At 54.2% G+C, this 133277-nt stretch overlaps 2 protein-coding genes across 4 annotated transcripts; one reads left to right on the top strand and one right to left on the bottom strand.

Moving 5' to 3' along the window:
• Positions 1–265: 265 nt before the first annotated feature.
• On the bottom strand, positions 266–70483 carry CTDSPL (CTD small phosphatase like). Of its 3 annotated transcripts, none has more exons than XM_043986061.1 (9): positions 70284–70483; positions 26340–26494; positions 20903–20935; positions 20632–20793; positions 16717–16818; positions 13836–13892; positions 8310–8402; positions 4195–4380; positions 266–3595 (listed from the first exon to the last, which is right to left on the bottom strand). In XM_043986061.1, exons 1-9 carry the CDS (start codon positions 70366–70368, stop codon positions 3470–3472), a joined length of 999 nt encoding a protein of 332 aa, XP_043841996.1. In that variant the 5' UTR covers positions 70369–70483; the 3' UTR covers positions 266–3469. The 3 variants fall into 3 exon arrangements, with proteins under 3 accessions (XP_043841996.1, XP_043842015.1, XP_043842005.1); XM_043986080.1 differs by lacking the exon at positions 70284–70483 and adding an exon at positions 46143–46288; XM_043986070.1 differs by lacking the exon at positions 20632–20793 and having other exon boundaries at positions 70284–70480.
• A 39512-nt stretch (positions 70484–109995) lies between these two features.
• GARS1 (glycyl-tRNA synthetase 1) lies at positions 109996–132571 on the top strand. The gene is made up of 17 exons (XM_043966620.1): positions 109996–110283; positions 117608–117709; positions 119082–119184; positions 120242–120383; positions 120919–121007; positions 121591–121667; positions 123440–123585; positions 124501–124650; positions 126104–126266; positions 127438–127602; positions 128486–128593; positions 129761–129906; positions 130201–130286; positions 130613–130722; positions 131007–131100; positions 131680–131870; positions 132310–132571. The coding sequence occupies exons 1-17, from the start codon at positions 110035–110037 to the stop codon at positions 132433–132435; spliced, it is 2247 nt and encodes a 748-aa protein (XP_043822555.1). The 5' UTR covers positions 109996–110034; the 3' UTR covers positions 132436–132571.
• The last annotated feature ends 706 nt before the right edge of the window (positions 132572–133277 follow it).

The following is a 133277-nucleotide window of genomic DNA, read 5'->3' on the forward strand; positions in this document are numbered from 1 at the left end:
CCTGCTGCTTGGGGTTGGGGAAGGACACATTAGGGAACGAAGGTGATCTCCTTGGGACATCAGTAAAAACAAATTTAAAAGATAAAGGAAAACAAAGTCAATTAACCACGTCTTGGCTATTCCGGCTAAAAATGCGCCAGGAGGCAGAGGAAGGAGGGGAAAGGCCAGCAGAGCAGCCGCCCCTCGATGGGGATGGAGCAAAGCGGGGTAAGGGAGAGGAGCTGAGCCCCAGAGACAAGCACCAAGCAAGGCCACTGGGCGTATCCATTGTTAAAAACCTTTATTTCGGACAGTGAGGAAAGCCGGGCAGCCCAGAGGAGTGCCAGCCCTCCTCCTGTGGACCCTAGCACTCTCTGGGCAGTGCTTCTCCAGGCCTCCTCCGGCACGAAGGTGCCAGCAGCCCCGGGCCTGTCCGGACAAGCCACATGCCTGCTGCTGACCGCGGCTCCCAGAAGAAATCCCATACAGCTTAGTTTGCATAGTTATCCAAGAGAAGCCCAAGCAGCCTCCACTTGCTTCCTCCCATCCAGTCCAGCCCAGCACCGTGGAAATCAGTGGCCAGGAGCTCGGGCCGACTGGGGCCTGCAGCTCGGCGTCTGATTAGAAAGAGACTTGAACAGAGAAGACCGCGTCCGTTTGTCCGTCACGCAGCCGCGTCCCAAAGCTCTCTTCTCTACCGCTTCTCGCATGCCCCCAGGGGGTGATGGAGGGAGCATCCCCGCGCTGGTGAGCAGAGCAGGGGTCCTTTCTTTTTAATGAACACACACAGTCTTCAGAAAGCGAGAGGGTGAAGCAATAGATGCGCTTTCAGAGATCTGAGAAACAGCCGCAGGGGAACCCAGAAAGGGGAACCAGACACGGTCCAGAGCCGCTTGGGCAACTCCTCCTCCTGGTTTCGTTTACCGGAGCATTCCATGACCACGCTTACCTGGATTTCCGAACCCAGGGTGTCCTGGCCCCGCTGACTTGCATTCACAAAGGCGTGTAGGCACGCCACCTGGCAGCCCAACAGGTCAAGACCACAGACCACCAGATGAACTACCCTCTTCCTTGGGCTCAACAGAAAACTGAACTCAGGGTTGCTTTGGCGATGGAGGGGAGGGGGACATATGGCACATGTAGATAAAACATTTTAACCTCTTGTTGCTTTGAATGCCTATAAATTAACAAATGGCAATAATTAAAAATACCCGTATCCATTTTTCCTTTTGAAAGCAAACATTCTACTAATTTTCTGGCCTCAAGGTTCCAATGCTATTGCTTCATTAAAGTGTAGGTGCTTGGGCCAGGTGTGTCTGGCACTGCTCGATGCGCCAGAAATGAAGACGGAATCTTGAGGCGTGGCAGAAGGCCCCCACCCGGCCTGCCCACCTGAGGACGAACAGCTGGGGGGGCTTCAGGAAATGCTGGGAGCTTTATCACCCCAGCAGTGGGGAGCAGACAACTTTGGGTCGCCGGCCTTCCCTGCATTGTGGATTTAAAGGCTCTCTATCTTCTTTCCAGGCTGTCCAGGGATGCCAAGAAAGAACATGATTTGGTTGTGTCTTGTTGAAATTCCTCTGTCTGCCGGCATCGGGACAGAAGTTTAAATGTTTGTACAAGGGGACTTGAGACATGAAAAGACACTGAGGATCAACATTCATTCACAGACATTTAAGGCAATGGGTTCAATCAATCGCTAGTTTGATGAATGAGCACTGGATGGTGGTTCCACCACTCTCATCATGGAAGGGAAACACCTGCCGCTTCTGGGGCTTGGAAGCTGCCCGAGTGGGTGTCTCCCTTCAGACAGCTCACAGGGAGGGCACACTCTTTGGCAGCTGCCTTTCAGCACTCCACATTCCAATACAAAATAAAGCAAAACACCAGTCTGGACCTTGGATAGAATGCCCGTCACCTGGGCATTCTAGTCACTCTTTCTCCCTCAGAGCTGCTCTGCTGGAGGAGGGACACAGGACACGGGCGTGGTGCTTACATCAAAGATTGGCTGGTTCTCCAGATGGTTGAATTCTGCAAAGAGGCTCACGGGACCTCACTGCGAATGCTGGACAGGGAACAAAAGTTCTCTCTCCCTCCGCTGCTCACCCTGATCGAGGGAGATGTCTGGCTTGGGGGGGGGCAGGCAGACCTCCCCTTCCCATTCCTGAACTTCTCGAGGCGGCTTCTTTCTCCCTCGTTGTTTGGCACGAGTGTGGCCAACGGATCCCAGTGGGGAGCACTCTCTCGGGTGGAAATGAACACCATGTAGAGATACTTGACTTTTGTTATTGACAATTTCCCCCAGAAGCTGAAATGGGAGGGCTCCTGGGTCCGGTGGGTGTCCCCACCCGGGGGATGAGATTTCCCAGATTGGCAGATCAAAGCAAGTGGGTTTTTGGTGTAGGCACGGTGGCGAAGAACAGTATCCCAGCCGCTGGGGGGCCCATTCCATCATCTGACAGAAAGAACTGCAGCAGCAATGAGAACTCCCAGAACGCTTGAGAGGCGCGTCCCTCTTACTCCAAGGGGCTCTTTGAAAGGAAAGACTGTGACAGAGAAGTTTTGTTGGCCTCCAAAGAGAATGGGTTTTTTTGTCATCGCATTGCAAATGATGTCGGCGTGGCAGCCGGGCAGGAGAAGTGACAGGCGCTGTCACTTCTCGGGAAAGGGATGAAAAGCCCAACGTGTGACCATTCAAAAAACACCAACCACAAGTCGACATAAAACATTTCCTAGAGTGCTCGGACCACGCAAATGCAGGTAGCCTCGGAGTGGTCAGAATGGTGGGAGATGATGAGGACAAACACGGACCTGAAGGAAACATAGAGCGATTCCAACGTGGAGACGTGTCCGGAGACATTCAAGGCAACCCCTAGCTGTGCGGAAGGGGTCCCAGCACCTCGGCTGCCCTTTCTTTCCATTGTGTAGTTATCATATGTTACAGTGCTCGATAAACTCTCCTTTTTTTTTTTTTTTAAAGCAGTTAGACAATAAAAGATTAAAAGGTGTCTGGAAATACGCAGTATACAAAAATTAACTTTTATCTCAAAATAACATTCCAAAGGCACTTCATTCAGTAGGAAAGAACTGCTCCAAGCAGGAACAAGAGGGAGAAGGTCTGAATGTCAGCATCCTAGGAAGGACAGTCAGGGGCAGGGGTTCAACTGTTGAAACACATCAATATTCATTCATTTTTTTTGGTATGTTTTAAGAAAAAGCGATCCAGTAAAACGTGTTTCTATTTATGAAATTCATGAAAAGAGTTCCTTTTAAAATAGTGATTTTCTCTTCCTTTTTAAAAAGAGGCATGATCGACCATACTCTAGGAGACAGACAGGAAGCTCTCCCTGTCCTTGGTGTACGGGGCTGCCCCTGCTCATCTGCCTCCTCCCAGCGCCCATTTCCAAGTGTAGACAGTGGAGATGGTCGGAGCCTGGATGCGGTTTTGGCAATAGCCACAGCCAGGATGGAAGGAGGGGCGAGACCAGGGCTACCTGTGGCCAAATTTCTGAAGCATGCCGTAGACGTCTTCCTCTCGACTCAGTCCTTCAAAGAAGGGGATGAGGTCCAGCAGCTCCGTGTCTGCCATGTCATCAAACCAGGACTGAACCGGTACCTGGAACAGGGCAGGCATAAGGGTCACTGTCTGCCCGGGGCCCACAGCGATCCCAGCCCCCATTGGAGAGAGGCCAGGCTGGAAGCTGAATTCGGGCTCCCTTCCTAGGCACCCCCTGGGCCCCTCTAAGACCCTTGGGGTGCCACATCTGATTCCAAGGGGACCCTGATCTGCTGACAGACGCTGGTGTCTTCTGTTGTGATGGGCAGGGGGCCTGGCAACAGCAACTGCATTTTTATGCTGTCCCAGTAACTTTCCCAATGCCATTGACCTCGAGGGGCTTCCTGGAAGAGTGGGGGGAGTGCTGGGAATGGAATCAGATCCCACCTCAGGTGCTCTGGGCAAGTCCTTTATCTTCCTGAATCCCCCCTCTCCACCCTCCATCCCATCTCCTTTCTCCTGGGGGGACCCACTTTGCCCTCATGGTCATGGTATGCCTATCAGACACCAAGTACAAAGCTTGGGGAAGGGCAGGGGAGAAGAGGCGAGGGGCAGGTGCTTTAATATAGGCCTGAGTGGCCCCCAAACGGTGCCCAGTAGAGGGGGGGGCATGCCCCTTTCACTTAGCATGGAGACCACTGAACTTGGAAAGCACTTACTGCATTCTCTGGGTGGAAGATGTAAGAGGCTGGAGAATTATCAATGATGATCACTTTGCTCAGCTCCCGACCCAACTGGCTAAGGTCCTTCACATAGTTGCCTCGATGGAAAACACAGGACTCTCTAAAGAGCCTGGCCCGGAACACCCCCCATCGGTCCAGCAGATCGGCCACAGGGTCCGCGTACTTCAGAAACAAAAAGGAAATGAAGGGACAGTCAATCCAGAGAACCAGTGCCCACCGGAAGGGGTGGGGCCCACACAACAATCCTAAGAGCAACATCCCAGAAGGCGTCTCTCTGGTGGGTGGGCCGTCCCAGAAGGGGAGCTGAGCCGAGCTGCCGTATTCTCACGTGTGAGTGTGTGTGTCCCACATACATTATCTATCTGGGGTTGGTCTAAGAGTTCCCGTGTCCCAGGCTCTTCCGGGCCACCCGGAGGCCATCGACACTGCTTTGTATAGAAATGAACTTGTGCACATTTCCATGACTTCACCCGATTTCTATTCTGTCTATTTATACATAACAACAGCAAGGCCCCATGCTTGTTGACTGTCTCCAGGTGGGCCTGAAGCCCCCATGGGACCTCCCTCTTGTTCACTTCTAACCACCAGCCCTCAGTCACCCCTTTGAGTGTGTGTGTAGGGTAGTACCGGGGAGAGGGGTTCTGCCAAGTCTGCATAAGAGAAGCCCTACTGGGGCCCCTGGAGAAGGGGTGGATGTGAGTGAACCCTACAGGAAGGCTGGGGACTCAGGTAAAAAAAAGTCTCTGCCCATCCCTAAGGAGTTCAAATCAACCGCTGAGCCCTCAGCTCAAGCCAGAGCGAGAGCCCAGAGAGAATCAGCCCAGCCCGTGGCTTCCCAGCGTGATCCTGGGTCTCTGGACAAATGACCACACACAGCTTCCCAGAGAGGGGCCCCACAGCTGACCTGGCCTGAGAGGCTCCAGGCCTCCGGGAAAGCCTGCTGGGGGTGGGGTGGGGAGCAGCAGGCCCCAGAACACCAGGCCCTGAAGCCTGCCGACCTCTGACAGACCCACACCCAGGAGGGGAGGCACCAGGCTCATGAGGCCGATCACTGGCCTGGCTGGGGAGGGGGGCCTCGCCTCAGCGGCTGGTATGGGCAAGGCAGAAGGTGGGGCGGCTGGGTGTGCTCTGAAAGCTCCCTGCGGGTAGTAGCCATTTGATTGTCTCCATGATACCCGGCTTAGGGCCTGGTACCCAGGGATGCTCCCAGCCAAGTCTTCAGGCCTGGAGCTGTTGGCTCCTGTGATGACCCTTCCTCATGACCCATGAGCACAGAGATACCACCCGAAGGGAAGGCTGTGCCAGCCTCGCTGATGCTCATCTTTTAGAGGCTGCCTTCCCAAGTCTGTTTTCCGATCTAAATGTGGAAAAGACAGCAGGCCTAGGCCCACTGCAACCTTGCTTCTGGGGCTGGCAGGTCCAGAGAGCAAGGAAGGGCTGGCCCTGCTGCGCCATCTCCTGTCCCAGAGGGAGCAGTCCCTGGCAGCCCTGCCCCCCCCCCCCCCCATCTCCCAGGCCCTGTGGCTCTGACAGTTCAGTTCATGTTCCTGACAATGCTGGGCCGGATCCAGGACGTGCCCCCATCGGCTGTGCGGGAGGGGGAGTGGAAACAGCTGTGGTCGGCTGGCCTGGGAAGAGCTGCCTAGGCGAGGGGAGGAATTTCCCACAACCAGGGGAGGGTCCAGGTGATCCCTGCCTCTCCCCTCCCCCTCTCTGGTTGCATGGCGCCAGGGACCGGGCAGCCCATCTGCTGGCTCCCTCTATGTGCAGCCCTGCCCTCTGCTGGCCCCAGTGCTGAGGGTGCCCCTCAGGAGGGTGGAAAGAGCCCAGTGCTAAGGGGAGATTCAGTCTGCTGGGGACTGCGTACCCATTTAGGGGCGGACGGTGCTTCCCCCAGCAAAGCGGAAGCTCCTTCCTTGGTTTTGGACCCCAGGGCCTAGCAGAGCCCATGGGATGTTGTGGGTACTTAATAAATGCTGGCTGGCTGAAGGCCTGGGTTCTGAGAAGCAGGGGTGGGAAGGGAGAGAATTTGGGGCCTGGGGGTGGGCATGTAGGCTAAGGCCCACCAGTGTCAGGGGAAGAGCCTTTGAAGGATAGACTGAAGGAGGCAGGGTGGAAGAGAGGACCGAGGCTCACCAGGAGGCCAAAGGACGGTGATGGGGGCAGCGAAGAGAAGGGGTGAGGTGCGCCAGTCTTGGAGAGCAGATCCCTGTGCCTTTGTAGCTACGAGACATGTGGGGGAAGGGGCCCAGACTGACTCCAAGACCATGGTGGGTGCAGGGATGGGGCCATGCGGCAGCAGCCAGCTGCAGACTACTCATGAGGCCTGGGGTAAATGAGGCAGCTGGACCTGCCTCATTTAAGGTTCCTCTGGCAGAAATCGGGAGGTGAGGCGGAGGGGAAGGATGGAGTCTGCCAACAGACTGGATGTGGAGAAGGAAAGAGGGCTGGGGGAGCCTGGGACCACAGGAGTGTTTTGTCAAGGCCTGGGGCCATTGGACCTCAGAGGTTGGATGATAAAGGAGCTGGACGAGGGTTGGCCAGACAGGAAAGAGGCGTGATCTGGGAGGAGCCTCCCCCCACCTGGTCCCTGGCAGGTTGAGGCCTGAGGAAAGGTCACTGAGCCTCCTGGGTAAGGGGCACGGTAGCCTTGGGCACAGAGGTCTCAGCAAAGCACTGGGGACCCACAGAGGAAAGCAGCGGAAGCTCTGGGGAGAAGCGCAAGCCTTCATCACACAGTCACAGGGCTTTGGAAGCAGGTGCTGACAGGTCCCTACGTGAAGGGGCCAGCAGGTTACCCCCCCCATCTTCCTTTGGGGGTCTCTGTCCCAGTCAAAGAGGGCAGGGTCTGGAGGCAGGCTGGGGGCCCGGTGGGGAACCCTTTTTCTAGGAGGACAAGGGGGGGGGGGAGCCCAAGGGCATGGGGGGGGGCGAGCCCAAGGGCATGGGGGGGGCGCGTCCCTCTTTGTGAGTAGCAGGGAAGAATAAAAGGCCCTCGGGATGGACTGTGGGAGTCTTTGCCAGGCTCGCTGTCCCGGCTTCACGCCATCCTCCGCACACAACATGAGGTGGGGAAGGCCAAAGGCAGAGGTGCTGCTGGGCTGCTGCTGAGGGTGAGAAGGGGGGGTGTCGGGGCCAGAAAAGACCTAGGGTTTCCAAGTTCTGGACCCTGATGGCAGCAGTATGACCTCAGGGGTGACCAGGCCCGCAGGGGAGGCAGGAAGCAGGGAGCCACCATGAACATGAGATCCCAGGACGACTCTGACCAGCTGCTGGCCTTGTTGGGGGTCAGCGGCTGACCGAGACAAGCTTTAGCTGCTGGCCTGCCATGTCAGGGCTGAGGGTCTGCCGGCCTGCTGCCAGGGGCAAGAGCCCTCTTCCCTCACCCCCACAATGGTGGGATATCAACTCTTGGCCGGCTCCAAGTCGGAGCACCAGGGACCCTCTACCCCCACCCCACCCCCGCGGCTCTGGCTCTCCACATCGTCCCTCCCCTGCAGCTCAGTCCTGTCCCTGGTCACTGCTGAATCCTCAGTGGTTCTTTGGTCAGCTGCTGTGGACACACGCGGGGCACCTCAACATGCGAACTTGGAGCCTCATTCTACAAGCCCTCCCGCCAGCAGCTCCCCAAGTGCAGGTGGTCACCCACACAATGTGCACGTGTTCACCAAGGACTGTTGGTCACTGCCACTGGCTGCACATGCCCTCAACTCCAGAACTAGGGCCTCCTTTAGCTGCTCTCTGCTAGAGCCTCTCAGCGCCACGCCCCCTCCCCCCCATGTGCTGAAAGCCAAGCCCATGGGCTGGGATCTGGTCCCCATGGAACGCCCCCCCCCAGCCACACACCGACAGAATATACCTAGTCAGACTGGGGGGGGTTAAGAGAAGGGAAGGAGGGAAGGTAGAGGGTACGGGGGAGGGGAAGGAGAAGGAGAGGGGGGAGGAAAGGGAGGAGGAAGCAGGGAGGGGAGGAAGAGAGAGATTGAGACAACCCTCCCACTGCTGAGGAGAGGTCCAGCGCCCTCCCTCAGGATCCAGACCACCCTCCCATACAGTCTTTCCCCCTCTGCCCCAGGGCCCTCAAGACAGACCTTGGCCAGGCTGGCCGTGAAAAGGACACACTCGAAGAGCTGCCCCATCCTTTGAAGAAATTCATCCACGTGGGGTCGTTTCAGAACATAGACCTGGAAGAAGACAGGGCTGTTTACTGATGTGGCTGAGGCTCCGGGTCACAGGTGGCCAATCAGACCAGCGATCGGAGGGGAGCATGCCTACTGGCCAGGCAACAAACCCGGCTAGAGGACCCCTTGCTCACAAGAGCAGGATGTGGGGGGGGCTCTGCAGAGGAGAGCACTGCTCAAGGGGCCCCTGATTGTGCAAGGAGTCACAAGGGGCTCAGAGGCAGAGGCCGCAAGAATACTCGTGGAGTCTTTGCGGCTCCCCCATTTAGAGGAGCCCAGTCTCCAGCCTGGCCCTGGCCCAAGACGCTTTCCCCCAAGCACACAGTGCCAGCCACAGAGCCCAAAGGTCAACCAAGAGTATCAGTGAACTCCAAGGGTTTTTCCATTCCACATTTTAGTTCCAGGGAACTTTGGGGGGCTATGGGCCATAGTCTCGTGGTGTGGGCAGGCAAGGGCGGGATGTGACCGCCACTGCTGGAGGGGCATCCCAAATCCAATGGAGCATTTGAATATTGAATCATTTTAGTGCCAGTGAATCAGGAGCTGCACAAAACCATGGAGGTCATACAGAGAAAGGAGTCAAGGACCAAAAAGGTGACTTGACCAAGGTCATACAGCAAGTAAGTAGAAGAGCCAGGATTGACACTGGGGTCCTTTGGCTCTTGGTCTGAGGTTCTGGCTCTTGTGGTACCCAATGCTGCCCACACACACGATGTCGGTTGTCCTACATCCCAAGTGAGGAAAGGAGTCACTGACATGGGCTTGGAGCTTCAGGCACCCCCCCCCAGGGGGTGGAGCTCCTGCATCCTACCTGGGGCCCTTGTTCACCTGCCCTTCTCCTCCTGGGCGCCACACGCTCACCTGCCTGCCCTTCTCCTCCCTGGGCGCCACACGCTCAGCCTGCCTGCCCATCTCCTCCCTGGGTGCCACACGCTCAGCCTGCCTGCCCTTCTCCTCCCTGGGCGCCACCGCTCAGCTTTCCTCTTCTGCCTTTTTCCGGGCTCTTCCCGAGCGTGTTGGGATGGGGTCCTGGGACACTCCCCTTCTGGGGAGGGGAGGAGCCCCCACCATAGTGGGGAGTGCATCAGGACCTGTAAGAAGCTCAGAGCAGGTATGAAGTCCCCCTTGTATACCTGGATAGACTCAGGTAGAGAGCAGACCACAGCAACCACAGCTAAAGGGGAAGGGGAGTGGGGGGAGAATTGTTTAAAGTGGGAGAAAACTTCCTTGAAGCAAAAGCAAAGAACCAAAGCACAGCCCTCCCCCCAATGTTTGCTGAAATTAGAAATTGAACTTTAACCCCTTTTCGAAGTGAGAAATGAAAAACAAGCAAGGAATGAACGAAGAACCACGCCAAGAGGAGATGAGAGCTCAACTGGGACCAGGGCAGAGCCTGGCAAGCACTCCAGCTGTGGCTTCCTCCACGCCCCACACCGGCTGTCCCCCCTTCTCCGCACCGTGGCCCTCCCCCAGAACACGGGGGTGGCGGGCCACAGCTGCCTCTCTTGCATGCCTTCCGAAGGGCCTCGAGGGCAGCGTGGCTCCTCCTCGTCTGAGGCCCCACGGGTTAGGAGCGTTTCCACGTGCCTGTCCCGAACACACTCATTCCCCAGTCCCGGCTTCCGTGGTACGGCTGGCATGTATGCGCTGGGCCGCTCTCCAACAGCTGGGCTGTCTGGTTGTCCTCCATTGTGTCAGGATCTGCAGGCGGTCTAGGCCTCCGCTGCGGTGCCGCTTGGTGTGGCTATGCCCGAGTGCAAGTAACCAAGAATAGGCCGATGAGAATGGGTCCAGCCTATCTGGATTACTTGAACCAGGTTCACAGCCTTTTCAAGGGGGTGGAGCCCGGGCTGCTATCAACGCTGTGCTTTGACTCGCCTCACCTGGCTTTCCACATTCCAAGACGCCTGCCCCCTCTTGGGGATTCTTTCTAAGAAGAAGCCACAATTCCCAGGCCCACGGGGCACCCTAGTGCTGGCGGCCGGCCCGCCCGGTGTGGAGACCCAAGCAAGAGCATGACTGGTTAGGAACGCCAGCCACCCTGCCAGCCATGCCCCTCCACAGCAACCATGTATTCCGTACACACTAAAGCACCAACTTTTTGCCCATCGCTGCTGCTTTTTGGAAACTGAGTCCTGGCGGGCCAGACCCTCCTCCCCCCCTCCCCTTCCCCAGCAGAGCAGAAAGCTTCTTAGTGGGCCGCCTTGGTTCTAAACCAGTGCCGGCGAATCGTAAGGCGTGGCACAGAAGTGAATTCTCCAGTTCCTTGGCGGCATGGCATGTCGCAGCGCCCTTCTTTCCTCAGATCCTCACCCCAATCCGGCCCTTTCTTGGTGCCCGGGAACGATGAATGTGAATTAGCACCCGGCGCAACGTTCATCTCTGACTCTCTGTCCCTGGCAGGGCTAGCCGGCCACCCTGATGGTCACTCACTGCATCTCCTTTTTTAGCCCCAACCTCCCTGGGAGTGGCTGCTGCTGCTTGTCCACAGTGGGCCAGAGAACAGGTCTTCCACTGACCCAACTTGTTAGGCCACGTTCTGTGACAGGCAGTGGGCTCTCTGAAACCCTGTTCTCTCTGGTGCTGAGCACTGCCCCCCCCCCCAACTGTTTTCTAGGTTTGAGGCCACGAGAGGGCTGGCAACTTTATGTCAGAGCCCTGAATGACAATCTGGACAGAAGCAGATGGGTGAATGGGAGGTGGTCACCACTTGGACGGAGAAGTCATGGCTCCCCCCGGGGCCCCAGGGAGTATCCCTGCTGAAGTGTGCAGAAGAGAAGTACCTTCAGCCAGAAAAGCCCACAAAGTGCCAGAAGCTTCGTGGGCGTGTTCTTCCACAACCGACACGCCGCACCTGGGCATTTTGGATGTCTGGAATGTTCAGCATGCGGCACGCGGTGTTGAAAACAAGAACGAGACCATTTTAGCCAAGTCAGCACAAAGGCAGGCATGAGGAAACACTGCCAATAACAGTCCACACCTGCCCCTGCCCCTGATTCAGAGACTGGTCACAAGTGGATGTGGGAGCCAACTAGTCCTCCAGCTCAGAGCTGGCTGGCCAGAGGTCACTCAGCCTCTCCCAAGACCCCCGGAGAGAGGGCACTTGCTGTCGGCCTCACATGGCAGCCCAAGCTCCCTGGGACGTTTCCATTCAGAAACGCTGTTCCCAGTTAGGAAGCCTTCTCCCCCTGCTCCCATCAGCTCCACGGCATCAGAGGCACGAGGCCACCATGACTGATGATTATCTCCCCTCCTGCCAACGCCCCACCAGGTAGGTATCCCTCTTTGGCTCAGCCCCCCCCCCTGCAGTGCAGGGTGGGTAGCCGGGCTGCAGCAACACTGCCGGGGTCCCAGGGTCACAGAATCCCCCCCCCCAACAAAACCTTCATAACCAAAAAAAATGGCCTTTTCCTGCCAGCATGGACAAGCCAGCCGTAACCCCGACTGCTGAGAGCACAGGGGCCGACTGCGGGGAAGACTTGTTTGGCATTATGATTCTCATCCCCTGTTGGCAGCTTTGGGACTGGGTGCCCGTGAAGGGAAAGCTGCCCGCTGCCCCAGATGCTCCCTCACCAGGAGCCGAGACCTCCTTTCTTCCACTTCCTCAGGGCCCCGGGGGTCCCCCTTTGTGCCACCCATCCCCTTCTGTCTTCTATCAGTTCTGATTTAGTAGAGAGAGCACACACTCGTGGGGTAGAGATAACGTGCCCCTTGGGTTACTCCTGCCTCAGTGCCTTAGGACTGGCCCATCCCAGCTCCGGAAGGCTCAGAGAGGAGCCACCTCCTACAGAAAGACTTCCTTCAGTCCCCACCCTCCCTCACTCGTTAATGCCACTGTCTCCCCATTCGAATGACCCATGGTTTATTTCCTCATCCTTGGCAGGACCCACAAGGTCCCTTCCAAAGCTGCCCAAGTGGAGACAAACGCCGTTCAGCCAGGACTGTTTGGAAGGACTCCCGGAGGAGCTGGACCCAACCAGGGCACCTTGTCCCCCCTCCCCCAGCCAGGCAGAAGTGTGCAAGGTCCAGTTGAAGGAGGCATGGAGTTAACAGGAAGGGGTGCCGACTCGCCGCACACAGTCCTAGCCCCACAGCCCATAGAAAGGATGGACCCGCGGCGCAGGGAGAATAAATAAGTCTTTCCAAGTTCCCATCAGAGCTAGCCTGGGTCAAGTGCCCACGAGTGCCAGGCATGTCGCTGTGCTCGGTGCTTTACAAACGTTCTCAACGGATCCTTGCAACCACCCTGAGTGTTTTCACCACCCCATTTTACAGTTGAGGGAACGGAGGCAAAAATAGGTCGAATGACTCCTCCAAGATCACACAGCTCATGCCTGGGGCCACATCTGAACTCAGGTCTTCTGGACTCCAGTCCCTGTGCTCTCTCCACTAGCCAGCTCCCAGTCATTAAGAAGTCAATCTATTCAGACCAGATTAAGAAATGAATCCTGCGATTTTTTTGAAAAGGCAGCAAGGAAGGCCCACTTTTCTGAAGCGCAGTTTGGACTGGGCTGAATGAGGCCCAGGAGGTCCCGTGGCGCCCCTGCTGCAGGGGAGGGGGATGGGTAAGGCCGCGGTTACGAGGCCAAGACATTGTCTGTGATGGGGGTCCCTGCAGCTGAGGAAGTCACTGCCTGGGGACAGTGAGACGGGAACGGAGCAATAGGAAGGAAAGATGGCTGCCGGCCTTGGACCAGACACTGGGCCCTGGAAAAGGAAGCTGCTGGTCCTGATTCTCGGCCTGGGCTGGGGAGGAGGGGGGCACCTCCCAAGGGCTGGGGGAGCAGTCCTCTGATGAGGAGGGTCTCTAGACGGGCAGAAATACTTCCAAACAAGGGCTGAGCCAGCCAGCCACGCACGGGCATGGAGGGAATGTGGAAAAGGACAGAAAAGGCCAGGGGGTTAAGAAAAGACGGCCCCCAGAAGGCCAGAGCCTCGGAGGGCCAGGCTGCCCAGAGGGCAAGGAGGCTTCTGGCAGGGAGGGCTGGGGTGCAACTGAGGCCCTCACGTCGTTCTACCAAACCAGGTTCCTGGGATAGACTTGAAGGGGGAGGCCTAGTTGTCTGTGAATGCACGTGGAGGAGGATGCCACCCTGTGACTTCCTCCAGCATGGTTCTAACGCTTCAAAGCTGCTGGCCCACTTTTTCATAAGCATGGTAGGGCTCTGTCCAGTCCCAAGGAGGGAGCTGGGTCCAGGGACCCCAGGTCAGGAGGGAAAGAGAGGCAGGTAGCCAGCCATGCATGGGGACCAGCAGGCAGATGAAGGCCTGGGCCGGCGGGCCCAAGGAGAGGGCACCGCTGCTACAGGTGCCCAGAAATGTGTGTGCACGTGCGTGCGTGTGCATGTGTGTGTGTGTGCTGGGGCGACAATGTTCCACGAGCATCACATTCTATGAGAAACCTTGCTCAGGCAACTGCCCAGCACTGGTACTTACTTGATGTATGGTTCCATCGATTTCAACCGGAACAATAAAATCAGCATTGCTGATAGGCTGGAGAGAACGAGAAAAAGATCAGTGTTTCCCAAGGGCCCAGAGCCACCCACATCCGCACAAGGCCGCACACTGGGCATCCCCTAGAAGGGAAGGGCTGATTGCCCTGAGAGGTGGGCGAGAGGCTCCACCCAGTCAGGGCGTTTGTTCTGAGGTTTTACTCAACGTTTTGCTGATCCTTTTCTCAACTTTGCAGGAGCAAAACTGGATGCAGCTTTAACCCCATAACCTGTGGCTGGCAGGGTGGAAGGCCTTTCCTCGACTCATGGGGCCAGGTTTTCTGCTACTTCTGGGCTTTGGGAGCTGCCCAGGGGACTGGTCAAGGACTGGTTCAATTCCACAGGCAGGACGTGCCACAGGTGACACATGGATCCAGATCTCCTGGCCTCCAAAGATGTCTCCCTCCTATTCTTGATAGAGGGGATTTCAGTCTCCCCATGGCATGTGCCCTCAGAAGCTGGGCATGTCTGGAATAGCCTGAGTCACTGCAGAAGCGTGCTGTGGATTGGCTCAGCTCCTTAGAACAGGTGTAGACAAGGACAGGATTCAAAGCCTCCCTCAGACCCCGGAATATCCTCCCCCAACCTGCTGCGCTCCCCCTTTTCTATCTCTCTCCCCCTCCTTCCATCCCTCTTTACTTCTTTTCTTTCTTCCTCCCTCTTTCCCCCCTCTCCTCTCTCTCCCCCTCCCCCTCTCTATCCCAATCATTTGTGTCCTTTCTGGTCCCTTCGTTAAACAGTGCCTTGCAAAGAGCAGGTGATTAATATGTGAACATTTGCTGATTGACTTTCTGAGTGATGAATGCTTTGCTGGGTTCCATGGGCTGCCTAGGATGCCCTGGGCACAAGGGTGAAGAGCTTTTGTAGACAAATGTTTACAAATAACATGCTCCCCCACCAGCCAGGACAATCCCCAAGCAAAGCGCTGGTGAGTCTGTGCCCTCTGGCTCTCGTACAAAGGAGACTGGGTTGGTGGGGGTGAGGAGAAAAGGGATGCTCATGGCTGAAGATGAAATGGGCTCTTTAGTCTTCGGAGGCCCCAGTGAATCCCTGGGGGCACTGGGTGTGGAGCAGCTACATGGGGCAAGCCCAGTACAGGATGGGAAGAGGCCTGGTGAGGCCTGGCCTGGCCATCGGGGCCCATCAGCCTCTGACTATCAGCAGATGCTTACGACTTGGGGGTCCCAACTCGGACCCCCACCATTCCTACATTGTTAGGGGTGGTTCTAATCAGATCCTTTTTTGGCACGGTGAGTGCCCCCCTGCCAGGATCGGGCACTGACCAGATGTTTCTGGTCACCTGCAGCTCCAGGGTGACTGCCCCCAAGCTAGTTAGAGAACATGGCTCTCCCCAGCCTGCAGGAAGCTCTGAACCCTCATCAGACACAGATTAGTGCAGTCAGCTGAGCCCCGGGAGCAAGAACCCCACCCCAACAGGAATGCAAAAAGACTGTTTTTGTCTTACCAGAGAATAAAGATTCATGACTACAAAAAAGGAAAAACCCCAAGCCTGCAAACGCAGGCACCTGCCCTGAGAGGCCTGCGGGGGGGTCAGCTAGCACCCCAGCCCCCGGCCTCAGAGTCTTGTGGGTGCTGGCTGAAGGAGGGTCAAGCAGCCCTGCCCCTCAAGGCTGTGGGAAGAAAGGACAAAGGGGCCACTCCCCTTGGGCAGGGACAATTCAGTGGTATTTGGGACCTTTGGCGGCTCCTTTTAAAAAGCCCTTCCCACAGCCTTGGGGGGGGGGGTCAGTGTTATTTCTCCCAGTCGGCCAGGATGGCTCAGGGAGGTCGATCCTGTCTATAGGCCCCGCCCTGCGGTCTCTGGCCTGTGGGCAGCAGTGACGCCCCCTGAGGGATCCAGGGAGCAATGCCTCCTATGGCACCCGGGGCCAAGCTGGGGCCAGCCTATCATTCTCACATCCCCAAGGCTCAAAGGGAAACAGTAACTGCTTGGTGCAGGCTGTGGTCATTGGGTCCCTGCTCTGACCAGCGCTTTCCTGTGTCGGGGGAGCAAAGAGGGTTTTGTTCTGCTAGGAGTGGGCCCCAGGAAAAGGCTCACGGGACTCGGTCTTCTTTCAGGGGCCTGCTCGGCAGCTCTGACAGCGAGGAACGGAGCCCATCTGCTGGGCTGGCCGCTGAGGAGGCCCGCTTGGGGGAAGCCGCGGTGAGGGATCCCCAGTCGGGGAGACGGGGAATTTCCATGGGTAGAACTCGGGCGAGGCCACCAGGCCCGGAGCAGGCCCTCCTTCTCCGGCCTTCTCCCCAGTTTCTTCATCATGGTTTGTGAAGCCGCCCAACACGTGGCTCTTGCCCATCCCTCCTCTCCCCTTTGACCTCATCGTGCTAAGGCCCTAGGCCAGAGCCGATGGCTTTCCTCAGCTTGCCCACCTCTTCCCAGGGGGCTTTCTTTGGGGGACCAAGGGTAGGGTGCCTGTGAGCCCAGCAGAGGCCGCCTCACCCAGATGCTCATGATGACGAGGGACGTGCCCTTGGCTCCTCCGAGAAAAGAGGTTCAAAAATCCAAATCGTAATAAAACTAGGAAATCCCCACTCACCTGGGGGTCACCCTTGGAGCTGGCTGAGCAATCCTGGCCCCCAGTGACCAGGCCACAGCCATCTGCAAACAGCAGAAGGGCGTCCCAGGAGACTCCCAAGCAGCAGCCGGCCCGCTGACATCTATTTCCCACAGGACAGACTGAGCTCCTGGAGTTAGGAGCCCCTGGGTTTGGGCTGGGGAAGCCACAGGTGGGGCTGATGCACCCTGGGCCTCTCGCAGGCCCCCACCCCACAAGCCCGAGCACAGACTTCTTGGCTTTCTTGTTTACCTTAAAGGAGCTGTGTACCAAGGTCTCATCGAGGTCGATAACCATGCATTTCTTGCCGTAGTCAGGCAACTTCAGTTCTGGGAGGAGGTATTGAGCTGATGGCTAAAGGGAGAGAAAGATACAGCAGTGAAATAACCCCCGGCTACATTCCTGCTTTGAGCAGCACCAGAACAAGTCCATGTCCACCCTACTGCTGCTGTGCTGGGGGGGGTCACTCTATCACTGCTGTGCACAGCACACACACTAGCCCCTTTCTGCCTGTGGTCACCCGAGACGGTGACACATGCACACATGCAGATATACATGTGTGCACACACAGATCCACACCAGCACGTGCACATGTACACAGTACATGTACACACGTACCCAGACACATGCATATCTACACACATGTGCATACACACACGCACACACATGCAGATATACATGTGTGCACACACAGATACACACCAGCATGTGCACATGTACACAGTACATGTATACACGTACCCAGACACACACATATCTACACACATGTGCATGCACACGCACACACATGCAGATATACATGTGTGCACACACAGATACACACCAGCATGTGCACAGGTACACAGTACATGCATACATGTACCCAGACACATGCATATCTACACACATGTGCATACACACACGCGCACACACATGCAGATATATATGTGTACACACACAGATCCACACCAGCATGTGCACATGTACACAGTACATGTATACACGTACCCAGACACACACATATCTACACACATGTGCATACACACACGCACACACACAGATACACACCAGCAGTGCACATGTACACAGTACATGTATACATGTACCCAGACACACGCATATCTACACACATGTGCACACACACACATGCAGATATACATGTGTGCACACACAGATCCACACCAGCACGTGCACATGTACACAGTACATGTATACACGTACCAGACACACGCATATCTACACACATGTGCATACACACGCACACACACACGCACACACACACGCACACACAGGCCTACAAAGTGAGCGTTCAAGGGCCTGGGAAATCTCATTGAAGACTCTTGAGAATGGCCTCTGCCGACCAACAGGACCAGGCTCCCTTGCCCTGTGTACCTGTGACAAGCGAGCTCAGCTTCTCCATGGGGGGGCACACTCCTCATATGAGCTACTGTCTAAGCCTGCAGGTTCCAGAAGGCTCTGGCTCCCTGAGCCAGACCAACCAGCCGCTCTGGACCCGAGACGAAAAGGACGAGGGCCTTCAGATGTCCCCACACACTTGGAGCCTGGTTTGTGACCATCCCAGGCCAGACAGCTGTGGGAAGAGAGTAGGGCAATCCGTCCCATGGGGCCCAGGGCACAGAACCTGCAGGGGTCCTTTGGCCCTAGTGTTTGACTCTTAAGAACTGTGTGACTCAGGGCAAGTCCCTTCACTTCCGAGCCTTGGTTTCTTTATCCTAAAATGGGGCAGAAAACTCTTGTCCCTTCTATCTCCCAGGGTTACCAGTCATTATCATTTTGTCTGAGTGAAGGAAGAAGAGCAGGAGACCTGGCGAGAGAAGAGGCGGCTTCGAATGCCAAATCTGGTAGGCACCAATACTTGTGCAATCCTGGGCCAGTCATTAGTCTCTCTGGCCTCAGCTTCCCCATCTCTGAAATGAAGGGGCTGGACTAGATTCAGGGTCTCTTCTGCCTTGGTGGTGGAGAATGTCCAGCGTGACCCCAAGCCCTGCTAGCCAGAAGGCCTTGTTCTGTTTGCTTGCCCCTGTTGATTTGCCAGGGAAGCTGGTCCTTTAGCTCAGACAGACCAGGCAGTGAGCTGGAGGGTCGAGCCACCAGCAGTGGGGGAGGTCACCAAGAGGACGATTTAGGCCCAACATCCAGATGATCGCAAGAGCCGGCCTCTTGTGAGGGAGGGGCCTCCGGCTGCTGAGGGATCCTGCTCACTAGTGGCAATGCCCTGGATGAAGGGGCAGGAGCAGCGGCGGCTGAGACGCTGGCATCCAGCACGGTGCACTCCCGCTGTGAGCCCTGGGGATGCCCCCGCGGCCCTAAATGAGGCAACGCTGACAGCTCATCCACAAGAACAAGGTTACGTGTGGTCATTGGAGATTGGAGGCAGAGGGTCTATAGACATGTTCTTTGGGGCACAGAAGCCACTCGGTGAGCTCTCAGAGAGGGGAGGGCCGGCCCGTGGTGGCAGCATCATCTCCAAAGCCTTTGGCCTTGCTGAAGCAATGTCTAGTGGATGGGCCTGGCCTGAAAGCTGCTGGTGCGGCCCTGAGCTTTTGTTCACTGTGGTCACCCCTGAGGGATTTTCCACTCACCACCAGAGGTTTTTCCATGGCATATCACCACACTGTGAGGAGATGGAGATATACACACACACACACACTGCTCTCATGCATGCACACATGCTCATACATACATATGCACTTGTGCAAACACACATGAACACACGCTCGCACATTGTGCATACTCTCACAATGCATATACATGTGCGCATATACACATGTGCACACACATACACACAAGCACAGTCACACATATACACGTGTGCACATACTTGCACACACACGCGTGTGCACACACACTGCAGAGGTGGCTCTCTACACTATTGTCAGGGCAGGTGAAGAAGAAGGCCACAGCGAACCTTCAGAATTTGATTGATTTTGCATTGAGGGAGAAGGGAAAAGCAGGTAAAGTCCAATGTCTGCCCCACCCCCCTTCCCTTGCGTGTGCCATTAATCCTCTGAAAGGTGGCTACTAAGTGCTCTATCTGACAGGATGGGAGCTTCTTGGCCTTAAATTACTTTAAATTCTCTGGGCTGAAGGGATTCACGGGAATCTGCCTGTACGTTTGGGGTCCTTGGGGCACACAAGGCCATCACAGCCAAGCCAGCCAGCTTCTGAGCTGTGAGCAGACCCCTAGGCAGCAGACTTCCCAGAGTGTCGGGGGAAAGCCGAGCCGGTCCCACACCCAGAGTCCCCAGGAGTGGCTGTACCTCATCCGATCTCTGAGTTTAGCCCCAGAGGATCACGGACCTCGGCCTGAAAAGGCCCTCAGAGGCCCCTGTCCAGCGTGGAAGGACGTCTCTTAGGAGATCTAGGGAGGTGAGTAACAGAGCTCGGACACAGGATCACAGATTTAGGGCCAGAAGAATCTCAAGAGACCACCGAGTCCAACTCCCCAGAGGCCAAGGGAATGAGTGGGCTCCCCCAAGGTCACACAGCCTTCCCATCTTACAGATAAGGAAACTGAGGCCAGGATGGGTGGTGACTCGGCCCGTGTCACACAGCCAGGATGGGGCAGGGAGGGGCCTCAAACACCGCCCATCTTCCTCACTCAGAGCCCAGAGATGTGCAGGGACAGCCTCATGGGCTCTCAGCAGCAAGGCTGATCAGCTCCGCGGCAGCAGGGCAGCCTGGCCCAGGGGAGAGGGGCGGCTTTAGAGCCAGAAGCCCCGAGCTCAATGGCTGAGTGACCACACTGCTAGAGGGAACCTGCTCCCTTGGGAGCTCCCCCAGGTCTGACCCTGGCCCTGGTGATAAGGAGGAGAAAGAGAATGTCTATATGGAGCCTGAGGGTGCCCTGGCCCACACCGTGGGCGCCCATGGCCCAGGCCTAAAGAAATCAGGGCTGTGCTATGGGCTCACCTTGCCGGCTGCCCTGGGAGCCCAAACACCCCAGGGCCCTCTTTCCCACTCAGCAGCAGACACAGCCTCAGAGAGCTTACGGGACTTGCCTAGGGTCACACAGCCAGTGAGTGCTGCTGCCTAGCCCCTCGGGCCCTGACCTCACCAGGAACTCAGGGGAGGGGAGCTGAGGCCCAGCCTGGAGTCAGGTCAAAGGGCCCCTGGGGCACTGACACCTCGGGGACACACCCTCTAGGGGGGCCCGGCATCACTGGCCTGTCTCTTGAGTGCTGCCTCCTTAGTTTCCTCTTGTGGGGGGCCCCCAGAGCTAAGAGGGCCCGGCCTGTCTGCAGGGTGAGGCCGAGGCTGTGGCGAGGTCAGTGGCCCCTCAGGCCCCGGGGCGGGCTTTGATTCCCGAACTTGGCGGACTTCCTGGCCCTGTTTAAAACAACAGCTCCACGTCACAGACCATTGAGCCAGCCGGCCAGGGGAGTGGGGGGGGGGGGCTCAGAGAAAGTATGCCCAGCAATGGGAGGGAGATACCTACGCTTGGTACGGGGAGGACGTGCCTCTGGTCGCCCTGTGGAGAGAACAGACAAGAGCTTGGTTACCCAGCAGGCCAGCTGCAGGGGAGGGGAGGGGGGAGAGGAGAGGGGAGGGGGAGAGAGGGGAGGGGAGGGGAGGGGAGAGGGGAGAGAAGAGGAGGGGAGGGGAGGGGGAGAGGAGAGGAGGGGAGGGGAGGGGAGAGGGGAGAGAAGAGGAGGGGAGGGGAGGGGGGAGAGGAGAGGAGGGGAGGGAGGGGAGAGAGCAGCAGTCAAGGATCTTTGGACAGGGAAAACCAAGCACCAGCAATTCGATAAAAAACGTGACAACCTTGACATTCTCTGGGCTGACAGAGGAGATTAAAGCCAAATCTTCCCACAGTCAGAAAGAGAAGCCAAGAGGTGACCCTCAGAGGGAGCTGAATGGAAAAGGCCTGGGCTGCCACAGGCAGGGGGATGGACAAAGTGACCCCCTCAGCTCCTGCCCACCTGGGGCTGCTCTGGGAAACAAGGGACCATCTGGGTTAGAGGGAGGGAGGGACACACTGTCCAGGCAGACTCTAAAAAGTGGTCCCCTTTCCTCAGCCCCAGAGGCTGGGAGGTTCTCAGGAAGATGGGGGGGGGGGGCTTTGCCAATCCTGGCTCCAGGCCCCCACCCCTGGCCCTCCCCCGCTCAGGCTGGCTCCCTGCACTGGAGCCTGCATCACCCATTCCTCAGGCATTCCCCTGACCCTCCCTCAGCCGGGCTCCCAGCACCAATGCCCTGTGACCCTTCCCCACTTGAGGAGAGGCTGGCTAATGGGAATCCTCACCTCCTGCCAAGGGCTGAACCCTTCTAAATTCTGCTGGTCGGGGCCTCAGGCCTTTGGGTTCAAGAGCTTGAACACTTGTGAAAAAGCAAAGTGGTTCCTAAGCATGTCACCTTGCACTCTTTGGGGAGAGTTTGAGGGCCCTCTGAGCCCTAACAAGACTTTGGAGTGGTCTGACCCACCTCAGCCTCCTGCCTTGGCCCCTGGGAGCCCCCCTTGGAGCCCCGCCTCCCCCCCCCCCCGGGCCAGAAGAAGAGACAGTGGGCCTCAGTCTAGTCATAGCCTTAGAAACTAACAGCCAGTGGCCTTCTTCTCTTGCTGTTGTGTAAACATGAAGAGTTGGAAGACCCTCTGAGCACCCCCCTCCCCGTGTGACCATCCTGTGGGTTCAGTGAGATCAGATGGCTTGTCTAAGGTCGCACAAATAGTGAGTGAGAGGTAGGCCCAGGCCCAGAAACCAGGATTCTGGGGCCCTGGTCCTGAGCCCCCCACCCCACCCCATACAATGCCCAAATGCCTCATCGGGGCCTAGACACACGTGAGCTCAAAGGCTGGTTCTAGAGTGAGGGAGGGCGGAGGGGTTCCTGCCCGGCCAGCTCAGGCTCCCCAAGGCTGGGGAGCTTCCCTTTTCCAGAGCAGAGGAAGCAGGGATGCTCATTGGTGCCGATCGGGGCTTCCTCGCTCAGTGCCCACATCTCCTCAGTGGCAAGATGGGGTGGCCATACCCCATCCGTGGCCATGGCCTGCAGGGCTCTCCCCATTTGCCTCGGCAGCAGGCCCTGGGTCCACAGCTACTCCCACTCAGGAGCCTTCCTGGTGTGCTGTGCCTTGCCTCTGCACCCGAGGGCGAGGCCAGCCCTGGCCACAGCCTGTGAGCACAAGGCAGGTTCCCAAGCCTTGGGCTCCGCATTTGGGAGCAGCAGTCTCCCTTCCCACCGAACTCTCTCAGTAACAGACTCCAGGTGACTGAAACAGGCAGGGGGGCTTCCACTACCCTCCCTGCTCTGCCCCGTGCTCCCCCAGGCCCCCTAAAAGGTGCTTTTGTTTGCAGGCCAGACAGCACAGGTGGAGGGAGGCCTGGGTTTAAGCCGTACCTCTGTCACATGCGGAGCTGGTGACCCAGGGCACAGCACCCCGAGGTGCTCCTTAAGGACACTGCCGAGCAGCGGCGGCTTGGTGTTGGGGAGGGAGTTCCCATGTGAATAAAACCCCAAGTTGGGACCAAAAAAAAAGCAAAGAGAAGTCTCTTCTACTCTGTGGAGTTTCCAATCAGATCCAGGCAGGGTTTCATGAGCCCCAGGCAGAACTGTGCCCCTGGGACTTCAGAATGAGAACTCCCTGCCTCTGATTCAAGGGCACGGCAGGCCATCTTAGTAAAGGTAAAAAAGGAATCTGCTCAGCCTCCAAACTTGATTGGTGTTTGTCCTGTCAGCCAAGAGCCGTCCTGGCTTCCTCTGCAGGTGGGGCAGCTCGCTGCACTGGGCACTATTATAGGGCTGTGCCCTCCACCGTGTGCTCTGATTATTCTGGCCACTGAGTGTTCTTTTTTTTTTTTTTTTTTTTTTTAAATTTTTTTTTTTTTTTTTTTTTTTGCGGGGCAATGGGGGGTTAAGTGACTTGCCCAGGGTCACACAGCTAGTAAGTGTTAAGTGTCTGAGGCTGGATTTGAACTCAGGTATTCCTGAATCCAGGGCCAGCGCTTTAACCACTTCGCCATCTAGCTGCCCCCACTGAGTGTTCTCATCATAGCTCTGGGAGCTCTCAGTCCCTCCTATGGCATATTGGGAGCTCTCATTGTCACTCCAGGGGCTCTCGGTCTCTCTGGTTCTAAAGCTTTCCAAGCTCATCTCCTCTCTCATATTGCTCGAGCTGTATGCGGCTGTTCTGGGGCTTTCCTTGGAGTGACTTCCCACTGCCCAGGCCTTTCTGCGATCACCTCTCTGTGCCATCCCTGACGGCAGCTCTTCCAGCCCATTCACACACGCCAAGCTATTCAGCCATTCTGGGAACCAGAGTCTATGTTTCCCCTCCTTTAGCCCCCAGGATCAGGGTGATTGTTTTGGTCATGAGCATCCCCTGCCAGGTATTGTCCTCCCTCTTAACCCACCTTCCGTCCGCCCCCCATCCCCCTTTTCCAGCTAAATTGTATATATTTCTCCCCCCAACTCTGAGTGTGTGTTTAATCCTGTAGAAGCAGGGTCACCTTTGCCTTCTTTTCTACACAGCTCTGCTCTCTCCCCCTCCCCTCTTAAGCCCACAGACCAGGGCCAAGCCTCTCCCCACCCCCTTGCTTTTCTTATCTAACACATTCTATACCTTTTCAAAGATTTTTTTTTTCAGGGAAATGGGGGTTAAGTGACTTGCCCAGGGTCACACAGCTAGTAAGTGTCAAGTGTCTGAGGCCGTATTTGAACTCAGGTCCTCCTGAATCCAGGGCTGGTGCTCTATCCACTGTGCCACCTAGCTGCCCCACCTTTTCAAAGATTTTAAAGAAAACTTGGTTCTCCTCCCGTAGCATATTAGCACAACATTGTCAGACAGCCCTTCCACATGCTCCAAGAGATTTGCTTCTCTAGTTTTTTCTGGACTCTTGTCTTTGTATTTCAAAAATATTTTTTAGCTGGCCTTTGCATCAGAAATGCTTGAAAGCCCTATGACCTCTCCAAGATCCCGGGCAGGAAGAGCCCTGGTGCAGCAGTGCCAGCTCATGCCTACCCTGGCCTTGTCGGGTCTGCCTCCAGGCCCTCAGAGATGTGCACAGAGCCCATGGCTGGGTCACGACTCCTCCGGATGGTCATCCTGCCACCTGCTTGCGCTCCCACTGACTCTTGTCCCTGGCCATCTGCTGCCTCTCTTCCTTGCTCTGTGATGACCACCTGCTTCCTTTAGGTATAAGTCCCTAATGCCTGTTCTTCCCCACATGCTGCACCTGGGCACTGGAAGCCGGCTGCCTGCACTCCCCACGAGCCTCTACAGTTCTCTGGGCCTTTGTCATCTGGACTTTCCCTAGACGGTGACGTTCCATGATTCACAGCCACGTGGCTGTTCTACCAGCAGAATACTGGTGCACAGACTTGGAGAAGTTGGCAGTTTGGAATCAATAGGAGCATGGGCAATTTCCCAGATGCAATGGGGTTATGTCTTCCTGTTTGGTTCTGGGCCCTGCTCATTCAAGTAACCACAGCAATGGAAGACTGAAGGATACCCAGCCCAGGAACAATCCGTGGTTTTTATCCATTTTGTTTTTCCATGGTGGATATTTAGAACAATCTGTTTCCAAGCGATGGAGATGTCAGCGAAGTATCCTGGTATTTTGAGCTCTATGCGATTACTTAATACAATGATGCTTAAGACCAAGAGCATGCGGAAAATTCTGCAATCATCAGAAAGGCTTCCTTTTCTCTAGATGTCCGCAAAGACAGAATTATGACTTATACTTTTTTTTTTTTGACGGGGCAATGAGGGTTAAGTGACTTGCCCAGGGTCACACAACTAGTGAGTGTCAAGTGTTTGCGCCCAGATTTGAACTCAGGTCCTCCTGAATCCAGGGCCGGTGTTTTATCCACTGCGCCACCTAGCTGCCCCTGACTTATACTTTTTTAAACCTACCAGTTGAGATTCCAATGACACACAAGTCTATGTCAGTGCTCTTTTCCCTAAGCATCTCCTTGTAAGCATGAACTCCCTCCTTCTTGGTAAACACAGCTTTTCTGTGTTCCTAAAATGCTCCTGCGGCCACCTCCCTCTGAAGACTGAGCTGCCCACACATGAACAGGACAGGCATCAAGAAGGGAAAGCATTTGCACCCTTTGAGACTCTTCTCACTGGCAGCTGCCCGGGGCTGCCTCTGTCGGGCATGGGGTGGCGCGTTCTCGCTCTGACCTGACAGAGCTTCTTTCTGGAAAACCCCACCAATCTGAAGGAGGACGGTGTGCCACCCCCCCAAAAAGACTGGGAACTATAGTTACTTAGGAGAAGAGACAGCCATCACTAGAACCCAACCTTGTTCACTGTGCCCAGGGAACTTCCCAGAAGTCTCGGCTGAGCAAGAAAACAAAAAATGGGCCCAGCCTCGTATTTCAGTGGGAGGGGATGTCCCGCCACCTGCAGGGGCAGACTCTTTGGGCAACCCGGCCCCCCCACCCCCAGCAGGTTGGTCTCAGCAACTCAATCATCTCAGGATTTTCCAACTCCCAGAAACTGGAGGAATGGAAATTTACTGCAAGCTCTGAGACCCTAAGGCAGGAAGAATGAGCAGGAGGGGAACTCTCTCCTCGGGGAGGGAACCCTTTCAAGCTCCTGGAACATTCGCTTCTAAATTCGGGAATTCATTGAAACTCCTGAACATTTGGCCAGAGGCCAGGGCCAGGGGCTGAGGACCAGGGGCCAGAGGCCAAGGGCCAGGGGCTGAGGGTTGGGGGCCAAGGGCCAGGGGCCAATGACCAGGAGCCAAGGGCCAGGGGCCAAGGACTAGAGGCCACAGACCAGGGGCAGAGGGCCAATGACCAGGGGCCAAGGACCAGGGGCCAGGGGCTGGGGGCCAAGGACCAGGGCCTGGGACCAGGCCTTTCTGCCTCCTTTCTTTCCTACTCTGGCCTCTGAGCCTACTTTAGGAGCTCCAGGTAGGACTGACCTTCTGAAGGCCCCCGTTCTCCTCCACCACCGGGGGCAGCACGCTGGTGCTGTGGATGGCTGTGGTGTCAACATTGTAGTTGCGGAAGCAGCAGAACAAAGAGCTGAAGATGCTTCTGCTTCTTTGCTTCTTCAGGCTGATGCTGCTCTGGGACACTGCAGGAGGAGAGAGACAAGGAACACAGAGGTCTGAGGAAGCCGGCTCGGGCCCAGGGGCCCCCCAGAACCCAGGGGGGACAGCCCACCCGAAGGAGAGTTGTGGGCTCCTGGGAGCACTTGCTACAAAGAGGAGGGCTCGTGATTCCTTGTTTTCACACCAGTCATTCTGGGAGACCTCCTCTCCCTGCCACATCTCCCCCCCAGCCAGTCCCCAAATTGAAAACTCCCTTGTAACAAGAAAAAAGCAGTTAAACAAAGCCCAACCCAAATTACAGTGTTCGCCTCAGACAATGTATGCACCATTCTGCCCCCAGCGTCCCCCACCCCTCTGTGCAGAGGACAGAAGTTGTTCCAGTGTCTGTTCCCAGGGACCAGGATCCTCACACATGAAATCAACACTAACTGGTGCACACAGTAGACCGGGGACAGGACTGAGGGCTGGGAATGTTACGAAAGGTCAAAAACAGTCCCTATCCTCGAAGGGCTCCCCTTCCAATGGAGGACAAACCATCCACTGGGATGGGTACAATGTTAGGGAAAGCACAAGCAGCGGGGCTGGGCAGCCACAGGGAGGGGGAGCACTCCAGACCTGGGGGGCAGCCAGGGTGAAGGCCCGCAGACCAAAAATGTCATTGGAGATAAGGAACAAGAAGCAGGCCAGCAGGGCTGGCCCCTGCACGGGCTCCGAACATTTTTAATGCACACGGTAAAACACAACGGATACACAGGTAACAGTATCGAAGCAGTGTGTGCAAGCTCCGGCCAGGAAGGAAGGGAGAAGGCTTAGCCCAGCCAAGCCCAGGCCAAGCCTGGCGTGCCACCCTGAGGAGCTGGGCCCATGGGTCAGTGAGACCGGGCAGGGGGAAGGGGCCAGGGTCAAACAGCAGAGTAGAGGACAGATGGAGGTAGAGAGGAGCCTCGGGTCAAGGAGCCGCTTTGAAGACCATGCCCATGTCCAGGCAAGAGGTGCCAAGGGCCCGAGCGCATCTGGTGAATGGAGCTGTTGTGTGAGTAAGGGGCTGCAGCTGAAGATGAAGGCTAGTGACCGAGAGGAGGAAGATATGGAAGGAGGGAGAGGCTGCCCAGAGTACCCCTCCACGCCTCTGCTTTGGGCTTCTTCTCTGGCTGTCTGCTGACCGGGCCTGGAGCACCCTCCCCTCAGTCCTGCCCCTTCCTAGTGCCGCCTAATGTCTCACCTTGGCCCACCTTCTCCAGGAAGCCTTTTCCCCTCCCTTCTTACCCATGCTTTAAAATCATTGTAGGCAGTAACTAACAGCAGGCATTGGTGAAGCACCAATGACGCGCCAGGCCCGGGGAATGCCCAGACAAACCCGAGAATGCCTGCTCTCCAGGGCTTATAATCCAAAGGCACAGAGACACACACCATTCTGTGGATCCTGTCGTTCTGAGGCTATGTCATTCGCCTGAGTCTTTCCCATAATTCACTGTATTCTTCCCATTTGTCATTCCTTACAGCCCAGCAGTCTGCTCTCATAATCATACCCAGCTTATTCACTCAGTTCCCATTTGCTGGGATCACATCTGTGCCAGGGCCCAGAGATGCTACCTGTGAAGGCCTGCTGTGGATGAGAGAGAAGGGCTGGGCATCCTTTGGCCCTGGAAGGCAGCAGGGATGTATGTTAGGGATTGGCAAAATGTATGTGTGTGTGTGTGTGCATGTGCATACATGCATGCATGAGTCTGTATGCACACGAGTGCCCAGGTAACTGGAACGTGGACAGCCGTTACATGCCCAAAAGCCAGAATGTGTCAGTTGCTAGGGATGTGAACCCAGACTGACAGGGAGAGCCAAAGAACAAAAGCAAACGAGATGTTATGGGGCCACTGAACGGACATGGTGGCTGTCTTGGAGAAGTCCCCCCCCCCCATACTCTCTGTCCCACACGCCATGAGAGTCACCATTGCCATGGAGGAGCTGACCATCGGGGCAAGCTTTGGTGCCAACTACCAGCCTTTCTCAGGCGGGTTTGTTCAAAGCTTCTCAGGAGACTGCGTGTGTTTGCACGCATGAGTACACGCACGCCTACTGCACACACATATTATGTAGCGATGTAGTTATTTATCTAAGGATACATGTAATACACGTATATGGACTATATCTACATACAGCACATATAAACACACACGCATGTACCCGAGATTGAAATATCTCACCCATGATGCACATACTTGTATACTACAGAGCTACATACACTCTATCCATATCCCTGTGATACATATAAACACACGTGTGTTCTAGAGATGGAAACATCTACATAGATAACACATCTATACATACAAATGCACGTACATGCATGTGCCTGTACTCCATCCGTCCAACCTCCCACCCACTGATGGACAGTTTCTGTCTGGCCATCTGGTGCCTCACACACCTTGGCAAAGCCCACCACTAAATGTCTGCTGCTGCTGTTTTCCTCACCATGGTCACTGTTACCACCTTTGGGGACAAAGGCACATGCCACCAAGCTGCGAGTGTTCTGCACGCTTGTGGGGGCTCAGTGAAGCGCGGGGTCAAGGGTGATGCGGGGACACGTCTCCTACACAAGCCACCAAATCAGAATGCTGGAGAGAACGCCCCAGGGCTCCGAAGCTCAGCGCCCACAAGTTTTCCTTCCCTATGCAAATGAGCCCCAAAATTAGCTCTGGGAAAAGACAATCCCAAACTGCCACCTTCCCAGCAACTGCCTGACAAGCAGCAGGGCAGAAGCTCTGCCAGGGGCTTCCCAGACCAGCCCTGCTTGATAGGCGCAGGAAAGGAGGGAGAAGTTTCCGAGACCACAAGAGGCCACCCAAAGCAGTAGCAGCCGCTACATCACTTGCCTGGAAGCCAGGAAAACCTGGGTTCAAATCCTGCCTCTGACCGTGACTAGACAAGTCACTTCCCCTGGGGAGCCTCAGTTTGCCCGTTGGTAAAAGAGGGACAGTGACTTCCCTGTCGTGCCTAGACCACACAGGCTCACCAGGAGCCTTGGATGACGTCACGTTGCAAACCTCCCCTCGTGACAAACGCATCACTTTTGATCATTTTCATCACTGGGCCCAATGTTTCAAAAGGATTCTAGTGACCAGGTGAACACTGAGCATTTCCAAATAACGATGACGTGATTCTCCCAAAGCCCAGATTCTTCCCCTGAAGTCAGTTTGGCTCCAGTGGTTGACATGCTGGGTCCAGAAACCAAAGGCTTTTCTTCCCAAGACAGAGATGCCAGCCCGGCATGAAAGCGCCCAGCCAGGGCTCAGGATGGTCCAGAAGTGGGTCTACCAAGTACTACTTTCACTTTATAAACCGGGAGGACAAGTTCCTCCTTGTGTCTTAAGACACAACCCCACATCCCATTGCGTCTCAAGGGTCCCAAAGGGGCAGGGGGCCACAGCTCCCTCCACTGGTGCAGGTCGGAACCCCTCTGTATTGGTGATATCTCAGAGAAAGGCCCAAGTTACGGGTGAGTCAGAAGACTTGTCCAGGGTCATGCAGCCAGGCCTGCTGCCTCTGAGGCTGTGTCTCTCAGAGTGTCAGCAGCCATGTGGCTGAGCAGCAGAGGAGGTGCTCATACCAGAACCCCCTCTGGGATGAGACGGCCCTTTGAACTCCTACCTGGCCCAGATGAGCAGTCCCCTAGTCTCCAGGAGCCAGGGGCCACCCTGAGCCAGGCCAGGGCAGCTATGCAGACCTTTCTGCAGTCCTGAAGCTTGGGCTGAAAGGGCAAAGAGGAAGCTTGGAGCTCAGCGCTGGGGAATAGCTTCCTGAGGGAGAGCAGTCCCAGCACAGGTCAGGCTGCCCTCAAGTGCGGGTGAAGCACCTGCTTGTCAGGGACACACAAGGAGGGCTTCTACCTGACACAGGCCAGCGGAGCGAGGCAGGTGCCTGCAAGTGCTCAGGCCCTTCCTTGACGCTGTGATATGGAAACTATTTCTGGAGCCATCCCTACCTACCCAGGATCGTCACCATACAGGGGAAATATCAGGGGCTTTGGACTTAGAAGAGCAAGGTTCAAATCCCGCCCCTGACAGGGACTGCTTGTGTGACCTGGGAAAACTCCAGGAACTTCTCTGCTCTGTCAAATGAGGGTGGGCATCAGATGGCCTCAGAGGACCCCTCCCTAGGTTGTATCTCCAATAAAATGATGATCCGCCCCATCCCGCCCAGCTCCCCTGGGGAGCCCAAACCACCAGGCCACCCCGATGAGCCTTTAGCATGTCATAGCCAAGCTTTCAGAAGCTTCTCCATTTTGCACCCAAAGTGCTCACGTTCCCTTCCCCACAGAGACATCACAGCTTGGCAGCCAGCAAAGCGAAAAGGAGCACCTCACATTCTCAGGTAACCCAAACTGTCACCAGCAGTCAGGTGGGTATTTGTTTCGACCAAGTATCTGGCCCCGCAGAGCCGAGCTTCAGCAAGCAGAGGACACACCAGCATCCGGGAGGCAGAGTCCTGGGATGGGCTGGGTGGCTGAGGCATCAGCTGAGGACTGAGAAGCAGCCCCATGTCCCAGATGCCAACCCAAAGAAGCCACAGCCAGCCTCTGGCCTCATGCCCTCACTTCCAGATGCCCAGGTTATCAGATTAAACACTGGCACAGCTCTGACCAGTCCACTCCATTTACCCACATGGGCGGGGGCTGCAGACAGAGATGGGAGGGGCACCCGCAGCTCTGCCACCTCGTCACAGCCCCAGGCGCTGAGCACAGGCCTACCACCGCTGCCACAGGCCGTACGAAGGCACCGAAGGCAGTGTTTCTTCCCTGTGGAAGAAGACTCCAGTTAGCTGCTCTAGAACTGCTGCCAGGGCCGCGGTTTGGAATGGGTCTGGAACAGGAAATTCTGGGCAGTCCTCGCATACATCACATTCTTTCCCCCTCCAAAGGAGCGGCTAAACAAATAAACCTTTCTTCTCTCTAGGGACAAAAAGGCAGACAGCACAAAGTTCAACAACACCCAGGGACTCTGAAATTTTCAAGCATCCATTCCAACTGAGGAAAGTCATCCTGGACTGAGAAGAGCTGGGCCCCTTTTCAGAAATCTGCTCAAGCCCCGACTCCACGGGCACGAGGTGCCCCTTCCTGGAGAACTCTGCCACAGAAATGGCCTGATCCTCGTCTAGAATGGGTAGTGAGCGGAGTGCCGAGACGGAGGCTGCCCCCTCACGTGATCCTCGGAGCTTCCCCTCTGCCTGCTGTAGGCAGACGGGGCCTCAGGAATCCATGAGGATGGAGGAGTGTGGCTGAGAAGCTGCCTTCTGGGCCCTGATTTGAAACACTGGGGGTGGGGCTCCACCTGGCAGGGGAGGAATTTGCTCGGCTGGCTGCCCCCCACTCCCTCCTTCCCCGGTCACGCACCAACTCTTTGGGGTTACATTTTAACAACCCTCTTCTTCCGGCCCTTTTAAAACAGCAGAGTCCTAAGGTAGCTCTTCTGTTAGCTAACTTTGGGGGTAGGAGTGGCCAGGGACAATGTACATTGGGTCCGCCCCAGCACCCTTCAGCCCAGCTCTGACTTCCGCATCCCAGGGACTCTCTGGGGCCAGGGCCACTGGTTCTAAGGGTTCTGGTACAAAGCCGACAAACATCGTGCTCCTCTGCGTCCTCAAGACGCCAAGATGACTGGCGTGGCAGCCTTGAGTACCAGTGAGGTCTTGGCCTGCTCCAAGACATTACTAGCTCAAGTGTCCCCAGCACCAGGAACGCCCTCGCCCCTCTCCTGTTATTCAAGTCACCAGCACTTAGCCCTCAGAGCCTTGTAACAACCTTGGGAGGGAGGGTACACCGTTCTCATTTTACAGATAGGGAAACTGAGGCTCAGCGAGGTCCAGTGTTCTGCCTGTGGCACTAAGCTTGTAAGTGTCCAAGGAAGGATTCCAGGGCTCCATCCCCTACCTGAGCCAATCGAGAAGAATGTCAACTACAGCTTCACACTCATTTATTTAGTTCATATTCCATGCTCTCCAGCATTTGTCCCTCAACCTGTTTCTTACTGCACAGCAGGGGTCTGTATGTGGCTTTTGGACCGGCACAGAGAAGGGCCTCAGAGGCCATCCAGTCTGACCCCTCCCTGGACATAGGAGGAAACTGAGGCCCAAGAAGTTGAATGACTTGGCCAGGGCCATGCCAGCAGTGCAGGTGCATCAGAGGCAAGAGCAGGGCACTTCCCACTGACTGTACCACGAGAGCCAGGGGCTCCTTGCTCTCTTCCACAGCATTCAAGGCCGCCCCTCGCCCCAGCCTGCCCTGACTCTGCTGTGCCTACTGGCGATCCAGTCTCCAAACATGCCCTCCTTGCTCTTTCCCTTGCTCTTCCTCACCTCCTGGCCTCTCAGCCGTTCTGAAAGCCTCAGGCAATGCCGTCCCCTAGTCCTTTGCCTCCTGTTCTTTGTGTTTCACTTTGGATCCTACTGTCAGGCCCCCCACAGTCCAGCTGTGGTCCCTCGCACAGGGGCCCTTCTGCACTCAAGGGTCACTTCCCCTGTCACTACACACACGAAGCCAGGGCCCTGACTCCAGGACCTGTCATCATCTTTTCTCCAAGGAGCCAGACCTGGGGGAGAAAGATGGTGCCCTCCTTGACGTCTGCGTGTTTCTCAGTGGCTCTGTTCCTTCTCTGGCTCTGGGGCCTTTGCTCACCACAGCAATTCCCCCGGGACCTGGGATCCTTCTCTATGTTGTGAAGGAGTCAGTCCCCTTCACTTTTCTCAGCTGATGGAGGACCTCACTTGCCTTAACTACCCTAGGCCGTGGAAATAAGCCTCTCTGTGGGGAAGGAGAGACCGTGGCACACTCAGAAGCTCCATGAGGTGAACCAAACTTAAAGGACCCAATGGCTCTAGCCATACACAGAGGGATGCTGGGTGAAGCCTGGATCATGTGCCTTCCTCTATAGCACTGACCTAACCAACATGAGCCGAGAGAGAGAGAGAGAGAGAGAGAGAGAGAGACAGACAGACAGACAGACAGACAGACAGACAGACAGAGAACCAAACAAATGTGAGGTGAAGCCGCCGGCTTTGAATGTACTCAGATGGGTACCAGTCTCCTATTCATCCATCCAGCGTAGTGGACATACTTCTGGCCTCAGAGGCAGAAGCCTTGGGTTTGAATCTGGCTTCTGACACCAGCTCCAGGACTGTGGGCAAGTCACTCCCCTCCCTTGGCCTGCTTTTCCTCCTCTGCAAAATGGGGAGACAAAAGCCCCTAGCAGCCGCTCAGAGGGGGTGGGGAGGGGCCCTGTGCTCCGTGTTCTGTTTGAAGTGGCCAGGGGTCCAGAGTCCGGCTAAGACGGCCTAATGCCCGGAAGCCGCTCAGACCGACTGACATGTTTCCTGTCATCCTAATGAAGATAGCTGTGACGTTCTCATTGGGTTGGATTCCGCTGCAGGAAATGAATGGGGACAGATATAAAGGAGAAAAACTGGGGGCAAATGGATGGAGACCCATCCTGTCAGGCCCCCACAGAAGGGGTTGAAACTCTCCTGTCTGAGCTCGTCGATAGAACAGAGAATCCGGAACAAAAGCCAATGGCGTATGGAAGAGGAGGGTGGCCAGAATGCCCAATAACTGGAGAAAACCAAGAAACATTCCTGGGGGAAAATGGACTGCAGTTGGATCACGCCAGCAGCCACCGCCTATGACAGGAAGCTTCACCTGAAACAACGAACTGGGATAGAGGAAAGAGAAATCCACTGAGGAGAAATCACAAAGAAAAGAAGAGATTTGTCTCAATTGTGCAGAATGAAAAAGGCTTATCTGGCAGAGAGACAAACAACAGGTGGACTTGATCCTATTCAAGGGCTTTGCACCCCCCCCCCAATAAAAAATAAAATGCAAAGAAACACAATTGCAGGGGAAGGGGGACTTGTGCAGAGAAAATCTCAGATGAGCCAGATTGATTGTAAAGACCCCCCCCCCCCCCAGCTCACGCACTTGAGTGATGATGATTCACATCCGTGTTCTGCTCTCAAGGGGTGGGGGCTAAGCTCACAGAGAGAAAAGAGAAGCAGGTGGTCCAGGAAGCTCCTTATCAGGGTGTTTGGGCTTTTCTTCCTTTTAGTGAAATGTCATGAGTTTGAAGGCGATGGCCCTCTGCCTGACGGCCTTGATTTCTGTTGTTGCTGAAACTAAGTTTAGAATAAAATTCTTAGGAATGAAACGGCAAATAAGCACAGCGTTCTTTAAAAAGGGGGCGGGGTGATAGCTGGTGGAGGATTCAGAGGGGCAGCTGGAGGAGAAGCTTGTTTGGGGAAAAGTGTGGGGGGCTACCAGAGTCAGAAGAGGCCTCGGCTGACTGAGCCTGGGTGACTGTGGCCCTGGGGCTGGAGGAAGGAGAGGCAAGTCAAACAGCCCTTGAAGAAGCTGCAGAGGGGCAGCTAGGTGGTGCAGTGGATAGAGCACCAGCCCTGGAGTCAGGAGGACCTGAGTTCAAATCTGACCTCAGACACTTCACACTTATTAGCTGTGACCCTGGGCAAGTCACTTAACCCTCAATGCCCCACAAAAAAATCTGGTGATGGCCCCTAGTCTCCTGGCTGAGCTTCAGTCTGCCAAAACGAAAAGAGGTGGGCGCTAGGGGAGGAGCTGTCCAGCCCCAGAAACCCCTCAGGACCACTGACTACATTGTCAAGGGGCTACCATCTTCATGGGAAGAAAATGAGGCCACCCTCGATCATTCATGGATCCTGAAAGCACTGAAATGTATTTAAAAGGGGATTAAGCACTTACTTGCTGTGTGACCCTGGGCAAGTCACAACCCCAACTGCCTCACCAAAAAAAAAAAAAAAAAAAAGGATTAGGTTTCCGTTTCATTATCAGTGGCCCCTTTTTAGATGAAAAGCTGGGACAATACAGCCTTGTTTTTCTTAGCTTCCCATTGCCCCCAAAGTTTTCACACTGAAACCTCTGTCCTTTCCATCTCTGGCCAGAGAGGCAGGGATAACCTGCAGAGGGGACCAGATGACCCTTGTGGGCCACTCCCTCCCAGGGACAGGAACAAAGCTGTCTCCATGAACGTGGCACAGGCACCTTGGGCCCTTGTGACTAGGATCAGGAAGGCTTTCAGGGAACAAGGACCCTTTCTGGAAAACACTTTCCTCCCAGGATCCCCCCAGGTTCCCAGGTGCAGAAGAAATCCATCTGAGATAAATTGCTTTCATCGCCTATCATGAGGAGAAAGCCCATCTCCCAGGCAACTGAATCCCAAAGCCTGAAGAGCTTGACAACTTACTTTCTATTCCCACCTCACTCCAGGGATGTTTTGTTGCCCACACGCCTCCTTTACCCTAGAGTCCAAGGCACTAGTTCAGCACAGGCACTTCCCTACCCGGGTTCACTGCCCAGGCTCTTCCCTCATACTCCTTTTGCCCAGACTGTGTTCCTTCACCTGCTCCTTCAGCCTCTTCACAGCCTTCTCACCCCCTCCCCAGAGTCAACCAGCACAGTGAGGGAGGAACCCTGGAAAGGGCCCTGGCTCAGGCTGAGGCTGTCTAAGCCCATCCCAGGCCAGCCCTGGCTCCAGGCCTTAATTTCTCAGTGGAATGGAAGTTCTTGGAGGGCAGGGTTATTTCATTTGTCTCTGAAACACAGTTGGGAGCACCCTGATTATCTGGTGGTTTGAACTGAATTGAATATAGCTTTAGACTTGTAAAAGTTGCCTGATTGTTCCAATGGGACCTCACATAAACCCTAATCCTGAAACCTTCAGAAGAAAAAAATCTAAACAGAATTTCCCTTTCAGCCGCAGATTCAGGATCTGAGGTCTGGGGTTCCAGTCTCAAGTAGGCCAGATATCTGTAGGGCCCTTGGCCAAGTCATTTCCCATCCCATGCCTCAGTTTCTTCATTTGTAAAATAAGGGAGTGGGCTCCCTATCCCCTGTGATCCAGTGTATAAGCTGGATCGCTTAAGCCATGCTTTTTGCCAGGGCCGCCTCCCTCAGTCTAGGATCTGCTGCTTGGATGGCTCCCCAGCTGAGTGCCGCCCGGCCTGGTCTCCTATCTCGGTGTGGACACTCCCAGGGGGCACTCAAACTGGGCTGAACGTACTCCCACAGCGAAGCCAGGATCGTTTCTGTTTCACCGAACACGTGTTCCCCAAGACGACGCCACTAAAATGGCTGAGAGTCTTCCCAGGATGATCAGCCTTGAGAATAAAAGTGCGCACGGAAGCTTAATGAACACATCTGAGACCCTCTTCTTCAGCTCTGTGGGGAATGACTGCACTGGCTGCCCAGTCTGCTCCCATCTGCTGCTCCCCTCAAACCTCCCCTCATTTCTAGGACTCTTGGGTCATTTAGAGACCCCCAACCCCCACTTTTCCGGTCCAGATGGTGCCCTCCTGCGTGAAGGAAGCCCAGAACGCCTGGCCCCTTCCTCTGGAGGCCTGACTTCTCCCCAATACAGCCCACAGCACTAGCGGCACGTTCTGGAAGGCACCACGGGTGAGGCCGCCAGGGGGCACCATGGTCCCCAGAGAGCTGGGCCTGGAGCCCTAATCTGGCTTCAGACACTGCCCAGCTGAGTGACCCGGGGCCAGTCACTTCACCTCTGCTCACCTCAGTTTTCTCAACTATGAAATGGGGGTCGTCCAGGTACTGCCCTCCCAGGGATGTTTTGAGGATCTGAGGGGATTCTATTTGTAAAGTGCCTCGCACACATAAACTGGAGCCTTTAGGGCTAGGGTGCCAGAAGGAGGAGACACTGAGAGAATCAAGCACATTGCCAAGTCCAGCAAGGGATTATGGGCGGCCCGCATAAAACCTCTGTGAAAACCATCTACACCAGGGCAGTTAGGTGGCGCAGTGGATGAAGCACCGGCCCTGGATTCAGGAGGACCTGAGTTCCAATCCAGCCTCAGACACTTACTAGCTGTGTGACCCTGGGCAAGTCACTTAACCCTCATTGCCCCACCAAAATAAACAAAATGATCTACACACACACACAGTGGGTCTCCTTGATGAAGGGAACAGGGCTTCCTTCCCAAGTGACTTCTGTGGGCACAACAAAGATGACAGCAAAGGGGGAGAGCTCTGGGCAGGAGGCTGCCAAACATGCCAGCCTCGTGTGGGAGAAAGGAAGGGCAGAGAGCTTGAAGGGCTATTTTTAGGGCTTATTTGTAAGGGAGAGCCACATAGAAGCAGGAAGTGCAGGGGAGGCTTCTAAAAATTAATCGGGAGGCAAGTGGCTGGGAATTCAAGTTCCTTCCGTCCATGTTTCCTATTAAGAAATCATCCAACACCGTGATGCCCAAAGGGGTGAAATTGCAGGGGCTGACAGGTAGCATGGGGGGGGGGTCAGTATCCCCGAGTGGATGAGGCACAAGTGGAGAGAGCGAATGCAGGCAAGGCCTCTCATTCAGTGCGACTGAGGCCACTCGGGCCACATGGGAATAAAGACCCAGGAAGACCTCCGGTATGGTGGGCAGCACTATGGGGATTGGGGGGAGAATGAGAAGGGAAGGAAATGACGTGAAGAGCCGGGGAAGGGCCCCTCTGCAAGGGAAGGCTCCCCACTTCCCCATGTGGTCTTGTCAATGAAGGGGAGAGGCATGGGGGCTTCTTCACATGAGACAGAAAACCAGGGACCTCCATCAAGTTTTCCTGCAGAAGCCATTCAGCTTTCTAGGGCCCATTAAAGAAACGGAACCCAAAAGCCAAACCTTTCCCCAAGCTTTCGCTCCCATTCTGGGCTCCAGAGGCCTGGTGCGCCAACGTTTGCTGCGGACCCAAGAACCAGAGACTGTTCTCAACAGGGCCTTACTCCAGGGAGAGACTGAGAACGATCGGAGCTGCCAGGCGTAGAGGACGCCAAGGACGTACTGCTATTAGTACCCGAGGCAGATGGTGTTTAGGTGTGCTGCCCAGGGTCACACAGCTGCTAAGTAGCTGAGGCTAGACTGGAACTCAGTTCCAGGTAGAGCGCTTGTGCAGCAGGACCAGGACAGCAGTCATTCTAGGCTACCAGCTGCCTAGAACAGTCTAGCACCTGAGCTAGAAATGAGGACCAGTGTGATTTGTTAAAAGGTCCATCGCTCTAAGACGTTGGCCTAAACACTGAGGGCCGGTACAGGCCATTGCGACTCTCCTTCCCATGCTGCCCCTCGGTGGCAGTCGGAGCAGCCACACCTCACTGGAGCTCAGACCGGCCAAAGGTGGTCAGCGTGCGGGGGCCTGGGGAAGGCTTGGCTCCCACCGTGCTGTCTCCCTTTTTCCTTACAGGGGAGTGATGGCTGACTCCATTTCCATTTTAGCCTTTCTAATCTCGTCTTTACACAAGCTGCTTGTTTCCTGTCGCCCTGCCTTGGTGAGCCCGCCTGACTTCCTCTTGGTCATCTTCCCATTGGCTTCCATTGCCAAGAGCACGTTCATTACCCCTTTCCTTCTGCCCAGGCAGGGAGATTTGTCCTAAAAACATCCAGCCTTCTGGGATCGTCTTCTGACTTCTCCCCCCATAAAGGCCCTTTCGGCCATCTTCATTACGTCTTCCACTAGGACTGAGCCTGGAAGTTCCCGTGGGCAGGGGCAGACCTGCCTGAGCTGCCCCCGATGGGGCCCCCAGAGGAAGAACCTGGGGGGGGGGAAGACAGGAGCCCCGACACCTCTGAAGAGCAGCTGACCCAACACCCTCCAAAAGGGCCCCCCGGAAACCAACATTCAAATCTGCGCGCCTGCAAAGAAGCTGCAAACGAGGAATTCCCTCATTCTCTCACTTGACAAGCATTGGCTGGTGTGCCAAGCACTAGCCTAGGCACTGGGGTCACAGACAAAACCAAAGCCGCCCTTCCCTTTGGGGAGCTCCCCTTCTCCTATTGGGGAGGGGGTGGCAATGGGCCCAGACGCTGATGGACCCAATGCCAAGCCCTGCCTGAAAGACAAGATGGGAGCATGAACGTTTCCGAAGCCAATGAATCATACTAGTGAGATTTGGGAGCCCATGAGCCAGCCAAGGTGTTGGGCTGGGGGAGGGGAAAGATGGGGGTAAGGGAGCGCTGAGGCGGGCCAGCAGCTCCCCCTCCTCCCAGGGCTACAGCTGTGCCCAAACGTGCCGGACTGCCAACACTGCCAAAGCCTGCAGCGCCACCCCACAAAGACCCCCCTGCCTCGCGGGCCACCCAACGGCCTGACTTATCGGCCCACCAAAATAAATCTGGCCCCAAATGTTTATGCTGACAAAATGTTTTCTCCAGCGCAGATGGCAGAAAAGTCAACAAAAGCCCCAGGGACTAAGCCTGGCTCCTCTGGGCCATTTCTCTGGGCCCCTGTGGGAATTCTGGGAAGTCTTGGCATTGCCGAGAGAACAAGCAGCCGCCTCAGCTCTGGGGTTCGAGGGAGCCACAGGCACGCACCCCAGCCCCGCTTCCCGGTGGGGGATCAGTGCCTCCCCAGTCTCCACCGTAAAACCCTGGCCTTCACAAACAGTTTTTATTTCTTTTGTAACAACGGGTAAACAACCTTCCTTAGCAGACTTTTTTACTTTGGGCCAGCGGAGACAAGAAGGACAAAAGGTCACATGTGGGTCATGCTAGACTCATTTTAAGCCTCACCACAGGATAAACAGTCCTGCCTGCAGGAGGAGGGAAACAGGGATTCTGGGCTCCCCACAAGCTGACAGTCTGGCATGGGCCCCCGAAGAGGTCAAACAGAGGGTCTGCTCCTTATCGGCCTAGGACTGGTCACCCATGAAGACACCGGGCCTTGGTGGGGGGAAGGGCTCTCCTCCCTGGTCTCTCTGACCCATCAACTGTCCTCCCATGGTGTGGCCATGCCCCCCCACGTGCTCACTACACCTCTATGGCTCCCTATCACCCCAGGATCAAAGACGTGATTCTCCATTGGGCAATCTGAGCCCCTTCATTTCCCCTCCGTCCACACCTTCCCCCTTACAGTGCCCCTACTCAACAGAGCTAGCTGTTGTCCAAACCTCAAACACTCTCCTTCCTAGCCTTTGTCCCCTTCGTCCTCTAACATCTACAGCAGGGAAGGTGATCACAGGGGAAGGTACAACGGCTGGGAACTCTTCCTGCCAAAGGGGGACACTGGGCTGAGCCTGGAAGGGAGTCGAGGCTCAGATGATCCCAACGATTTGTCCGTGGTGTCTCAGGGCTGGGAACCGGACCCAGGTTTTTGTGAGCCTCTCTGTATCCAGCTCCCTGCTCCAGGTGCACCCAGACCCTCCTCATTCCTGGTTCCGGGCTCTGGAATAATAGCCAAGCTTGTCAGAACTGGTTGCCATCACAACGCACAGTGGAGACGTAACCATTCAAATGTCTGTGGACGGAGGGCCTAGGAGGCCCTGGGAGCAAACAAGGCAGATTGACTTTAGGCTACTGGCTCCATGGTGGTGCTGGGAGGACCTGTCCACCTGCAGCTGCTTTCTCCATCACAGAATGTGGGCCAATGCAGCATTTTGATGGGCCACGGGTGTGTTTTGGGGCAATCCTTGGCTTCCGGGCACACCTTCCTGCCAAGTCACCAGATAGGTCAGCCCAAGCTGCTCATGAAGCTGTTTGTGCATTTCCCAGGACATGCACATACTTCAGTGGGTGAAAAGTTGCATGTAGTATGGGCCAGCCCTGCACTCTGAAGGGAGGGCTCTCACCTGGAGCTGGGGTTTGAGCCTTGGACACAGTTACTGGCCAGAGCAGTCCGAAGGAGGGGCTGGTTTTTCTGAGACTCGATGGCAGAATCTTTCCAGCTTTTCTCTGAAGAGGCAGAGACTTAGAGCTGAAAGGGGAAAGTATTTTTCAAACACCTCAAACTCAGGCCTATTTCCTTGGGTACTTTTTCAGCACAAAGAAGCAATTAATTCTCCGGTCCCCTCGATTCCCAAATCTGCATCCTGAATGACACTCCCCCGGGGAGACTCAGCCCAGGGGGAGCCTAGCCATCAGCCTGCATTCATCGGATTTCCTGGAGGAAGCCCCCCATCACGTGGTTCCCTTTGCTGAGCTTGGCATTCAAAGGCCACACTCTGCAGGCTAGCCACAAGGTCTTTCCAAAGGCAGCTCCAGCTGCATTCTGGCCCTTGTCTAGGCATGCCACCCCACCTCACTCCTTTGCCACCCGTCAATCCTCCATTTCCTGGCTCCCAGGCCCAGCCTGGAATGATCTCTCCCTCCGTCCAGGACCCTGATTATTGAACACCTCCTCAATCATACAAGGTGCAGGACTGGGCACTGGGGGGTCCAAAGACACCAATGAAGCAGTCCTGGCCCTAAATTGTAAAGGAGCTTCCATGGGTGGGGTGGGGTGGGGGGATGAGCAGGCAGAGAAGGAGAAAGAAAAGAAAACCAGATAAGGAAGTGTGAGTTAATTTAAGGGAGCACTAAAACTAGGTGATCAGACTGGACTTTCTGTAGGGGAGGCCCCTGAGCAGAGTCTTGAAGGAAGTTAGGGGAAAGGGAGGGGTGGGCATTCCAGGCCCATGGAAGAAAGAGCCTGTGCAAACGTGCAGTGTCAGGAGATGAGGGGACGGCATCTCAGCTAGATCAGCTGACATGGAGGTGCTGGCACTCTGACATCTTCTCACAGCTTCCCCTGCCTGGGCTGGCTCCTGATATTCTCCACAGAAAGTAGGGCAGAGACTCCCAGGAGAGACGCAAGTGGACTTCTAAAGGGGAATAGCAGGGAAGAACAGAGTGATGTGTATGGAGCCAGGCTGCCCTTGGCCTTGTGGGCCAGGTCAGCCCCTTTCTAATGCACCGACAGCCTGACCTCTTTTTTCTGGTTTGTGGCAGGCCATCCCGCTCCTTTCTATGTCTGTTTCCATATCCATCTCCCCCACTCTCTCCAGCCCCAGCCCCATCTCTAAGCAGACGACTCCCAAACCCTGACCCAAGTCCCAGACTGGCTCTTCCAGCACCTCCCTCCTGCCTTGTCCTAGCTCCCACTTAGAACTTTGGTTCTGTTTTGGCCTCATCCCTCCCACCACACCTGGTTCGTTCCTGGGCCTGATTTCATCTCTGTGATAACCTGGCTCACATGAATCTCCCCTGCACTGTTGTACTCCCAGAGACAAACTTTCACTGTCACCAGCCTGGGCTGCTGGCCCTCAAAGGTCTTTGCTGCCTTTCCTGGATCTAGCCTGGTCGCTCCCCTGAACTTGACCTAATAAACAATGAAGAGCCACGGAAGATCTCTGAGCAAAGCTCTATCCCTGGCATTCAACGCTCTCTATCATCTGGAGCTACTTGCTGCATCCTCTGTGCACCAAGCGGACACCTCTCTGCATCTGCCTTCATGTCTGCTCGCCGTGTTGCCTTTCCCAGAAGGGCCATCGTATGTTTAACATGCTCTGCCTCCCACTCTACTGTCTTGTTATCTACCTTTCAAAAATGTTTAATGCCACCTCTGCAGAAAGCCTTCTCTGATTTGACCACCAGTGCTGCCCTTACACACTTCTGTTATAGGGGTCTGCTTTTGGAATCCATTCAGTTTGCAGTGAGAGATGACTACAAAGCTTGCCTTATCTTGCCTCCCCTCTCCCAAAGGACAATTCTACTTGTCCCTATCACCTGGGAACATTCTCTTCTCCTGACCCAAAAGGCAGCCATCTGGCCTTTCATTCAGAGGAGAACCCAAGGGGTCTGGGGAGACCTTTCCACGACCACCTCTCTTTGTCCTGGTGCCAGGCAGAAGGCTTTCTCTGAATCCTCCCGCACGTCTCCTCCTGACCAAGAATCTAGAAGCCCTCACAGGCCCCAGTGAGCCAAGGTCTGAGGTGGCCTCAGCCTGGCTCCATCCAGACAGGGCCAACGCCAGGGGCCTGGAGAGCCATGGCTTTTTCAGCCTCAGTGACTTGAAGGCCAATGTGACCTCAGCTTCCCAAATATAAGATACATGGAAGTTAAGGTGAAGGTGATAGGCCGAGGGGGACAGAAAGTGCTGACTAGCAGGGGACGCATCAGGAAAGGCCTGTCCTCCATTACAAGGTAATGCTGCTGCTGAGCCTAGAAGGCAGCTGAGGATTGCACCCAGACAAAGGCTGGGGGTGGGAGATGGAAGGTCATGTCCCAGAACCTCGAGCTGGGTTGGAATGTGGAGGCACAAAGTCTGGCACACCAGGCTAACAAAAGTCGATTGTCCATCATCCCAGAGGTCCCAGAGAGCCCCAGAAGGCTCCTGAGCAGGAGCAACGAGGCCAGACCGAGGCTTTAGGGGCAGCCAGATCAGAAGAAGGAAGCGACCAGATTGCCGCTTTCCTCAGGGCCAGACTGGCCCCTGAGCATCCTCCCCAGCCCCTCCAGGTGAAGAGACGGTGACACTGGAGCACAGCGCCAGCCCTGTGCAACCCTCTGGATCCTGCGAGCCCAGCATCTTAGCAGTTCTTCCTTTGGAAGGGGCATTCCTCATCCAGGGATCCAATGCAGCATCTCACTTCCCTCTCTTTAAGACAGAGGTGGGGGCCTATGGATGTGGAATACGGTGTGTGCAGTCAGACAGGGTAGATGAAGTTGTTTGGTTGGATTTTCTGTTTCCAAATAAACTTTTGCTGTCAAAGATGACTCCCTTGGGGAGTGGGGTGGATACAGATATTTGGGAAGGAGGCTGACAGCAAAACAAAACATCAATGAAAAGATTTTCAGAAAAGGTTTGAGTCTACAATTGGGTTGGAAGTTGAGAGTCAGACCCCCCCCCGCCCCCTCCCCAGTCTAAGGCCCCTGTCTGGGCTTATTCAGCCAGAGAAGCACACAGGACCCTTGCTCCCATCATACCTATTACTAGGTCTGGATCTGGAGGGCAGGTAAGAAGCCATGTAGTCAGCCCCCTGCTCCCAAAGAGAGGGTCAGGGCCTCCCTGAAGAGCAGGCAGCTGGTGACTGACCAAGGGCATGGGCTTCTCTTCCCTCTCATCAGAGGGCCTCCCATGTTGTCCGCATTCCCCGGTATGATGCTCATGTGAACTCTCCCCGGGTCTCCCACCAGCTTCTTCCTCTTATTCCTGGCCTGGGGAGTAACTAAGGACAGCCCCTAACAGGCCCCATCAACACTGATGGCCCAGCCAGGAAGCACCGCAGGGCGGATATAAAGAGCGATTGAACTTCACCAGGAAATCCCCGATTCCTGCCTTTGGTCCCCTGGACCTTCCTGGGTCTCATCCAGCTCATCGCCTCCAAGAGCAGATCCCCGACCCTCCCTCTCTGCCTCCTGATACCCCCTTCCATGCCCACACCCTGGGATGTGGGACAGCCTCCATCTCCTGACTCAGGGCACCTTCTCTGGCTGCCCCCCATGCCTGGGTTCCTGCAGAATCGTCCCCGCTGGATAGTTCCGATTTCTCCTGTACCTCCTTGTTTGCGCATTGTTTGCCTGCTGTCCGAGGACAGGGGCTCTGGTCTCTTTGTATGGCCAGGGCTGAGCACAGGGCCTGACACACAGTCAGCCAGCAAGGAATGGTTACTGATCCAGTCATTACTGACTGACTGCCAAGGGGTGGCCCTCCTGATGAGGCATCCCAGACAGGAGCTCTCTGGACGGACGGGCCCCTACACCCACACAACAAGCCACAGAGCAGCTGAAATCCTGACATGACCCGCTGGCAGCCACCCTGCACCTGGGCATAGGGGAGGCCGGGCTGGGCCTCCTCCTGCTCCAAAGAGGGCAGTCCTCTGCAACCACATGCATGCTTGCTGCGTCCTGTCTTCGAAGGCACCGAGGGCAAGGAAGGTCAGGCAGTGGGTGCTCATTAACAAACTTGGCAGACGAAAGGAGCAGAGCTGGAAGGGAGGTCAGAAGCCTTCCAGTGAGCTGCTGGTCAGCCAGAAGCATTTATTAAGTGCTTACTGCATGCCGCCCATTGTGCTGCACTCCGGGTCCTAGGAAAGGCAGAACCAGTCCCTGCCCCCAAGGAGCGAAGACCCGGAGGGGGCACAGAAGGCCCCGGGGTATTCAAGACATAACACATGAGCAGCTCGCTTCCCAAAATGCCCACTGCACCTTTAGGGCATGTTCTACACTAGATTTTGTTTTTCCTCAATCCCACATCAAAACACTTTTAATGTTTTTTGAAGTTTTGAGTTCCAAATTCTCTCCTTCATTCCCTCCGTCCCTTCCTGAGACAGTAGGCAATCTGATCTAGGATATATGTGTGCAATCAGAGAAAATGGATTTTAAAGGGAGATGCTTGGAGTCAGTCCATTGAGAGCGGCCTCTCTCTGTGTCTGTGTGACCCTGCGTCTCTCCCTTCCCTTCCCAGTTCCTCAGTTTCCTTGCCTGTCAAATGAAGGGATTTATGCCTCGCTGTGCCTCCCTCCCATGTGGCTGTGGGCTGCTGGAAGGGCCAGGACTCCCCACTTTCCCTCTGAGGCAAAATAAGCCAAGCAGCTTTGAGCAGGCCTTTGGCTTAGGAAGCTAACCTGGTTCAATAATGGATTGGCGGCTTCCCTGCCCAGGGGGCATTTTAAGAAGATTGATCCTGCTTTTTTTTTTTTCAACTTCTGGGATAAAGATGCAAACAAGTACTCCATCAGACAGAAATGAAACTATTCCTAAGAGCTCAACCAGGCCCTGGTTTTCTTTCCAAAGAGATGCTTTTTACAGTTCTGTCACAATGAAAAAATGTTCCACTTCCTTGGATTTGGGGAGCTGCCACTTAATATGAGCTGTAGGTGAACCATACAATTTCGAGTTTCAATCATTCAGCAGTACCTGGGCTGAGGACAGAACCCTCTGAATCCCCTTCATCAGCAATGCCCTCCTGGGTCTGTCCACAAACAAAACCAGCGGGCGATCGGGCACTGCTCCTTCTGCTCGGGAACTCCTCCCAACTGCACAAGGTGCGCCTCACATATCCTTCTCGGCTATTGGCCAAACCAGGCCTGTGCCTAGAAAATGAGAGGAAAGCCCTGGAGTCCCTACTGTGCGCCGGGCACACGTGTGCTGGGCACACACGGGAAAGCCACAGGGTCTCTGGCCTTCCTCCAGGAGCTCCCCACCAGGGAACACGACGCATCCCATGAAGTCTACAGGGCTCTAGACAGACCTCCATGGAAATGGGCCAGCCTGGAGCGCCTAGTGCATAGATAGGTGCAGTCACACAAGTCCAGCATGGGTCGGGGCCTCCTGGCTCCATACACACTGACACTCATGCCACACCCCTCCTCCCCATATAAGGTCATTGGAAACAGGAGGCAAGATGGTGGCTGGGGCAGGAAGAAGGTGGGGAAAGGTGTCTGTGCAAAGGCTCGGAGGTGAACTGGTGAATCCAGGGAACAGTGGGCAGGCCAGTTTGGCTGGGATGTGGTCTGTGAAGGCTGTGCAGGGGCAGACCTTCCGCACTGACATGGGGCTTAGCCTAAATAGGAAGAAGTGTCTCCGGTGAGAAGCAAAACCAAAGATGACCAGGTACCAGACCAGACAAATGGAGGAATCAAGGGACTACGGAAGTTTACACTGACCAACTAGATAACAGGACAGACACACCTAAGAAGTAAGGGGGGGTGGGCAGCTAGGTGGCGCAGTGGATGGAGCACTGGCCCTGGATTCAGGAGGACCTGAGTTCAAATTCGACCTCATACACTTCACACTTACTAGCTGTGTGACCCTGGGCAAGTCACTTAACCCTCATTGCCCTGCCCCACCCCCAAAAACACCCACAAAAAGAGAAGTAGGCCACTTAGGCATGGCTACTGCCTGACCCCAGCCAGGAGACAGAGATAACCCCAAAGGTCAAGACCATCATTTCAGAAAAATCCCCCCCGACTCTCAGCAATGACAAACATCCAGGCTCCCCCCATCCCCCTGCAAAAGGACCCCCCCCCCCATCCACCCTCTATAAAAGCTTTGGCCTTCCCTCTCAGTAACCTACCCTAGTGCCAAATAAGAGACCATTCTAATTCTAATTGGACTGTGTGCAGAGTGTAATTCTTTACTGGGGAATAACTAAGGGCCCCCACCTTTTCCCGGTGACACCGTGCGGGATAAGCTTGAGGTCATGGGGGTGCTGGGAAGGGCTACTGGGCAGGAGTAGCATGGTCAGAGCCAGGCTTCTGAAGAAATGCTTTGTGGGACCATGGAGAAGAGTCTACATGAGGCAAAGGCTAGAGGCAGGGAGGCCACCTGGGAGGTCACCCCAATGATCCAGGCAAGAGGCAACTAGGATAGCTGTACATGCAGAGAAGAGGGGGAGGAGGTCACAGGTGCTGTGGAGGGAAGATGGAGAAGAATGCCAAGGCTGGATACCTTGGGGAGAAGAGTGGGAGGCCAACAGACAGCTTGCATTATATTCACCTGTGCAGAGCTGCCTTCTTCCCTGCCCCTGCCTGGGGTAGGACCATGGATCCTTGAAAGCTAGGGCTCTGTTTGCCTTCCTATGTATGCCCAGTGCCCAGCACAATGCCCTGCACACAGGAGGTGCTAAAGAAATGCTTGATGAATGGAATTAAGTAGATTTAAATTAATCTTCTAATTAGTTCAAGTTCACAAAGAGAAAAGGAGCTTGTAGACCTGACTTCCCAGGTGCCCCTTCCCTCCAAACAGGAGCTGGACAGCCTGGGTGAACGGGGCCATCGAGTTCTTGGGAGAAGCCAGTCTTTGAGTAACTTAGAACACTCTGAGGTGACCGGGAGAGAGCATTCCTTCCCATTTTGTCCAGGGGCAGGGGCCCTACCCAAGGCCACACAGCAGAGAAGCAGGCCCCAGAGCCCAGGCCCCCAAGGGGGACAAATAAAGCACTTATTATGCACAAAGCCTTTTGCTAAGCCCTGGGGACAAAATAGAAAAGCCCCCAATCTCTGGGGGAAACAACACAGGTGACCATTTTAACTGCAGGGTGGAGGGCAAGGTCCCTGGTCCTTCAGGTGATGGGCAGGCCTCTTCTTTGGTGCCATTCCCGCTGATAAAATGCCAGATGCTTCTGATTCCCTTCCACTGGCCAAGGCCAAGGCCTTTGGTACAACTCTCTTTTCTGGGTCTGCGGTGGCTGTGGCTGCATCTCTCCTGGATGCTGGCTGAGGGCACAGGACAGCCCCACTGGGGGCCCAGCACTACAGCAGACCCTCCGTGGGCCATTCACTGTGGACGGTGTGTGACTCTGGGCAAATAGCTGCATCTCTCTGACCATTTCCTCATCTGCAGCAGAATAACTGATCTACCATCTACAAGGGACACTGGGCTGGGGTCATCGAATCCAACTGCTTCCCTAGACAGACAGACTGAGGCCCAAGGCTCAGCCCGGTAACCATGCAAAGAGCATGGCTGACGCCCCCCCCCCCAAGGGGACTGCTTCTGGTCATTGTGGGCCACTCTCCTCCCCCCTGGCCCTCACAGACAACGTGCTGAGCTCGAAGGCTGGTTGCTTTTATGCCAAGACTAGCCTCCGACCACTCCTTGATGCCTGGTCCTCTAAGCCTTGTACAAACAGTGAGAAGTGTCCCAGAAACTGCCAGCCCGCTCACTAAGCAAACCCGCTCATCCACACGGCCGCTGGGAGCGGGCACCCTCCGCCCCTGGCAGCTGGCAGCCCTGTCTGGGGCAGGAAGTCAGCACAGCAGGAGCTGGCGAATGCCAGAGGCCCAGCAATGCTCTGTTTGTCCCATTACCGTCTTGGCTCATTCGGGAGGTTCGGAATGTACCGGAAGCCAAGGCCCTGCTTCCTCCCCACGTTCAGCTCGGCTGGGCCCCACCCCGGCGCTCAGCGGGGCTCAGGGACTTGGCGCTGCCCTAGGAGAGGAGGGGCCCCACCAGGGGCAGGAAGGAGGCCGAGGGGAGCTCTGGGAACTGCTCCCTGAGGACCCCGGCCTCTGGGTTTATGTGCAGATGAGGCGGGAAGGCCGAAAGACAAAGGCTGGAAAATTATCTTCCAAAGTGTATACCCCCAACCTCCCCCCATGGGGGCCCCCCCTCAAGTTGGCTTCTGCCTACACATGTCTGTGCACACATGCAGACACCCACACAGATGTCCGGCCGGCTGAGTGTTAGTAGCCATGTGGCCCATCTCCCGACTCTCAAGGAATCCATGGGCAAATACTTAAGCAAGTCACAGTGTTAGCGCCAGGTAGTCAAATGCTCTCCCCCTTCCCCCTCTTCTTTCCTCTCTCCTCTCCCTCCCACTCCCCCTCCTTTCTCTCTCCCTCCCCCTTCTCCCCTCTCGTCTTTCCTCTCCACTCCTCCTTTCTCACCGATCCCCCCCTCCCCGTCCCTTTCTCTCCCTCTCCCCCCTCAATCTCCCTCTCCCCCCTCTCTCTCCCTCTCCCCCTGCCCCCTGTCTCTTTCTCTCCCTCTCCCCCTGCCCCCCCCGCTGTCTCTCTCTCTCCCTCTCCCCCTCTGTCTCTTTCTCTCCTTCTCTCCCTCCCCCTCCGTCTCTCTCCCTCTCCCCCTCTCTGTCTCTCTCTCTCCCTCTCCCTTCTCTGTCTCTCTCTCTCCCTCTCCCCCTCTGTCTCTCTCTCTCCCTCTCCCCCTCTGTCTCTCTCTCCCTCTCCCTCTCCCCCCTGTCTCTCTCTCTCCCTCTCCCCCTCTGTCTCTCTCTCCCTCTCCCCCCTGTCTCTCTCTCTCCCTCTCCCCCCTGTCTCTCTCTCTCCCTCTCCCCCTCCCCCTGTCTCTTTCTCTCCCTCTCCTTCTGCCCCATCTGTCTCTCTCTCCCTCTCCCCCTCCCCTCCCCCTCTGTCTCTCTCTCCCCCCTCCCCCTCTGTCTCTCTCCCTCTCCCCCTCCCCCCTCTGTCTCTCCCTCTCCCCTGTCTCTCTCTCTCCCTCTCCCCCTCCCCTCTCTGTCTCTTTCTCCCTCTCCCCCTCCCCTCTGTCTCTTTCTCTCCCTCTCCCTCTGCCCTGCTCTCTGTCTCTTTCTCTCCCTCTCCCCCTCTCCCTCTGTCTCTCTCTCCCTCTCCCCCTCCCCTCTCTGTCTCTTTCTCCCTCTCCCCTTCCCCTCTGTCTCTCTCTCCCCCTCCCCCTCCTCCCCCTCTGTCTCTCCCTCTCCCCTGTCTCTCTCTCTCCCTCTCCCCCCTCCCCTCTCTGTCTCTTTCTCCCTCTCCCCCTCCCCCTCTGTCTCTTTCTCCCTCTCCCCCTCCCCCTCTGTCTCTTTCTCTCCCTCTCCCTCTGCCCTGCTCTCTGTCTCTTTCTCTCCCTCTCCCCCTCCCCCTCTGTCTCTTTCTCTCCCTCTCCCCCTGCCCTGCTCTCTGTCTCTTTCTCTCCCTCTCTCCCTCTGTCTCTTTCTCTCCCTCTCCCCCTCCCGCCTCTGTCTCTCCCTCTCCCCTGTCTCTCTCTCTCCCTCTCCCCCTCCCCTCTCTGTCTCTTTCTCCCTCTCCCCCTCCCCCTCTGTCTCTTTCTCTCCCTCTCCCTCTGCCCTGCTCTCTGTCTCTTTCTCTCCCTCTCCCCCTCTCCCTCTGTCTCTCTCTCTCTCCCTCTCCCCCTCCCCTCTCTGTCTCTTTCTCTCCCTCTCCCCCTCCCCCCTCTGTCTCTCCCTCTCCCCTGTCTCTCTCTCTCTCCCTCTCCCCCTCCCCTCTCTGTCTCTTTCTCCCTCTCCCCCTCCCCCTCTGTCTCTTTCTCTCCCTCTCCCTCTGCCCTGCTCTCTGTCTCTTTCTCTCCCTCTCCCCCTCTCCCTCTGTCTCTCTCTCTCCCTCTCCCCCTCCCCTCTCTGTCTCTTTCTCCCTCTCCCCCTTCCCCTCTGTCTCTCGCTCCCCCTCCCCCTCTGTCTCTCTCCCTCTCCCCCTCCCCCCTCTGTCTCTCCCTCTCCCCTGTCTCTCTCTCTCCCTCTCCCCCTCCCCTCTCTGTCTCTTTCTCCCTCTCCCCCTCCCCCTCTGTCTCTTTCTCTCCCTCTCCCTCTGCCCTGCTCTCTGTCTCTTTCTCTCCCTCTCCCCCTCTCCCTCTGTCTCTTTCTCTCCCTCTCCCCCTCCCCCTCCCCCTCTGTCTCTTTCTCTCCCTCTCCCCCTGCCCTGCTCTCTGTCTCTTTCTCTCCCTCTCCCCCTCTCCCTCTGTCTCTTTCTCTCCCTCTCCCTCTCCCCCTCTGTCTCTTTCTCTCCCTCTCCCCCTCTCCCTCTGTCTCTTTCTCTCCCTCTCCCCCTCCCCTCTGTCTCTTTCTCTCCCTCTCCCCCTCTGTCTCTTTCTCTCCCTCTCCCCCTGCCCTGCTCTCTGTCTCTTTCTCTCCCTCTCCCCCTGCCCCCCTCTGTCTCTTTCTCTCCCTCTCCCCCTGCCCCCCTCTGTCTCTTTCTCTCCCTCTCCCCCTCCCCCTCTGTCTCTTTCTCTCCCTCTCCCTCTGCCCTGCTCTCTGTCTCTTTCTCTCCCTCTCCCCCTCTGTCTCTTTCTCTCCCTCTCCCCCTCCCCCTCTGTCTCTTTCTCTCCCTCTCCCCCTCTCCCTCTGCCCTGCTCTCTGTCTCTTTCTCTCCCTCTCCCCCTCTCCCTCTGTCTCTTTCTCTCCCTCTCCCCCTCCCCCTCTGTCTCTTTCTCTCCCTCTCCCCTCTTTCTCTCCCTCTCCCCCTGCCCTGCTCTCTGTCTCTTTCTCTCCCTCTCCCCCTCTCCCTCTGTCTCTTTCTCTCCCTCTCCCCCTCCCCCTCTGTCTCTTTCTCTCCCTCTCCCCCTCTCCCTCTGCCCTGCTCTCTGTCTCTTTCTCTCCCTCTCCCCCTCTCCCTCTGTCTCTTTCTCTCCCTCTCCCCCTCTCCCTCTGTCTCTTTCTCTCCCTCTCCCCCTCTGTCTCTTTCTCTCCCTCTCCCCCTGCCCTGCTCTCTGTCTCTTTCTCTCCCTCTCCCCCTGCCCCCCTCTGTCTCTTTCTCTCCCTCTCCCCCTCCCCCTCTGTCTCTGTCTCTTTCTCTCCCTCTCCCCCTCCCCCTCTGTCTCTTTCTCTCCCTCTCCCCCTCCCCCTCTGTCTCTTTCTCTCCCTTTCCCCCCCCATCTCTCTGCAGTCTGCAGGCATTTCACAAAGGTTTTTAAGACTAAACAGAAACCTACAGCTCGCAGTATTTGTGCCTAGAGTTTGCCCGGCCGAGCGAGGGGCTTTGGAAGCCCCCTTCCTCTATAGACTACAGCGTTAGGAGGTGCACGTGCACGGCGAATTACTGAAGCTTTTCGGAGGAATGTGTTTCCTGTTTTTGAAGTGTGCGGCCGGCACAATGCAAAGGAAACCAGAACCCTGGCAGGAGGGGGCGGGGGGCCAGCCCGGTTCTGGGGTCCCAGGATGAGGACAAGCCTTGGGGAGGGATGGACAGCTCTCCTGGAGGCTTCTCCTCTCTGGGCTAACTAACCATCCAAGCCATGATCTCTAGTGCCCTCGAAGGCTTCCAGTCTCCTCTGGTCACCCTCTAGCCGGTCAATGCCCTTCCTCAAAGGGGATGCCTGTGGTTCCAGGCACAGTCTCACGTGGGCAGGGGCCAGCAGCATGATCCAGTCCCCTCCCCCCCCCATATGCACTGGGTATAGCGCAGAGAAGGCATTAAGCTTCACTGGTCCAGGGGTTTCTTCCCCCAGGAATTCCTCCTCCCAAAGCCTTCGAAGCCCGGTCCCTGCCCCTGGATTCTGCCCAACGTCCCGACCCTCCCAATTGCTTCGGGATCATGACATGCTTCCTTGGCCAGCCAGCCCGGGCTGGGTGCTGCTGGCAGACTTGGGAGCTAGGCCATCTATGACTTCACCCAGCATTGAGAATAACAGCTGACATTTATATAAGGTTTTTAGGCTCACAAAATGCCTCACACCTGCCTCTTATCTCACTTAGATGCCTCCATGGCCCTGGGAGGCAGGAACTACAGACATCATCTGCATTCTGGACCTAGAAAGACAAGAGGGGACTGAGTCTCAGAGAGGCCAAGTGACTCGTCCATGGTCTTGTAACTCCTAAACATCAGTGGCAGGATTCAAACCCAAGACAGCACTGTATTCCCTTTGTACAGAGTCTACTGCCAAGCTGCCGGTGGTGAGGGGCTTGCCCACTTTCTGCTTCCCCTTCAGCTTCAATGCCTTATTGACTTTCCCATCCAAGGATCTTTCCCTCACTAGAGAGCCCTGAAGTGAAGTCTGCTGGTCTCGCATCCAGTGCCCAACACCATTAGCCAGTCTGGGACAAGCAGGACCAGCCCCAGAACCTCAGAGCTGCAAGGGGCCTCACGTCCACTGGTTCAACCCTCACATGAACAAGGATGCCCATGGCACCCCCTGTCCCTGCCCGAAGAACCCTTCACATCCTGCGAACCAGTAACACCGGGGCTAGCTCCATATCCCCACAAGATACAAACAAAACAAGAAAGGGAAAAGGGCCTTATTTGCACACAAATGCTCACAGCAGCACTTTCTCTGGTGGCAAAGAACTAGAAATCTTGGGGTGCCATCATTTGGGGGACAGCTGAACAAGCTGTGGTGTGATGGTGAGGGAACATTGCTGTGCTGTAAGAAATGAGAAGGGGGGTTTCCGAAAGGCCTGGAAAGACTTGTATGGATGGATGCAGAGTGAAGGGAGCAGAACCAGAACATCGTACACTGCAAATGTACATTGTCCAAGGCAGAACTGTGAGTGACTCGGCCATCCTCAGCAATGCAATGATCCAAGACAGTCCCAAAGGACTAACGAAGCCAAACATTTACCTCCAAAGAATGCTGACTGAAGCGGGCTGTCTTTCCTTCCTTCCTTCCTCTTCCTCCTCTTCTTCTTCTTCTCCCCCCCCCCCCGCTCTCTCCCCTTCTCTTTCTTGTCTTCCTGTACAAAATGACTAATATGGAAATGTTTTACATGATTGCACACGTAGAACCCATATCTGATTGCTTACCATTTCTGGGAGGGGGAGATAAGGGAGGGGCAGAATTTGGAACTTAACAAACCATTTAATTGAAGAAAAAAATGAAATATTAAAAAAGAGCCCAGCACATGCTGAGGTGCCAGCCCCCGGACCTCCTCTGGCCATGCCTGCTTGCTCAGAAGTCCTCCATCTTTGCTTTTCACCATCCCGATGAGGCAGGCAGGCCCAGAGAGAGCCACAAGCCCTGAAGCTGCAGCTCGTCCTGGAGCAGAGGGCAACCTTTTGCCATCTTCCTCTTGCTCTCTATTGGGAAGCCCCCTTTTCCCAGAGGTCAGCACCTTCATCTCCTCGAAGAAAGCAGTGGCCCACAAAGAGACCAGCAGGAGCCCAAAGGCCAAGTCACAACACGGTCAACGTGGGCCCAGGTTGCAGCAGGCCTGGGGCAGGTGGCTCCCCCAAGCTGCTGCTGAGGAGTGCAAGGCTGAGTCCTCCGGGATCTGGCTCCTCCACCATAGGCCCATTAGTCTCATCCGAGTCACTCTGCCTCACTCCCGTCCTGGCCAGCCAACCTCGGCCTCCACATTGGCGGAATCAATGGAATCAATGGCCGACTCCTGGAGAAGCTGACAGGATGCCGGCATGCTGTCCTAAGGCCCAGCAGTGGGGACAGGGCCGTTCTCTCAGGGTCCGGTGTATAATCCAGGCTCCTGTGGGGCCTTGTGACCCACACTGCAGGTAGCTGAGCACCAGAAGGAGTAGGGGGCTGGGCATTCCATTCTCCTTGACACTTGGGTAGGATTCCCTGAAAAGCCCTTCCATGTACCTTAGAAACGAACCTCTCTGCCAAGGCCCAAAATGGACAAGACCCACTTCCTTCCTTATCAGCTCAGATTCTCCTGGGTGGCTGAACCAGCCCTCTGCTCCTGTACTCAGCAGAGTCCTCAATGGCATTGGAGATTGGCTCTTAGCCAAACTCTCAGTCACGAGCATGTTGGCGAGTGTCCCTTCTGCAGAGAAGAGCTGACCTTTGAAATACGCCAGTCACTGCCACCCAAAAATGGGCCGGGAAGTTCAGTCCTGAAAGGCTGCCCAAGGGGTGGCTCAGGGGGGATGGTCTTATTGCAGCTGGCCAGTCCATTTTCCTGTCATCCCTGAAAGCTGTAATAGTGAGCCTTGGCTCTGTTTGGCACTGGAGGCTGGGGAGGGTTCACCAAGGCAGCCTGCCCCCAGGTGCATCTCACTTTGGCTCTAGGTCTGTGCACAGGAGTTATACCTGAAGCAAGAATCGGGCCAGGAGGGAGCCTGGCCACTTCACCTCCTCCTTCTGGGAACGCCACAGGCCTCAGAGGACACACCTGTCATAGCACTGAGATGTGCCCAGGCCTCATTCACTAGTGCTGGCTCAGGCCTGGTCACGTGCCTCCCTGCAATGTGTCTCCTCCAGTGTGATGCTTGAGAACATGGACTCCACAAGGGTTCTCACATTCAGCCTCTCCCCACCACAGCTGCTCCCTAATCCTCTTCTAGGGTGGTTTTTTGGGTTAACCTCCAACTGTAGCCTTCCCCCTTCCCCCTACTCCCCAATCCCCTGTGGATAAGCCCTGACAACCCACCCCTGCCTTAGGGGATCCTTGTCACCCAGGTTGAGGAATGAAGAGGGCCAGGGCAACCAGGGTGGTCCTCAAGCCAATGAAGAGCTGGGGGGAGAGGCCCAGGCTGTGGCCTGGCCCGTGGCTCCCACCAGTGTCAGATGTCAGCTCCCAGGGGGCCTGGCCGAAAAGGAGGAGAGGGGATGTATCAGGAGCAGCTGGTAGGGTCGGCTAGGAGACTGACCGGAAGGCCTGGGGAGCAGATGTATAGTGGGGGAGGAGGCTGGAGACCAGTCCATTAGGGACAGAAGGGGGTATGTAAATGTGAGGGGAGAGAAGTCAAGAAGGGGGGAGGGAGGAGAAGAAATGGGAAAGGAGGCCCTTGGGGAAGGGCCCTGTCAGCATCCTTCTGCTAAGTCCAGGTCAAGCCAAGGACTGGCCCCTGCCTGCCCCACTTAGGCCAAATCACATTTCTTTCAGCCTCCTGGCTTTTCCAGCTGGAAACCACCGAGAGTGATGTCACCTCGCAGGGTCCCCACCAGCTCCTAAGACTGGGAGCTGTGAGGCCAACGACCATCTGCATGAGTGAGGAGGGGCTCCCTGGGCAGAATAAATCACAGGTCAGGCCCGAACCTCCCCCGCTGCCGCCCCCCAGGATCCCAAATCTGTTCATTCCATCTCAAGGGCCTTCATGACATCCTTGCCAACTCATCTCCCCTCCTCCAACCAAGATGAGATCTCTCTCCCTAGGATGACACTTTCCTCTCCTGAACCCTGAGCAAAGGGGCAAAGGTGAATTCTTTCTGGAGCTCAGGCCAGCCTGGTGAGTGAGATGTGAAAACAAAGGACCAGGGGGTCTGCAAATCATCTCTGGAAGGAAAACGAGGGAGGGCAAAGTTGGTGGACAGGGGATCGAGAGGCCCAGCCTCATTCTTTAGCCACTTTGTGTCAAGAGGCTCTCAGAGCAATCTGGAGCTACGCCCAAAGGACTGTGAAACGGCATCCCGTCTGCTCCACTGGTAGGGCCATATCCCAAAGAGATTTTTCTAAAAGAGGGAATAAGACCTATTAGTACAAAAATACTGATAGCTGCTCTTTTGTGGTGGCTAAGAATTGGAAACTGAGGGGATGCCCATCCATTGGGAAATGGCTGAACATGTGGTATGTGACTGTAATGGAATATTATTGTGCTACAAGAAATGACAAGCAGGATGACTTCAAAAAAATCTGGAAAGACTTGCATGAATGGACACAGTGAAGTGAACAGAACCAGGAGAATATTGTATACAGACAGCAATATTGTTCATGAAGAATTGTGAATGACTTAACAACTCTCAGCAATACAATGATCCAAGACAATCCCAAAGGACTCATGATGAAGCAGACTATCCACCTCCAGAGAAAGAACTGATATTGGCATAACAGACTGAAAAAGGCCATTTTTCGGTTTTTTTCATTCTTTTTCTTTTCTGTGAGTCTTTTTACACAAAGTGACTAATAGAAGTAACATTTTATTTAATTGCACGTGCATAAACTATATTTAATTGCTTACTGCCTCAGGAAGGGAAGGGGAATAGAATTTGGACCTCAAAACTTAAATAAAAATGTTTGTTAAAAAAAAAAGAGGCTCTTGGCCTTCCTGACCCTGAGCCAGCAGGGGCCTGTGGCACACTGATGAAAGGTGAAGAGTACCAGGAGATGGGGGCAGGGCCCAGCTGGGGAGGCCACAGAGATAGCAATGGACTAGGAATAGCTGTGCTGATGGCACGGAGGTGCCGGGAAGGGCTGAGCGGTTTCACCAAAGAACTTGATGGGGCAGGATGCCAGGCAGGTCAATGGATCTAAAGGGGCTAGGCTAGGCTGGGGATTCCACACAGTGCCCTCTGAAGACAGCTGGCCCTTCTCCAGGATACGCCGACATCATACAATTCCACCACCCACCAACCGACACTGCAGCTTTGCAGGGTTCTGGGCTGGGAGGATGTCCCATGACAAGGCCCCCTGAGATAGCTGAAATCTGATCAGAGCATGTAAACCACACTGCACAGGGGCTGCCATGGCCCAGCTCCCAAGGGGGCCTTGTCAGACACCCCCGTGAATCTGCCAGGCCCTCCTTAGCCACCTCTGGGCCACATCTCCCTGAAAGACAGAGATGCTGCATTAAAGTTCTTACATCTGGAAGCCAACACCAGAGCGACAGCGGGTGGGCAGGCGGCCACCATCTTGGGGGCTGAAAAGCTCTCCAAGTGTCCCATCTGGTGCGACACTCTCACTTTAACAGGTCCTGAGAAGGGAGAGCTAGTGGCCAGCTAGCTAGTGGCCAGGCTGGACCCAGTGCCAAGGGCTCCTGAGTCCCAGGAACACCAGGGTGCACCTCTCCTCATCTGCTCTCCAGGAGGAAGTGAGCCAACTGCTGGGACGGCTGTTTCCATGGCCATCTCTCCCCCAGAGCCCTTACCCTCTGCAGCTGCGACTAAGTGACCTCTCCCTCATCTGAACACCTCACGTTGGGCCACTCTCACTGCACTTGCCACCTTCTGCCTAGGTCCCATGTCCACAATAGGACCTCATGGAGCCCCAGAGGGCCCAGTCTGGGCCCAAAGCAGACCTTTTGTGAAAGCTTGTCCACACAACACAGGATGGAAGCTCACTCCACAGGACCCAGAGAATGCCCAGGGTGATGCCACCGGTCCCAAGTCTGCCTGCGGACACCGTTAGTGACTCTCTAACAAGTCTGGGCTCTCATCCCGCCTCGTGCTGTATTACGTGACCGCAGCCAGTGGCTTCCCTGATAAGAAATACCTGCTCAATTTGAACTGCCATCATCAGCAATCTAATTCAAAGCCTATTCTGTGGGCACTGCCAAGGTAGAAGGAGGGAGTGGTGGGGGGTGTCAGGCGCAGGTAACTCCCCCTCTCAATCCCAAAGCCAGGCCACAGTGCTCAGTCAGAAGGCCCCAGGCGGGCTGAGCTCAGGGGACTTGGAAGGGGATCTCCCCACTCCTGTGGGGCCCCGGGAGCAAACGGAATTGACAAGCTCTGTGCCTCCAGTGTCGCTCTGCAGAGCAAGATCCTTCCCCCCAACTCAAAGGCCCTCAGTGATGTGGCCAACCCTTGTGCAATGCAGATCGTGGTCTTCCCCTCAGCTTGCCACAGGGGGTCCACATTGAAGAGATCTTTGGGAAACAGAGCCCGTGGATTTGAAGATCCCCGTGTGTCACGGGGCCAGTCCCGTCTTGTTTACTGATGAAGAAACTGGATCTCTGGGCCAGAAGGGGGTTTGGGAGCATCAAGCCCAACACCCCCACTTTACAGATGAGGCCAGAGAGGCCCATTGAGACTGTGTGACGTGTCCAGACTCCAGGAGGCAGCAGCAGAAGGCGGAAGTTTGGATGCCTGCTCCTCTGAGCCCACCAAGCCATGCTCTTCCCACTTGGATCTCTGGGTCTGGAGTCGGGATGACGCAATGCCATTAGGGGGCAGAATTTCTTCTGGCGCTTTAAAAGCTTCAGGAGAACTCCCAGAACTGCCAGGGCAGCTAAGGCAGAGGGTTGGGCTTCAGCAGGAGCCGTCAGCAAACACACACTTGTTAACGCACCTCTTGCAGATGTGCCAGGTGCCACAACAGAGACAAACACCAAGCGGTGGTGGCCCACTGAAGCTTAGCAATATGTGACCCAGACAAAGGAGGACAAAACAGGTGCCACAAGGTAACCCAAGGCAGTGGCCAGGAGGGGCGCTATGAGCAGGGGAGCGTGTAAGACCCCCTGTGCAGGAGAGCCTCCAACAACCTGGAAGGGGTGAGGGCGCTCCAGGCACAGGCCACAGCAAGGACAAGTGTGTGGGGGCAGGAGAGTGCTCAGAGCAAACCTATGCCTGGCTTCAAGGAGCCACTGGTGTCCAGGTAAAGCCATGACTAGGCAAGTGCCAAGGGAGTTGCGTCTCAGTTTGTCTGAGGTTTTCACGCTTTGGCCAAATGCTACTGATGGCTCACTCGTGATGAAACCAAGCCAGCTTCATGATTAAACATCCGAACTCCACACCAAAACCTGCTGATGCCCGCCGATGCCTGATGATACTCGCCGATGCCCGAGAGGCCGGTCCTCTCAAGCACTGGGGGACAGTGCCTTTCACGCTGCCTGGCAAATTCCTTTCCCAAGTTTCCCTTGACAAGTTCCAACAAAAATCCCGGCACAAAAGACAGGCCCACAGCAACCCCAGCACATTCACTAGGAAGGACCCATCTGGCCATCTCCTAGAATGGAATGAACACATGGAGAAACATTTGCCTTGTTACTTAATGAATTTCCATGACATTGAGAAACACTCTGGAATTCTCCTGCAACAAGTGGAGATGACTCCATTCCCACCAGTAAGGAGTTGGAGCCCGAGCAGGAAAGGAGGCTGCACGCATTGTTCTAGACAGTCAGGGAACAGGAGGAAAGCCTGGCTCCCAAATGGAGACGAGGCCGCTGCTGAGCAGAGGGGAGAAGTCGGCCTACCATCGCCCAGGAAAAGGGATGGTCAATGCCCTTGCAAACCCAGGCAAATTGTTTTGAGGACCCCTCAGCCTCTTTTCTCTTTAGAAAGCTGAACTGCCCATCTGGGCCAAGTGAGGAAGGTATGGCATGTCCGTGCCCCCAGATGCAGCATCAAGAGCAATTCTGTAGTAGTGTCATGACGGCCTCACAATTCTGACTTCTCCCAAACCCAGGTGAAGGAGCGCGGGGCCAGGGGGGCGTGGCAGACCTAGCCAGAGGGTTATTATTGCCTCATCCATCCGGCCCCATCTCAGAAACAAGGCGTTTGGACCGAATGGGGGATCTTGGTCCATCCCTGTTTCAAATGTCCCTCTTTCTGTCAAGAGCCCCACTATCCTTGCAGTCACCCAGGTCGCCTCCGCCCCGGCTCCAACCCCAACTCTCCCTCCCCCCATACTGGGTCAGCATGAAGCCTTATCTACTCCACTGAGACATCTCTCACTCCCGCTCATCTGCACTCTCACTCCCAGTGAGCGACCACTCTGGGGCTTGGTCTCATTGCCCCCTTCTTACCCAGGCTATTGCCATGGCCTCCTCCCTGGCTGCCTGACCTCCTGCCTCTGCCATGCAGCCTCTGTACATGGGAACATGGCCTCTGTGCCAGAACCTCCTTCCTGTGGCTCATGCTGCCTCCAGAATGAAACACGTGATATAGAAAGGCCTTTACCATCTGCCCCTGCTCACTTTTACCACTCCGTGGCATGAGGCTCCCCTCCCTGCACCCCACGGTCCAGGAAGACAGGTCAGGCCTCCTTCCCTCCTGGCCTCTGCTGGAAAGCCTGGCTTCCTACAAGGCAGCCTTCCCCGATCCCTGGAGTTGTCCATGCTCCCTCCTCCTCCTCCAACCATCAGGATCACGTGTGTGTTCCAATGTTTACATGTGGTGTTGGCTCAGCAGAATGAGAACTCCTTGAAGGCAGGGTCCCTTTCGTTTTTGTCTTTGTAACCCTGGCATACAGTAGGCATGTAATAAATGCTTATGGAAGACCAAAGGAGGCAGAGGGTTTTACAAGGACAATGCCAATCAAACTACCAACAAAAATGACTACCCACACCCAACTACATCCTGAAGGCCTCCCACCCTGCTCACCCCTCCTCACTGACACTCGGCACCTGGTTACCTCCAAGGCTGCTCATCTGAAAGGCACGGGACGATCCCAGCCTCTCTCCATGCCCTGGCAGTGGGAGGCCCACAGACCAGAACTTCAACGAGACTGGTTTGAGTCTGGCCTCTGGCACTCGGTCTAACCTGTGTGACCTTGGACAGGTCCCTAGTACTCACCGCTGTCTGAGAGGGCCTCCCAGCTGCGTCTTGGGAAGACAGACCTTCCTCTGGCCTTTCCTTATAAAGCTGCCAAGAGTACAGAAAACTCAAAGTTCCTATCAGCTGGAATGTTCCCCTGACTTGGGAAATGCTACACCATTCCAGCTTCTGCAGGGCTGCTAACAGGCCAATAAAAGCCAAAGAGCAGGCATCCATAAATCATGGAGATGGGGGACAGACAGTGAGGTTGAGAGAGTGTAGCCTGGAAGGGCTTCAAGGACAAGGGCTGCTTCCCAGGTGCTTCGCCCAGGACCTGCCACACAGTAGGGGCGTAATAAACCAATGACAGCCTGCCCCTTGGGCAGAACTCAGATTCCCCAGCAACCTGAGGAGATGTTGTATCCCAACAAAAAGCTGCCCACCCCAATACCAACATTAAGATGCTGGAAACTGCCTTGACGAGGGCCTTACAAACAGGCCAGGAGTGAGCAGAAGGCACTGAAATCTCTTCTTTTCCCTTCAGCGCGTGAAGCCTTTGAAAGAAAAGTCAATGGATTGTGAGTTTAATGTAAGGGAGCCAAGTTATTTGGAAGACATTTATGGCATGCTAATTATGAGACCTGAGCACTGATTAGGCTTGGGAAGGTTGGAATTATCTGCAATTGGAAAGCACAGCCTGGCTTTCTGCTGGAATCCGTGGTCTCTGGGCATCTCGCAGCCGCCTTTACAAAGGCGGGGCTGATACAGTCGTGCCCTGACGCTAGCTGGCCTCTAGCACATCAACAAGAATTCTGCAAGGGGAGAGCGACCCAGATGATGAGAGATGAGAGGGGCACCTCAATGGCCTGGAAGAGGGACCAGAGATCTGCACCCAGCATCCATGCTGGCAGGCCCGCCTGGGAGGCAGAGCAGACAGACTGGAGATACAAAGGGGCCATTCAGCCAAGAACAGGAGGCAGCCCCTCCCACTGGAGTGGAAGGAGTCGATGTCTACAGGTTCTGATGTAAGCCAGGGACTGGCTGAATGATAGGGCCGGGGGCCTCTGGCTGCACCCACGTGCCTGCCCACATTTGATTCCATTTAGAAAGGTAAACACACACACACACACACACACACACACACACACACACACACACCAGGGAACCTACATTCCTGGACCAGGGAGGCCAAAAGGGACTGTCCCATTCAGCATCATTAGGGCTTGATTCTGTCTCCTTTACAAAGCTCATCACCACATGTTTCAGGTTAAAAAAGGCTGGGCTGCTCAAAGGTTAGCTATTCAGCCCCACTCACATAGTCACAGTAACATTTATATGGCATCTACTATGTGCTGGGCATGAAGCCAAGTACTTTACCAATAGGATCTCATTTGATCTTCACAGCAATCCAGTGAGGGGAGTGCTGTTATTATCCCCAAGCCACGGTAAAGTGACTTGCCCAAGGTCACACAACTAGCACATAAATGTCTGACGTGCCAATTCAATTCAGCAAGGGTTTGTTAAATGTGTACTTCATGCTTGGCCCTAGCTAAGATCCTGGGGAGACAGAGTTCAAAGGCAGACCTACTTCTCGATGCTGCTTTCTCGTGATGTCCACAAGAAGGCCAGCTACCCTCCTCCAACAGGCCAATTCCCTGAGCTTCACAGAATGCAAACCTCCCCACCGTGCAATTCACAGTATTAACCCAAGAGAGCAGTGATGCTCTCAGTAGGAATGGGCACAGCGAGCAAAGGCAACCAGAAAAGCCCCACCACCTTCTCGACCTTGGACAGGTCATTTACCTTCTCTGCACCTCAGTGTACTCATCTGTGAAATGGGGGTGATAAGAGCACCGGCCTCCCTCAGGATTGCTCTCAAAGTGAGGTGTAGACGAGGCCGGGCATCCCAGCCGTGTGAACATGAGGAAATATCCAGGGACGTGCTCACCCGTATCTAATCTAAAACCGTTTGCACATCTCACAGTGAGTGCCGGTTGTGAGCCTTAAATAAACCCAAACCAGACTGAGGTTGGTAGCACCTCCCCAGGCATAGTCTTTCTCTGCTGCCATGGGCTTAAGGAAAGCCTAGTGGCGTGCATTCTCTTGGTTAGCCCCAGCCAGACGGCCCTGTTCGGGGGCTGAACTCACCTCCCCCTGGGCAGGGCTCAGGGCTGCACGTGACCTTGATGCCATTGGCATCCCCCTCACTGCTTTGAGGGACTGGGGGCTGAGCCAAAACAGCCCAGGGTGGTCCCCCATGAACATTCAGGCCAGCTCCCCATCTGTATTCCAAGGAGCCCTGTCTTCTCTCCTCCCGGTCCAATAAAGGGTCAGGAGAGCCACGTCTTATGCAGAATGGGATCCCGGGCAGGTGACTCACTCAGCTCTCTGGGCCTTAATTTACTCATCTGTCAACTGAGGGGCCGGGCCAAGCCTAGGTGCCAGCTGATCCCAGCTTCCCTGGCCCTCCTGCAGCTGTCCCCAGCGAGGCCTAAAGGCTGTATGGGGGAGCAGCAGCGCAAGGCCAGTCTCCGCCAGTCAGAGCCTGGCTTTGCTCTTCCCAGGCCTGGGCAGATCTCTGCACCAGAAAGCTCAGCGGGGCCATGGAGGATGGCAGAGGCAGAGGCCCCAGGTCATCCTCCCTCCAGCCTGTAGCCCAGGCGGGCCCCGCTTCGGTCCTGCCTCTCCTTTCTGGAAGATCTTGCACGACTCAGGCTTTGAGCCAGAGAACACGCAGGAAGACTGGAGTCCAGGTGGTCAGTGGCCATTTTCTGAGCTCTCGCGATGTGGAGAAGAAGCTAAGAGTCCCTGGTGCTTCCAGCGTTGTTGTTCATGGCCGTGACACAGACACATGCATAAAGGCCCTCATTGATGCCAGCCTGCTTTTCCCAAAAGCATGCCCATTCTCCAAGGATTTTCTCGGAAACGGAGGAAATGCAGCATGCAGAATGTGTTGGGGGGGGCGGGTGGTCTATCATCCACGTTCCTCAGCATTTGGCTTAGTTAAGCCTTGGACATCTCAGGCGTGGGGGGAGAGGCCCTGCCTTCAAATCCTGACCCTGCTACTTCCTACCGGTGAAACCCCGAGCAAGTCACCTGACCTCTATGGGGTCCAGAAAGAAGCTCTGTGGCAATGGTTTCAGGCACTCACACTCCGTGACTCTGGAGTGAGTCAAGGTGAGGATGGAAAGGCTAAAGTGTGAATCACAGAATGGCAAAGCTAGAAGAAGAGACCCAGAGACTTCAAGCCACACCTGAAGCAAGAGATGTCTCCAAACGTCCCCACCGGGTGACCATCTGAACCCCACACCAAACGACCATTGATCCTCCACTTATAGACAGCGCCATCTTTGGGCAGCTTCTGGTAGGCAAGTTTCTCTTTCCCATCCAGTCACTCACCAGCTGGGCGGCTTCTCTTCCTGACTGCCCATTCTCCAGAGCCCATCTGATCCCCTTTGGCATACAGCAGCCCACCATCAACTCTCCCCACCTCGTGCCAAGGGCACGTGGGCTGAGCCGTTCTCTAGACAACAGCCCCATGCTGTGGAAGGAACTTTCCTCTGTATCCCCAGGGCTTTCTGAACAGCTACTGCTACCACTGAGGAAGCAGTCAGTCAATAAACATCTGTGAAATGCCTGAGGTGCCAGGGGCCACAAAGAAGCCACAACAAGGTCCCTGCCCTCAAGAAGCTCCCAGTCTGATGGGGAGACAACATGCAGAGAGCTATGTAGAAGCAAGCTACCGACTAGATCAGTGGGAGATCATCCAATAGAAAGAACACATTTAATAAATGCACAGAGCTGAATGCTATCCTTCAGTGGGGGGGATTCCAAGGCCCTTCTTAGCATACTGGGGGCCCTCCTCTGGACATGGTCAGGAGGCCAATGGTCTTCCTAAAATGGGGGGGGAGCCCAAAGCTGCTTGCATTATTCTGGAGATGACTTTTCTCTACATAGATGAGGCTATGAGCTTTGGCAGACAGCTCCCCTCTCGGCATCGTTAGCTTGAAGAACATAAGACTAAAACCCCTTATCTCATCACATCTTACACATACTCTCTCCAGGCAATTGATTGTTGTAACCCAGAGTGTAGAACTTTACATTGATTCTGTTACATTTTCTCTGACTAGACTCAGCCCACTGTTAAGTCAATTGTCAGCTTTTGAGATTTCAATTTTGTAATCTCACATGATGTTCGCCTTCCCTCTCCTGCTTCATTTCTTCTGCAAATTTTAAAGGTATGCTCTATGGACTTTATCCACGTCATTGATAAAAATGTTAAATACCATGAGGCCAAGGATAGAGCAAATGAGGAATTCTACTTCCAAGATAACATTGATCCATTCATCAGCTCTTTGGATATGGCTATTAAACAAACCTTGAACCCTCATCTATAATTTTATACCATTAGCCAGCCCACAATTCTCTCTCGTCCACATCATGGCATGACAGTGTTTGTCCTATTCCTTGGAAAGATAATTGTCCATTCCATCTACAGCATTCCCCTCATCCCAGTGGCCCAGTGGAGAGACTTGGAGTCAAGAAGCCCTGAATTTGGGGGGCAGCTAGGTGGCACAGTGGATAGAGCACCGGCCCTGGAGTCAGGAGTACCTGAGTTCAAATCCGGCCTCAGACACTTAACACTTACTAGCTGTGTGACCCTGGGCAAGTCACTTAACCCCAATTGCCTCACCAAAAAAAAAAAAGAAGACCTGAGTTTGAATTCTGCCACAGACACTAGCCACTTAACCACAGTTTCTTCATCTGTAAAGTCAGGAGGATAAAAGCACCTCCCCCTCCAGGATGGTTAGGGTAAAGTGAGATATGTGTAGAAAGAGACAGTGGAGAGGAGGAGTGACTCCATCACAAAAGGAAATGAGCGTAGCACACATGCTTTCCTCCTTGAACCAGAGCTGCTTCCTAGCGATCACTGGGACCTTTTCAAAGTCCCCACTAAGTATCTCACCATGACTTTGCTCCTATCAAAGGAAGCCAAAGGGAAGCTCAATAGGGCAGCTTTCGAAGAAGATACAGAGACACGTGCCTGGTCCTGCACTTCTCCCCTTCTCCCTACAGCTTTGGCAAGAACTGGGGCCGATGCTCTCCTGGGTCGTGAACGTATCTCTGGGACCTGGGGACACATCAAGGGCAGTAGAGGCTCCCCTGCTTAGCTCCTCACTCATTCTGGATCCCCATTCCCAGCAGCCACTTCTGTTACTTCTTTATTATTATTATTATTTTTTAGTGAGGCAATGGGGGTTAAGTGACTTGCCCAGGGTCACACAGCTAGTAAGTGTCAAGTGTCTGAGGCTGGATTTGAACTCAGGTACTCCTGACTCCAGGGCCGGTGCTCTATCCACTGTGCCACCTAGCTGCCCCTACTTCTGTTACTTCTTGTCAAAGTCCCCTGTGCCCTGATACCAGCCCCCTCCCTTGGGACCTTTCTCGTGCCCTCCTGTACAGCTTTCTACACGCCACCACATTGGCCATAAGCCTTGACTCCATCTGCCTTCCAGCCTTCCCGGCCCTTTGCTAACAAGCCAAAGGCCACCTTTCTGTCCTCACCCTCAGTTTCCCCACATGTCTTCTAGATTTTGCATAGTGAAAGGAGTCCCTTGTGTGGCCATATCAGCCCCTTCTCATCCTCTTCAAAACCACTTGGATCGTTTTGGCCGCATGCTGGCCCTGAGAGCACGCCACCCTTTTGACAGGCAGAGACCATGGACTCCTACTCACCCTCTCCATACACCCTACTTCGCCAGCTACAATGGATGGTAAGAAATATATGCCGCTCACATTTCTTGCCTTCTCTATGGGGAGGGGGAGGTTCAGTAGGAGGGAAGAAGAGAATTCAGAACTCAAAATTTTAAAAATCAATGTTTTTTAAAATAATAAAGTTTTTTTAAAAAAGGAAAAGAGATCTAATCCAGAGTGCTTATGAATTCTCCAGTCAGTCTTTTTGGTGCAAAACCCAAATTAATTCTAGTTCTCGGCCCTGTCAAAAAAAAAAAAAAAAAAAAGGCCCCTACTTTTCTGTCCCAAGCAGTTGGCCAGTCTGGAGTACCAACATTCAGCACTGAACCCCTCCTAGCTGCACCTTCTGAAGGACAATATTGTTTAAATGGAGCCCACTAAGGAGGGCAGATGGGAAGGCCACACTCAGCCAGTCTCCCTTTGAACTGCATGATCCCATCCAAAGAGGTCACGTCCTCAGGCCAACCTTGCTGAGGCATCCCATCCATCTCATGAGGCTGACAGGTCAGGGCACCTGTCATTAGAAGGAATGGCAGCCAAAGTATTTCAGATGAGGGTCTCTTCTGCTTTGCCAACCCCCTCCCCCCCCAAGTAGAGCACAAACAGCTGCCATCCATCCTGCACCCATGGAAATGGCCTGGGAGGTGACCAGCCAGCTAAAGGGCATTTATTCTTGTTCCTGGCACATTAACTTCAATCCCCCTTAGTAAGCGGCACATAGGCCTCTTCTCAAAAGCTGGGGGTCTGTTGGTGTGTTTGTCAGTTTAATTTGCAGGATAGCCACAAAGCCCTGAAGGATTTCACCACGATTCAGTTCTGAAAGTCTCTGGACAGAGACAAACCTCAAAGCAATGCTCTTCTTGGGGAAATCTTAGACATGTCACCACACAGACTTTCAAAAGTGAAGGGACACAAGCCTATGTCCTAAGCTTCCACTGTGCTACAGGACACAGGTGGACATGTCACTCTGAGCCAACCAAACCAGCACAGAGGGCCCCGTCCTGGGGACAGCAGGACAGACGGGCCTGGCTTCTCCATCAGAACAGACATGGATTTCCCTCACCAAAGTCTGAAGCCAAATTGTTAGTGAATCTCATTAGAACGGCGATGAAGACGATTTTAAGACACTGAGTGGTTGGCGATGACGGGTTATCCCACCCCCCTTCAGGAACAGGAAAGGCCTAAGTTTGGAATTTCCCTCATCAGGCCTGGGGAGTCGCTAAAGAGATAGAAAGAATCAAAGGCTGCTTCAGAAATCTACACTGAAGACTCCGGCAGAACATGTGGCTGCCCCCCACCCCCACCCCTTGGGTGCAGGCCTTCCAACAATTCCCACTCTCCCCCACGGACTCCCAGAGGAGTTGTGAGAGGCCCCGAAGGCCACACTGACAGCCCCTCAATGGTGTTACTGTGTTCACCTCTGACACAGACAGAGCTCTGAGTGAGGCTCCCTATCCCAGGCCCCAGGAGTCCATGTTGGGCTCCTGCTGAGCAGGCACCAAGCTGCCAAAGTTTGGCCAAATCTCCCTTGTCCGTGTGGGGGCGGGGAGGGAGCAGTGGGAGGGGGGACCAGCCTCCAGGGAGCCCAGACTTGGTCATCCCCAGCAGTCCAGCATCATTCCATGTGCTAAGAGCACCAGGGAGATGTCCTGGTCATGCTGCCTCAGCCGGAACAGAGGCTGCCCATTCTTGAAGCCTCCATGTGCCTTCCTCCCTGGCCCCTTTATCCGACCTGCTGCCCTACGGGCCCAGAGAGGCCCAGGTGGGCAGCCCCAGCAGAGCTACAAGTACCACCAGCTAGTATAAGGAGCAGGGCAGAGGGCCAGGTCCCAGGCCCTGGGGAGGGGGGCAGGGGACTCCTTTCCCACCTCACCCATTCACTAGGCATGTGGGAAGACAGACACGCCCTACACCTGCTGAGCTCTGCCTCATCTTCCCCAGGGTCACCCAGGAAAAAGCAACAGCATTTTGGTGAGAATTCAAATCGAGGAGCCAATCCACACACCACACAAGGCCAGAGCTTCTCCGAAGGGCTGCAGCCTTGCCAACTGACAGTGTGTGCTCCTGTCTGTGCCCCCACCCCCCAACACACACGCTGCAGGACTATGCCAAAGCACCGGCTCAGCTCGGGAAGCCCCCTGCCCCTGCCCCTAGGCTCATCAGAGGAGCCTGGAAGCCGGGTGGGGGGTGGGGGACTCCTCCTCCAGCTAACAGTAATTCAGAAACTTGCCAAGGGCACTGAACGGCAGGTTCAGTCGTTCCCCAGGGTCAGTCACCCAGGGCGTCAGGAGGTGTCAGAGAAACCCACTCTGCCCCTCTTAGAAAGGGGATCCTGAAGGAGCCCCGAAGGGCCCCCATCTTGTGGCAAAGGGAGGGGGTGCTTCGGAGCAGATGGGCTGACTGGGATCACGGGATGCCAAGTCCCGTCCCTCTTTGGAGATCAATACCGAGGCAGGCAGAGGGGGCAGAGAAGGCCCCGAAGGGCTCCGGGGAGGAGCCTGGGAGCAGGACGGACCCGTCCCTGCCTCCCCAAGGTGCCCCCGGCCAGTCGGGGGTCGCTGGCCGCGGTGCCCCAGCCCCTCGGCACAGAGGCAGCAGGAGGAGTCTGGCCAGCTTCCGCCCGGGAGCAGAGAGGGGCCAGGCTGGGGGAAACCGGAGGATTTCAGGCGCACTTGGGCGGGCCGGGAACCCTGCCCAGGGGCGCCCGGCCCCCCCAGACGGAAGGGCCGAGCCGGTGGCCCGGCGGGCGCTGTCCCAGGGGCTGAGGCCGGCGGAGGTCCCGGCGCTCTGGGGGGGCTGGGAGCTGTCCGGAGGGGGAGGCCGAGGGGAGGGGAGCCCCCACCCTTTCCTGGGCTGAGGGTGAGGGCGCCAGGGTGCGCGCGCACGCCCCAAGAAGCCGGGGACCCCCAGGGGCGCGCACGCCCCTCCCCCCCCGCCGGGAGGTGGGGATGGGGGAGGGAGCCCCTCCCGCGGATGTCACGGCCCCCCTCCCCACCCTCCACGCCCTCTCACCTTTGTCGGGCCCGCTGCAGGAGGTCGGGCTGCTCTCGTCCTCCTTGGGGTTGGTCACCTGGGTGATAATGGACGGGGCGTCCATGGGCCCCGATCCCGGCCGCGGCGGCCCGGGGAGGGGGGGCCCCGGGAGGGGCGCGCTGGGCCGCCCCCGCCTCCGCCGCCTCCGCCTCGGCCGCCGCCCGCTCCGGCCGCCCGCTCAGCCGCCGCCCGGCCTCCAGCTCCCGTCTCCGCGCCCGTGCCCGCGTCCGTGTCCGCCGCCGCCGCTGCCGCTCCGCCCCGGCCCCGGCCCCGGCCCCGGCCCCCGCCGCCGCCGCCGCCGCCGCCTCCTCACCATGAATCCCGGGCCGCGCCGCCGGGGAGAGAGAGCCGGCCCCCGAGCCCGAGCCCGAGCCCGCGCCCCCGCCGCCGCTGCCGCCGCCGCCGCCGCCGCCGCCACAGGCCGGGCCCCGAGCCCAGGGGGAGGGGAGGGGAGGGAGCGGAGCGGAGCGGGGGGCGGGGCTGGAGTGGGCGGGGCCTGTAAGGGGCGGGGCCCGACGTGTCCAGGGCTCCCCGAGGTCCGGCCAGGGCCGGGGGCGGGGCCGGGGCGTGGCCAGGCCCCGAGCTGCCCTGGCCCCGCCCCCTGGCCTGGCCCGGCCTTGGGGGAGGGAGGGAGAGCCGAGGCTCCAGAACTTGGTAAACAAGGGGCGGGCCTGAGGGGGCCGGTTCGGGGGCGGGGCCTACGAGGGATGGGCGGGGCCTGAAGTGGGAGGAGAGAGCTGGCGTAAGGAGGAGGCGGGACCCTTGGGGTGGGCGGAGCTAGGGGTGGCTGCGCGGGTCGGGCGGGAGAGCTGGCCTAGGCCTTCCCTAAGCCCTGGGCTGGCGGGCGGGAGCCGGGATCAGAGCCTATGGCATCTCCCTCCCCGCTCCGCGCGGGTGGGTGGGGCGGGTAGGTGGGCGCGCTTATACCCAAGTCGGCGCACACCTGTGTGCTTGCGTGTGTTTGTGCTTGCGCGCGCGTGGGGGTGGGGGGCGTAGGCCGGGTGCCCTCTCGGGTGTGTCCATGGGGGCGTGGGCGTGAAGACACGCCCATATGTCTGCCGCCTGCCTGGGGTTCAATGTCTGCACGGGGTGGGGAGGAGGGGTCACTGGGTGGCAGGGGCTGGGGGGAGGGGCCCTCTGCGGGAGGGGTCCCTAGGTGGCAGGGGCTGGGGAGAGGGGGTCCCTTTGGGGGAGGGGCCCTCTGCGGGCCCCCTCTCCTCCCCACCGAACCTGTCCCCATCTGGTGCATGGGGGCGCGCCGGGTTAGGGGGTTGGGGGTTCTGTGGAAGGGGCAAGTCTGGGCAGTGGCGGGACCAAAGAGCAGCTTGGAGATCCCTGGCACAGCCATCCACACTCACGGACCATCGAGGCCCGAGGCAGGCCCGGGCGCTCTGCCTACGAATTGGAATCCGGGCCTCGCCCCTTGCTCCCCATGGATCCCACCCCACTTGGAGACCAGACCTCCACCCAGTGGGCTGGCACATGTAGAGGCGGTGCCAGCGCCAGCGGGCCAAAGAAGGGGGAAGGGAGGGGGGACGCTTTTTTCTCACCTGTTAAATGAGGCCCAGACAGGTTGAAGAACTTGCCCAGAGTCACACAGGGAGGCAAAAGCAGAGCCACACTTCTGAGAATTGATGCTCAAGAGCTGGGGAAAAGGGGTTAGGGACAAATTCTTCGTTACAAGGGACCGTGGAGAGGGAGGAAAAGAAAGGACAAGGAAGGCAATTGTAATAATCTCTGATCAGTTAAAAAAAAAAAGTAATTGGAGACTTTAAACAGTTACTCCCAAAAAGTGGTTTTAAAATCACGGAAAATTTAAGCGTGGGAATGGACTGAGAGGCGGTGTAGTCCACCCAGGATATGGACAAGGTGGCCAATCAACATTAAGGCTTTCCTCTTGGGTACAGGTACAGCGCCTGCACTGTGCCAGCTTCTTGCTATGTAATGCCACACCAGTGCCCTCAAAGAGCTTGTGTTCTATGGAGAACAGCTGGGTTTGTGGATACATACCCAAGATACAAAGTAATTGGAGGGGGGGGGGTTGCTTAGCCTGCCTCATAGGTGCTTCTGCCCTGGGCAGTCTTGGGGGGAAATTCACTTCTCCATGTTTGGCATAGTGTCCTGATCTCTGACCCTAAATTTGCCTCCTTGCCCACCACTGGTGCCCGTTGGCCTCATCCATCACCTTGCACCAGCCTTCTGATGGGGATAGTCAGCATCCAAGTTCCCCATTTCCCAATTCAGCTTCCACAAATTGCCACACACAAACTCCACAAAAGAGCTAACTTTTAATGTCTTCCACTTCACTAGTATTTATTAAGGGCCGGGCTGTGTGTCAGACAATCAATTCACTGAACTTCTTTTGGCACCAGGCACTGTGCAGACACAAAATAGCAAGTCCCTGTTCTCAAGAGGCTGCCACTATCTTGAGAGATGAGCCACGTGTCATTTACAGAATATATACAGAACAAAACACTATCTTTTTCCTGGTGAAGGAGACCCTAGCAGCTGGGGAAGGATGGGGGGGGAAGGGATGGAAAAGGGTACCTGCAAAAGGGGGCAGTGAGGACCCCAAGTGGGGAAGGTGACCCAGCCCTCCAGGGCTGCTTCCAGTTGAGCCCCCACAGCTGCCTGCTTAGAAGCTACCCCCCAGGAGATGCTACCTGGAGGCTGCTTCTATGGGTGTTAGAGCCATGGCCATCGGAGACCTGGAGAATGAAGTTCTCCCTAGCCAAAGCTTTGCCACTATCAAATGGTTCAAAATCAGAAACTGGTGGGATTTGATCAGTCGAAATGTCCTTAAAGCTGATGATGAGTGAGATGAGTAGAGCCAGAAGAACACTGTACACAGTATTATCAACATTGAGAGTTGATCTACTGTGATGGACTATATTCTTCTCACCAATGCAATGGTACAGAAGAGTTCCAGGGAACTCATGATAGAAGAGGATCTCCAAATCCAAGAAAAAAAAAAGAAATGTGGAGTATAGATGCTGAATGAACCATACTATTTCTTTTGTTTTTGGTGCTGATGTTTTTCTATTTTGAGGTTTTTCATCATTGCTCTGATTTTTCTCTTATAACATGACTAATGCAGAAATATGATTAATGTTGTGTGTGTATATATATATATATATGTATAACCTATATCAGATTACCTGCTGTCTAGGGAAGGGGGGAGGGAGGGGAGGGAGGGAGAAAAATCTGAAATTGGAAAGCTTGTATAAACAAAAGTTGAGAACTATCTTTACATATAATAGGAAAAAATACTTTATTAATTAATTTTTTTTTAAATGTCCTTAAAGCCGATCTATTACCAACCATCTACTTTACCACTCACTCCACCCTAAGGACACTGGTGGGTAGCTGACTTTCCAGCTGCCTTGGAGCTGGAACCTGTATGTTCTGTTTCCTCTATTAGACTCTGAGCTTGCTAAGAGAAGGGATTACCTCAGTAGTGTGTACAGTGAGGGCCTGATCAATGCTTTTTTGTTTCACTCATTTATCCGTGTGGTTTGTAGTAGAAAATCATTTGTGAAAGACTATGTGTGTGTTCTCATCTCAGTTTCATCTGGGCCCCCTGAATAAATATCCTATAGAGAATATTCAAAATAAGAGAGGGGAAGGTGAGGTGGGAGGGCACCCTAGGCAGGCAGGCAGGAGACAAGCCTGAGGAGGAGGCTGCAGACCAGTTGGGTTGGGTGGTAGCAGGCAGGAAGACCAGAAGGCTAGGGTGAGGCCTGTGCATGCAAGTCAGAAGACCCTGTGTTTGATCCTAGAGTTCACAGGGAGCCATTGGAGTTTATGGAGGAGGGGAGGCATGATCGGACCTGCACTAAATAGAAAATGCTGTTTCACGACCTGGTCCCTTCATAAGGTTCTGGTTTCCTTCCACTTGAATCTCCTCTTTCTGTTCCTCACTCTCCATCTACCAACTCTCTGCCGCTCCCATCCAACCAGCTATGCCCCATGACTGACATGCTGTCCCTCCTGGCCTTTCTGGCTTCCCGAAGGAAGACTCAACTTGAACAGAAGAGATATCCTTGTAACAGCCACGTCTTTGGCCCCAGCTGCCTGCCAACCAGGACCATTTCATTTCCCTCCTCCCCTCAGCTTCTCCATGCCTTTAAGGAGGTTGGGGGAAGGGGAGTGGCTCTTGTCTTGGCCACTGGCTCAAGTGCCCACTAACTGTGGTCCCCGATTTCAAGGGCCCAAGCACCCTGTTTCAGCTAACCACTTAAGAGCCGGCTTGTCTTTTACAAGGCTATGTTTATTTCAAAGGTAGAACAAGGACATATCCTCCAAAAGTCAAGGCAGGATCCCCCTGAACCACCTCAGTCTTGGAGGAGGAGGGGGGAAGGAGAGAGAGAGATTAGGGTCAAAATTGAGCTCAGTTCCTACATAACATGAGTCCTTCCAGATTCCATGTCCAAAGCATCCCTGGGCTTGTACCCCAGGATCCTGGCTTCTCAGTGCTTGCCTGCTGTGCTGGCAGCAACAGCTGACCTAGAATTCTGGGCACCAGGGGCTCCCAGGTCTGAGGACTCCAATCCCTGCACCTAGAACTGAAAATGACAGGTGAAACTGACTAAAAGCCCAAGGCTGCTGGCCACAAGACCTAAGGTGATGGGAAGGTCTCCTTCCCACCTGGTTTAGTGCTTAGTGCCCATGCTGTGGGTGAATAAGAAAATCTGACCCACCTGGAAAGAAACAGAGACAGAGATACACAGAGAGACAGACAGACGGACAGACAGACAGAGACTCTTCCAGTCTGGTAGTTTTAAAGATGCAAGCAGTTCCAGCAACTCAGCCAATGGAAAAAGTCTTTTGTTGTTATTCCATAATTTGAGTCCTGTCTAACTCTTCTTAACCCCATTTGGGTTTTTCTTGGCAAAGATACTGGAGTGGTTTGCCAATTCCTTCTCCAGCTCCTTTTACAAATGAAGATGCTGAGGCAAATAGGGTTAAGTGACTTGCCCAGGGTCATACTAACTATCTGAGGCCAGAATTGAACTTAGGAGATGAGTCTTCCTGACTCCAGACTGGCACTCCACCCACTGCCCCACCTAGCTCCCTGGAAAGAGGCCACTCCCACCCATGTGGTAGGTGAAGAAGGTCTTCTCCCAGAATCGGATCCCTGGTATCTCTTACACGTGTGTCTCTATGTTAGGTGACCTGGGCATATGCCAAAGCCCAACTCCATCTGCAGAACAAGACACATGTTTTGGGAAATGGTCAATATGGGGATCTGCTTATTTGTTTCAAGGTGTTGTTTTTCTTTTTTCTTCTTCCAGTTGGGACAAGAGGGGAAGGGGGAGAGAAAGAAGTGAAAGTACATGCTTCTTAATTGACAAATAGTTTTTAAAAAGCCAGTCCAAGCCCCCGCTTCTGCTGGAGGCCCACCACCTAGGAGTGCTGGGTGACCTGTGATAAGGCACAGCATGGCTGGACTTGAGTGCTCTCATCTGACAAAATCACTGAGCTCAACCAGACGAATGCTAAGGACCTTCTAAGGCTAGGATTCCCACAGGTAGAGCTCAGGGAGGACTTTGCAGGCTCCAGAAGGGAGTGGGGACATTTGAAGCCCTCCGGGCGGTTTGCCAGACTGAATTCCTGGGGCTCTTCCCAACTTGAGCTTGGCTCGCCTTTTTACTCTCTCATGTAGCACGTCAGGGACCAAGCTGCTCACGTCCAGATGTGGTGGCTCTGAAGAAGAATCACAATGTTATCAGAACACTTTCTCTGAATTACTCTTTTTCTAGGTTCACCCTTACGTGGTCTGAGGGGATCAGGCCTTACTTGAGTCCAAGAAGATCCATCTTTCCCCCCCACTTTTTTTTTTCTTTTTCTTATTCTTTTTTTTTTTTTTTTGGTGAGGCAATTGGGGCTAAATGACTTGCCCAGGGTCACACAGCTAGTAAGTGTTAAGTATCTGAGGTCAGATTTGAACTCAGGTCCTTCTGAATCCAGGGCAGGTGCTCTATCCACTGCACCACCTAGCTGTCCCCTTGCCCCTGCTTCTTGCTATGCTATGCCTCTGCTCACTCCTGCTGTCCATCTTCCGCCAGCCTCCTCTGCACCGTCTTGGTTTTTCAAATGACCTTCTGTCTGTACTGGTGCTGCTTCTTGGCAAAGGCACCTGGTTCTGGGCTTTTGTGATTTCCTTGCTGGGACAACTGGTTTGTATCAGCTAAACTTCCTTAGGAAATGGTGATCATCTGTGTCAGCGTCTTTTCCTTTACCCATTTACAATTTGTTGGCCTCAGTAGCTTGCTGGAATAAATCATGGTGGAGCTGTAGTAATTGCTTGCAGTGAATGGCCTCTTCTTACCTGACCTCTTTCTTCCAATTGGGTGGTGAGCTTGGTCTTTGCTTTAATGAGTCATGACAATTTGAAGAATTCCACCTCAGAAACCAACAATTCCTTGTCTGTTGAGCCAGAGCTAATTTCAGTGAGGTGGCTTAGTGGCTAGAACACTGGGCCTGGAGTCAGGAAGATCTGAGTTCAAATCTGGCCTCATACTTACTATATGGGTGACCCTGGGCACGTCACTTCACCCTGTTGGCCTCAGTTTCCTCACCTGTAAAATGAGCTGGAGAAGGAAATGGCCAGCTACTCTGGTACCCTCTGGACAGTATAGTCCACGTGGTCACAAAGAGTCGGACACTACCGAACAGCCAGGCCACTTCATTTTCTGTCGTGTCATTTGGGCTGCAGCACCTTCCATCTCTCCTCTTAAAGGAAGGCTTCATGACCTGGCAGCATCACGCTTCTGTGGACTCCTGGCCCTTGGCCCTTTTGACGTCCTGCCCCTGAGCCATGCTGCCCAGCCCTGTTCATTGTCCTTCCCTTCGTCCCCTTTCACTTTGAAGCGCTGGAATCATGTGGCGTCATTGGCAGATCTTCCCCAGAACCCAGGCTCCCAGCTCGGCTTCCTGCGGGATGGTCACACACGATGCCATTCCCTGTTGGGTCTGGGCACCCACTGCCCCCGGCTCTGTGAACTCTGGGGAGAGCCTGGGAGCCCCAGCAGTGGGTGGGATGGTGGCTGAACGCTTCCACTGAACCAGAGCTCCCTGGGCCTCAAGGCTTCCTCCACAGCCAGAATGTCAATATTCCTCTGGCTCCCTTTCTTCAGGAGCTCCTGTTGACTCGCTGGGCCTTGGCCAGGCTGCCTGTCTTTGTAGGCCTGACAGCCAGGTTAGTGTTTGCAAACTGTCTGAAGATGGGCCTGGCCCCGCCAGACACACACATACCACTCCCCGACAGGCCCTTCCTCTGCAGACTCCTTTCCTGACTAGGGGCCTTCCAGGCAGGTACCCCCCCCTCTACACATGCCCTCTTTTCAGCTTCCTGCTTGTGTTGTATTTCCCGCTGGGGTGTGAGTTTCTTGAGGTTGGAGCTGTCTTTCTTTTCACTCTATTTGTACCCACAGCACTTCGCACAGTGCCAAGCCCATGGTAAGCGCATCATAAACATCTGTTGACAGGCACGCAGAAAGGATGGAGCAGCTCCGCAGTACCGCTTCCCCTTTTGTGGGCTGCTGGGGCCCCTGGGCCGGGCCGGGCTGCCTCTCCCAACCGGGGCTTGCTCCCCCGGTGGAAGGCTTACCTGGAACAAGTGCTCCCAAGCCATCCCCTTGGGATGGGCCTTGTCAGGGACCCTGCTCAAGCTCACTGAGCTGGAGTTTGAAAAGCCTTTTGGAAGTCGGGACAAGCTCTGCTCATCTCCAGCCTCCAAACAAGGCTGTGACAGGGGTTTCACGAGTCCTGCCTGTTGACCCGGCCATGATCCCCCAGTGCTTTTGGGTCCTGGGATAGAGCTTGTCTGGGCTGGAGGCCACGCATCGGAGGCTGTGTGGAGAAGGCTGTGCCTCCTGCTGTCCCCAACACAAGTGCCCAGCAGCTCTCCCCTCCTCATGCATTTGAGGCCCAAAGAGGGGGCTGATTCTTCCTCCAGATTCACATCACCTCGACTTGAACAGCAAGCTCCTTGGCCAGGCTGAAATCGGACCCAGAATGACTGTCCTCACTTCTGCTGTCCTTTAAACAATGAAATGCCCCTTAAGGCCAGTTAAGGGTTCATTGGAGCCGCTTTTTCTAGCAGCAAGCCTAGGACAGATCCCTAGGGCTGAGATCCCCGTTATGGCCAGCTTAGTTTCAGGGTCTCCAGCTAGCGTGTCTCCCCTCTTTCCCAGAGCACCTCCCCACACCCTGGAGCCTCCTAGGCTTTGACAGCAAGGCTTTGGCCTCCTCTTGTTTGGTCGTTCACCATGTCTGCAGGACATCTGCATCTGGCTCTGCCTTGTGTGCCTTCTCCCTTCCCCCACCAACTCTCCTGTCTGCTCCCAGAGGTGGGCAGGGACTGGCTTGGGCGCCTTACTTTGTATCCTTAGTGCTGGGTGTCCAGCCTGGTGCATAGCAGCTGCTTAATAAATGCTATGGGCATCTCTCTGTGCCCCGCTATCATCAGCCCCTCACCCCACTTCTGGGCAGCCCCAGGATCTCCTAACCTGCTTGACAAGGATCTCCTAACCTGCTTAGAGGCTCAGCACAGAGGGCTGGTGCCAGCCCCCAGCAGCATGAGCCAACCTTCAGCAGACAGGCCTGACTAACCCGGGAAGATCTCCAGGGCTGGGCCAGGCTGGGCCTCCCCAGGTTACTGAGGGAAGGGGCCAACTGGGCTTCTTGTTCAGGTGGAGTGTTTGCCTTGGAAGCAGGCCTGGAATGAAAGCAGTTGCTTTGCTACCCCATTCAGTGGCCTCGGAGCTGCCGTGGTTTTATTTTGTGTCTTTTTGTTGCTGCTGTCCTGTCTTTCAGTCATGTCTGACTCTTTGTGATCTTGTGGACTATACTGTCCATGGGATTTTCTTGGCAAAGATACTGGAGTGATTTGCCATGTTCCTCTCCAGTGGGTTAAGGCGAACAGAGGTTAAATGACTTGCCCAGGGTCACACAGCTAGTAAGTATTTGGGGCTGGATATGAACTCAGGTCTTCCTGACTCCAGGCCCAGCTGATCCACAAAACTGCCTCATGTCTTTTTTCTACTTTTACTATATTTTATTGATTATTATCATTATTTTATTTTATTTATTGTTATATTTATAATTTTTATTTTCTGCTTTTATTTTATTTATGTTCTTTCCCTCCCCTCTCTCCCCACCAATTGACAAATGTGTACAGTCAAGCAAGACCAATTCTCGTACTGGCTGTGGCCAAAAAGTTAAGTGTGCATCTTGAATCCATGTACTATCTGCCAGGAGGCAGGTGGTGGCCTTCATCACCTGTGCATTCACGGCCAGTCATGGGCTGATCAGGCAGTGTTCTTATGTCTCTCAAAGTTGTTTCTTTATGATAGTCTTATTGTATGAATTGTTGTCCTGGTTCTGCTTACTTTGAATGAAACTTATTTGCTCAGATTCTTTGAGCATTTGTCAGTTGGGAAATGGCCCTTATTCTGGTGAATTTGAATCAATATCCTATATATCTTGGAAATAGAACCTTTAGCAGAGAAAACTTTCTATAAAGAATTTTTCTCAGTAAACAACTGCCTCCCTTCTCATTTAATTTGTCCATGTGAAAACTTTTTTTTTTTATCATAGCATTCAGGTAGTCCAATCATTTTTTTAAATTTAAATTTTTAATTTGGGGGGGCGGGGCAATGAGGGTTAAGTGACTTGCCCAGGGTCACACAGCTAGTAAGTGTCAAGTGACTGAGGCTGGATTTGAACTCAGGTCCTCCTGACTCCAGGGCCGGTGCTCTATCCACTGAGCCACCTAGCTGCCACAATGATTCACTTAGAATCGAAAAGCTGAGGGAAATCGCAGCATACATGCTCCATGCCAGGTGAGCTACCAGCAGCCCCATCTCCAGCTTCCAAGCTCAGCCAATCACAGCACAGGACCTGGGCCCTGACTCCAGAGCATCATGCCCCCGGAGGGATGTGAAAGTGGCCAGCAGGCAGGGCTAGCTCTGCCATTGCTGAGGAAAGGTGCAGTGTCTAGCCTGGCCCCTGTGGTGAGAGGGCTGGGGTCTGTGGGGATCAGGCAGCCTCAGGAACAGCTCCGAGGGAAAGATCTCCACACCCTCCTGGTAGAAGTATCAGTCCCATCCATGAGACATCCAAGCAGGGCCAGCCCGGGGGGATTTGGGGTCTGAGATGGAGCCCATCAGAGTTGTGTGGAGCACAGCAGCCAAAGTGGGAAGGATCCTGAGGCCAACCAGGGATACAGGGCAGTCAGATGTTCCGTGATGCCTGCTGGGAGCCATGACTAGTAATGTGAAGGAGATCTCACGGTGCTTGCCATGGATGGGCAAGGGCAGTGATGGGGGGATGGAGCACCAGCTTGGTGGGGCATGGGGGTGGTAATGGTGGTGAGGAGAAGCTGTTTGGCAGAGGGAGAAATCAAGAGAGAGGTCAGCTAAAGGACAACAAGGGCAGAGCCACCCCCTCCCATCCCAGAACCTTCTCTCTGCCTGGCCCCTGGCCCAGGGCAGTACTGTGAGTCACTGGGACTGTACTGATCCCTGATCTGTGAGGGCCAGCTCAGTAAAAGGATGGAAGCTTGGCTCTGTAGCCAGCCCTGAGTCCTTTGGCAGCAAGGAGGTGCCAGAGAGTACAAAACGCTGGGCCTGGAGTCAGGAAGTCCTGGGTTCCAATCTAGCCTTGGTTATTTCCACCATCAAGACCCAGCTGCACCTTCTCCCTTTTGCCTCCCAGGGCCAATCCTTTCTTGAAATAGACAGCGGGTCTTCCCCTTCCCAACACCCCCTCCCCAGCCTCAGATTCCCTTCTCTGGAGAAACATTCCCAAGCCTTTGACTGTTCTTTCTGCTCTGGAGACCATGCCCATTCCCGGGGCTGCCTGCAGCTCATGGGGGTCCCTCCCAGAATGTAGCACCCAGCAGTACCCACAATCTTCTGGGCTCTGACCAGAGTTTCTGATTCTGCTCCTGGCTAGCTGTGTGACCCCATCAAGCCACCCCTGGGCCTCCTCTGTCCAACGAGGACCTTAACCCAGGCATTCCAAGTCTACCAAGTGTCACTTCTCTCAGGAGCTGGACTAGCAATGAGTCCATGCTCCTGCCTCCAGGCAGGGCTTCTCCTGCTGCCTCACCCTGCTTAATTGCCACCCTGAACAATGGAATGAGGAGATATAGTGCATAGCCTACAGGACCTGACCAAGACTGCCCCCATGCCCAGCCACAGTCCCTGCTGGACTGTGCTTGAGTGGAAGAGGTTCTGCAAATGCAGAAGGACACAATTCTGGGCCCATTTCAAGGAGTTCTGGCTCCTTTGCAGAAGGGCTCCAGGGGACCATGCCCACCCTGCCCGCCCTCCCCCTGCTTCTTCCCAGTGTGATGGCAACAACGGGATTCTGAGGAGATGGTGAGAAGGGCCTTCCTGGGCGTCCCAAGCCTTGGAGGGCATCAGTACTTTCCAACTTGGAGTTTGCGAAGAGCCCTTGGGATGTTCCTATCTGGTGATTCATCCCCATTCCTTCAGGGCAAGGGGGAAGGCAATGAGAGTGGACTATGGTGCACACTTCCAGGCCCTCAGGGATCGGACCTCGGCTCCCCTCCCTACCACTTTTCTGGGGGGAGGCTTGGAAGGCTCCCATGCAGAGGGGTCTTGGGAATTGGACAATTCCTTTGGACTGCGAATGATGGTGCATGGGTGGGACCTAACCTTTGGAAGGCAATCTCATGGCATCTGGGCAGGGCTGTCAGCAGCCCTCAAAGGGCTATGCCCACCTTGGTTTGGCTGCAACTGAAGTGGGGGGAGAAAAGGCCTCTGCATTGAGGCTTTCCTCCCCACCAGCTCCCACGCCCCCAGAAGGTCTCCCCCATTTCAGTTTTTGGTTTTCAAGAACCCCTTTGTTGGGGTTACAAAGTGCAGAACTGGTCCATCCAAGAGTGACCAGTGATCAGTCAGTCAGTCAAGGAGTGTTTGTCCCAGAATCACAGGATTTCAGGATTGGAAGGGACTTGGCACCATCTGCTCTACTTCATGCCCCCAGATGAATGTTCTCTACCGCCAATCCAGCCTTTGCTGGCAAACCCCCAGCCTCCAGGAGCTCCGCCCCCTGCCCCCGCCTCTCGAGGTGTCCCCTCTCCACCAGGTGCCTACGATGTGGATTCCAGGCGTGGCTTTTCCTTGGGAATGCCCATGTGTCCAAGGTAAGTTATTGTGATGGGGCGAGACGAGCATTCTCTGTGTACCTTCCAGCTTTGTCCTTGCCAAGAGGAGAATTGCATATGGTTTTCCTTCATGTTGGGCCACCCCCATACCTGGAATCAGCTCCTCTTAGCCCTGCACCCATAGAATCCTCAGCCCACCCCAGACTCAGCTCATGTAGCACCTCTTACTGGCTCCTACAGCGTGTGGAAGTGCCAGCTCCTGTAGGATGCCCACCCTGGAGGGTAGAAGTGAGTGATGTCTGCACCAGATGCCGTTACTTCCTAAGTACATATCGGTGCCTCCCTGACCCCGCTGCCCACCCCCACCTCTTCCCCCAGCACGGTTTAAGCTCTACAAGGACTGAAATTGATTCTTGTCTTTGTATACCCAACCCCACGGATAGTACTCGGCACATAGTAGGTACTTAATAAGTGTTTGTTAAGGAAGGAAGCTCAGGAGGAATGTGGGTGTCTGGGTCCTTGTCGGTTCAGCTTCAAGGGGCTGCTGAAGGCAGCATCTCGACATCAGTGGAGGACGTTGCCTGTGCTGGTTCCATGCATGAAGGAACTTGTTGGGAGCCGCCACTCCTGTTCCTTTGCTCCCCTGGCATGGATCGGCCTGCTTGCCCTGCCGTTGGGCTCATTGCTTCTGACCTCTAACCACATCCCCCCTCCTCCTGGTCCTGTGGGCCTGTTGTCTCATGGAGTCTTAAGAGGCCTGGGTACGGAGCCTAACTCTTCCCTTTGATCACCTGGGAGCCTGGAGAGCTGAGCTCCACCACTACCTGAGTCAAAGAGCTCTGGCTAGGTGAGGACGTGACTTAGAAAGGCTCTGGTTAGGCCCCCTTCACCACTTCCATATTGCTCAGAATCAGATCCTAGAGAACAATTCATAGAACGGCAGAAATATGGGCAAGAAAAACAACTTTGAAAGCCTCAAGAAGTCTGATGAGCCCAATGACCAAGCAGTGGATCAGTGATGAAGTGTCTTGCTGACCTCCTGACAAGAAAGGTGAAGGACTTAAGGCCAGAATGAAACATACATACAAGAAGACAGTGTATAGAGCACATGGCCTGGAGTCAGGAAGACTTATCAGCCTGACTTCAAATGTGGCCTCAGACACTGACTAGCTGCGTGACCCTGGGCAAGTCACTGTTTGTCTCAGTTTCCTCATCTGTAAAAATGAGCTGGAGAAGGAAATGGCCTACTATTCCAATATCTTTTTCTTTTAGTGAGGCCATTGGGGTTAAGTGACTTGCCCAGGGTCACACAGCTAGTAAGTGTTAAGTGCTTGAGGCCGGATTTGAACTCAGGTCCTCCTGACTCCAGGGCCAGTGCTCCATTCCAATATCTTTGCCAAGAAAACTCTAAATGGGTCACGGAGAGTCAGATATAACTGAAATGACTGAACAATGACAAAATGTGAGAATTTGTTGGGTTTGACTATGCCTATTTGTTACAAAGGTGTTTTTTTTTTTAATTTTTTCCAGTGGAGGAGGAAATAGGGATTGGGTTGCCCTCTGAAAAGAAAGAAAAGAGAGTCATTAAAACATTTTAAAAACTCCACAGAAGAGAAGGCAGACTGGAAAGGAGCACAGACCAGAGGGACCACTTTGAAAGTGGCCCATCAGGGGCAGCTAGGTGGCGCAGTGGATAGAGCACCGGCCCTGGAGTCAGGAGGACCTGAGTTCAAATCCTGCCTCAGACACTTGACACTTACTAGCTGTGTGACCCTGGGCAAGTCACTTATCCCCCATTGCCCCACCAAAAAAAAAGTGGCTCATCAAATTAATTCTATATTCTAAAAGAAAAGCAGGCTGTGCCTAGTAGAAATTCACAGTTTCAGAAACAATCCAGGGGGCAGCTAGGTGGCGCAGTGGATAGAGCACCAGCCCTGGAGTCAGGAGGACCTGAGTTCAAATCCTGCCTCAGACACTTGACACTTACTAGCTGTGTGACCCTGGGCAAGTCACTTAACCCCCATTGCCTCCTCTTGTTCTGTTCTCTTGTGGATGTTGACACGCTCATTTTATTTGGCGTTTGGTAAGTTCAGAAGAAAAGAATAATGGGGAAAAGAAGGATTGAGTTTAGAGTGAGTTCCCTTGTCCAGAACTCATGGCTACCAGGCTTTCTGGGATTCCTGTAAGCCTCCTCCCTTCCCCCATCTCATTGCTACTTTTCCATCTGTTGATTCTCTCTCTTTTTGCCACGTTTCCCTGTTCAGGTTTGGGCATTTCTGCTCTGTATGATGCCTCTTTGATGAACGATATGCTCTGTGATCATTGTATCGCTGACAATAGTGAAGTCACTCACAGTTCTTCATTAGACAATATGGCTGTCTCTATGCACAAGGTTCTCCTGGTTCTGCTCACTTCACTACACATCAGTTCATACAAGTCTTTCCAGACCTTTCTGAAATTATCCTTCTTGTCATTTCTTAGCACAATAATATTCCATCACCATCAAATACAGTGGTCCCTTTTTAACAAGGTGGTCATGCCCTGGGGCTACTGTTGTGGGACTGTTCAGCTCAGGAGTGCCAACGAGGCTGCAGCCACTCTTCTCAAAGTCGAATCTCTCACCCACTCTGTTCCTTCCCCCAGAGCAAGAGATCTAAGGCCACTGACTTTCTCAGCCCAGTGAGCATTCTCACCACATGTCCCTGAACACAGGCCATGTTCATCCATTCCTCTCAACTCATTATGTCATTTTCCTGTCCTGAGTTACTCTTCCTTCCTTTCTCCCTCTCCCGCTGTCCCATCCAAACCCTAGCCCACCTGTCCCTGGGAGAATGGAGTTTCCCAGATCCAGGTCACAGAATTCAGAGTTGGCACATGACTTGTCCCTCCCCCTTTCTCACCAAATGACCATCTGCCTGAGGACCCTCAGGGAAGGAAGGCATGCTCATTCCTGCCCAGGGCAGGCATCCCATCTCCCCACTTTGGAACTGCTCTCAGGCTTAGGATGTCTGAAACTTGCCTCTTCATCCCTCCTACTCTGAGTTTTGCCCTCTGGGGCCAAACAGAGTGAGATGAATTCCTCTTCAGTCACTGCATCAACATTAAGCTCCCACCTGATGCCCGGCTAGGTGCTGACACCTTCTCACAAGCACTGCCCCATAGATATTGGACGGCGGCCCTCCTGTGCTCCCCAATGTTCTCATCTGCAGGATAAACTTCAAGTCCCTTTGATTCAATAAGTGCTGTGTAATTTGTCGACATCCCTGGGGCCCTCACTGGCTCAGTCACCCTGCTCCCTACCTTTGCTGCACGAGTGGCACTGTCCTTCCTAGACAGTGCTGCCCGGGAGTCACAGAAATCATGGAGGGCTTCCTCAAGGAAGCGGGCTTCAGCAAGGAGCTGCTGCCCAGCCTGCCACACCCTGCAGCCTGGATCACACAGGGCTTCTCTGTTTCCGCACTCCCCATGCAGACAGAATGTTGCCTCTCCTCCTAGACAGGTTCTGCTTGGCCCTGGAGGGCAGAATGAGGAGGAGTGGGGAGAGGGCAGGGAGGGAGTGGCGGGGAAGAAGATTGAGCTCTGTAACTCCAGCAGTTTTTCTTAGGCTTCCCAACAGCTAGAGCTGGCCCAAAGTGGCAGAGGCTGCCCGCCTCCAGAGAGGCTGGCCTCCACTTTGCCATAGTTCCCCCCAGAGGCCGGATGGCCACTTCTCAGGGATGTCAGACAGGGGCTTTTGCCTGGGGTGGTAGACCTGGTGAAGGGCCTCTTGGGTCCTCCCCACCACACACACACAAAGGGGCACAGACCTACTCAGCCCTGTATTTATACACGGAACACTCACACCCTGCAGGTCCGATAGCCTGCTCATTCCCCTCTTGAGATGCCCTGTGCTGAGCCACCCTTCACATTGTTGCAGAAAAAGGTTTATTAAAATGATAAGAAAAGCAAACCAGAAGTCCTTGAGTGCACATCCTGTATCCCAAGGAGCCAGAGGGAGCCTCCCAATGGACTCTCTTGTTTTGACTTTCTCTTTATTGCCCCTGGAGTGGGCAGAGAGGGTGCTGGAGGCTCTGGCTCTCCTGCTTTCTGCCAGCTTCCCTCCTCCACAGGGGCTCACCTAGCCTCCAGGTGACGACCACCAAACGGTGGCAGGATGTGGGCTGGGCCGGGCCTGGGGTCTCAGGCAGCCCCTTCCACCTTTGGACAGCTCTAATTGTTAGCTCAGTTTCCTTAGATGGAGCCCACAAATCCTTGTCCATCTGCAGGGGCCAAAGGGAACGAATCTCATTCTTCCTCCACTTCACTCTCCTCTCTCTGGATATCCTTCCCGTGTTCTCACCCATCATCCGGCTACCCCTTGTGCCTGTCCATCTCCTCAAACACCCCCCCCCCCAATTCTAGAAACAGGAGGCAGAATCCATTCAACTCCGTCATTGCTCCCTGGATGCCCCCGCAGCCCTCCTCACCACCCTGACCCAATGCCCTCCCCGGCCATCACTTCTCCTTTTGTGTTGTCTCCCCATTGGAATGTAAGCTCCTCACATTTCTGCTTTGGCATTTGTGTCCCCAGGGCTAGCACTGTGCCTGGCACAGGTATCCCCCCTACCCCCAATAAGCCCGCCTTTCACTCTTGTTTTCTCTCTGCTCTTGTAATCATTGTGTTTGCTGTTTTCCCAGTCTCATATAGAGTCATAGATTTCTCTCAATTCCCTATATACCAACCAATAAGCATTTATTAAGGGCTTACCAGGCGATCCTATGGGCACAGATATTGTATGCAAAGTTTTGTTGTTGTTGTTTTTAACCCAATGAATAATTTCTCTTCTCATTTTGTCCACATTGAAAACTCAGGAGTTTCTCGGTTATAACATGACTCTGGGTGGGAAGTACTACAGGAAGGTTCCCGGTGGGCAGCTTTCTGGCTCATTTGGTGAGACTGAGGAACATGTACAAGTATGCCTATGAGACCCATGGAGGCTACAGGGGAAGATGGCCCTGGTTCCATGAGCCCGGACCAAGATCCGGTGGACAAGCATGGCGCTAGATGGGCCAGTATGGGCCAGTGTGTCCTGTCTCCCAGAGCCAGCAATAACCAGCCTAAAACACATTTATGAGAGCTGGTGGATGCCAGAGGAGTTCCCAGGCTATTGTCAGACAAAACACTGATCTCCAGGGGCCCTATGGGCTGCCCCCAAGAAAGCCTCAGCGGGGAGATTTGCTGTTGCCCTTAGCAAGGTTATTGGTAGCAGACGCAGCCTTCCTGCTCCCTTACCCCCAGCTCAGTCACCCTGGTTTCCCTGTTAGTGGTTGTTCTGAGACTCAGATTGTGAGAGCTCAGGGGTTCCCAGAAGGAGGAAGTTGGGGCTGACTAGCATGGCCAGGATGGAGCCACAATCCGGCCACGGAGGATGAGTGGCATTTGGCTAGGAAGAGGCGGGATCTTTGGTGGTGGTGCTGGTGGATGGGAACTCCAGGTGAGGGGACTGGTGAGAGCAGCAGCAGTGTGGGAGGGAAGGACTCCCGCTGCCTAGATTGGAGCTCAGGGTAGGATGGGGGGAGGGGGAAGACAGGAGAAGGGCCCTGTCATAGCTCAAAGGAGAGGGCGGCTCTCCGCCCCTCTAATTCCTGGCTGCCGGCTTCCCTGGCTCCTGACTGAGCTGCACGCATGCTCCGCACCTGCTTTGGGGGCGCAGATGGGGTGGAAAAGGGAATCAGAGATTGTCGCCCCCTCAGAGTAAGGTTCTGCCTGTAGCCTAATAGTTAGGGGGTATTCTGACTTCATGCCGTGGGCTCTCCTTTCCTGTATCCAAGCTGTTCCTGCAAGCCTGTCCCCTCCTCCAGGAAGCCTGCCAGGACTAAAAAGATAACCCACAGGAGATGGTCTTTGCCCTCTGTCCAAATCGGGGGTCCCTTAGGGAAGTGCACCAGGTGGCCTTGGGCCATTCCCAGAGAGGTGTGAAGGTAAATATCCCTGCAGGGAGGTGGAAGGTAGAACATCCCAGGCCTTAGCTGGGGGTGATGTGGAAAGTGGCTGCTTTGGTGCAAACTCCAGGCTCTAGGTGTCCCCTCCCTCCCATTGGGGAAATCGGCTCCTCTCAGAAGGGTTGGGGGAGGGGTTTGCAGCTAAGTCTTTGCCCAGAATCCCTGGGCTGTGCATCTGCACTGTTTCCCTGGCAGGCTTCGGTAAGGGCCCCTCTGGTGTCAGGGGAGGCAGGGGGCAATTGGGAGCCAAGACAGACTCTAGGGAGGAACTGACAGCATTTGGGAGCAGGGTGAATGTACAGATTGGTGTCAGCGTCAGGGGAGGTCTCTGGCAGAGTGGCCCGAAGTGCTGTCCTTGGTATCATTCCTTTCCAAATTTTTATCAGTTTGGGTGAAGTCATGAGTTGTTTCTCAGATTCATGTGTAAGATACACGTCTGCTATCCAATATAGAGATACGGAAGACATGGCTTTCCGGGCCTTGAAGAGATGTGATCTGGAGGGCTGTGCCAACCCTATAGCCAGCCTCGCTGAGGGAGGGAGACCTGGGCAGCACCAAGGACCTCTGAGCTGGCCAATACATCCCCATCTCCAAGTGGGGATATCTGTGTGCCATTCCACATAGTTGTCTAGGGAGAGGACTCTGGATTCCCAAGGAAAGCCATTTTCCTGATTGCTCTCAAGGGGGATGGTAGCCCTTAGTTGACCCTCCACAGCCGAGGCCCTTTCTCCCAAGTGCCAGTTACATTCAAGATGACCCCAGGTAGCCAGGCAACCCCAAGGGAAGCAGTAAACAGAAGGCCAGGAAGTTACAGGATTAGAATAGACAGAAGAATACGGATGATATCCAAGAGCTGTTTGCTTATGATTCAGGGAAAACCCTCAGCTCCCCCAGGGAGAGAGGGAGGAAGCCTGCCCACCTGCTTCGCCCCCAAGCATTACAGAGCTCAAATCCCAGGAGAGGGGCTGGCCGGAAGGTCCACTGAATGAGACCCAGGCTGCCCCCAGGGTGATCCCTGAGCCTTTGCTCTCCCAAGCCCAAAGGATCCAAGGCATGATTGGGATGGGTGAGTTTTTACTTTCCTGGCCCAAAGTCAGCAACCCTGCCCTTCCCCCACCACTGGCGGCCCCTCACTCCTGCCTCTCCCCCCACTCTCCCTTTTTTGTCTTCTCTCTCCTGATTAGAATGTAAGCTCCTTGAGGGCAGGATCTGTCTGCCTGCCTTCCTGGGCTTTCTCCTCTAAGTTCTCAGCAGTTCTTTACCTAGAGTTAGCTCTTGGTAGATGACTTCTCATTCACTCCTTCATAACCACTACCCTCTATAGCCATTGGTTTTAATGGAGAAAATGCCAGTCCGCCTGCCCCCTCACCCCTCCAGGCCTTCCTCCTCCATTTTTACTCCAACCAGCACCTACAGAACTCTTAAAGGAAGATGCCAAGCTGGGGGGGGGGTGTTGAAGAAATGCTGCTCATTGTCAAACATCTTCCTTTGATGTTGAAGCCTTTTAGTTTGAGGGTTTCCGTGAGAGGACCTAGAACTCCTGAGGCTGAGGGATTGGGGCTTTCACAGCACTGGGGGCGAGAACCAGAGAAAGAAGGAGCAGGAACCTGAGCTGGGCATCTTCTGGAGTTCTGATGAGGGATAGCTGGGCATCAGTCAAGTCTGGAATGGATGGGCCCTCTCTGCAGGCTCTCAAGGGCATCCGGTCTGTCTGTTTATCTCCTCCCTCCTCTCTTGGCCCTTCTGCACCTGGTCCATCCAAACTGACTCTTTGTACTGTGGAAGTCTAAGTCTCAGAGGCGAGTCATGATCTCTGAGGCCAGCAACATTGGCTTAGCTTTCCTGACAAAGGAGGCCAGTCCTCCATACTTGAACAAGCCCACTTCTAGCTGCCATGACACCCTTTGCATTTTCTGCCTGTTGATCTTGTGAAATGATGTGGGTGCTTTGGCAGAAACAAAAGCGCATGCGTGTGACTACACATGTATAACCTATATCAAGTTGCTCACTGTCTCAGGGAGAGAGAAGAGGTGGGAGCAAGAGAATTTGGAGATCAACGTTTGAAAAAATGAAGGATGTTAAAATGGTTGTTACAAAGAATTGGGGAAAATAGAATATTATTTAGAAAAGAAAATAAAGCAATAGATGAAAAACCAGCATACGCATGCCTTGGTTTCTCTGATGCGCCTTTGCACTGACCAGTACTTCTGTCCCCCCTCAGAAAGGCAGATTTCTTTCTCTTCAGGGCTGAACTGCTCCAAGTGATCATAGATTGAGAGGTGGGAAGGTCTGAACCCATTGGTTTGCATGTGAGAAAGTGGAGGGTCAGGAGTAGGAAGTGACTGGCTAAAGATGACACCAGTGGCACGGAGCAGAGGCAGGCTTCGGACCCAAGCCTTCTGACAGCAAACGGGGCATGTGCATCCCACCTCACTGCATTAAGTCCCATCCTCATAGGCCCAAACAGAAAGGTCAATCGAAGCCAAATGACGATGACAAAGGCCCAGGGGGGGCTTCTTGCCAGTGGCCTGGCATTGGGTGACTATTGAAGCCTCAGAGGCTTCTGGGAAGCGGGTCTCCTCTCTGTACTTTGGGCGGATCCTCCTGACTACATCCACTGGACCACATGGAGAACTTTGTCCTTCATGGTGGGAGGGGCTCTCCATGGTGAAAACTAGCAGAGGGGCCAATCCTTCCCCAAGGAGGATCCTGAGAAGTGTGGGTACACTTGGGAAGGGCCAGAGAAGTCGGCTTCACAATCCCAGAGATGGCAGCCAGAATGTCTTCAGCCATCACTGGAGGCAGCTCCAACCGTTCTCTTCTCTTGATCCCTGGTTCTCTGACGTCTTCTTCCCAGGGCAAAGGAAACAGCTGTGGTCCCCAGGGCAGTGAACAAGTGGGTGGCAGGGGAGGAAGACCAAACAGTCGGTATTTGGAAGGACACGTGGTGTGTAATTCCAAGGCTGCCTCCACTCCGGATGGAGCTGAACAACACCGAAGAGGCAGCACCACCACTTCCTGTGCCCCAGACACCTGGATCCTGGCAGGGAGGGACACGTGTCCTCATGGATGAATTTTACAGATGACTTACTTTTGAAGGGCAACCCCCTGAATCTTTGCTATTTTGCACAGAAACATTTCTAGGGTTTTTTCCTTTCCTAGACCCCCCCCAACATGTCCCCAAATGCACCTCTCCTCCTATCCTGTGATTCCCTTGGCCCTTTGTTAGGAGTGGGGTATGACATGCTTCATCATTTGTTACCTCAAGTCCTGATGACTAGCCCCTCTTCTTGGGTTATTTTTCCTTGGTGACTCACAAAATGTCCAAACTGGAATAGACCCTAGAAATCACAGTCCAATCCCCTCATTCTACAGTTGAGGAAACTAAGGCTGTGTGGTACAGTGGGTAGGGACCTGAGCCTGGAGTCAGGAAGACTCCTCTTCCTGAGTTCAAATGTGTCCTCAGACACTTAGTAGCTGTGTGACCCTGGGCGAGTCACTTTTCCCTCTCTGCCTCAGTTTCCTCATCTATAAAATGAGCTAGAGAAGGAAATGGCTGACCCCTCCAGGATCTCAGGTCTTCTTGACTCCAGGCCCCGGTCTCTATCTCTTGCACTACTTGGCTGCCCAGCATCTGGTCCATAGGAAGTGTTTCATAAATGCCTTATCATTCATTCCTTCCTCCATGTTGTACCTTGGTCCCTTGCTACTCCTCCAGGGCTCCCTTGTTAGCTGCCCACACATTTCCCCTTATCTCTCAAGAAGTTGCAGGTTGAGGAGCCTGGGGCACACCATGCCCTTCTCCCGGGGCCATGTGGAGTCACAGAACACTGCCTGGTTCTAGCCCTGTCTTTGCACAGTGTCTTTGCACCTGTGGGGCTGGTAGGGCACGGGATAGGCTTTGCCCTCATGACAGAAGTTGGCTCTCAGTTCTGTTCTGGAGCTCTTCAATCGCTTGTGAAACCTTAGCAGTCAGCTCCCTTTTTTATGGGTGGCCATTCAAATCATCCCCAGACAGAGACTTAATCACTCCATGTCAAGAAGGTACAAATAAGCTGCCAAGTTCCCAGGCTCAGGAGACATCCTTGATTCACTCTGAGCCTCCCCAGGCTCCTCCAAACCCCCAAACAATGTCCCCAGCTCCTTAACATCATCGAGTCATTCCACTGGTGGTTTCCAATCTTAATGGGGAGATTATTTCCCAGCACACTCTTTTTACAGCAAAGTTGTCATTCCTGGCTCCCAGTAAGCAGAGAGTGGCACAGCTTATCTGTGGAGTTAGCCTGCAACCCATGTTTGGTGGCAGATTGCACCTTGGCTGAGATTCGATGAGAACTCAGATCTCTTCTCATTGGTGCATCCTACATGAAACAGTCACTGCTTTGTTTGGAGTCTTGCTTTGGTCGGCTTTGATTTGAGCTTTGCTTTATTTCATTAGAAGAAATGGACGCATTTGTGTGGGATTTGTACTAGGAAATCCCCAACAATTGGGGCCATGCTCTGTACCCCTCCATCCTTCCGCTGTCCCCAAGAGGGATCCCCGCCACTTAGCCAACTGTCTCCCATCAAGTGCCCAGAACATGCCGAGGAAGCAATGGCACAATGGAGAGGTATCTGGGAGGAGAAAAAGGCATTAGGGGCTTTGGGAAGGGAAAAGACATCTAGGTAAGGCTTGGCACCTATGACCATGGGCAGGAAACATGGGTATCTTTCTCAGGAGATTCCTTCAACACCTATCATGGCGGCTAACATGTTGAATGAATGAATCCCCATTTTACAGGTGAGAAAACTGAGGTTCAGAGAACTGATCTAACTTAGCCAAAGTCACACATCCGAATGGTAGCACACTCCGATGAAAGAGCTCAGTTGTCCCAGAGGACAAGACTGAGATCAGTGAGTATGAAGGAAGAGGGGGAAGGGACTGAGCATTTGTATAGTGTAAGCACTATGTGCCAGGTACTGGGCTAAGTGTTTCTTACAAAGATCATCTCATTTGATCCTCACAGCAGCCCTGGGCAGTAGGGCCTAGTATGATTCCCATTTTACAGTTGAAGAAATTGAGGCGAATAAAGGGTAAGTGACTCTCCCAGAATCACAGAGCTAAGACCCGTGTACCAGGACTTCCTGCGCCCCGGCCCGTTGCTCTCTCCACTGCACCTCCAGCTGCCTGCCTTTGGGAATGATGAATGGATCCGACAGTCTCGGCCAGCCAGGACACGGGCTGCCTCCTCCCCCTCAGTCCCGGAGGTGGTGCTGGCGGCTCTAGGAGAGGCGTCAGAAATGAGGTGGAAGTGACAGCCCCAGGGAGAGCTTGGGCTCTGACACTGCAAAGACTGGCCCGAGCCTCAGTAGGGGGTCCCCCTGAGTGAGTCCAGCCACCTCTATCAGCCCCTCACTGCTGAATGCGCCCAGAGAGTGGGGAAGCCCCCAGAGGGGGAAGATGCCCCGGCCGCCCTCCGGCCAGCCCTGTGTAGGACGCCTCCATTCAGGAGCTCCGTGGGCTCTCCGAGACCTGAGAGCCTTGGAGAGGGACAGGCGGTGGATGGGAGAAAACCGGGCCCCAGAGGCAGGAGACCCGGCCGGAGCCGCAGCCCCGCTGCGCGGGTGACCTTGGACAAGTCTCTTTCCTGGTTGGGCAGACGGGTCGCTGCTGCTGCAATGGGAGGAAGCCGGGGAATCTTCTCGGGGCTGGGGGAGGGGCTGGAAGGATGAGCTCAGCCTGGGACACACTGAAGCCTGCGGAGTCGTGCTGCTCTCTCCTCTTCTGGTTACCAGGCACCGCGGCTGCACGGATCTGTGTGCTCGTGCTGCCCCCTGCTGGACAAGGTGCATCCTGCCTTTCCAGCCTGGGCTCCAAGAGCCACCCGGCAAGGAGCTATGGCCCAGGACAGGGAGGGATCTTCCCGGTCCTGGAGTCCGACTCCCGCTTTTTTCAGAGGAAGAAACTGAAACCCAGATGAACTGTTTAGTGCAAAGAGGGCCTGGGTTCAAGTCGCGGCCCTGCTATAGCTTAGTTAGGGGGCCCTGAGCGGGGACAGGCTGGGGAGAGGGCCCCCAGATGACTCTGCAGTGACATTCCCAGAGGAGGACGCAGGTGTTATACTTTCCACTCCTGTCCCCTGAAGGGGTGGGCCTCTCTTCTCCCAAGGCAGGGAAGGGTTGGTAGGGCTGGGCTGGGCAGAGCAGGACAAGGCTAGGTAGGGCAGGACAGGGCAGGACAGGACAGGACAGGACAGGGCTGGGCTGGGCTGGGCAAGGCAGAACTGGGCTAAGTGGGTGTTGGAAGGACAGAGAGCAGAGGGTTGGTTCCTGGAAAGAAGAGTTGAGAGGCTCCTGGCGGCGGGGGATGTGCTAAAAGGCTCCCTGAAGGAGCAGTGGTCTCCTAGCCCACCTCTGTGACACGAGGCACTGTGGAGGCCCTCAGGGAAGGAGGGCAGAGCTTTCCTCGAGGACCTCCCCCAAGGCTCACCATGTGGTGCCAGGCTACAGGAGAGAACCCCAGGATAGAGCCAGGAGGGCAGCCTGGAGGCAGGACCCCCCTGTAAACAATAACAATGACAACACTACCATGGGGATGCTGTAGAGGACTGACGGTCACTACTCTGTTTAATGCTGATTCCAGAGGCCAAAGGGAGGCAGTGATGCTGGATATGATGCTGGGTAATGTGGTCAAGAGTACACGAAGCAGCAGAGCACACCCTGGCTGAGATTCTCCAGGGGATTCTGGGACAGCCTCTGAAAGCCCGGAAGCAGAGAGGAAGCTTGGTGATTGAGGGGAGAGGGGGTTGGGACCGAAGTCAGGAAGGCCTGACTTCCCGTTACCTGGGACTCTGGCCAATCTCAATTTTTTTCTTTTGTTTTTTCCTTATTTTTCTTTTCATTATTTTTTTGGCAGGGCAATAAGGGTTAAGTGACTTGCCCGGGGTTACACAGCTAGAATGTGTCAAATGTCTGAGGCCAGATTTGAACTCAGGTCCTCCTGAATCCAGGGCCAGTGCTTTATCCACTGTGCCTCCTGGCTGCCCCCCTCCCCCACCAATTTCTTAACCTGTCTCTGCCTCCCTTTACTTATTTATGAAATAGGGGTGTCCATAGTGTGACCTCATAGTGTTGTGGTGAGGCATGAATGAGAGAAGCACAATTCTTAATGCTCTGTAAATAAAATGCCCGATATTCTAACAGAAAGAGAAGAGTCCCTCAGACTCTGGACTCAAAGAAGGTGCAGCCAAGAGGCCACGGCCAAGTAAAGGACTTTCTCAAGTGTCAACAGCAATTTTCCGCAGTCAAGGACAGCCAAACCTAAAGAACTTGGGGCATCCAAGGCTGGTGAGAAAGCCCCAGATTGTCGATGTTCACTTTGGTGAACTAAACACCCCTGATTGTCCAGGTGGTACATTCTGGTTTGTGCTGGTGAATATTTAACGACTGGCTCTCCCAGACCCCCGAAGTACCCGGACATATTTTTAAAGTTTAATCTGAATTATAAACACTTTCTCCTTTGTTTCCTGAAGTCTAGACACTAAGGCCAGCAGGTCAAACGTGGCTTCCTTCTGGCTTGTAGGGCCCCAGACAGGCGGTAGCCATTAGCCTGAGGGCACCGTTTTAGACAGTGAACAAAACAGCAGATTTGTAGTGACTTCTGAGGATGGGAGAGATGCTCCCACTGAAGATTTAACTGTTGACTCCTTTGTTCAAGCCTGGATGTATGTTCATGTTAGCTCCTCACAGACTGTTCTGCAGTGGGCACGCGCACTCTCTCTTCGCCACGAGAAGTCTTTCCTGATCTCACACCCCCAACAGCTAGTGCTCCCAGGCTACCCGGCATTCACCCTCACCCCAGCTCAGGAGAAGAAAGGTAAGAGGGTTGTCTATAGTCCCCCAAGGCAGCCTGAAGTCCTGGGGAGAAGGGAAGGGCAGTGCCAGTTCAGCCCCTCCCTTGTTGCAGTATCACTGGCGGATGGCGTCAGTGCACAGGCCTGCGGGTATTTCCAGACCACCCTCTCCTGCAGGCTGGCAGGGCACAGACACAAAGATTTAAGGCGAGGTTTAAGCCTGGGGCCCCCGGGTTGACTTTTTACCCCTTAGTGCTAACCGGATTCATGCGGAAATCCCTTAGTCAGACCCTTCCCCCTCTATCCTCAACTGCACCGTCTGAGTCTTGGCTGTTTGTAATGTGGGGGCAGCAAATGATCGCATAAAGGGGAGACCCATGGAAACCTACAAACAGATACTTCGGCCACGAGAAGTCAGGGGGCCAAGGCTCCTTCCTCTCTGCTCTGAGCTGATTCCCGGCCCTAGTCCAGCTAGGGAGCAACAAAGTGGTCAGGACCCCGGCCAGCGCTCCTGACCTAAGGGAGGCATACCCCAGTCCCTCTCCTCAGAGGAAGTCTAGAGCCACAGCCCTGAGGGCATGAGCCTTGGTACTTCAGCTCCCAGCCTCCCCCACAGCTTCAGTGATGAAGACCTTTAAAGACCTGTTCATTCTATTCAGGAGAGCCCAGTGGCAGGCGCCCCACCAAGGACAGTAAAATGTCGGAGGCTTCTCAGGATTAAGGGGCAGACACGGGAGCATGTGCTAGGGGGCATGGTCCGGGTGGCCCAGAGGCCAAAAAGAACCCTGCCCATCCCACAGCACCCCTGCCAACTTTTGAGAAGCCAATGGCATGCTTTGTGATCCCACAAACTTCAAACCCCAGAGGTGTTATCCTCAAAGCCCTGAATCGTGTGCCTGGTTCCCCCAGAAAGAAAACATTCTCTACTCCTCCCAGTCCCGTGGATAGTCACATTCTTGTATAGGGACACTGTATAGTTACATCCTGTCTGCCATGCCTTTTGTCCCATTCTGTTCATAACACAGTGGAGTGGCCTTATGGTTCTCCAAGGTTAAAGGGGCTGGGCTGCACATCTGACAATTAACCCAACTCAAGCTGTGGCTGCCAGTATGGCTTCTGTTCCTCCAATTCCAAGTGCCCCAAACAGGGCAGAAGTGCAAAAAGCCAGTGCACAGTGGGTACAGGTAAGGGAGAAGATCTTAATGATCAGCATCAAATAGACTGGCAGCCAAGGCCCAGTGGTTGGTTTTGAGGTCTCCTTTTAACTTAACTGGGTCCAATGACTGATCACTCCAGGCAGGCTTCGCACGGGAGCGATGTGGCCAGTCATCTGGTGTCAATGTGACTGGTCAGCAGGATGGAGAAAAGCCTCTACCCAATGGCTCCCTTGGTCTCGGCACCTCAAAATCTAACTGTAGCCCATAGACGTTGGTTAGTCAGTAAAGTGAATCTGTAGGTGTTCTCCAGAATGGTTGGATCAGTTCACAACTCCACCAACAATGGATTAGCGTCCCAGCTTTCCCATATCCCCTCCAACATCCACTATTTTCCATTGTTGTTATATTTGCCCCTCTGATAGGCATGAGGTGATACTTCAGAGTTGTTTTCATGTGCATTTCTCTGATCAATAGTTATCTAAGGAGTTAAACTGTTGCCAAGAAAGTTACAGAGACTACAGGATGGGCCCTGCATAGACACTGGTCAGCATGAGTCTAAACAGGAATAATAAGCAGCCTAGAGATAGAAAACAGACTTATGACACTGGCATGGTCCATGATCTTCAGGAGTCTTAGTGCACTTCCTGTACATGTCTGTGCATCAATCAGGGCAGGCCAGGTTTGTAGAGATTATCCAGGTAATGCTGCAAAGGCCTGCTAGTGATAAGATTAGTACAATTTCTAGAAAGGTGACAAAATCTAATCAGGCCTGTGCACAGATGCCATCTCCCAGTGTAATGAGGAATTAGGCAATTAGTTCAAGTGTCGAAAACCAGCTCAGACTGCCTGGCTCTAACCCTATTAACAACAGAGCTATAAGAAGAACACCAAATGAGTAATTTCCCTGAAACTTATGAGAATTTCAGTTTTTTCATGGCACTTGCTCTTTCTATCTTTGCCCAAACCCTGGATCTGATGTGAACAATGTCATCACAACGGCTGTAGGGGAAATCTAAAAATGATCCATGAGCACCTGACTTGGAAGATGGGCCCTTCTGATTATCAGATAGAGACTTCAAAAAAAGATCTTTACCATTATTAGTGCAATTTTATATGTAAAATCCTTAGTCCAATTTTTAGAACTTTTTACTAAAACCTGTGCAAAGCTCATATTTCCCATCAGAAACACCTGAAAGTCAATTGAATCTCTCTCTGTGTCCTTAGACTTCTAACAGTTTAATCTTATCGCTTTCTCAAAGTTTACTATTGATTTAAAAAAAAAAGCCTTTTACATCTTTATCCTATCCCTCTCTTTTGAGGGTACATATAGGGTCCTTATATCGTCCTGAAAAATTAGATACTTCAAGGATCTAATCTTATACATGTTGTTGCTGTTCAGTCCTTTTCATTTGTGTCTAACTCTTGTGACCCCATTTGAGATTTTCTTGGTAAAGATACTGGAGCCGTTTGCCATTTCCTTCTTCAGTTCATTTTTCAGGTGAGGAACTGAGGCAAACAGGTGAAGTGACTTGCCCAGGGTCACACAGCTAGTGTCTGAAGTCAAATTTGAACTCGGGAAGATGAGTCTTCGTGACTCCAGGCACTCTATGTACTATGATGCCACCTAGCGGCCCCTATCTTATAGATGGATACACAATGCTGTAAAGACTGGAATGGCGCCACCTGCTGGAGACTTTCTGTAGGAAAGTTCCGCCATGAGGAGAAGGCCTCAGAGGGCAAGCCATGCAGTCAAGGTCCTTGGTGTCAGGAAGTGATGTTTGCTCGTGGGTACTTTCTATCAAGGCTACCAGCCAATCAACTTGAGGAGCCTCCCATTTCTGGGAGAAGGACATGAAGTAGGAAGCGAACGCTGGGAAAGGGCTTTTTCCTCTTTTGGTTCCTTGACCTCGCCATGGTGGGTCGGATGATGGGGTCTCTTAGAAATAGTTAGATTTTTACCTTTCTCTCTGATCCTAATGCTCTTTAATAAGTACTTAAACAAACAAAAAAACATACTTAAACACTTAAATACTCTCGCTAAAGCTTATGATTTGTTGGCGACCACTCAGTAGATTTTAGATAGACGAGCTAGAATTTGAGCCCCTTACAACGCTAAAAACTCCTATTGCTGTTACTCCTTCTCCGTTTTCAAAGAGCACCGATGACATCGGGGGGATGTCTGGACTTGGGCATGAATTGGATTGCAAAGAGGCAGAGTTGTGCAAAGTGTCGGCCTCACTCTGTCCTCAGAGTCATCGGAATCCGGTGGCAGGACAACAGTCAGGATGACTAGCTATGGCCAGGGGCAGAGGATGACTTTAATGTCTCCCATGTCTGCCTAAGCTCCAGGTGCTCCATAGCGCCCCCTTCAGCTGCCTTCACAACTGTTGGAACAAATTGTTCCCATCTGCCCATTCCAAAGGAGAAGTCTTCACGTGCTTGAGGTAGACAGCCCACTAATTAATTCACCAATGGGTTTGAGGTCTCTTGGTTACCCTCAATCTGGTTTAGCCTATTTACAGGGTGTGGCCACTGGGCATATTACAGCTTTTTGGAGCCACAGGTGAGAAGTGGGTGACAGGTGGACACCAAAGGTGGACAAGCAGGGCTGAAAAGGGCTCAGCAAGCTCTTGCACCAGAGGTGCTAGTCCTCCCTGAACACCCCTAAGAAGATGGGATATAAACCCATGTATACAGAGCACAATGGATTAGCATTTACTTAGTGTTTATGATATGGAGTTGACCACAAATTTAGATTGAAAAGAGTAAGATCTTTCATATTTGTATCCTATTATAGTAACTCAGCTATTTTAATATTAATCTATTAAAGAATACATTTAGTATTGCAACAACAAAACTTCTACTGTTCACATGGTCTGGTTATGGAAAATTTGCTCTGAAAGGAAAAACTGAAGGACACGGTTATGACAATAACCATAGTCTTGAAACTATCCCTTCAAGGACACAGACTGAACTGACATAAACTATAACACAGGAAAAACTCCCTTAGCGCTTTTTGATTCCAAGTAAGGGCCACAGTTAACAGTCAATCATGTAGCAAAGCTCCACATTATTCACAGGATGCGATAGCCAGGTTAGAATTAATCAGGTAGGAAAATGTTTCTGCTCAGAAAGGAAGTAGCACAATGGGAACACTGAGTCGAGAGAAATTTACCTTTACCTACGCCAGGTCATCCCTTTGACTTTCCCAGGAACAGAATCCACCTGTAGCAGTTCTCAGACCGTGTCCTCTTTGGGCCAGCTCAGGGCATTCTCCTTAAATGAGGCACTATCGGCTTAATGACAATTCAGACAATCATACCTGAAATCAAAGCTCAGAATAATATCAAATTACAGTCCCAAGAGATTTTACCTGAAATAGAAAAATTTCACTAGGCTATTTTTCTTATGTTGAATTAACAATTAACAATGAGCACATATAAAGACATCTTTTTATCCTTCATTTACAAATTAAGAATAATCAATTTCAAGGGGCAGCTAGGTGGCACAGTGGATGGAACACCGGCCCTGGATTCAGGAGTACCTGAGTTCAAATCCAGCCTCAGACACTTGACACTTACTAGCTGTGTGACCCTGGGCAAGTCACTTAACCCCCATTGCCCCGAAAAAAAAAAAAAGAATAATCACTTTCTGGGCTTTCACAATGCAGTGAATACATGATAGCTACCTCAAACCCCCAGGAAAATGCTGACTACAGTAAACTTCCAATGACCCCTCAGGCAAACATGAAATTTTTGAGTCTAAGGTGGCTCAAAGATGTCACTTCAATACATACTATTTACTAAGAGGTAGAATTTTATCATTTTCCTCAGTGACAGCTGAACAATTTATCAGGTAAAACGCATTCTTATTTATTTATTAATTTTTTGGGGGTGGGTCAATGAGAGTTAAGTGACTTGCCCAAGGTCACACAGCTGGTGTCCAGTGTCTGAGGCCAGATTTGAACTCAGGCCCTCCTGAATCCAGGGCTGGTGTTTTATCCACTGCGCTACCTGACTGCCCCCTAAAACGCATTCTTTAAGCAAACTTGTAAGTTTCGTCCACTTTACCTGGGCCTGTTTCTAGTTTCTCAAACTTCATTCCAGACAGTTCTCACTTTACATAAATTTGCATTTAGGTAAAGAACTCTGAAAGAAATCTGCATCCAGTAAAACACCTGTGTTAACTTGACTGTATAGTGCTGTACTTTCTCTGCCCTTGTCCCCATGTCCCTTGGCTTGGTCCCACAACCTCCCACACCCTCAGTAGAAAAAAACCCTCCCAGTGAAAAAAGAACAGATGCTTGGCTAGACCACCATCCACTTCTGCTTACCCACTCACAACCTTCATCTGTCTGCTTTCCATCCTTGCCCGGGTACCGTGTGTCTGTCCTTGGCCCCCACCTGTCACCTGTCCTCTCCTGTCTGTGTTTCTGTTCGGCCCCCATTTTCCTAGCCCACCCCCCTCTCCCTTCATGTACTCCCTCTTAGTTCTGGCCAGGTCTCCACACCGTGGGCCCCAGCCCCTCATGGTCTGCTTCCGGCTCTTAATTCTCTGTCCCTAAGACCCACGTGTCCTTGAACCACGTGCTGGCCCCTTCCCTCTCCAAGCCCCCTTCCTGCTTTCCTCTCTTCCTCCCTGCCTTTCCCACGTCCATAGGTTCAAATGAGCATTACATAACAATCACTTTATGGAGAAGTCTACAAAACAGCCCCTTTACTTCAATTGAGAAGTGCCTGCACATGTTGTCAGCACGGTTAGTAGGACCTTATGTCCTTGCCACAATCCAAAGTCCTACAAACTTCATAGATAAGGATGGCTTAAGAGGTCTGTGCAAACCCCATCATTGTTAGTATTAGCCATTGAGGGGGGGCGGGGCAATGAGGGTTAGGTGACTTGCCCAGGGTCACACAAACTAGTGTCAAGTGTCTGAGGCTGGATTGGAACTCAGGTCCTCCTGAATCCAGGGCCGGTGCTCTATCCACTGGGCCACCTAGCTGCCCTATTATTATCCATTTTAAAGCAAACTATACCAACTAAATACATAACATTTTTCAAACAACATGATCACATTCTTTACCAGCTCAATTCATAATCTAACAGAGTATCCAGATGAAAAGAGAAGCTACTTTTCTAATGATACAACTGTATCCCCTTGGGATTAACAGTATTTCTTATATAATGGTTTCCTGAAATTCACAGTATAAGAAAAATTAGGAGCCCAACAATAATATAAACAATATTATGGGTTGTAAAAATAAAAACTTTTTGCCAGTCAAATAATATCTGTTCAAATATCAATTTTTTTTTTGGTGAGGCAATTGGGGTTAAGTGACTTGCCCAGGGTCACACAGCTTGCTAGGTGGCACAGTGGATAGAACACCAGCCCTGGATTCAGGAGGACCTGAGTTCAAATCTGGCCTCAGACACTTGACACTTACTAGCTGTGTGATCCTGGGCAAATCACTTAACCCCAATTGCCTCACCAAAAAAAAAAAAAAAAGAACAAATATCAATTTGAGTGCATTTCTGAATTCCCTTATAAAACTATCCATTTTGGTGTTCTATACCAATCACATTGAAAACCCAGGATAGAGTCATTACATTTGCTATGATAATAGCTCACATTTATATCGTGCTTACTATATGCCAGGCCCTGTGTTAAGCACTTTACAAGTACTAGGTCATTTGATCCTCACAACAACCCTGGGAGGGAGGTGCTATCATGATCTTGTTTTACAGAGGAGGAAATGAGGCCAACAGGTGAAGTAACTTGTGTAAGGTCACACAGCTAACAGATCTCTAAGACCAGATTTGAACTTGGGTTTTCATGGTACATGCCATTTTCCAAGCATATTGCCTTAATGCCAAATAACAAATGTATTTTGCATTAAATTCTGATTTACCACAGTATCTTACTTTATATGAGACCACATTTTGATTTGGTTTGGGTACAAACTTTGACCAAATCAAGCCTGGAGGTACAATCACTAATGGTACGGTAACATTCAAATTCTCAATTTCCCCCAGGGCCATTAGCTGCCAGCACCCACCCAGTGCTTTCAGTTAGCTCCCTGGCAAAGTTCATGGTGGCAGTTTTGCCTTCTCATTCCCATACCTCTGGAGGTCATGAGGCTCTAAGGATTGAAGCACACCCTTCTCATGGTCCTGTAACGATTGGAATGATGCCCCCTGCTGGAGACTTACTGTAGAAGAGTTCCGCCCATGAAGCAAAGGTCTTTGAGGGCAAGACCAGGAGTCTTTTCTTTGGCATCAGACGAGGGCTAGTGGGAGGAGGAAGGAAGAGACTGGCGCTCGGGCTCACACTCTTTCCTGAGGACTCCAGCGGAGAAGGGAGCTAGAAATGCGCTCTCCCTTTAATAGCTAGGAATCTAGGCCTTTCTCTCTCTCTTTACCAAATTCTTATTCTCCTTAATAAATGCTTAAAAGTCTAACTCTTGCTAAAGCTTATAATTTATTGGCGACCACTCATTAAATGTTTTAGACAGTTTAGCTAGAATTTTAGCCCTTAACAGTCCTTCAGGGACAGAATTTAGCTATACTTGAGCAATTTCATACTGCACATTTATGTCTCTATTTTCCATGTCATAAAGAATAGCTACATACCATTCCTTGTATCCATCTTATCTCAATGAGATCAAAACTCTGTTTCCAAACTCCAAACCCTTTACTTCCAAACTCTCCATTCACACAGTACAAACAGACTTCAACTTTCTACCCATTCTCTTCTCATTGAGAATATTCATCCCCAGTATTAAAAAAAAAAAAAAAGTACAGATTGTTCTGTGTCCTCAGGGCAGCTCTGGTGCAGGTGGTGGGACTGGCTGGAGGTGATGGTGGGGTGGGTGAAGGTGGCAGTCAACGTGGCAGCTGGTTTTAAGGGTGCCACAGTCTATTTTGTTTGTGGGGCAATGAGGGTTAAGTGACTTGCCCAGGGTCACACAGCTGCTAAGTGTCGAGTGTCTGAGGCCACATTTGAACTCAGGTCCTCCTGACTCCAGGGCCAGTGCTATATCCACTGTGCCACCTAGCTGCCTCAAAAGTCTCTATTTCTGAGAACCCTGGATTGTCTGGGCCTGGCAACAAGGGGGCAGTATTGGGTTGGAAGTTCTGCCTAAAGCACCTACCATCCTCCATTTGGTCCAGTTTCTAGATCTTCAAGTCTGGTTTTTAGCACACCCAGCTGACAACAATCAAAGGTGTCACACTTATCTGGCTAAAGCCATTTCCCACAAGTCCCTGCTGAGTTTTGAACATTAACTAGCAGTTTTCCCTTGACTCAGGCTTTATGCACTTGCCTAAGCAGGAATTGGCAGGAGGTTTACCCTGACCTGATCCCATTAATGATACCGGTGTCCCCTTGACCTTTCTGTTCCCTGGCAAACTAGTGTTGGGCAAGGCTATCTACTCCCCCTATTCTGTCCATCACACAAGCAGCCTCCATTTTTCTTCATGCACAAATGGGAATCCATTTTGGACTTGGGCCTTATTTCTCCTTCTTCCTGACAGTGGGTGGTTTAATTCCCTGACCACTTCATGACTAACAGCTGAGAGAGTCCATCCTGACTCAGAATTTGGACAAAAGTCCAAGTGTCTGGGCTCCCCCAGTGATAGTCACAGAGAGTGAGCGATCCCTTTGTGGTTGCCAATATTGTTAAAAGAAATCTTGATTTGGGCCTTGCCCTTGTCAATAAGACAACTCTGGAAAAGAAAGGTAAAGAGATTTTATTTAGCACACCAAGGAAACTTGCAATTGAGTGCAGGCAGCATGGATTCAAACTGCGGTGCGGATTTCATAGACAGTTTCCATATAATGGCCAAAGTATGTTGATCGTCTCATGTAATACTGAGGAGAGGAGATTAGTGCCCATGCACAAGGGTATTTCCAGCCCATGCTCCTCTGCAGGCTGGCAGCACACATACACCAAGGTTAAGGCATGGAGCCCCTCAGGCTTTCACAGTCCCTGCTCTTTTTACATTGATTTTCTGTCTGGGTCTATAGCATACCCCTCAGGTCTTACTCTCCCAAAGTGCACAGGACTAGCAGGGTGACTCTCCCCAAGGTGGGGACTGTCAGAGTTCATGGAGTTAGCCTGACAGGGCTGAGGTTTTTTTTTGTTGTTGTTGTTTTTTGGGGGGCAATGAGGATTAAGTGACTTGCCCAGGGTCACACAGCTAGTAAGTATCAAGTGTCTGAGGCCGGATTTGAACTCAGGTCCTCCTGAATGCAGGGCTGGTGCTTTATCCACTGCAGCGCCACCTAGCTGCCCCCTAAGGTTTTTTTTTTAAGTGAGGCAATTGGGGTTAAGTGACTTGCCCAGGGTCACACAGCTAGTAAGTGTCAAGTGTCTGAGGTCGCATTTGAACTCAGGTCCTCCTGACTCCAGGGCCGGTGCTCTATCCACTGCACCACCTAGCTGCCCCCCCTTAAGGTTTTTAATACTATCACTCCCAAGGCCCCTTTGTTGTGCTTTCCATCCTTACCCTAATACCAATTAGCCAATTTGTATCAATGAGCCTTTACAAAGTGATATTTGCTAAGAAGATATAGCAAAGACCAAAGTGGCAACATCCCTCAGTACTGGGCACACTTCTCTTCTGTACACACTTGATCCCTGGGCTCAGGCTTGAAGCAAACCAAGAGGGAATACATGGAGCTGAGTTACCTCCTGCCCTGTGAGTCCCTTTCTCCCTCCATGGAGTGCTGCCCACTTTGCTCTCTTCTGGGTATGGTGTAGCCTGTGGACAAGCTGCTCCATTCCTGAGTGGGCGACCCCTTTCCTGGACCAAGTCAAGCTTCACCAGACTTCTTACTGGACTTGGTTGTTGTGGTTACTGGCTTGAGTTGTGGGACCCCCGAAGGCTCTTCTGACCAGCTGAAGCTCAGAGTTGTACCCACTTCTGTCTCCAAATACTCAGTCACCTGAAATGAGGAAAGAATAAGCATAAGAAACAGAGGAGCCAAGTGCTCACAACCACGTGGCAACCACGTGAGGAGACAGGGCAGCCAATGTCACCCACAGGAGGCTCGATGTCCTTTTCCTCCTCCCTCAGAAAGCTTCAGGAGAGGGAGATAATACAGTCAAACTTGTTTGCATGAAAACTCAGTTTTCCCTCAGTGGCCAGTTGAGGTCACTAGAGTAAACCAACAGAAAACAGTACTGCCTGGAAGTGGGGGGGAGGGGGGAGGGGGGAGGGGGGAGGGAGAAGAGCTCCTTACCTTCACACACACAGGGAAGGAGGCTCACTAAGCCTCCAGATGGATGGAAAGGGCCCACCTTACACTTCCAGGTGTGCTTGTCCTTCCCACTGGAATGGGAGCTCCTTGGACAGAAGGATTGTTTTTCTCTGTCCTTCCATTCCTTTAACACAGCACTGTGCCTGGCCCATAGTTAAGACTTCTCTGTGATATTGTTTGGTGTTCATCACATGGCACGCTGATCGATTCCTTTTCTGAAAATCGAGATTGTGGCATGGAGACGTGGGAGACTTTGGCATCGTCTGCAAGTCTTTGACCTCTCACCTTTGCTTCCCCACATATTTCTCACTGTTGTACCTTTTCCCACTTTTGCAGTCAAGTCACTCAGGATCAGAGTGTCTGAGGAGATCATTTGGACTCTTCCTAGAATTTCTTCACTACTTTGTCTTTAGCAATTGATGTTGGAGCAAAAACTGTGATTTTTTAAAAAACATTTTTATTTATAGTTTTGGGTTCCAATTTTTCTCTCTCTTTCCCTCCCTCCCCTCCCCCCTTCCTGAGGCAGCAAACAATCAGGCATGGGTTATACATGTATGAATATGGAAAACACGACCATATTTGTCATGTTGTACAAGAAAATTTAATTAAAAGAAAAAAATAAAAGAAAGTGAAAATAGTATGCTTCAGCCTGTTCCATTAATATCAGTTCTTTCTTTGGAGGTGGATAGTATGTTTCATCCATAGTCCTTTGGGAAAAAAATAAAATAAAATAGTCCTTTGGGATTGTCTTGGATCATTGTATTGTTGAGAATAGTCAAGTCATTCACAGTTCTTCATCAAACGATATTGCTGTCTCTGTGTACAATGTTCTCTTGGTTCTGCTCACTTCACTATACATCAGTTCATACATGTCTTTCCAGGTCTTTCTGAAGTCATCCCGCTTGTCATTTCTTATAGCACAATAATATTCCATCACTATCATGATGTGGGATGGAATTGGGATCAAATTGATTGTGAGTCGTCCCAAAAGAATTACAAGACTCAGTGACTCAGTTTCCCAAGTTTTATTGCAATACCGTGAGTGAACACAGGGAGAGAAGCAGAAAAGTAGAAAGGAGTCTCTCGAATAGGGAAAGAAAAGATAGTTGTATTTATAGTATGGATAAATTGATTATCAGTCTCATTATAATAATTTCCACCTTAGGGAGGTACAGGGGAGGGCTTATCCTAATTTGGAGTTCCTAGGGTCCTAAGCCAACCCCCAAGCTGGGTACCTTTTTCCGTGGAGGTGTGTTTTTGGGGTTTATATGTCATAAGGTGAATCTAGGGACAAATTTGGCCTTTTCTGTGCATGTCACTTTTTGATTCCCACGGTTAGTTTAAATATATCTTCATTTATCAGTTTGAATTTCTATACCCTGTAACATTGTATATCATTGTTATAGTTAAGGTCTGACTTGCCTCTTTATGTTCTTGTTATGAATGGTGATTAATGTGGGTAAGAGAACCTAGGCCCTGACTTGTTTCCCAAATCTTAAGTTATCCATTACCTGGGGTCTCAATCCGTCTTAGAACTCATATCTAAATTAGGGCTTGGGTCTTAGGTTTTTCTGTTAACCCCTTTTTTGCCTCCTACATTAATCATTTACCACAGCTTGTTTAGCCATTCCCCAATTGATGGACATTCCTTTGATTTCCAATTCTTAGCCACCACAAAAAGAGCTGCTAGAAATATTTTTATACAAATAGACCTTTTTCTCTTTTGGGGAGTGTTTTTGAGATATAAACCTAGCAGTGGTATTGCGGGATGTGATTTCCTTTAAGGCGTCTTTTTGAAAATACTTATCACAAAATACTCATCATGAATTCTGCAATTCCTGAGGACTGAAATGTCCTGTAAACTAATACTTTTTCTCCTGGGTTCATCTAGAGCAAAGGTGGGAAGAAGGGTGTGACTCAGCACTTCCCGCCCCCTGTTCACTTACTGGTTGTTAGACAAGGATTTCACATTTAAAGGACCAACAGGCAGGCTGATGTTTGCTGTGATTCTTGACCCCCTTGGCTGAGTCCTTTTTCAGCCAGTCCTTGCAGAAGTGGAAAGGGCCTGTCCCAGGTTAGAGGGCTACACAAAAATTCTGATTCATGGATTGTTGTGGCCAAAAGCTTCATCAGCAGGCAGCCAGTCCACTTGTCCGTGTGCTCTTCTGAGATTGCCTGGACTGCTACTGGAAAATAGGTTTGGGCTGGTCCAGGGCCCATCCTCCTACAAGTCTTGGAATTGTGGTCGAAGCTGCCAGAGACAGGGCTTCACTGGCAGTCTTTAGTTACTTCCATGCTATGAGGACTTTTATGGAGTAAGATGTCCCCCCCCCCCTTACAAAGATCACGTGGGATTTTTCTGGCAGCCTCATCAGCTGGCAACTTGTACGGAGCTGGACTGCACCACCCAGACCCCTAGATCTTTTCCTAGTTGAAATGTGCCGCTAGCCAGCCCCTTGGTGGAGTTTATTTGCTTAACGCAAAGGCGAATGTCAGAACCCCACCGCCAACCATTATTAGCTGTGTCCATTTTCTCCGATATAATACGGGGATAATAATAACTATCTCACGGTTAAAGGCACAGGGAATGTTTGATGGACTAACACGATTTGTGGACACTTTAAAACCAGGCTGGTGAAGTGGGCAGAAAGCAGAACTCACAGTCAGGCAGACCTGGGCTATTTCTTAGAGCTTTGGGCAAGTCTAGAGACTGAGTGGCAGAAGGAGAGCGGGCGGGTCCAGGCTATTAGGTCCAACCCAGTCCTTTCACAGGTTGGGAATTGGAGGTCCCGAGAGGTGGGGTCACTTGCCCAAGGTCTCACAGATTTAGGGCAGGAGAAGACCTCGGAGGTCTTCTAGTCGAGCCCTACTCTCCTTCCCGCCCTCACCCACTTTACAGATGAGGTCACTGAGGATCAGAGAAGTTGGGGGACCTGCCCCAGATCACGCCGGCAATCTAGGACTTGGACCGCAGTTTCTGTCCCCGGAAACAGCCGGGCCAAGAGCCAGCCTGCCCTTCTTTCCAATGTTCACGCCTTCCCGCTCCAGGCCCCGCCCAGGCAGGCGTCAGTTTCTAGCGCAGATCCTTTCTGGGCTAAGCCGGCTCGCGCCTGCGCCCTGGGGCTCGCGGGTTGGACTCAGTTGGCGGCGGGAGGGCTCAGGGGCGGGGCTTCGCAGAGCTCGTCCTCCTACCGACTTCTCTCGGGCAGGAACGGCGGCTTTTGCGCAGGCGCGGCAGGGCGGGGCGGGTCCACTGCACCGATTTCATCAGCCGGGCCGGGCGGCGCATGCTTACGCGCCGTCCGGTCCGCGCCTGCGCCCTACGCCCTCTCTGCGCCCCCTCCGCCCCCTCGGGTCCATGCGCCCGCGCCGCGCGCTGCTTCTGCTGCTGCCGGTGCTGCCGCCGGTGCTGCCGGTCTTAAGGCGAGTGCGGCCCCTGGTCCCGCGCCCCCCGCCCCGAGCCGCAGGCCACGCCTCCGTCCGCCTCTCCTCCTCTTCTTCCTCCGCGGCTCCCTCGAGGGCGCGGCCGCCGGGCCGCAGCATGGACGGAGCCCAGGCCCAGGCTGAGGCCGCGCTCGGCCCTTTTCGCCTGGCCGTGCGGCAGCAGGTAAGCGCGCCGGGCCTCAGTTTACCCCTCTGCATGGTGGGGGAGGGGGCCGTGTTCCTGGGAGGAGGCGTCAGTCTCTCCCCTGGTGGGGGAGGGGGCTGTGATCGGCCGACCTCGGGTCTCAGTTTACCCTTCTGTACATGGGGGAAGGGTAACGAGGATCGTGGGAAGGGACGTCATTCTCCTGGACCGCAGATTACCCAGGGAGGGAGTTGGCCTGGAGCGGCTCCGAGATTCCTTCCAGCTAGGTCTGTGAGCTTCTTTCCGAGTCCCTCGCTCTCAGCCTCAGTTTCTCCTGTCAGGCGGGCGCATGGGGTGGGACCGGATGGTCCCTGCGCAGGTCCTTTGGGCTCACATCCTTGATTCCTTCTGTGAGTCACTTCGCCGTATGGGCCTCAGTGTCTCCTCCGGAAAAGTGAGAGGTGATGCTGGTGAAATGACCTTCTTGTCCTCCCCCCCTTCTCCCCTCCCCCTCCCTTCTTCGTTTCCCCTCCCCCCATCGTCGCCCTCCTCCCTCTCCTCCCCCTTCTCTCTCCCTCCTTCACCTCTTCCTCCCTCTCCCCCATCACCTCTGGAGCTTCGAACGACCCTGCTACTGATGGACTCCTCCCAGCCGCTTTGTCTTCCTTTGAAAGAGGCCCACACCCCATTAATCACCCTAGGCTTCTGGGACTCCCTGGAATTTGCCCCACTTCTATGACCTTGTGTCCTCTCTGGGTGACTCGACCCTTCTTTTCCTCGATTCAGCCTTTGTTCTTTCTGCAGTTCTCTCCTCATTGGTGGAGGCAGCTGGGTACGAGCATTTATTAAGCGATCACTGTGTGTCCTGCATTCTGCTGGCAGCTGGGGATAGCAGGAAAGAGCAGAGCATGTCCTGCCTGTCAGGAACTTGTAGACTGAGGGGGGAGAGACAGCCTGGGCCCATTCTGCTGCCCCCAGACCAGAGCAAATGTCACTTGGTGGTGGTGGTGGTGGTGGTGGTGGGGAGGTGCTCTGGATTCATGCTGTGGTACTTTGGTGACTCTGAGCTTTCCTTCTCTGGATGGAGGGTCCGCTGTGGGGATGGATGGGGTGGGACAAGCTCTTCTCCCCCTTGCCCAAGAAGAGAGAAGCCTCAATTTACAGGCCAGGCAGGGGTGCCCAGATGGGCCAGGCTTTTCAGAAATGAGACTGCACAACAATGTATACTGGCCTTGTCCCTGGAAATGGGAAAGTTTCATTTTGTTGTGCACATAAGAGAGCCTGATCCTTTTTCGTGTCTCCCCCTCCCATCTCACACATGCACACGATTGAACACCTGTGTGTGTGTACACACATGCATACATGCTTCCTGCAGGTGTACCATGTGCACCCTTTTTGGAATCCAATTAAGGGGTCAGGAATACAGGAAATTTTTCAATTCCTAACTGAAAGTATGAATTCGAATGATAAAAGTTTCTGTGCTGCTGGGCAGAGAAGTCTGGAGTTTGTTGTGGACAGGGCCAGGAGGGGCCATTGATCTGAATTCTGGGCCTATGACATCACTGTAATGGGAAGTGGTGTGCAAATTATCATAATGATCAATGGGTGATTCCTCCTCAGTGGAGTGTTATAGAGTGGCTTGGGACACTCTGAGGTTGTTTGTGACTTGCCCAGGGTCACCCTGCTAGTCTGTCAGCAGGCACTTAGTAAAGCACCTGTTATGTGCTAGGACCTTTACTAAGCTCTGGGGATACAAAGAAAGGCAAAAATGGGGGAGACGACATGCAAATAACTGTGTATTTGTAACAAATTATAGACTCAATATATTGGAAATAATCAAAGAAGGAGGATGGGAAACTTGAGAAGGACTGGGCAAGGCTTCTTGCAGAAGATGGGATTTTAGTTGGAACTTGAAGGAAGCCAGGGAGGTGAGTAGCATAATGCCTGGAGCTGAGTGATGGGGTGTCTTGTTTGAGGAAGATAAAGGAGGCCAGGGTTACTATTGCAGAATACCTGGGGGGGGGGGGTTGTAAGGTGTAAGAGGAGCAGAAAGGAACGGAGGAGCCAGATTTTGAAGGGCTTTAAAAGCCAAACAGGATTTTATAATTAATTTTAGAGGTAATAGGGAGCCATTGAAATTTATTGAGTAGGGAGGTGACATGGTAAAATCACTTTGGTGGCTAATTGGAGGATGGACTGGAATGGGTAGAGACTGGAGGCAGTGGGGGAGCTAGGTGACATAGTGGATAAAGCACCTGCCCTGAATTCAGGAGGACCTGAGTTCAATCCTGCCTCAGACACTTGACACTTACTAGCTGTGTGACCCTGGGCAAGTCACTTAACCCCCATTGCCTGAAAAAAAAAAAAGAGACTGGAGGCAGGTAGACTGTCCCCTCCCTCCCCCAACAGCTATTGCAGCAATCCAGGTGTGAGGTGATGAGGGCCTACATGAGGCAGGGCCACCATCAGAGAAGGACTGTTCAAGAGATGCTGCAGAGGTGAAATTGAGAAGAGATGTTGAAGAGGTGAAATTGAGGAGAGATGTAGCAGAGGTGAAATTGAGGAGAGATGTAGCAGAAGTGAAATTGAGAGATGTAGCAGAGGAGAAATTGAGAGATGCTGCAGAGGTGAAATAGAGGAGAGATGTAGCAGAGGTGAAATTGAGGAGAGATGTAGCAGAGGTGAAATTGAGGAGAGATGTAGCAGAGGTGAAATTGAGGAGAGATGTAGCAGAGGTGAAATTGAGGAGACATGTAGCAGAGGAGAAATTGAGAGATGCTGCAGAGGTGAAATTGAGGAGAGATGTAGCAGAAGTGAAATTGAGGAGAGATGTAGCAGAAGTGAAATTGAGGAGAGATGTTGAGGTCAAATTGAGGAGAGATGTTGAGGTGAAATAGAGATGTAGCAAAGGTACAATCCATAGGCCTTGTCAACAGCTTGGATAAGGGAGGTGGGAAGGTGAGAGAAGGGGAGTTGAGAATGATCTGAGGTTGTGATCCTGGTAGGTGGGAGGATGGTGGTGCCTATGATATAATAGAAACATTAAGGAAGAGAGGAGGGTTTGAGGGAAAAGATAATGATGAGTTCAGTTGGGATGTTAGTGGAACATTTGATTCAAGATGGCCAAAAGGCATTTGGAGAATGGATGCTGGAGATAGGAAGAGACTTGAGGGATGGATAAGTAGCTCTGAGTATGTATGAGGGGCAGAAAGTTCTGAGTCCTAGACCTTCCTTTCCCCCACTGTACCAGGATGCTTTTCTGCCTACCTGAGAAAGGAACATTTTGTGATTATTGAAGGTATCCTCTAGTGACTGGGGTATGTGAATAGACACCTTTTAGAATTAGAATTGAGTAAGGGGATTCAATCCCATCCCCAGTCTTTTAGGAAAATGTGTTTTGTTTTAAGTGGACTCCCAAATTCAATCAGAAGGTACAGTCCAAAACCCAAACTGGTTTCTCCTGCAGGGGTGCCTGATGCAATCAGCCACTGCCTCATTTAATGGCAGGGTGGGTCTTCTCTGGAACAACACTTCATTGGGGTCAGAGCAGCAGGAGCCAGCCCTGCTGTGCTGGAGGCGAGTGTCCTCCCTAGTGTCACAGGTTTGGTCCTGTAGTCCTCCTGCTGGTCCTCCTTTTCCCTTTCTTTGGTTTGGTATTGAGGCAGTGGGGGACGGGCCCTTCTCCAGCACCTGGCCCGGCTGTGCCCTGCTTGGGCCCCCAGCCCTCAGTCAGAAGAGGTGTCGGCTGCCCCCTGTTTTGCTGAGGTTTCTTTGATGGCTCTTTCTGGAACCCTCAACTTTTCATTCTCCTCCCTTTGAAAAGGAGGCATGGTTTAAAAAAAAAATTCTAGTCTATTTAAACCCCTCCTTCTGCCACGTTAGCTGGGGACTGCAATGCAGACCAGCTGTTTGTGGCAAACTTGGGTCAAACCAGTTACCTAAAATGAAAGGGACTGAGTAATATTTGTCCACTGGGAATCAAAGCCGAAATGGTGAACTTGTAGAAAAGAGCACAGTTGTTGTGGAATGTGTCAGATCTCTTAAAGGCCCTGCCTCTTTTTTAGACAACAGTTCTGAATGAGCAGTTTGACTTGGCAGCGTCTGCTCTTCATAAGTGCTTAGATGTGCATGAGCTGAAGTGACAAAACTGGGGAGTTTTTGTGATTCTTGGCTCTGCCGTAAAGGACTCTATTGATGACTTGCTGGGACAACTGGGTCGACTAGCTTGGTGTTGACTTTTCTTGTTGCTTTGCTTTGTTTAGAAACCTTAAACCTTCTTTTTCCCAAAGAAAAGGCAGCAGCTTCTCTCTGTGGATGGGAGGCTGAGGCATAGATTACACCAAGCCGGGGCCTCAGAGGCCCAGCAGAGGAGGTGTCTTGGTGGAGAGCAGGGTGTGAACCTAGGACTTTGGGCTCCTTTGCGCACCATTCATTAGGTCAGCTTTGAAGGGGCCTGGAGTCAGGAAGAGCTCTGAGCGGGTCCTGGTTCAGATGTCCCCCAGCCTCAGTTTCCTCCTCTGTAAATGGGGCTTGTAAGAATGCCTGCCTTCCAGGGGTCTTGGAAGGAGCCCTGAGCTGGTAAGTGGAAGGATCTGAAGAGGCAGAAGGGAGTCTGTGGGGCCTCCCCATTGGGTGGAGGAAGCAGAGGAAGGAGGAGGATGGAGCGCAGCCAGGACACGGGTGCTGTGACGCATATAAACAGTGGACAGTATATAATTTAGTCCTTGATTGTGAGTCTGAGGTGGTGAAGCTAATTAATGGAGGCAGACCCTGGGGGCAGGATCCATCCTGGTGCTTGGCTGGAAAAGACCGCCATGAAAACAAGGACAGAGACAGAACGGAAAGCTTGGTCACTGTGGTGACGGTGTGACTCAGGAGCCGTCCAAGGTCAGTCCATCGGCCAGTCAGTGAGTGGGTCTGAAGCTCCTACTGTGTGCTGGCTGTCACGAGACCCGGGCCTGGCTGGGTTCTGCAGGGAGGACAGGGGGAGGTGACTCATCCTTGAAGCCTCTGCTCCATCCAGGCCTCCAAGAGATCTGCTTCCTGTGGTAGCACCTGGGGCATTCTGATAAATGACGCTTGTTAGGGCACTGTGCCATGGTCTGTACCTTGCTCCGCCCTGCTCTCACCTGCCTCCCCTAGCCTGAGCTGAGATGCTCAGCAGGGATTCAGCCTGGCCAGTTCACTGACCATTGTTCTTTCCCAGTGGGATGGAAGCAGGTGATGTAGGCACAGATTGAGTGTCTGTTTTTACACATGTTCCTTCTGATTCTCATCCCCTCCCCTCCTCTCTCCAGGGATCCATCCCTTGTAATGCAGACCTAGGAAGAAGGAGGGGCAAAAACAAGTTTAGGACATTTCTGCCTTCCGGTGAGGGCAGCGCTCCTCACCCACAGGCTCCCACCTCTACAGAGAAGGCGGGAGCCTGTGGGTGAGGAGCGCTGCCCTTACCCGAAGGCAGAGATGTCCTAAACTTGTTTCTCTACAGAGAAGGGTGTGTGTGTGTGTGTTTTCTTATCTTGAGGAATCATGGGCTCTTCCTGCTGCCTTCTTCTGGGATCAGCCACTCCTGCCCTACAGGAGAATGAGAGCACCAACATTAGAGAGAAGACCCAATAAACACAGGGCCCATTTTGGGGCAAGTGAGGAAGTCTAATACTAGCTACTGTTTCTATAATACCTTATATATGAGACAGCTCAGTGGTGTCATAGTGAGTAGAGTGCCCGGCAAGGAGTCAGGAAGACCTGAGTTCTAATCCAGCCTCAGATACTTACCAGCTATGTGATCCTGGGCAAGTCACTGTACCCCATTTTCCTCAGTTTCCTCATTTGTCAAATGAGCTAGAGAAGGAGGTGGCAAACCCCTCCCGTATCTTTGCCCAGAAAACCCACATGGGTCATGAAGAGTCAGATACAAGTGAACAGCAAAATGAAATGATATATGGGATCCCATTGGGTCCTCACAGAAACCTTGGGAGAAACTGAGTGTGCTCCACCTGAGGGAGGCCAGGGTGGGGTGGGAGCACGTTCCCCTCTGGGGGACTGAGTGCAGAGGGGTGGAACAGGAGGTGGGGTGGTTTATGGGAGGAAGAGGAAGATGGCTAAGGCTGCAGAGGCAGGTTGGGCCCCAGTTTGACTGTAACCACCACACAAGGGAGTTTACATTTGATCCCTAGAGATGATAGTGAGCCATGGGACTTACTGAGTAAGATGGTGAAGTGAGCGCACTGATGCTTTGGCCCCTGCATTGGAGGTGAAAGGCCGGAGGTGGGGAGGCTCAGCCTGGGGGAGCCTGAGGGGTGGACAGCAGCGTCTGTGACTGTGGAAGTGACTGGACTTGATGGGGGGAGCTGACCTGAGCGTGCTCAGTTGGAGAGAAGGTTTGGGGGACGGCTGACTGGGACACGGCTGTGGGGTAGCCCAGGTTGTAAGAGGCAGTTGGCGATGGAGCAGTGGAGCCTGACGAGACTCCTTTGGGATGGACATTGAGCGTCCAGAGTCCAGAAGAGAGCGTCGCGGCTGGTCCCCCCATCCAGTGGTGGCGGTGGCTTTTCCCTCGGCCTCGGGGTCATCATGCCTCCTGTCTGCCTGGGAATAGAGCCTTCTGTGGGTGGTTAGCACAGGGGCGTACCACAGTCTTAGCTGAGGCCTCGAGTAGCACTGGGCCCTGACCAGAACACTGGATCGAGGGAGCCCCCTGAGTTCAGGGCCCAGGCTCTGGCTTCTGACGATGGACGTTTCTTGGCTGAGCTCTCCCTGCTGTGGCGAAGGCTTTCTTGTCACTGCCTTTCCTCCCTTTGTCTCTTTGAAACTTGGGTTTCCTGATTTGGGGACCTCGTTCCTGCTGTCCCCTCTGGCTTCTGATAACTGGCCATGAGGCCCCGTGAGGCCCTCCTTCTCCTAACCGGCCCTGGGGGAGGCCCGGCCCAACCCTTGTTTTTGGTCCTCCACAGGGAGGCCATGAGGACCTCAGCACCACCCCAGGGGGACACTCCCTGGGTCCCACATTGCTGCGTCCTGGCCCCCCTTGACCCTCGCCTCAGTCGGTTCCTTTGCTGTCGGCCGAGGTCTGTGCCTTCTCTTCTCCCCCTATGAGGGGTGTTCCCGGGAGCCCAGCACTCGCTCCCTGAGGCAGCGGGCTCTCCTGCTGAGGGATGAGTCACTGAGCTCGCAGGGGCAGGGGAGGGGGCTGCTCACTGATCTTCCCCAGTGAGGTTTGGGGGCCAGAGCTGTCATTGCTGGTCACGAGGGGTCATCTGAGTGTGGGGCCACATTTCCGGCTGGGCCGGCCCTTCTTGGGCTGTCCTGCTGACAGCTCTCCTGGGCCTCTCCGGGCTCACTTGGGATTCTCTGTGTCCTTTAGGGGGACCTGGTGAGAAAGTTGAAAGAAGACAAAGCCCCCCAGGTTGACATCGACAGAGCTGTGGCCGAGCTCAAGGCACGCAAAAGGATCTTAGAGGCCAAGGTGAGATCGTCCCCCACTTTGTGAAATGTCTGCTCGGGGCCCAGGGACTTTGGGGCTCCAGTGGGGGAGGGAGCCACCCAGGACATAGAGGAAATACGTGCAGAGCAGTCACCTGGGGGCCTTTGGGTGGGCCAGCTTCTCACACCAGGTGGTGTTCCTCCGGGCATGGGTGATGCCAAGGCAAAGGCATGGAGGTGGGAGATACAGGGTCGGAGGGGGGGGGCTATGTTTGTGAGCAGGGTTTTCTACTGTTTTAGTTCAGTGTGTGTGGGGGGGGTGGGGGGAGGGGGGAGGGGAGATGTCTGCAGGGGGAGGGCCAGACATAAAAAGCTGAAGGAGGGTTGATAGCGCAGCCATGAGACTCCAGAGAAGAATCCTTGTGGCCATCGAGGAGAGGACAGACTCAAGTTTGAATGGCGAGTTACTGGGTTGAGCTGGAGAGGGAGGCGAGTGACATCAGCACAGAGGGAATGGCTGGAGGAGACCGGCCTGAGGGAGGGCCTGTGGAGGAGGAGTGATTGTCTGGTGAAGCACCTACTGTGCGCCAGACCCTCTGCTTAGAGCCGTGCAGGTATCATCTCATTTGATCCTGCACCAGCCCTGGGAGGTCAGGACTCCTGTTATCCCGTTCTCCTGTTGAGGAGATGGAGGCAGACATGCAGGATTTGAACTCTTCACTCCGCTGTGGCAGGCCCAGCCCCAGGTGGGGTGGGGAGTGGCTTCTCACGCCAGTCCCAAGTCATTTTTGGCTGGAGAAGGGCTGGAGAGAGGGTTGGTGGTTGGGCCTGGGAGGTGTCGGTCAGTTCTCTTTGGTAAAGGTGAGAAAGGATCAGTTTGGGAATCTGCTTAAATGGAGCCTGCGTTTGGTACTCAGAGGTGAAGGCCCGAAATGCAGAGGCCAGAGTGCTGGGCCTGGAGCCAGAAAGGCCTGAGTTCAAATCTAGCCTTGGGAGCTGGAGAAGTCCATTTAGCTCCGTCTGCCTCCGTTTCCTTGCCCGTAAAATGGAGATGGTGATAGTGGTTCCAGCCTTCCCGGGTTGTTGTGAGGATTGCACGTCAGGTCCGGCACACAGTAGGTGCTCTGGAAACGCTTGCTGCCCATTCATTCGGTGACTGTTGTCGCCTGCCATAAAGCGTGTGTGGCTTCGCTTCCTCCGTTTTCACGGGACCCTTGGCTTCTGAGCCTGAGGTTTTTGGCTCTGGAGGGAGTTCCCGACTTCCCCGATTATTGAGCTACATTGTCTTCCTGGGGGCTCCATGGCTGCGCCAAAGGCCCGTCTCATGCCCAGTAAGTGTTTATGGGAAGTCTAGACCCCTGCTGGGTGTGTGCGGTGGCGGTGCTCACGGCTCTACACTCTTCCCTCTCCTGCAGGAGTTGGCGCTGCAGCCCAAAGATGACATCGTTGACCGGGTAAAGATGGAGGACACGCTCAAGCGGAGGTTCTTCTATGACCAAGCCTTTGCGATTTACGGAGGTGCGGGCTCTGCTGGTTGGCACTCTGGGCTTAAATCAGGGATGTATGTGATTGGCCACTTCAGAGTCACCTGACACCACAGATTGTTTGGGGACCCCCAGGGGCCTTCCTGAGTGGCCAGCCCACACCCCGGGGTCTTTCTACACAAACTGTTGCGTCTTCCTCCCCCACCTGCACCTGGGTGGGGGATTTCCTGAACGCAGGCTCCAGCCTCTTGAGCTCTCTTTGTATCCTGGTCCATTTCTGTAGGCCTTTGTCCTAGGTGTGTGTCAAGGCCCAGTTGTGGGGGGGTCTCCTCTTCTGGCCCTTTCCAAAGCCTGCCTCCCTGTCTTGCCCACAAGGTTGTGTTGTGTGAGAATGTGTAGCTGCACAGGTTAGAAAGGCCCTTCCGTCCTCAAAGCTAGATTTCTTTGTGCCGTGACAGTAGAGTGAGGGTTGGGGGGCCTGGGCCAAGGCTGCCGTGTCCACCAGCATTGGTGTAGCCTCGGAGGGCTCTGGGACTGGACCTTCTGGGTGATGCTGCAGCCCCTGCTTGGGTGGACGTCAGGCTGGGGAGGGGTTTTCTTTTTTTTTGTCTCTGGGGGCCATGGGTTGTCACTGTGTGGTTAGGAGGGAGAGCCAGGCGTGGGGGTCTGTGTAAGGACAGTGCTCTCATTATTGTCCTAACTGTGACCCCAGGGTCACTGACCAAAGCGGTAACTTGAGGTTTGAAGCGTCTAAGCTGGCGACAGAGACGTGGATGCTGAAGGGCTGTCGATGGTTATCGACAGTCTCGAGAACACATTCCTCGTTCGCTCCTTTGGCAGTGTGAAGTAGTGGGTAGTGAGCCCCGGGTCTGCAGAGGGAGCTTGGGGGAGGATGCTGAAATCCGGCCCCTTCTGGCATATGGAGGCCAACCCCAGGCACAGACTTTGCCGAGAATGCTGGGGAGCAGTAGGCTGAGCCCCGAGCTCCGGGTTGGATTTGTCAGACGGGTGGCTGGGGGTTCTGGGCCTGGTTTGGAGCTCGGCCTTGGAGGGATCGCCTGCATTCCCCCCTCTCCTCTCTAATCTCCCAGGGGTCAGCGGCCTCTATGACCTGGGGCCTGTGGGTTGTGCCCTGAAGAATAACATCATCCAGCTTTGGCGGCAACATTTCATTCAGGAGGAGCAAATCCTGGAGATCGACTGCACGATGCTCACCCCGGAGCCCGTTCTCAAGTACGTGGGGCAGGGGTGCCTGCTTCTCCTGGCCCCTGGCTGCTGCTGCTGCTGCTGCGCCCCCTGGCCGCCTTCTCAGGGGCAGTTGGCAGACCGCCAGGAGCCCGGTGCTCCGGATGGGCACTGCCCGGGCTTGGCACTCACTGTCCAGAGAGGAAGTCATTGTAGGTCCCAGACTGGGAGCCAGGAGAGACCTGGCCAGCCAGGGAATTCTGGCTCCACAGGTCACAGCAGCAGTGTACATCTGAGGCAGGACTGGCACTCAGGTCCTCGTGATGCCAAGTCTCACACCTTTGTCCCCCCGCTGCCCGATGATAGGGAGAGCCCCCTGCTGGGCATGTGTGTTTCTGGTAGAATTAGAATTCCTGTCTTAAGGGGTCGCTCAGCCCTGGTGTGAACCAGCTCCTCTGGTAGAGACACACCAGGGGACACTGGCCCACAGAAAGGCTCCTTTGCCACTCCCGAAGCCGAAGCTGGAGTTGGGAGCAGCCGCAGTGGGGACACAGGGGCTTCAGCCGGACATTTGTTGTTACAGAACATCTGGCCATGTTGACAAATTTGCCGACTTCATGGTGAAAGATGTGAAGAGCGGAGAATGTTTTCGTGCCGATCATCTCCTGAAAGGTGCGGTTTGTGTTTCGGGCTGGCCCTTCCAGCTCTTGGGGTTGACGCAAGCCTGGGCATCTGTGAAGGGTGTTGGGGCCCCTTCCATTCTCTAAAGCTTTACATGGGGCGTAAAAGCACAGGCCGGAGCGCCACACGAGATGAGGTTATTCCCCATACTGCCGCCTTGTGAACAGAGTGATTGTCTTGGATTTTCTGTAATGAATTTGTCAGGCTTTCCGGAGGCCCCTCCAGAGAGGTCTCATGATAGAGAATCAAAAAGAGAAGCTATCAGACGTGTGCCCTTTCCCCACCCGTGGTCTCCCCTCCTCTGCCCAGAGGTGGGAAGCTTGGGCAGCCTAATTTTTTGCCACTTAATTTTGTTTAATGGAATCTACCTTTGGATAGGCACTGAATCCTTAGTGTAAGTGCCACAGGCCTGGCAGGATTTTGTCCCCGCTCCTGATACGTGTCCTAGCATGACCGAAACCAGACACTTTGAAGGGTAGACACATCTGTGGTTAGGCTGGTCTGCACTGCCCCTGAAGGTGGCACGACTGCCCTTCTACGGTAGTAAGACTGACCGTGCCTTCTCTGTGCTTAGCTCACCTGCAGAAATTAATGTCTGATAAGAAATGCTCGGCTGAGAAAAAGTCAGAGATGGAAAGCGTCTTGATCCAGGTGAGTGCTCTGAGAACTCTTTTGGGGGCCATGCTGGATGGCTGTCAGGGTGCCTTGCTGGTTTGCTGGGAGGTTGCCCCTTCTTGGGGTGCAGCCCAGGCCCCAGGCCCCTCTCTCTGTCCCCTGTTTCTTTGGGGCCTTGTGCTGTCCTAGCGCCCTGACCTGGGCCTGTGTGTGACCTGCCTCAGGTGACCTTGGGGCCTCCCCTGGGGGGACACGCAGCATCTCAGGCAGCTGGGCCTGAGACCCCCAGGGCAACCTCCCTCATGCCCTGCTTCTGGTCCTAACAAGGCGGATCCTCTGTGGGGCGGGAGGGGGCGTGTCATCTCTGGCCCCTCCTGAGCCCCCCACCCTTGGTAGAGACTCTGAATGGTAAAACTTTAGTTCCTGCCCTCTCGGCAGCTCCAGCCAATAGGCCTTGAGGAAGCACCGGCTTTGGTGTCGAACCCCAGAAGCGTCAGGCTGGCTGTCCTCATGGAGCTTCTGTCCTGACACGGGGCAGCAGGGTTAGTAGGAGGGCGTCTGCACGTGCCTCTCAGGGCCTAGGAAAGGGGTGGGTAGGCCTGGTCACCCCGCAGCCTCTCAGGTAGTTGGGACAGTGACTGTGACTGTGACCAGGGTCATCGCTGGGGCAGGGGGAGAGCTGAGGAGGCCCTGAAGCAAGGGTTCCATGCGTTTGGCTGTTGAGACAGGGTGAGGCTGTTGGTGCCCCAAACAGGAGGAGGACAGTGGGGGTCAGGGCCAGGTTGTGGGGACGACGGGGCATCCAGTCCATCGTTAGGAAGCTCATCATGCAGGATGTCCTCGGAGGTGGGGGGGGGGCGTCAGTGGGGCTATCTGGGGAGGTCAGTGAGAGAGCGGAGAGCCCAGGACAGAGGCTGGGCGCACACTCTCAGTTGGCTGGGGCTCGGATGGGGATCCAGGTGGGAACAAGCCCACCCGGGCAGTAGCTCCAGATCTCAGAGTGGAGTGTCTTTTGACAGTGGTGGGGGGGACAGTGATACCCACACTGCGGGAAGATCAGGGCTGAGGACAAGGAAGGGCTTTTGTGTCCTTGGTCACCGCTAAGAGACGAGGGCAGCAGCCAGATTGAAAGGACTTGAGGGGGGAGGGGACCTATGCTTCTCGCCGTGGTGATCCACATTTTACAAATGAGGAAACTGAGACTGAGTTGGGGTGCCTGCCGCAGGGCACCCTCCCCGGGAGTCAGAGCGCGCTCTGTCAGGGTAGTGGGGAGCCTGGCAGTGAGCTGTGGACAGAGGCTCAGCCATGTGTGACCTGCCAGTTGGGGTGAGGTGTGCAGTAGGTGAGGGGATGTTTCCACGGGTGGGAGCATTTTTCAAGCAAGCGTTGGGAGTCATTTGATGGGATGAGTGCGTGCTTCCTGCTCCTTGTGTATGCTGGGAAGTTGAGGCGCGAGAGACAGTAAGAAGAGGCTATGCCATTGCCGCTAACCATCCACGCTCTGGGCTTCATGGGCTCTGGGCTCCTTTCTCTGCTGCCCTGATAGCCCGATCGGAGACGCTCCTGCTTGACGGGCTCATTTATCAGCAGTTGCTAGGTGAACACTGGGTAGCTGCGAGCCTGTGCAGACATGGAGGTGAGCGGCCCTCCCCTCCGAGGGCTTGCTGGAATTGAGCTGGGGAGGGCTGGCCTTCCACCGTCCTTGAGAGCTTCCCCTCCAGGGAGGCTGCGGCGGCCACGTCCCTGTCCCTGCCTGAGCCCGGGGGCCGCTGCTTGGCTCTTAAACTGACCGCCGTCTGCTTCGGCAGCTGGACAACTACGGACAGGAGCAGCTCGCAGACCTCTTTGTCAACTACAACGTGAAGTCCCCCTTGACTGGAAATGACCTGTCCCCACCTGTGGCATTCAACTTGATGTTCAAGACCTTCATCGGGCCTGGAGGGAACATGCCTGGGTACGTGTCCTGGGCCCAAATCACAGTGAAGACCCAGTGTCTGCATGCAGGGGAGTGCACAGGCCTCACGGTGTGCAAGCTCCATCTCAGGGGGACGGGCATAGGGTTGCCAAAGGCAAAGCTCCGAAGCCTGGCCGGGGAGGGGGGTTGGGGTGCTGAACAAGTGCGATGCAGCTTAGGATTGGGGTGGGTGAGTGCGTGAGAGTATGTGAAAGTGTGTGAATGTGAGCATGTGTGTGAGTGAGTATATGAGTGAGCGTGTGTGTGAGTATATGAAAGTGTGTGTGTATGAATGTGAGAGAGAGAGAGTGTGTGTGTGTGTGAGTGTGTGTGTGTGTGTGTGTGTGTGTGTGTGTGTGTGTGTGTGTGTGTGTGTGTGTGTGTGTGTGTGTGTGTGTGTGTGTGTGTAGAGGAGGAGGAGAAAGAGAGAGAGAGACTCCTGGGTGGCAGGCTGAGCATCTTCCAATCGCGGCTGCCGTAGCTGTGTTCGCAGTGTCCTTAAGTGTGGGTGTCTGATTAGGAAGGACCTAGAAGTGCCCAGGGTCTCCCTCCAAATCACCGACCGGCCTGCCAGAGCAGGCCTGTTCTCGGAGGGGGCTCTGGCAGTCCAGCATTCACTTGTCGTCGTTTAAAAAGAAAGCGAAGTCTTTGGTTCCACGCTCGTCACTTCCCGGCGGCTCCTCCGGCCCTTGGCCTGTGGCTCCCGCCCGCCTCCCCCAAAGAAGTTCAGGGAAAGTGCTTTTGTATCACCTGCTGTTTCCTGTTTTCCGGGGAAGAATGGGTTTCCAAGCTGGTAGAGTTGGCAGATCTGGCTGAGCACACGTTTTCAGGCTTTGTAGGAACACTGGGGTATCTGCAGTGGTTTGTCAGGGATGTTGTCTTTGTGCTGATGATCTGGCTCCTTTTCATCTCCAGTTACCTGAGGCCCGAGACCGCCCAGGGAATCTTCCTCAACTTCAAGCGTCTTTTGGAGTTCAACCAGGGAAAGCTGCCCTTTGCTGCCGCCCAGATTGGAAATTCCTTCCGGAACGAGATCTCCCCTCGATCAGGACTGATTCGAGTCAGGTACCATCGTGGTCTCTGTGGGCAGGGAGGTCTGATTCCCTTTTGTCTGCCAGGCCTTGGAGGGGCTGCCAGGGTCCTGGGGGATTCCCCCGCCCCTGCCCCCAATGAGGCTGCCTCAGGAGGGTCGTGGCTGGCTGCCGGCAGATCTGCTCCTGATGCCCCGGGCACGGCAGTCAGGGAAGTAGTCAGTGGCCATCTCTGCGTGGCCCCAGAGCCTCAGGCCTCCGACCAGGCCAGTACCACAAAACTCAGCACTTTGCATGTGTGAGCTCATTCAGTCCTCCCCCAGGCCCATGCTGTGCTTCTTTTTGAAATAGGTTTTTGTTGGTATCTTTTGTTTTAGCTGCCCAGATTCCCTCTCTCTGTCCCCCTTCACCGCCACCCACCCTGAGAACCTTCCCGTGTAACAAAGACCGTTTTAAAAAAGAGAGACCAAGGACATTCCAGATCACTTCAGGGATCATAATCGCACTTCTTATTCGTGTGTTAGAGACAGATGGGGGCACCACAGGGCGCAGGCCTAGAGTCAGGAAGACCTGAATTCAAATCCAGCCTTAGACACTTCGCAGCTGGATGAATTTGGGCAGGACACTCAACTTCCTGAAAACTTTGTTTCCCCATCTGCAAATTGGGGATGATAAAAATAGCGCCTGTTTAGCAAGAGATGAGGCTGATGAGATGCCACCACGCAGGGGGAGTGTCACGGATGAGAAGACGTGGGGGCCCAGGGGGGTGGAGTAGTACATACAGCAGCAGGTTGTTTTGCACACAGTGACGAGCTTTGCTGGTGGTTTTGGTTCTCGTCTTTCCTTCTCTGTAAATTGGGGCACCCACAGCACCGACCTCCCAGGGTCTGAGTATAGAGCACCTTGCACAGTGCCTGGCACACAGGAAGTGCTGTACGCGCCTGGCTGCGATGATGGGGATTCCTAGCACTTGAGCTTGAAGAAGCTGCTGAGGAGGGAGCCCTTGGGGTGTGGCCTCCTGGGGCTCGGGGGCTCGGGCCATTCCTCCTCCTCATGATTGATCGGCTGTCTGTGGGAGGCGATGGTGGAGGGAAGGGCAGCTGTGATAGTTGGGTCTTGAGGAGTTTAATGGATTTGAGATGGGCTTAGGGCAGGCAAGCGTTCTTTTTTTTTTTTTTTTTTTTTTTTGCTGGGCAATTGGGGTTAAGTGACTTGCTCAGGGTCACACAGCTAGTAAGTGTTAAGTGTCTGAGGTCGGATTTGAACTCAGGTCCTCCTGAATCCAGGGCCGGTGCTCTATCCACTGTGCCACCTAGCTGCCCCACGTTCATTTCTAAGAACAGCCCTTGCCCCAGGCAGTTGCATGTTCTACTCAGTGTGTCAGGCTGCTGTGCCAGGCTACTCACTGTCCTCGGGTGAATCAGAGCATATGACTTAGAAATCAAAGGCTGACTGATACAGACGTGGGCTCTCGTCTCTGGTTTTAGAGAATTCACCATGGCGGAGATCGAGCACTTTGTTGACCCCAAGGAGAAACAGCACCCCAAGTTTGACAACGTGGCAGACCTCACCATCTCCCTGTATTCAGCCAGAGCCCAGGTCAGCGGCCAGTCTGCACACAAGATGCGTCTCGGGGATGCGGTGGAGCAGGTAAGGAAGGGGGCCCTGGCTTCTCTCCTGGCAGTAGGGGCAGGGCTCGTGAGGAAGACGATACCTCGGATATCCGTGGGCATCTGGGGCTTGGCAGGGAGCGCCCCCTCTGAAGATCCCGGCTTGTTGCAAGTTTCAGTTTCTGGGACAATGGCTGGTGCCCGGGACCCGCCCCAGGGTGGATGTTCTGCTGAGAACAGATGTCACAGAAGGGCTGAATTCAGTGGCTCTGGTGGGCTGTTGTCGACCATTTCTGGGAGCTGACTCCACGGGGCTAGAGTTGGGCTTGGCTGAGTCAGTGACCCCATAGCCGGGCTGTCCCTGAGCCTTGGCCAGCCTGGCACCAGACCCTCTGAGCTGCTTTTGCCTGAGCTTTGGGGACTCCTGTGGCACTTCCCATCACGGTGCCTTCCGTGCAAACGGATTCTTGTTTTCAAACAAACAGTTCGGACGAAGCCATTTCAGTCACTAGGGCTATCGTGTGGTACCTTGTGTCCCCCTGGGAGCCGGTTGTAAAAATTGTGGTGGTGTTGAAGAGAGGCCGGCCATCAGAAATCGCTGTGCTGCTTTGTAGTCTCCCTGAACGGGTTTCACTAGGGCTTGTGATAAGGTAGATGAGGGGTGAGGTGTGAGTAGGCGAGGCCCGTTGTCTGCCGCCAACAAGCATGGAGCTGGCTCTCCGTGTGCCAGGTGCCATCAGGGCGGGGGGACCCCGAGAGCAAGGAGATGGTGCCTGTCCTCAGGGGCCTGCGCTCTACTGGGGAGACCACAGCAAGTGGGAGGGAGAGTCCCAGGTGGGCCAAGGCAGGCTGGTCCAGGCGTCCTAAGCAGTGACTGAAGAGAAACGGAAGGAAGCTCATTGACCGTGAAACCAGGGGTTCACCATCCAACATTTATTGAAATGCCTCCTGTTAGGTACGAGGAGCTACCTGAATACCCACTTGAAGGAAAAAAACCTGATTAAAGTTGAGTTTCCGTCATCTGCCCCTAGACCCCACCCTGTGGTGCTGTGCACAGAGCTCGGGCACAGGCCCAAGGACCACCGACAACCAGGCTGGACCAGTGCGGAAGAGCAGCTAGTGCAGAAGTAGGGACAGACAGGCAGTCCCGCCCAGAAGATCACTCTGACCAGACGTGGCTGATCACGTGGCTGATCTTCTGTCCTTTCCAGGGTGTGATCAACAACTCGGTGTTGGGCTATTTCATCGGCCGAATCTACCTCTACCTCACCAAGGTTGGGGTGTCCCCGGAGAAGCTTCGGTTCCGGCAGCACATGGACAATGAGATGGCGCATTATGCTTGTGACTGTTGGGACGCTGAGGCCAAGACATCCTACGTGAGTAGAGTGGAGAAGCTGCTTGTCCCCGGGCAGTTGGTTCTTCCAGGGCAGGTGCACTGTCTGTCCATGTGTCTGCACTGTGCGTCACCTCTCTGGGGAGCAGGGGGAAGAGCTTTCTTCATTCTGAGTCCTTTGGCACGGTCTGGGCTGGGGTGCAAGTCTTTTTTTTTTTTTGGTGGGGCAATGGGGGTTAAGTGACTTGCCCAGGGTCACATAGCTAGTAAGTGTCAAGTGTCTGAGGTTGGATTTGAACTCAGGTACTCCTGAATCCAGGGCCGGTGCTCTATCCACTGCACCACCTAGCTGCCCCCCAGGGTGCAAATCTTTGATGAGTGGTTATCTCTACAACATTGTGGCTGCTGGCTCTGGGATCCTGGTTCTGCCTGCTTCATTCTGCTTCAGTTCTCCCAGAACTACCCCATCATCTTTTCTTCCATCCCAGTGCCATAGGGCATGGCGCCTTCAGCCAGCCATCATTCCCCAGTGCTTGGGTGTGCCCTCAATTTCCCATTCTTTGCCGCCTCAAAAAGAGCGGCCATCAGTGTTTTTGTATATAAAGGTCCTTCTCCTTTGACCTTGTGGTATGTGGATATTGCTGGGTCACAGGGTGCACACAGTTGGATAGCCCTTTGGGCCCACCTGCAAATAGCTCTCTAGAATGGCTGGACCAGTTTACCACTCCACCAACAATGTACCAGTGTCCCAGTTTTCCCACATCCCCTCCGACCTTTGTCTTTTCCCTTTTCTGTCCCATTGACCACTCTGATGGGTGGGAGGTGGTGCCTCAGTTGTTTTGGTGTGCACTTCTCTCCTCGGTGGGGATTTTGAGCACTTTGTAACATAGCTTTTAAGCAGAGGTTTTTGGCCGCTTCTCTCCTAGGGCTGGATTGAGATTGTCGGGTGTGCCGACCGCTCCTGCTACGACCTCTCCTGTCACTCGAGGGCTACCAAGGTCCCACTTGTGGCGGAGAAGCTGCTCAAGGAGCCCATATCCTTTCTCCTGTTGTCAGGGCTTCTGAAGCCTCGGTCAAAGGCTCCGCCACGGTCTGGGCAGAGGAGTGGGGGTGCTGGCCGGCGTCGGGCCTGTCTGATGCTGCGGAAGCTGGCCAGGCACTTACTCAGTGAGTCCCTCAGTGAGACTGGGGGCACAAGGACAAAAATGATACGACGCCTGCTGCTCCGGGGGCAGGAGATGGTGGGGCCGGAGCTGGATCAGGATCGGCTGCCTGTGGGAGGTGCTGCTTGGGCAGAGTGAGGACCGGAGAGTGCACACTGGGCGTAGAGGACAGACTGGGCAAAAGCATGGAGGTGGGAGGCGGCTTGGCATGTCAAGCGTGTGAAGTAGACACGTGTGTGCCGTGTCCGGGATACGCCGGATCACATGGGGCCTAAAAGTCAACAGAGAAAGCCGAGGGCCATGCTGACCAGGAAGAGGTGGGAGCAGATTGGAGGGTTGGGCATTCAGGACAGGCGCCTTCCCCGCATTTGGGTCTGGGCAGGAGAGCAGCGTCCTATACTTTGGAGACCCACGGGGGCCTCTCCCAGCAAGGAATGGGGTCAGCACCTCTTTTGATGGGGGTGCTGGCAGGGATGGGCAGACCTCATTGAGGACAAAGAACAGATTCTGTTCGGTAACGAAATCGAAACGTTTTATGACCCTTGAGCTAGGGTGTGGAGTGAGCCCCCCTGCTTGTGCCGAGGAGGCAACGAGAGGCTCAGTGGTCAGAGCATGTGCCTGGAGTCAGGAAAACCAGCCTCAGATGCTGACTCAATAAGTGACCCTGGGCAAGTCACTTCTCCTCTGCCTTTGTTTCCTTATCTGTAAAATGCTGTTGTGAGGATCAGGTGTTTGGGAAGTGCTCGGCAGAGTGCCTGGCACATAGTAGGTGCTTACTGAATGCTTCTGGCCTCAAGGTGGAAGGTTTTCTCTTTGTGGTGGGATTTGCTTCATCTGACCCTTGGAGGTGGGAAAAGCAGTCAGCCAGCAAGTATTTATTAAGTTCCTGCTGTGTGCCCAGAGACTGTCCCTGCCCTTGGAGCCGCCAGTCTGATGGGCCTGGGGGTGGGGGGAGGGGGCCCTGGGCAGTTCACTCGCCTGTGCTCCCAGGCGCGCCTGGTCAGGGGTGTGTGTCCGAGTTCCTTGACGGCCTCTCACAGAACAGTGAATGTGGTTCAGTTTGAGTCCAGCAAGGCAGCCATTGGCAAGGCCTACAAGAAGGATGCCCGGCTGGTCCTGGAGTACTTGGCTGCCTGTGACGAGTGCTATGTCACCGAGATGGAGCAGCTGCTCAATGAGAAGGGGTGAGTGTGGGCCTGGCAACGCTGCCTCTGCTCAGGCTGCTCAGCTGGTGACACCCAGGCTAGGGGGAGGCAGGAGGGGGCACCCCAGAGATGGGGGAGGCAGGAGGGGGGCACCTCAGATCGGGGGGGCCTTGCTCTGGATTCTGTGATATTGCATCCATACACATGAGGGATTTGCTGCTTACATCAGTTCCCCCCGCCCCAGTACATACTGCACGCACACGCACATATACCTGCATGCACAGAGGTGTTTGCTCATATTCTGACTAAGATGAAGCGCTTTGGGTTTTGTAGGGAATTCACGATTGAGACAGAAGGGAAAACATTCCAGGTGACCAAGGACATGGTCAGCGTGCAGAGGTTTCAGAAGACGCTCCACGGTGAGTGGCAGCTCATGGCCGGCCTCCGTCAGGTCTCTGAAGGGCCCGGCCAAGCACAGCTCCCTTCATTGAGGAGTGAGGGCTCCAAGTTTGGCCCTTGGAAGAGAAGGAGGGATGGAGAAAGGGGCTGCCCAGGCGGGCTTGGCCTGATAGGGCAGGTGGGGATGGGGTCGGGACGTCTGCGGGTGTGGCCAGGGCACCATCTGCGGCATTGCTGTGTCTGAGCACGCGTCGGTGAGGTGCCTCTCCTGGTGCAGACCATCCCTTCCTCTTGTTGGGTCATGGGAGGGCCTGTGGTCTCGAGCCTGCCTCGTCTCTCCTTCCAGTCGAAGAGATCGTTCCTAACGTCATCGAGCCCTCCTTCGGCCTCGGGAGGATCATGTACACGGTGTTTGAGCACACGTTCCGTGTGCGGGAGGGGGATGAGCAGAGGACGGTATGTTCTGGGTGACTTGGCTGGTCTCTGCCCGGGAGGGAAGTGTGTGTGCAAGGCTGGCAGCTTGTGGGCATCCCCGTGGATGAGCCGGCCCGAGATGGGGCACGAGCAGATTTTCTGCCTCCTCTGTCCCGGGCCGCCCCTGGGCCCCTGGCCCCCCCCCAGTCCTGTGTCAGGGGGTCCCTCCTACAGACGCCTGCCTGCCCAGGGTGGGGATAGGGGAGGGGCAGGACAGGGAGCGGCCCCCCCTGAGGGAAGAGCACCCGGTGTTCTTTCTCGTCTAGTTCTTCAGCTTCCCTGCTGTCGTCTCCCCGTACAAATGCTCCGTCCTTCCGCTGAGCCAGAACCAGGAGTTCATGCCCTTCGTCAAGGAGCTGTGTAAGTGTCTGGGGGGCAGGCGGGGCCAGGATGGGGGTGGTGTTTCAGGAGATGGATGTGTGTGCGTGCACATATGTATGTGTGTGCATGTGCATGCGTGTGTGCACACATGTGCCGTGTGAGCAAGCAGGCTCAGTGGCCGCCCCAGGCAGGGTGTGCAGTGTTGCACCATCTGGGTGATTGCAGATTGTGGCCGTAGCAGCACCAGGGGAGGCTCTTTCCAGGGAAGGCCTTGAGAGGGGAGGGGAAGTGCCCAGACCAAGTCCTTCGTGAGCTCGCCCTCCCAGTTGTCCCAGGGGACAGCTAATGGGCCTTTTCAGCTTGTCCTTGTTCTACCCAGAAAGGTTCTGCTAGTTTCTGGCCCTTCCCCGTTATCTTACAGATGGGGAAACTGAGGCAGGGAGGGCCTCCCCAGGACTGCCTGTGTTGCTGGTGCCAGCCAGGGGCCTTTCCCACGGTCCCAGTACCTCAGGAGAAGGAAGCCCCTCTTTGCGGGCAGGACCCCCAGGCTTGATGCGGCTCCCCTGAGGTGCAAACCGAGGACAGGCTTCTCATTTCCTCTCCGTGTCCCTCTCACAGCTGAAGCTCTGACCAGGAACGGGGTGTCTCATAAGGTGGACGACTCCTCCGGCTCCATCGGTAAGCGCTACGCCAGGACGGACGAGATTGGGGTCGCGTTCGGCATCACTATTGACTTTGATACCGTGAACAAGACGCCTCACACGGCCACACTGAGAGATCGTGACTCAATGCGCCAGATCCGGGCCGAGGTATCTGTCCTCAGCTTTTGCCTTGGGGCCATTGGGGGGCGGGGTTTGGCTCCTTTTCTTTAGGAAACCACGGGTGGGGATGGGGTGTCTGTTACACTCCACCAGGTTGGGGGGTGCTGCCGTCACAGGCATCTGAGGGTCAGGGCCATGGTGGAGCCCTCCGTCCCAGAGACTGTAAGTCTGATGAAAGTCAAAGGGATTCCAGAAGGGAAGGCAGGAGGTGGGGGCTTTTGCAGGCTCCATCAGGCTGTGGGAGGCCAGGGTAGGCCAGAGGATCCAGGGCAGACCTTGGGGAGGGTGGGGAGTGTGGTGGAGCCTGTACCCCTAGGGTGGGACAGGGTGGGGTCTGGTCCTGAGGCAGGGTCCTGGCTGTGGAGGGACTGAGAGTCCCAGCTGAACAGGGCACTGATGTGTGACCCTTCCCTTGCTTTTGCCTCAGATTACTGACCTTCCCAAGGTCGTCTGCAGTCTGGCCAATGGCACCATCTCTTGGGCCGACGTGGAAGCCAGGTACCCTCTGTTCGAGGGGCAGGAGACGGGCAAGAAGGACACCATCGAGGACTGAGGCCTCTGCGGCGTCTCCTTTTCCCGCTCACGCCAATAACCCGTAAACCTGTATCATGTGACCTTCTGTGCCGCACTGGGGCCGGGGTCGTCGCCCCCGACACAGATGGAGATTCAATTAAAGGTTGCGAACAGTTGAGGCTGCCTCGTTTGCTTGTTTCTGTCAGCTGCCTCCCGAGCTCAGCGGCCCAGCCGCCCGGGAGCGAAGGTCAAGGTGCCGGGTGCGGGAGACCCCAACGTTGCATACATCTGACATGTGTCTGTGTCTCTGTAAAAACCGTCCATGTCATCGGAAAGCTGTTGTTTCCCCTAGAGAGCCTTGGGGCCTCTGGGCAAACAGCGCGGCTCCTCCTGCTGCTGCGCCCAGGCCTACCTGGGCCTGGCCGCTTGTTCCTGCCCTTCTCCCCGGGGGGCCTTGACTGCCCCCCCCAGACCCTCATCTCAGGGAAACTTGCCCGCACCTTAGCAAGGACAGCTGTGCCCGGGTGTGCCTGGGCTGGGGAGGTGGGTGTGAGCCTGGGCTCCCCGGCCGAGGGCTCTTCTTCGGTTCATCTGTGTGGCCTGGTCATGAACAGAAGACCTCTGAGCCGGGTCTGACCTGCTCTCCCACCTCGTTGTGCTGTCTCAGGTGGTCACCCGCCATCACCGCCGCTTCCTCCCTTTGTCACCCCATCAGTTTCTGGGTTAGGTTGGGGAACGACTGTTCTCATGCCTCTCACCCAAGGTTCTGGCCTGATTCTTGTTGGTGGCATGATTTGGCACCGTGGACTTTTCTGGCTCAGGATGAACCCGGGGGGCCCCAGTCTGTCCCCCTCGTCTCTCTGGCCATTGCTTTTCTCCCAT

Source organism: Dromiciops gliroides, chromosome 1 (assembly GCF_019393635.1).
Source record: "Dromiciops gliroides isolate mDroGli1 chromosome 1, mDroGli1.pri, whole genome shotgun sequence".
Taxonomy (NCBI): Eukaryota; Metazoa; Chordata; class Mammalia; order Microbiotheria; family Microbiotheriidae; genus Dromiciops; species Dromiciops gliroides.

Bases quoted from the DNA above. Each gene is read 5' to 3' on its own strand.
- CTDSPL (XM_043986061.1), bottom strand. From the start codon at position 70,368: ATGGACGCCCCGTCCATTATCACCCAGGTGACCAACCCCAAGGAGGAC. The intron at 20,794-20,902 runs GTAGGTATCTCC...TGTTTTAAACAG, and splicing joins ACGTCCTCCCCGTACCAAGC to GGCCAGGAAGTCCGCCAAGT. The intron at 8,403-13,835 runs GTAAGTACCAGT...GTCTTCTTCCAG, and splicing joins TCGATGGAACCATACATCAA to GTCTATGTTCTGAAACGACC.
- GARS1 (XM_043966620.1), top strand. From the start codon at position 110,035: ATGCGCCCGCGCCGCGCGCTGCTTCTGCTGCTGCCGGTGCTGCCGCCG. The intron at 124,651-126,103 runs GTACCATCGTGG...CTCTGGTTTTAG, and splicing joins TCAGGACTGATTCGAGTCAG to AGAATTCACCATGGCGGAGA. The intron at 129,907-130,200 runs GTGAGTGTGGGC...TGGGTTTTGTAG, and splicing joins CAGCTGCTCAATGAGAAGGG to GGAATTCACGATTGAGACAG.